This window comes from Eretmochelys imbricata, chromosome 19 (assembly GCF_965152235.1).
Source record: "Eretmochelys imbricata isolate rEreImb1 chromosome 19, rEreImb1.hap1, whole genome shotgun sequence".
NCBI lineage: Eukaryota > Metazoa > Chordata > Testudines > Cheloniidae > Eretmochelys > Eretmochelys imbricata.
The window spans coordinates 10,802,584-10,919,845 of NC_135590.1; the positions used below are offsets into that span (position 1 = coordinate 10,802,584).

At 50.2% G+C, this 117,262-nt stretch overlaps 3 protein-coding genes across 8 annotated transcripts; 1 reads left to right on the forward strand and 2 right to left on the reverse strand.

Annotated features, from left to right (window-relative positions):
* The first annotated feature begins 26,676 nt into the window (after positions 1-26,676).
* On the forward strand, positions 26,677-27,663 carry GPR3 (G protein-coupled receptor 3). The gene has a single exon (XM_077837978.1). The coding sequence runs from the start codon at positions 26,677-26,679 to the stop codon at positions 27,661-27,663; it is 987 nt and encodes a 328-aa protein (XP_077694104.1).
* An 11,856-nt stretch (positions 27,664-39,519) lies between these two features.
* WASF2 (WASP family member 2) lies at positions 39,520-79,149 on the reverse strand. Of its 6 annotated transcripts, none has more exons than XM_077837755.1 (10): positions 79,103-79,139; positions 60,353-60,502; positions 58,828-58,981; positions 54,667-54,801; positions 53,963-54,116; positions 51,786-51,903; positions 49,992-50,122; positions 47,764-47,919; positions 44,775-45,289; positions 39,520-44,226 (listed from the first exon to the last, which is right to left on the reverse strand). In XM_077837755.1, exons 3-10 carry the CDS (start codon positions 58,955-58,957, stop codon positions 44,072-44,074), a joined length of 1,494 nt encoding a protein of 497 aa, XP_077693881.1. In that variant the 5' UTR covers positions 58,958-58,981; positions 60,353-60,502; positions 79,103-79,139; the 3' UTR covers positions 39,520-44,071. The 6 variants fall into 6 exon arrangements, with proteins under 6 accessions (XP_077693881.1, XP_077693879.1, XP_077693882.1 ...); XM_077837753.1 differs by having other exon boundaries at positions 79,059-79,133; XM_077837756.1 differs by lacking the exon at positions 60,353-60,502 and adding an exon at positions 78,395-78,441 and having other exon boundaries at positions 79,059-79,118.
* A 12,663-nt stretch (positions 79,150-91,812) lies between these two features.
* Positions 91,813-106,231, reverse strand: LOC144277141 (putative methyltransferase-like protein 24). The gene is made up of 5 exons (XM_077837735.1): positions 105,977-106,231; positions 96,315-96,413; positions 95,387-95,529; positions 93,220-93,451; positions 91,813-92,130 (listed from the first exon to the last, which is right to left on the reverse strand). The coding sequence occupies exons 1-5, from the start codon at positions 106,229-106,231 to the stop codon at positions 91,813-91,815; spliced, it is 1,047 nt and encodes a 348-aa protein (XP_077693861.1).
* Positions 106,232-117,262: the final 11,031 nt, after the last annotated feature.

The following is a 117,262-nucleotide window of genomic DNA, read 5'->3' on the forward strand; positions in this document are numbered from 1 at the left end:
AATCTCTCCTCACACAGCAGCCATTCCAGACCCCTAATCATTTTTGTTGCCCTTTTCTGACCTTTTCCCTTTTTTGAGATGGGGTGACCACATCTGCATGCAGTATTGAAGATGCGGGTGCACCATGGATTTATATAGAGGCAATATGATATTTTCTGTCTTATTATCTTTCCCTTTCTTAATGATTCCCAATATTCTGTTTGCTTTTCTGACAACCGTTGCCCATTGAGTGGATGTTTTCACAGAACTCTCCCCAATGACTCCAAGATCTTTCTTGAGTGGTAACAGCTCATTTAGATCCCATCATTTTGTACATACAGTTGGGATTCTGTTTTCCAATGGACTTTACTCTGCATTTATCAACATCTGCCATTTTGTTGCCCAGTCACCCAGTTTTGTGAGGTCCCTCTGTAGCTCTTCACGGTCTGCTTTGGACTGAACAGTCTTGAGTAGCTTGGTATCATCTCCATCTGGGATGGATCACTTGATAATTCCCTGTTCTGTCCAGTCCCTCTGACGCACCTGGCATTGGCTACTGTCCGAAGATAAACCAGCTAGTTGTATGCTCAGGTTAGAAAGCAGCAGTCCCAAATGAGGGTCCCCTCCTCCATGCTGCCGACTGACCCCCGCCATTCAAAAATCCTGAGTCAGCCCCCCAAATTACAAGATTTGCTTAAAAATCATTAGATTTGACATAATAATAAAAGTTGGATTCTTTTTATTTGCCTTCTGGTTTTCAGCATTTTGACACTTTTCTCAGCAACCATGAGAGCGAGAAACTTAATTTCTTTTTGTGAAACCTGAAATTCTCATGTAATCAGCTGACTCGGGGAGCTGGGGCTCTAAGAAAAACCTGGAATATCTGAAGACTTCCAATAAAATTGCAAGAGCTGGCCACGCGGATCACCCATGGAACTCACTCCGTGTGATGGGCTGTCTGTTCTAGTCAGTCAGGCATGGTGGATATGAGAGGAAGGATAGCCCACTGGTTAAATCACTAGCCTGTACCTTTGAGACTGGTCCAATTCCCAGCTCCAACACAGACCTCCTCTGTGACTTTGGCCACCTCACTTAGCTTCTCTGTGCCTCAGTTTCCCATCTGTACAATGGGAGTCACAGCACTGCCCTGCCTCATGGGGCATAGCAAGGCTAAATACACTAAAGCCTGTGAGGATCTCAGATGCTACGGTAACAGGGGGCCAGATAAGAACCAGAGACAGATTCATTTAGCCCAGTCGCTCTCTCAGACTCGTGTGTGTCATTTCATACCTGGGAAAATGCCAAAGTCGCTCCTAACGTTTCTGTGGGAGGTGCCCATTCCCCAGCACCGCAGGCTTCCTCAGCCCTACTCTTGCCAACGATCCAGTGGAACATCTGCAACATCCTTAGTTGCATTTGCTGTCCAAACCAGCTGCTGTATAATTTTATATATGGTGCTTAAAGTGAATATGGGTGGGGGGGGGGGTGGCAGGCCTCAGAGACCTGGCCAAACCCCCCAACACTTAGATCAACCCAGGTCACGGCGGGGCACACTTTAATAACTGTCTCACTTTAATCACTGCTGCTCCCGGGTTATGACAGACCCTCCCTTTTGGCCAGCAGTCCGGTAAGGGCTTGACCCAAGTCCAAGGGAAGCCACTGCATGTTGGATCAGGCCCTAAACGAAAAAGCTCCCCTCTTCTGCTGTCTTACAAAGCTACCCAGCTCTTTCTGTGTCTCTGGCTGGGCTGAGCGGCATACGCGTTTGCCCATGGTGCTGTCAGCACAACACCCGTAGGACATGCCCCACAGTTCTGCCACCCTCGGGGGGCCGCTTCGCTGAGCACAGAGTTGCCCATTGGACAGCACAGAAAAGTTTAAAAGAAGGAAAGGATGAAAAATTGAGCCCTACCAATCCTGGGCCTTGTGACTGGCTCTGTGTAACCTTAGCTCTGAACACCGCCTCCTGGTCCAGCTGGAGATTACAGCCAGTCGTTCAATCCAAACTCCCCCACACCCTGGTTTATGCAGCGGGAGGGGTGAGATTTTTTTTAAAATGCCCAATATTTCCCTAAAGCTTCCAGATCAGCTGTAACCCTGCCCCTTTCTCCAGACCCAGGGGGACAATAGGGCTTCTCATTATACCGTCGCGTCCGGAGAACCTGAAGGAAGGAGAGATCACACAGGCTTTTAAAGGCCCGACAACCTTCTGCTGCAGACCCCTCACATTGCAGTGGCTGTGTGCCCTAGAACAGGCAGGATCCCCAGCCCACTTTACCTTTCGCTTTCTATAACCTCAGTCCTTCTTGAAGCATGCCTAGCAGGTGGGCAGGGGAAACCCATTGCAATGGGACACGACGCTAAAGCAGGAATGCAGCATTGCCAACTCCCACCTTTTTTGGTGTCTTCCTGAAAGCCTCGGCTCCTGGAGTTGCGGATTAGGCGAGAATCTCAGCTCTCCTTGAACAAAAAAAAAAAAGGAAATAGGTAGCCGCTGGTTGCAAGGAAAGCATAAAAATGTGACCCCTAAAGGCTGAAAACCCAGAAGTCAAAGAGAAAGAATGCAAAATGCACTGTGGGTTTTTTTAATCTCATATTTTTTGGAGGCCAGGCTCATAATTTTTGCATGGGTGGGGTTGTCAAATACTGGAATGCCAAATTCCACCTCTGCAGATGTAAGAGTCTAGGGAAAGGGCCCGTTTAAATAGCAAATAGGATACAGGATCATTGATTTACAAAGAATGACCCCAGGAGCCACATGGATAAAAGGAGCAGCTTTTCCGTGATATGATGTTGCCTTGACCCCGTTACAATTTATCACAGCACCCTGGTTAATCATAGACTGTGAGGCAATTTATTTGAGTTCTATTTCTGTTCTGAAGCTCTACATTTTGTGCTGTTCAAATGTCACTCTATGTACACACCACACACACAGAGAGACACACACCCCTCTTTTATACGTTCTTGATTAAGGAAGACACATAAAGGGAGACAATAAAATGAAGCTGGAGATTTGCCAAAGCTGGCTCGCAGATTTAGCCACTGAAATCCGGGGGAAAGGTCTTGCTAAATTTCCCTTTGAAAATCACAACTGAATATTTCAGGATGTAAATCAAACAAAGAAACAAACTTAAGTTTTATTGGAATGGATTCCCCCCCCCCCCACACACACACACCCACATCCCAAATGTTCCTCTTTGGGGTGAGAACAAGGGAAGGGTCAGGCCAAAGAGTAATTGTGTGGATGATGAAGGTCTGATCCTGCTTGTCACATGATGCAGCGGGCAGGCAGAGCTGTAGGAAAGAGATCTCTGTGAAGGGTGCAGAGTGACTAGCAGTGCATGCTGGGGGGCTCGTGTTTGGCAGCTAGCAGCCTGTATTCCTGAGGGCCTCGAACCCCGGCCTCGTTCTCCAGCGCTGCGCTATGTGGCTCCCATTCCCCAGCCGACGCTTTCGACTGAGCTCTCTGCTCAGCCCTGACTACAAGTGCCTGCAGCTGGGAATAATGACACCTCCCGAGGTGGACACTGGACGATAAGAAAGCACCCAAGTAAGCGAGCAGCATGTGAAGGGTTAACCTTCCCCGGGGACAGAGCCACTCCAGCAAGAAACCGCCCAGGGGTTCCTCAAGCAAAAGCTGAAAAAGACTCTGTGGCAGGATCTGATCCAAACCCGATGGAGTCCATGGAGCCTCCCAGTCACTTCAATGGGCCTGAGGTCAGACCCAAAGCGTCCTATTTGAGCAAGTGGCTGGTGTGTCGTTGTGGGTCCGGTTTCCCCTTGGCAGTCGCCTGCTGGTGCTACTTTACAGGCCTCACCCTGCTTAGCTTTCCATAGCCACTGCCACATACAAATCAGCTCAGCTCTCCTCTGGCAAACCCACGCGAACGGAGGATTTGCCAGGGCTGCCGTCCCAGCTCCATCTAACGCAGCAGAGTGGGAGTTTAATGTATTTCCACCTGGCTGTATGACGAAGCAGTCAAGTCGCTTGGAAATCCTATGAACTCTTGTGCAGATGGCAGGTTGGAAAGTTAGGTCCTGAGCCTACAACTGGGTCCGTGCTGATCGAAGTCAATGGACACCCGCACTGGGGTCTGCTCACCAGGATCCACCTGGCTTGTCATGGGGCAGCTCCCCTTTATGGGGCGTTACTCTTTAGGGCCCAGGCTGCCTGTGACTGCTTTATGAAGGCTCCACCTGGGGGTCATAGACTGCCCCGGGTAGCTGGTTAGTACAAGCACCTGGACCCAAGCTCAGAGGGGAACTCCAGAAGGATACAGGAAGCTCCTGTGGAGAGGAGCTCCCAGGAGAGGCCTGAGCCAGAGGTCTAAGCAGGGAGCCTAAAGGGTGAATTCTCCAGAGAACCCACCAGAATAAAGCCTGTCAGAGGTGCTCCTAGAGCAGGGAACCTCCTAGACAGGGGTCTGCAGGCAGCTGACATCCACAAGGGTCTGGTGTCAGCCGGGGTCCCCCAGACACGGGCTGGAAGCCCGGCCCAACAAGGATCACCCGCTATCCCTGGAGAAGTGTCGCTGTGGATAGACCTCCCCAGATCCCTGACAAGGATCTTACTCCAGTAGGGGCAGAGCCCGGAACCAAGAGAACCCCTGGGGAAGAGCCTGGTAGAGGTGGGGACAGATGGACTAAGAATGACCTGGCCACCCAGCGGAGATGTTGGGGTGAAAGTTTTGTTTACATTCTGCTCTGGCTTTTCTGTTAATCAACAAGACTCTCCACTCGGCAGGGTTCTTGAGCACCTAAGGGTCTGTCTTGACTTGTTGATACCCTGGGTGAGGGAAAAATCAAGTACGGGCTCACCTACAATGCCACGCCCGCCTGCAAGGGGGTGCACTAGGTCAGCCTGCACCGACGCTGGGCCTTCAGGATGACGGCTGGAGAAACAGGGAGTGTTGATCACTGCTCATCCCCTATTAGAGAGTACAGATGGTTACACAGGAACTGCTGGCCGGGACCAGACCCCAGGTCCGTGTAGCCTGGTGTCCTGTCTCCACCAGGGGCGAGCACCAGCTGCTCCAGAAGAAGGTACGAGAACCCCGCAGTGGACACATATGGGATGCTGTGTCGCCCATGAAGGGCTAATCCTAAACCTCGTGAGGCCCCATTCCGCACGACACCTGGAGGAGCGGCACACGCTGAGTGGGGCATCTCTCCTGCCTCATGTTCCTAAGACATCCAGGCCTGAAAGCTCAGCTGGTTACTGTCACTGCCAGAGGTGGGGCTGTACAATCAGATGCACCCCCGCCCCCCTTCTCCCCCCCGGTGAGTACTGTGAGCATCAACCCTCAGCGTGGGCCGCGAGGTGAAGGCGATTGCATGGTGGCTGCCAGTCGCAGGACTCCGGCCCAGCAAGGCACTTGAGCACATGCGTAATGTTTGGTGCATCCTTAAGTGCTCTGCTGGATCAGAGGCCCAGCCTGTGAGCTCTTTGGGAGGGACTGTCTTTTTGTTCTGGTCCAGGACTGGTTCTCCTAGACTCTTCCCCAATACCAATAAATCATAGTTTTCAAATATTCATAATTTAGTTGTGTTGCAAGGCAAAAAATGCCCCCATCCAGGGCAAAGCCAAGAGCTCACCTGGGCCAAGCTTCAGCTTTTCTGAAAGCAAAGCTAGAGTTGTATTGAGTCATCCAAACACTTTGCTTTTAAACCCTTCGGAAGAACATTTCCTCCACGTCTGATTTCCTTGCTCTGCTCATTCAAACACAAAAGCACTGCATGACACATCTCCAACCATTCCAAAAGATTCCTCAAGTAGGAGGCCTTGTAGCCTGATGAATCGATGCTTTGAGAAAGCGATAAGCAACTGAAAACAGGCGTTTGCACTAGAAATGCCCCGAGACGCAGTGACGGAGCTGTGTGAGAGCACCCAGCAGTGGAATACAGAGCAGAGCAGGGGAGACTTGCATTTGCAAGGCTGGAACAGAGAAAGGTGCCACAGATCAGGAATGAGCAGCATAGTAGGGGGGCTGCAGGCTAGCACTGAGGTGTCTGGGCAGAGCTAGGTGTGGGGAGCCCAAGAAGAGCAGGGGTGCTGCAGGACAGGACTGAGGGGCATGGGCAGAGCTGTGATGGGGCAGCCCAGGACTGGAGTAAAGGGGCTGCTGCAGGTCGGGATTGAGGGACATCAGCAGAGCTGGGGGAGGAGAAGCCAGTTTACACAGTGCTGACCCGGCTAAGTCTGGTGCCGTACAATGCTGGTCCCAAGACAGCTAACCCCAGCATTGCTGCGATGCTCACGTGAGGCTGCTTCCTGCCCATGAGCAGCCCTGATGCCAGGGAGATGGGCCCTTAGCGCCCCCCGCCCCGCCCCGCCCCGAAGGCTCACACAAGAGATTCAGGCCCAGCCCCAGGCTGTGGTTTCAGGGAGCGCAGACCTGCCTTCGTCGTAGGGGGGCGCGGGGGGCATTGTCACCGAGCTGCCTGTTCAGGTACCCAGGCACACTGGAGGCTGCTGGAGAGAAACACGGCTGGATCAGCTGATAAGGCCCCTGGCAACCCATCTGCAGAGAGTGGAGCCAGACTCGAGGATGGTTGCCATGGAGATGCAGCTTCCAAAAGACTGAGAGCAACGCTGCGAAGTCGGGGCCAAATGCTCCCCCTCCATTGGCTCCTGCTAGGTTGCTGGGGAGACAGCCTCATTGTCAGGGTGCCACCCATCCCAGGCACCCCCAAATCCAAGCCCCCTTCTGTCCCGGCGAGCAGCACCAGCCACCGCACCTGCAGCCAACGCAGGGAGATCCCAGCCTCTCGCTCACCAGCCTCCTGCCGCTCTGCTCCCAGCAAAACCAGTTTGGAGGCCGCAGCTGGTGCCGCACTGGTGTGTAACGTGGCCGTGAGACGCTCATAACAGGGATAGCAGGGGGCTGCAGGCCAGGACTGAGGGGCATCGACAGAGCTATGGGGGGCAGAGGGGAGCCCAGGATTTGCAGCTGGCCGTGGTTTCCCCCAAAGCTCCATGCATTTCAATAGCCCCTTGGGTGCCTTGGGGTCTTTCCCCTTTATGGCCCAGCGCTGGTTTTGTTCCACAGCCTGGTCATGCACTGGGAGATACAGATGCCCCTCTGCTTATCCTCCAAGCAGGGATAAGGGCGGTCAGTAGTGCTCTCTGGGGAGCTGGTCCTGTGTGGGAATTAAGGGCCCCTCTCCACCTGGCAAGCACTCAGCCAGCATCCAGATGGCTGGCAGATGCTCCACCCCAGCTGGCACCTGAGGGCTGGGCTCATTAAACCCTGGCACAGGGTGGTTGGGAAGGGGATGCTGGACCACCTACCTTCCCATGGACAGCAGGTGGAGCCCGCTCAGTCTCGCAGCACAGCTCCTTGCTCACAAAAGACGGAGCCTCTGATAGCGCCTGTCTGGGCACCCAGAGATGCTCTGTCATGTCACTGCTGCAGACGGAGGGAGTGTAATGCAAAGCCCACCCCACACCCACTCGGCATCTGGTGCCGTGGGGCTGGCTGGGCTCGGTTCCCACTCCGGGCATTGGGACCTGGTGCACGGGGTTGGCCCAGCTGCCCCTCCATCATGACGACAGGGGGCTGGCTGGGCCAAATTTGAGTGAGTGGTGCTACGATCCAGATCACACGACCACTCTCACAAATTTGGCCCATCTGGCCCCCTATCAGGGGAGCTGGTCCAAACCTGAGTGGCACCTGAGTGGAGATCGCAGTGCCCAGAGCAGGGAGCCAAACCTAGCCAGCCCTGTGGGACTGGCGCCACATGGGAGCTGCTGCTCTGGTACGCACTGTGTACTCATTCCATTAACGTGCATATGACATAACATGGGTAAGAAATATTTCGTGAGTCAGATGTTTTTGGCACTGAAGCCATTCCCTGTTTCACGACAGGCCACGAAGGTTTTCACGAGTCCTGAGCCCAAACAGGCTGAGAACTGCTGGTCCGGATGGCATGCTGGGGTATTGGCTCAGTCCTGAAACACACAAGAGACCTCCTCCTGCTCTCCTGGGGGAGGGGGTGAGGCACATGGGGGTGGGTTTGTGGGGAATCAAGTGCTCCAAGTGGGGAGAGACGTCCTCCTGTTATTTGGCTCCTTTGGTTGGTTGTTGTTGCTGAAACAAATGTGATCCATGCGTCAGCAGCACCTGCCCTCCCGGAGGCTGTTGTAAATCCGGAGCAGCCCCACTGCAGCTAGGGGGAGGGGGGTTGTGCGTGGGGGCAAGGGGAAGGGGACACTGGCGGAACTGAGAGCAGAATCTGGCCTGCTGCGTTTCCGTCAAGATCTCCAGGCTGCACTGGAATTCTTCACCCCTGGGCAGAACCACAGCGCTGGGCCAGCCACCCTGTCCGGCAGCTGGGCTGGCAGCTGGAGCGAGAACCGTCTCATTAGCTGACGGCTCAGGGGCTGTCCCACCTGCGCCTGGTGTCGCTGGTCCCGGGAAGAAAGGAGCCACGGCAGCAGGGGGCTGGCACAGACGCTTCCTGGCCGCGAGCTCAGCTCTCACAGTTGTTCAGAGGGGAAGGGACGGTGCGGCCCGGAATCCGAATCAGAGCAGTCCCTGGAAAAATCATGGAGCAGGTCCTCAAGGAATCAATTCTGAAGCACTTAGAGGAGAGGAAAGTGATCAGGAACAGTCAGCATGGATTCACCAAGGGCAAGTCATGTCTGACTAATCTAATTGCCTTCTATGACGAGATAACTGGCTCTGTGGATGAGGGGAAAGAGGGGGACGTGCTGTTCTTTGACTTTAGCAAAGCTTTTGACACGGTCTCCCACAGTATTCTTGTCAGCAAGTTAAAGAAGGATGGGCTGGATGAATGGACTATAAGGTAGATAGAAAGCTGGCTAGATTGTCGGGCTCAACGGGTAGTGATCAATGGCTCCATGTCTAGTTGGCAGCCAGTATCAAGTGGAGTGCCCCAAGGGTCGGTCCTGGGGCCGGTTTTGTTCAATATCTTCATTAATGATCTGGAGGATGGTGTGGATTGCACCCTCAGCAAGTTTGCTGATGACACTAAACTGGCAGGAGAGGTAGATACGCTGGAGGGCAGGGATAGGATACAGAGGGCCCTCGACAAATTGGAGGATTGGGCCAAAAGAAATCTGATGAGGTTCAACAAGGATAAGTGCAGAGTCCCGCACTTAGGACGGAAGAATCCCATGCACCGCTACAGACCAGGGACCGAATGGCTCGGCAGCAGTTCTGCAGAAAAGGACGTAGGGGTTACAGTGGACAAAAAGCTGGATATGAGTCAACAGTGTGCCCTTGTTACCAAGAAGGCCAATGGCATTTTGGGATGTATACGTAGGGGCATTGCTAGCAGATCGAGGGACGTGATCATTCCCCTCTATTCGATATTGGTGAGGGCTCATCTGGAGTACTGTGTCCAGTTTTGGGCCCCATACTACAAGAAGGATGTGGAAAAATTGGAAAATGTCCAGCGGAGGGCAACAAAAATTATTAGGGGACTGGAACACATGACTCATGAGGAGAGACTGAGGGAACTGGGATTGTTAAGTCTGCGGAAGAGAAGAATGAGGGGGGATTTGATAGCTGCTTTCAACTACCTGAAAGGGGGTTCCAAAGAGGATGGATCTAGACTGTTCTCAGTGGTAGCTGATGACAGAACGAGGAGTAATGGTCTCAAGTTGCAATGCGGGAGGTTTAGGTTGGCTAGTAGGAAAAACTTTTTCACTAGGAGGGTGGTGAAACACTGGAATGCGTTACCTAGGGAGGTGGTGGAATCTCCTTCCTTAGATATTTTTAAGGTCAGGCTTGACAAAGCCCTGGCTGGGATGATTTAGTTGGGGATTGGTCCTGCTTTGAGGAGGGGGTTGGACTGGATGACCTCCTGAAGTCCCTTCCAACCCTGATATTCTATGATTCAAGCTGGGCCTGCACGAATCCCCCCTGCCGTGTCCCTCCAAGGGCGCTGGGGAGGCTGAGTAAAGAGACAGGGCAGGGAGCGGAGAGATGCAGACAGGCGCTTGGAAGTTACCGGGGGAATCAATGCATGGTGGCGCGGGAGGCTGGGCTTTTGGCAGTGCGCAGCTACTGCAGTCCCAGCCTCTCCCGACAGGAGGCGCCGTCGCCACACTCGTCCCAGCTTCTCCCCGCAGGAGGTGCTGTGACGGGGAGGTGCTCCGCTCCAGCGCGGGGCTGCGGTAGCGGGTGGGAGCCCCGCGGCTCTCGCCCCATTACCTCCCAGCGGGGAGAGCTTGCGCGCTCCCAGCCTGAGTCGCCCTGGGCTCCGGGCACGGCTGGGGAAGCTCCAGCCGCACCCGCGGGCCCCCCCCCGGCTGCTCCAGTCCCTGCGCGGCTGCTCCCGCAGCAGGCGGCGCTGCAGCGGCGCGGAGCCGGGGAGCCTCGGCTGCCCGCTGCGCCTTTGGCCGGTGCCTGGCTCTGCCCTGCCCGCGCGGGGATCTCTGCAGACAGCACGCGTGTCTCCTGCCTGCTGCGGGGCGGTGACCGGAATCCTAATAAGGCGCCACGTGCTGATTTATTTTTACTCGCCTCCGGCTGGGCTGCGCGGAGGGAGGTGCGTGCGGAGGCGCCCGCGTTTGGGGGCGTAGCGCAGAGGCTGGGCTCTTAACCCTTCGGGGCCTCTCCCGGGGGAATCACCCTCCACCCTGCCCGCGATTGGGAGAATCCGGCCGTCCCTGGGCCTGTCCTCCAAGCCGGGCCCCAGGCTTCGCTTCACGGCCGCGTGGCGGCATGCGGCGTCCCGGCGCGGGGTGGCTGCCCCTGGCTCGCGTGTCCGCGGCGCCCCGTCCCGGCAGAGAGGCGCGAGGGCTGCACGGCCCCGCCGCTGGCTCCCGCAGGCGCTGCGGGGCGCGGGAGCGGAGGCGTCCGCGTCCAGGAGCCGCTCAGCCCGTTCCGCTGCCCTCCGTTTTCGGGTGCGGCCTGGGAGCCGAAGGCGGCGGACGCCCTGCTGCTTGGGAGCGGCCCCGGGTGGAGGCTGGGCGCTGGAGGGGCTGCTCCTCTGTCCCTGCAAGGCAAAGCCGCAGAGTGCGTGGAGTTGGGCTGACAAACTCGGAGGGGAACGGGCTTTGCCGCGGCCTCTCCCAGCCCGATCCTGGCCTCCCTCGCCGTTCAGGTTGCTCCCCAACCCAGTTTGTTCAAGGCAGGTTTGAGCAGCTGCTGGCAGGGCAGGTTGTGCCCGTGTATTAGTGGCCCCTGCTGGCCCGGTTCATTCCAAAGAGACAGTGGGGTTTTTTCCCTCCTCTTCTTCCTCCTGCGTGACACTGTCCCCGCTAAGGACAGGGGCTGTGCTGTTAGGCAGTACCACCCTCCTTTAACAGGTAAAGCAAGCAGCTATAACTACAGGCAGGTACAAAGAGATTCCCACACAGCTTGAGTCCCTGCTTTGTCTCCCTTGTTTACCAGGCTCTGTCCCCTGCCTGGAATTTTATTCCGCACAGGGGGATACCTAGTGGCTGAATAATATGCAACAAGTAAACACGTCATTACAGGGACCATCCATCCACTCCTCACACCTCCATTCATACTTGGTAGGCCACTGCCATGTGGAGATGGGAGTTTAAACTCTAGATTCCCCGCATCCCCCCATGTTCAGTTGGCCTCCTGAGGGGGAGTGAGCTTGGGAGCCTCAGTGGGGTCATCCAGTCTGAGCCACTCACTGGTTTGACTCTCAGCACTGGAGTGGGAGGGGGTTGAGAGCACAGCAGAGCTCCCGGGGGGGGACATACACAACTAGGACAGACAGGAGGAAACAGACAGACCACAGAGACCAGCCTGTCTCTCCTTCCACTCACAGGGAAGTGGCTATCCACTTGGCTCCAGTCACATCCATATTCACTAAAGGCCAGATTCTGAGGTCCCCGTTCTCAGTGCAGCTGAGCATCTGCAGGTCCCGTCGCCCTTCCTAGGAGAGACAGGCACTCAGCACCTCTGACAAGCGAGTACCTACCGAGCCCACAATCCTATGGCATCGCTGCCTGCGTGAACACTGAGCAAAGGAGAGCAGGATGCCACACCGCTGGATATGCGTGGGGCTTTGCTGAGCAGCTGCCATGCTCTCTAGCATGGACTGGTCAGCGCCAATGCCCTGAAGGGAGAACCAGTGCTGGGGGAGGGCCAGACACAGGATTTGGGTCAGATTGAATTGTGCATCTGATGGACACGAATGGACCTTCGAACCACACTCAATCCCCGTTGGTGACACGGGTTCCTCCAGCTCCATCCATCCGTCTTGGGGATCAGGCTGCATTGGCCATTGGGAATGGCCTTCCCCAGCCAGGCTGTCTGGTCACACCCAACTCCTTTGGCCCAGAGCCTCACAGGAATTTAGGCGCCTAACTGCCATTGATTAGGCCCATCTGGTGTCTGTGTGAAATGAGTTTGCTGGGTTTCAGTCCAGTCCCTACAAAGCAAGAGTTGTAAAAACCCAACATCACAGCTGTCACAAATCCCTCATCCCGTGATGACAGCCTCAGCACTGAGGCCTAAGACGGAATAGGCCCTATGGAGACTGAAGTCCCCCTGACTCCTACAGGTGCTCCCCCGGGACAGGCAGCAGCAGTGTGTGTGTGTGGGGGGGGGGGCGCTCTGGATACACAGAGGCCCATGGTCACCAGAGCTGCCAATCTGGCACCTTTCACCAGAGCTAAACTCAGACACCAGGGTGGGAAGCAGCCATTGTGTAAAAGTGAAACCCTAATTATTATTAATTATTATTATCAAAAGCAAGGCATTGTTGGAGGAGGCTGAATGGCTGTGTAATTAGACTTATTAGGGGGTGGTTACATTTTAATAACTGCCTTAACATCCAATTGGTATTTAACATATAACAATTCACCAGACATTTGAACTGGCAGCTCAGCCAGGACAGCCTAGTGCAGCTAAGGGCACTTGGGTCTGGGATCAATCATGGGGAGGAAAAGTCCAACACGCAGAGATCCCAGCAGATGCAGACGCAGCCCCTCCTCCTCACACCACAGCCTCGGCAATCCATTTCCCTGGTTGCTGTGAGACCTCACATATGATTTTCAGCCCATCAGACCTGGGCAAAGCCGCTTTCGCCAACCAGGCAGGTTCAGGGCTCCGGGGTGACGGATGGCTCCTACCCAGACTGGATGAGTAACGCCCTGCCAAAGCAGAGGGCAAACCAGCTACAAGGAAGTCAGGCAAAGGGGTAAAACTTCAGCCCGAGCAGGACCAATCAGAGACAGTAGAGATGGGTGAGACTGACGTGCGTTACACACCCATAGCAGTGTCAGAGCACGGCAGTATGTTCCATTGTGGAACTTCCCATGTTCCTATTGCATCAAATGAAAACCAGCGCTGGGCATGGCGGCCACTGGATGGCTGAGCCTTCATTTCTGAGACAGGCTGAAAGCGAGTGACGAGGGCAGGTCGTGACGTCAGTAAGCAAGGGGTGCGAGCACACAGCGAGCCAAAGAGTTGTGCACAGTGGAGCAGTGTTAATCGGTGTATCCCCAGAGGCAGGGATGCAGGGAGAAAGGTCAGTTCTGTGGTTAGTGTGTGTGCCAGGGACTCGAGAACTCAATGGTTCTATGCCCTGCTCTGCCCTAGATCTTCTCTGTGACCTTGGTTCAGTCACATAGTCTCTCTGGGCCTCAGTGCTCAGCCATACAATGGACATGCTGTGAGGATAAATGTGTTGAAGATTGTGAGCTGCTCAGAGACGAAGGTCCCCCCTTTTATAGTTTTTGTGTCTCCTCTCCCCCCAGAAAACATTTCCAGCGGAGATTCAGGAGACAGTGTCTAAAGGGAAGGATGTTCCTTGCTGCTTTTCCTCACCTGTTGGAGCATCTTGTTTCTCTTTCTTCCCTCTCCTGCAAGTTAAGCCGAGCACACGCTCCTTTGAGACAGGCGTGTCTGCCCACCTCAGTTTGGAACATATATTAAGAACCCCATAGAGTGGAATCCTGTAATTTCACATACACCGTTGCCACACATATTTTATCAAGGCAATACTGACCAGCAAATTATGAGTTTTCAAATGATACCTCACAAGACCTACTTTGTACAAAGATTATTACAACAGTGTATAAGGGGTGTACACAGGGTACATGCTGTTGCACAGCGAACTGCCCGTGCTCTAGAAAGCTCCAGTGAAGAGGAAAGGGCAGAGGAGAAACAGTGTGAAACTGAGTGGGCTCCCAGCTCCTCGCTGAGCTCACTTTACAATGGAAACATTCAGGCTAGGAGAGCCAAAGCAGCCTAAGGGAGTTAGGTGCTGAAATGGCATTGAAACTCAACAGGAGCTGGGCACCCAAGGCCCTTTGAAAGGCTCAGCCTAAAATTGTATAACTCCCTCCCCCACTCCCTGGCCAACTTTGGAACTAATCAAGACACCTGTCAATCATACTACTCTTGCCACTTACTGTCCTTCTGCTTCCCTCTTGGTCTAGGCATGTCTAACCCGTGCAGCACTGCGGTGATGCTTTGGGGGAGCCGTTTCACCTCTCCAATGGGTGAGAGTACTGCCCCACAGGAGGACCGTGAAGGCTCATTAACAAAGATAATTGTAAAGTGCTTTGGGATCCTCAGCTGAAAAGTGCTATAGAAAGGCAAAGCAGCAGGCTCAGGACAATTCCTGTTTGGGACCTCAGGGCTTATGCTTTCAAAAGTGACAAGTGATTTTGGGGGCCCATCTTGAGCCAGGAGGTCCAATTCTCAGCAGGCAGGTGCTCAGTGCTTCCTGAAAATCCAGGGCCTCTTAAAGTGGCCTCACCCTGGGCACCCCAAAATGGAGGCATCCAAAATCACTGCTTGCCTTGGAAAACATAGGCCTGAAAATGGTCTTTAAAACACCTGCAAACAAGTATCCAGCTTCAAACCAGCCTACTTGATTGCTCCGAAGATAGATTCATAGATTCATAGATATTAAGGTCAGAAGGGACCATTATGATCATCTAGTCTGACCTCCTGCACAATGCAGGCCACAGAATGTCACCCACCCACTCCTGCAATAAACCTCTCACCTATGTCTGAGCTATTGAAGTCCTCCAATCATGGTTTAAAGACTTCAAGGTGCAGAGAATCCTCCAACAAGTGACCTGTGCCCCATGCTGCAGAGGATGGCGAAAAATCCCCAGGGCCTCTTCCAATCTGCCCTGGAGGAAAATTCCTTCGCGACCCCAAATATGGCAATCCCTGAGCATGTGGACAAGATTCACCAGGAAAGAATTCTCTGTAGTAACTCAGATCCCATCACATCTAACATTCCATCACAGGCCATTAGGGCTATTTACCATGAATAGTTAAAGATCAATTAATTGCCAAAATCATGTTATCCCATCATACCATCTCCTCCATAAACGTATTGAGTTTAATCTTGAAGCCAGATAGGTCTTTTGCCCCCACTGCTTCCCTTGGAAGGCTGTTCCAGAACTTCACTCCTCTGATGGCTAGAAACCTTCATCTAATTTCAAGTCTAAACTTCCCGATGGCCAGTTTACATCCATTTGTTCTTGTGTCCATATTGGTACTGAGCTTAAATAATTCCTCTCCCTCTCTGGTATTTATCCCTCTGATATATTTATAGAGAGCAATCAGATCTCCCCTCAGCCTTCTTTTGGTTAGGCTAAATAAGCCAAGCTCCTTGAGTCTCCTTTCATAAGACAGGTTTTCCATTCCTCCGATCATCCTAGTAGCCCTTCTCTGTACCCTTTCCAGTTTGAATTCATCCTTCTTAAACATGGGAGACCAGAACTGCACACAGTATTCCAGGTGAGGTCTCACCAGTGCCTTATACAATGGTACTAAAACCTCCTTATCCCTACTGGAAATACCTCGCCTGATGCATCCCAAGACCGCATTAGCTTTTTTCACGGCCATATCACATTGGCGGCTCATAGTCATCCTGTGGTCAACCAATACTCTAAAGTCCTTCTCCTCCTCCATTACTTCTAATTGATGCATCCCCAGTTTAAAACTAAAATTCTTGTTATTAATCCCTAAATGCATGACCTTAAACTTCTCACTATTAAATTTCATCCTATTACTATTACTCCACTTTACAAGGTCATCCAGATCCTCCTGTATGATATCCCGGTCCTTCTCTAAATTGGCAATACCTCCCAGCTTTGTATCATCCGCAGACTTTATTAGCTCACTCCCACTTTTTGTGCCGAGGTCAGTAATAAAAAGATTAAATAAGATTGGTCCCAAAACCGATCCCTGAGGAACTCCACTGATAACCTCCCTCCAGCCTCAGAGTTCACCTTTCAATATGACCCGCTGTAGTCTCCCCTTTAACCAATTCCTTATCCACCTTTCAATTTTCATATTGATCCCCATCTTTTCCGATTTAATAATTCCCCATGTGGCACCGTATCAAACGCCTTACTGAAATCTAGGTAAATTAGATCCCCTGCGTTTCTTTTGTCTAAGAAATCTGTTACTTTCTCAAAGAAGGAGAGCAGGTTGGTTTGGCACGAGCTACCTTTTGTAAAAGGTAGGGAGATGTAGTAGAATCTGGACAGATAGAGGTAGTAGAATCCAGATAGACAGACAGATACTATATACTGTTCTTAGGCTGAGAGCTTTGGTGCCAAATTAATCTTGTAACAAACATTCATGGCCAAGTTATAAGCCCTGTGGGAGAAATCAGATCGGCTTTGCAATGGCGAGATTGATGCAACTTTAATGGTGGCAGTTCTTATGACTGTAATTGCGTGGATGCAGCTCATGAGGAAGGCTTAAAGAAATCCTATTCCCCCCTGTTTTTGTCAGGTGAGGGGGGAATGCATGGTATCCAGTCCAAATAAGGGCAGGGACTTGTCCAAAGCCCCACAACACATTAGCAAAATCTCTTGACCCTCACTCCTTTGCCCTAATAGTGAGATCATGCTGCCAACCTGTTAGTTAGTGACCAATATTGACGTGGCGCCTTTTAGCCAAAGATCCCACACGGCCAGTACAAATGATACAGGAATTGCTTTGCACCACACCGCACTGAAATGCAGCCACTTCTGGGGTGGGACGCTGCAGATGGCAAACAGCACAAAGCAACACTAAATGGTTGAGGGAAGGACATGAAAAACAAACGTTACTGTGTCCAGTGGAAATGCCCGGGGAACCTTTCGGCAGACAGAAGGCAATTATTCAGCTGGAATTTGACCAGAACCTCGGGATCAGCATTCTGACATTTGGGACCTTTCTTGGATAGTGCAAGCAGCAGGAACATACTGTATTAGGTTGCTTAGTGAATGGCTTGGAAACACGGGATCCATCTAATATGCTATCCCGCCTCTGACCACGGCTAGTATTGCCTTAACAAACGTGCAAGACTCCCAAAATGGACAAAGTTCTGACAAATTTCTCCCTAACCCCAGCAGTCAGTGGTTGGCTGAAGCATGAGAACCGATACCAATGTTTATCCTACAATTACTGTCACGTTGGGTGGTATTCTTATTAATTACATTAACATCTAATCCCTTCTAAAAAATCCTGCTCAGCTTCTTCTGCCAATAATGATCTTGTATCAAGAACAGGAGGACTTGTGGCACCTTAGAGACTAACAAATTTATTTGAGCATAAGCTTTCGTGAGCTACAGCACACTTCATCGGATGCATTCAGTGGTTTTTCCACTAGTCTCTAAGGTGCCACGAGTCCTCCTTTTCTTTTTGCGAATACAGACTAACACGGCTGCTCCTCTGAAACCTATTTTGTACCAGCGAGTTCTGATGGCTAAAGTGGTGTTAAAGTTCATCTATGCGTACCTTATACCTCCTGTTCAAGTCTACCCAGTCCTGGCTTCCCTGCCTCATAATGCCTTGTAAATTATCTTCTCTCTCCTGACCAATGTGTGAGACACGTCTAGAGAATTTGTACTAACTCCACCTTGAAGCCTTTAGGGGTGGGATGAATAGCCACTGATCATATTGTCCCGGGGGCAGAGACCTTTCTTTATCTCCAATCCACCAATTCTCCCTAGAGGAGGGATCTGTGGCGCGTGGGGATGAGATGCAGAAAACCTACGGCTTGTGAGGGTGTAGAAGCTGCTTTGCTCTCAAGCATGTCGGAAAGAGATTACCTCTGCAGCAAAGTGAGTCACCAGTCCTGTGTATCCTACGCAGGTTGATTCATCACACAGCTTTTCAGTGCTGCTGTCATGGGCTGCATGCTTAGCTTCTCATTCTATGTGTGTGTATCTGGATCCAGGCCTTCCTCACGCCACACACTGCAGTGTCCTCTTCCGATTCATCTGGCCACAAACCTTAGCCCAGGGCCGTTCAGAATTCCCAGCAGAGCCAATCAAGCCAACCATCTCTGCACCTGGCCCACGTGGGCGGCAAGGCGCTGAGGTAATTGAGTGAGGAACACAATCAGATTGAATCCTGCTTCCCAAGGTCAGTGCAATGCCTCACGTACACCCACACGCACGCAGAGGCTTTTCCAGCCCACCTCCCCACAGTGGGGAAATTGAGGAGCAAGCACATTTTAATTGCCTGGAGAGACTCGAAAGGTAGGACGATAAGACTCCGGTTCTTTGGTTTAAGATCCAATCTGTGCCAGAGAGGGCAACACACCTGTGCCGACAGCACCAGGGAAGGCACGCGTGGGGGCGATCATAGCACTGCGGAGGATGGGCAGCCCTGGAGATCAAGGTCCTCTTTGTAAACACAGAGGCAGGGCTGCCTTCGCCCACACATCTCGGTCCTGCCCTGCCAGGATCCCCTCTAGTGATGACAGGGGAGGTCAGTCTCCACGGCTGAGACCGACTGACTAGGGTTTATTTATTTCATGTGCACAAAGGCCCATTTCCCGTCTTCACCAGGGGCAGATCATTCCGAACACTCCATATGGTAATTAACATATGGGAGCATCCCCTAGTCAGAGCAGAAGACCACGAGCCAGGACTCTTGGGTTCCCTTTCTGGTTTACTGCAGGACCTTGGGGCAGTCAGGTAGGCCCAGATTTTCAGAAGTGGCTGCCATTCTTGGATGCCCAACTTGAGACACCTTGGCCCTGATATTCAGAGGTACTGAGCACTGTGACAGGGTCAGGCCAGATGGCTACAGGAGAGTGATTGAAAGCAGATATATTAGCCCCAGATTAAGCAGGTCCCTTTCCCCTGGGTAAGATAACAGGCGGTTCCAGAACAATCAGGAACTTGCTGGAACCAGTTAAGGCAGGCAGGCTAATTAGGACACCTGGAGCCAATTAAGAAGCTGCTAGAATCAATTAAGACAGGCAGGCTAATCAGGGCATCTGGTTTAAAAAGGACCTCACTTCAGTCAGTGAGGGGCGTGCATGGAACTGAGAGTGAGAGGGAGTGCTCCTGGAGGACTGAGGAGTACAAACATGATCTGGCACCAGGAGGAAGGTCCTGTGGTGAGGATACGAAAGGTGGTGGGAGGAGGCCATGGGGAAGTAGCCCAGGAAGTTGTAGCTGTCACACAGGTGTTACATGAAACACTGTAGACAGCTGTGAGCCACAGGGCCCTGGGCTGGAACCCGGAGTAGAGGGTGGGCCCGGTTTCCCCCATCCCCCCAACTCCCTGCTGGATACAGGAGGAGTTGACCTGGATTGTGGGTTCCACCAGAGGGAAAGGTCCCTGGCCTGTCTCGCAACCCACATGGTGGATCAGCAGAGACGGCGGGGATTGTTCTCCTTTCTTTTCCCCATGCTGGCCAGTGATGAGGTTAGCCGAGTGAACGGCAGGTTTGAGCCACAAGCAAAAGTGGCCAAACTGAGGGCTGCCGTGAATCTCTGAGGCAAGCAAATCCGCCAATAAGCGCAGGACCCACCAAGGCAGAGGATGAACTTTGTCACAGCACCCACAACTCCGTGAGCCTCTGGGGTAAGTACTGCCCCTTACCTCAGGGGTGGAGCCCCTACTGCTCCCAAAGGGAGCAGTGGGTGCTGGCAGGGGCAGAGGTGAAGTCACAGGGTGGATAGCTGTGTCATAGCATGCCTAGGACACCAGATTGCCTTAAACCAGCCCAGGTTTGAGGACAGGGACAGAGGAAAGAAGGGGGCCAGCAAACTCCTGGCTACACAGACCCCCACCCAGCTAACCTGTTACTGAGCGCAGGGGGTTGGGCTGCATGGGGATGCCATAGTTTAGGAATTATGATTAATTTCCTCCCCCTTCTCTCTCCACAGAACTCCCCCTGCACTCGGGATTGGGCCCTGCCTCACCAGTCAGCTCTGCGTGCAATCCCCAGGAGCAGTAAGAGAGTCACACATCTGCCTCCAGGCACGAGAATACTGATGCAGAGCGCATCCAATTGCAGATGTGTGCCCGGGGGTGGTTTTGTAAAAACACGTATAACATGCAAAAGGAAAGATAAAAGCCTCATCGCCAGGGCCTTGGATTAATTTAGCTCTGAAAACACTGCAGCAGGTAGGGGATTGATGCTGATGGAAAGCTCTACAGGCAGGAAAGGTTTACTGCTGCCTGGGAAACTCAGAACAATCTGGACAGTCCCTGCCCCCAAAGGGCTAACAATCCAAACAGGCCAGCCAGAGGCTGGGAGGCCCAGGAAGGGGAAGTGACTTTGGCCAAGAGTCAATGGCACAGCTGGAAATTGAACTGACAGCTCCTTAGTCCAATCTAAGGCTTTTGCCAAAGACCAACCTTCCTGTCCATGTTGATGTTGAGATGTAGCTAATGCTTTGAAAAATGTACCGTGCTGTGTAAGTGCTAAGCTCTGTTATTTGACGTGTCTCCCCAGAGAGACGCGTACGTATGGCTGCCAGCCCTTCCCTTCACATACACATCTGCCATGTCCATTAAATGCGGTTACCTAGGCACATCAAGAGGGCAGCGTATCCTGAAATCTCCACTGCAGTCGAGACGCTGGTTTGACAGAGAGTCCCCTACCCACCCCACGGATTCTGCTGGGACTGTATAAAGCAGCACCGGTAACCCAGTGATGGTGGGAGCGACATGCAGGAGCTAGTGAGCACAGTTCAGACAACGGTGTTAAGGATCTGACATTCGCAGACAGCCTGTCCTTTGGGTGGGTCCCAAGATGCTTCTCGAGTGTCTCTGCCTGTACAAACCACATGCATGTGAATCTCTCTGCTGAAATGCAGCCAGCTCTGGGGTGGGCAGGAAGCTGTCGCACCCAGCGCAACAGCTCATGTGGAGCAGGGACCATGAAAAACAAACCAGGGTCTTTTCCGAGTGCAGATCGCAGGGACAATGAAAAACAAACCACATGCTCTTCCAAGCGCAAATCACACTCCTTCAACCCGGCCTTCATTAATAAAAGCACAGATGACATCATTGAAACACACATAGGCAATTTCCTTCTGGAGAGAAAAGAGGAAAAGGAACCACCGATGCTAATCACATTGCTTCGAGCATCATTAGGAGGTGCACAGATACCAGGGTGATGGGTTCAGTATAAGAACCTGAAAAGATACACACCCAGGGAGAATGCTGATCCCCTGTTGTAAATAAACAGCCATCCCAAATAAAACTAGCCAATAAAGCCCCTACACCATGCCTTTGTGTTATGTCAGTATCGACCACAAGCATCACTCCACATTGTTTATTACAGTCCACAGGAGCTTTTTGCTGCGCCCATGTCCTCCTCCCTGTTCATTTGTCAGATCCACTACTCATGTGTTTAGATTGTCATATCTTGGGAGCAGAGATTGCCTATTATGGTGCAAAGGTACAGCTCCAAACGCCAGCAGGCCTTGATCGCTAGACAGTGCCACAACACAGAGAGAGGGTACAGCTCTCAACCACAGGTCATTGCCTTTCACTGAAAAGACTTTGAAAATTTGCAGCTTAACAACACCAACAAGCTGAGGTTTTAAAGCCCTGGTTAATCAGTGTTGCTGGAGGAAAATCCAGACCCCAACTCCCGGGGGCCTGCAGCTCTCTAGCCAGCCTCTACCTGCGGAAGTGCAAGAGTGAGCAAGAGTTTTTCAGCACCATTAACAGCTCCTTGCCCAAACACCCCTTGGGGTAATGGGAGCCTAGCACTGATCAAGAGCAGATTGTTTTGTTGGGCCCAGAAATAGCCTGGCAGGTGGCACCTATGGCTGGATCAAATTTGCATCCCTTTTGTTATTTCAGAACAAAAGTATCCATTATTCAGCTGATGCAACTCAAGAGTTCGCCCCTAAATACTTCAAAGAGGCTCCTTCCAGTGCCTGCTTGCTCTACCAGGATCTAATTACAGATCTATGACTGGCACTGGGCTATTATATAACTTCGGCTGCTTGCTATTCCACTGGTGAAAGCTTCAGCCATAAAGGGAGGACAAACATCCTCTGTTTCATTCGCTACAGCATGCTAGTGGCTGTCACATTTGGAACGTGCCTTTTGTATAAAAATACAACGAATTTCCTTTGGGGTTTGTTTGCTGTAAATAACCCCCAAATGAGACATTCTTGTAATTTAACTGCTCTCCGCCCGCCCACCACAGTGGGGATAAAAACTTTTGGTTTAATTCAAACATCCTTCCTGATAATAAAAAGACATGTACCACAAAAAGGCAGTATGCTGCTTTGGAGCGAGGCACCTGGAGATAGCTGAAATGTAGACAGTGATTACAGAGCTCAGAGCTAGGGCCATTGTGAGCAACAAATGACCCAAAGCAACTTCCCAGTATGTATAGTAAAAAAGCAAAATCATTAATGTCCCTTTTAAAAATATAGGCCCTGCAGCCCAGATCCTCAAAGGTGTTTAGGTTTCAGAGTAGCAGCCAGGTTAGTCTGTATTCGCGAAAAGAACAGGAGGACTTGTGGCACCTTAGAGACTAACCAATTTATTTGAGCATAAGCTTTCGTGAGCTACAGCTCACTTCATCAGATGCAGTGAGCTGTAGCTCACGAAAGCTTATGCTCAAATAAATTTGTTCATCTCTAAGGTGCCACAAGTCCTCCTTTTCTTTAAAGGTGTTTAGGTGTCTTGTGCCTATTGATTTCAATCTCACTGATCGATTTCAACAGGAGCTAGGTGCCTAAAGACGGTTGAGAAAGCCCACTGTATAACAATGATACCAAACTCTCACTACTGGCTTGTCTAAACCTACAGCACCACACTGGTGCAGCTGCACGGCAGCGTGCTTTAGCGAAGGGAGGGATAGCTCAGTGGTTTGAGCATTGGCCTGCTAAACCCAGCGTTGTGAGTTCAATCCTTGAGGGGGCCATTTAGGGATCTGGGGCAAAAATTTGAGATTGGTCCGTTAGACAAGATGATCTCCTGAGGCCCCTTCCAACCCTGATATTCTATGAAGATGCTACTATGCAGACAGGAGTGCTCCCACTGGCATAGTTAATTCACCCCCACAAGAGGCAGTAGTCCCGTTGGTGGGAGACATAGCCACTGTTGACAGGCAGGGTTAGGTTGGTCTAACTACGTCACTCAGGGCTGTGGATTTTTCACACCCCGGGGTGATGTGGTTTTACCAATGTAAGTTTGTAGTGTAGGGCTGGCCTAAGAGACACAAGGTGGGTTAATATCTCTGAAGTGGGAGGACAATGGAGGGTTAGTAGGCAGCAGAGTGTGTTACTAATTGTAATGGCCCATAAAATCAGTGTCCCTGATTTTAGTGTCCAGCAGAGTTATGAATTTAAGTTCTCAGGGTCATCTTCTGAAGATGGTGCAGGTTTCCTTTGAGGAGGAGGACTAAGAGATCAGAGACGGAGCAGTCGCCATGTGAAAAGTGTGTGCCCACAGGTGACAGGGTGTTTTTGTTTTTTATCCTTTTTCTGAGTGAATTCATTTGAGAGTGCAGTGATGGTCTGGCTTCACCATGGCTGCTGTTGGGACAGCTGGTGCACGGGATGAGGTACGGCACATGTTGTTAGAGGCATGTGTAGGAGCCATGGATCTAGAAAGGTGTGAGGTGGGGAGTATTGATCACCATAGCTCTGACACCATAGCTGTCCATCAAACTCATTGGGCTTTGGATCAGGGCTTTACAGCCAAGTTTTAACTGCAGAAGAGGAAGGGATCCTGCCTCAGTTTGTGTCTGTTCGTAGCCTCCAGCCCTCTGCTGTGGCCACAACCCAGGAACAGTGAACAATTAAATGTGGGGGGAGAGAGAAGCAAAACCAGGATCCCCCTCCTTGGAATCCATCCATCTGATTTCCCCCCTCCCTGCTCAGTGTTCCCCATGGAGCTGTGGTTCAGCCCCATCAAACCAGCTGACACAGCTAGCTAGGCATGGACCGATGCAGCCGCAGCTGCTGCCTGTAAAGGCCTCCTGCAGTAAGAGCGATTCAAGGAAACACGCCCCCAGCCTGGGAGTGCAATTCCCACACTGCACACCTCGAGCCTGCTTCCGCTCTGACACGTGCTTTGGGGGAGGGATGGGGAGGAGCTTCCTGTGCAAGACCCCCCCACGCACACTCCACCTAATGGCTTGATGCCTTCCCCCCTTGCCCCCCCCCAGACACTCACATCAGGGAGAGGAGGATTTCTCTCCCCTCCCCCATAAAAGCCACCTAACGCACACTTCCCTGCAGCAGCGTGGCGTTTCTCGGCTCTCCAAGCCCGGCCCTGGCGGGAAGGGCTGTCTGCCCGGAGCTCCGCTTCCCAGCCCTGCTGCGGGGCTGGCATCGCTTATTCTCCAGGCGATGAATTATTCAGCGCTTGCTTGTGAAAGCCTAGCCCGGGGGGAGGCAGAGGATCACTTCTGCCCCTGGACCAAGGGGCCAAGTTGAGTGTGGGGGGAGTGCTTCCCTCCTCCCCACCCCCAGCCTCCCCGGGTGTGGCGGGCAGCTTTGCAGGCTTGATTTCAGACCCCAGCGCTGTGGGAGCCGCAAGCTATGTCAACCCACATGGGGAATGCGCCCACGAACCCCGCTAGGGCTGGAAGTCGCCCCCTCCCCGCCTCCTCCAAGATGGATCACTGCGACATGCGGTCCCACGCGGGACATGGCCAACCCCCAGCTCTGAGCCACTGGCCCTGTTGGCGTGACATTGACCCCCCCCCCCGCCGCTCACCCTGAAGGCTTTGGGGTCCCTGCCCCACTGCACGGGCAGCCGAGCCCCGCTCAGCGCCAGTTTGCAGCAAGCAAGCAGCTCCCCCCCCTCCCGGCATGCCAGGACCCCACCGCTCCGGGGAACAGCCTCGGCTGGGGGGCACCGCCCCCAAGTGGGGGAGACCGCAGAGCAATGGCTTGGCGGGGCTGCCCCCCGCTTGCACCGCAGCAGCGGGCACCGCAAGGACGGGCAGGGACTGGGGGGGGGGGAAGCACCTGACCGCTCCCGCGAGCCCCAGGAGGGGAGGGGGGGGGGCCGGTTTATGAATGGAATTCTCCAGTGGGAACCCAATTACTATGCCGCGCGCCGCTCCTCGCCCCACAGGTGATTGGCTCCTGCGTCTCATTGACGTCACCCAGCAGAGAGCCAGGAGGAGCCGCAGGCTCAGGCAGCGGCAAACCGACCCCCCCCCCCAAAAAAAACCCAGGGAGTGAGTCACCCCCAAAAGGGGCTAATTCACTATAACTCCGCGGCGTCTCCCCCAGCCCCGTCTCACTGCAGCCGCCCATGGAACGGAGCCCTCCGCCTGCATCCTGCCAGCAGGACCGGAGCATCCGCGGAGGAGCCGCAAAGGATCCAGGCGGACTTCCCTGCCCCAGCGCACCAGGTGAGGAGCCCCCCTCTGCATGGGGGGGGGGCGAGCCCTTTTTGCGTCCCCCTCCACTGCAGCTAGACGCAGCTCAGACGCCCTGGGCCCCCGGGCGCGTTGGAACTTGCAGAAGAGCAAAAATAAGGTTTAAAAGAAGGAGAGGGGTGTTATAGACATTGATTCCTCACCCCCCCCCCCCCGGGCGCCTTAAATGTAAAGCAAAGTCCCGCTCCACTCGCTGGCAAGTCGGAGCAGAAAAGGTTCTCATGTTAATCTAGAGACTGGGGTTATAACTGAGCTGAGGGTGCAGCTTTCGAGGTAGAGAACTGCATTAAAAATTCAAAGAACACGGGGGGGGGGGAACCAACCCCCCAGCAGCCACGAAGGAGCAGTAAATAAGTGTTTTCAGCAATACTAATGCAAATTAAGATGCATGGCAGGACTGAGAAAGCAGCTCTTTGGCGGGTGACAGAGTAGATCTGCCAGAGCCCAAGCAAGGGATGCAGCATTAAAAGACGACAAAAAATATAATCAGGCAAATGGTCAGAGAGGCGATGCACACCCTGCTCTTTCCATTACGGAAATTTAGCTCTATAAACTTTACAGCATCAGCAGTTAGGGCTAAGTTGGTAAAAGCCCCTGTGTGGCAAAACATTTAGCTTCAGCTGTGTGTGGAGTATTTATCCACTGCAATTGTGCAATGCATATAGCTCAGTGGAAGCAAACACAGGCAAGGAGACAACTGGATGAGGGATTTTCCTGCCCCCTCATCCTCTCCACCCCCCCTTTTTTTTTGCCTGCTCCAAAAAAAAAAAAAAAAAGAAAAGAAAAGAAAGAAAACAGTGCAAAACTGACCAGAAATATCCTCCCCGTAGGAGCAAATCGTGAGCATGCTGCACACCTGGGTAGCTTAAATCAACTGAACCTACACTGTAGCCTAGCTTGTAAGCTTTGATCAGAGCCAGCTTTTGGAGAAAGCCAATGGGAAGCAAGGTGGGTGAGCCTACCCCTGTGAAATCTGCCACCAAGAGAGACTGGACACTGATTAGTGCTCAGAGATGCTCATGAGTAACTCACAGGTACAAGTCAGTTTGCATGCCAGAGGCTTTGTATGTGCAGGATGACACTAAATGGAACTTGGTGCTATGCTTCTGCAGGTCACACCTGGACGTCATGAACAAGGACATGTCCCACAACTCCACTGAAGGCCAGCAGGGCCGGTTTGCAGCCAGTAATGGCAGCAGCAGCTCCTTGAACCTGGACTCTGTGGTGCAACCTCTTGCCCTGAATCCCTGGGATGTGGTGCTTTGCATTTCTGGGACCATCATCTCTTGTGAGAATGCGATTGTGGTAGCCGTCATATTTTACACCCCTGCCTTCCGGACTCCAATGTTCCTGCTCATCGGGAGCCTTGCCATTGCTGACTTCCTGGCCGGCATGGGCCTTATATTCCACTTTGCCTTTGTCTATTGCATCCAGTCACAGGTGGTGAACCTCATCACTGTGGGGCTCCTGGTGACCTCGTTCACTGCCAGCGTGGGCAGCCTGTTGGCCATCACCATAGACCGCTACCTTTCCCTCTACAATGCACTGACTTACTATTCAGAAAGGACGGTCACCAGGACTTACATCATGCTGATCCTGACCTGGGGGTTTTCCATCTGCTTTGGGCTGCTGCCTGTCATGGGCTGGAACTGCTTGAAAGATGTCTCCACCTGCAGCATCGTGAAGCCCCTGACCAAGAACAACCTCATCATCCTCTCCATCTCCTTCTTCATGGTCTTTGCGGTGATGTTGCAGCTTTACGTACAGATCTGCAAGATAGTTTGCAGGCACGCCCACCAGATCGCTGTGCAGAGGCACTTCCTGGCCACCTCACACTACGTCACCACCAGGAAAGGCATCTCCACCTTAGCTGTCATCTTGGGGACTTTTGCTTCTTGCTGGCTGCCCTTTGCCATTTACTGCCTCCTGGGAGATTACACCTACCCAGCCCTCTATACCTACATGACCATCCTCCCGGCTACCTACAACTCCATGATTAACCCCGTTATCTATGCCTTCAGGAACCAAGAGATCCAGAAAGTGCTGTGGACTGTGTGCTGTGGGTGCTTCTCTTCCACAATACCTTTCAGGTCCAGATCTCCAAGCGATGTCTGACTCATCAGCCCTCAGTCCAAAGACCCATTTGCACATGGAGTTCCCCTTTTTGCACAACCACAGAGATTTTGTGAGAGCTCTTAAAAGATTCCATGTCTCCTCTGATTCCCCTTTCCTTGTGTGCATGAGCTGCTCTCTTCCTTTATTTTTCCACTTTTAGAATTTACGGAAGAAAAAAATATTTATTTTTTATCCATAAATAAAAAATAAATAAAGTATATTTGAGAGTGTGTGAGCTCCTCCATGACTATTTTCTTTGACACAATATTGATGGTGCATTTTTTTAAAAAGAGAGAGAATATCTTTTCATTCCTTTGGCTTTTAAACAGCCTGGTTAATTACCTCAGGTCGTCAGACATTATTTTCCACATCAAAGATCCATTGTTTCCCCTGTAACAATGGATCAGAACCCAACCAGCTTTTTTTCTGTGGTTAAATGTTTATGTATTATTTATTAATTTATTGTTATTTATGGCCAGCTTTTTCAAGACAATAGATTGTTCTGAACTCTGTAGTTTGCTGCCCTCTAGTGTTCACTTTGTTTTAATACAAAAAAACTCATGATGGCTCCTTTTGCATGTTGAGTACCCTGGGTGGTATTAGGTAATGGAATGTTTTAATTGTATGAAATATAGACAACTGGAGCGAAAAAGGGAAGGCTGCAATACTAGACTGTGCCTATAAAAACCCAAGGGCTCAGATGGTCAGAGTTGCTTTCTAAACCATTGCACTAGAGACTATTCAGTTAACTAAAGTTTCTGTCCCAGTGGAGAGACAGATTGCACGTGTCCAACTGGCCAGATTCAGAGGACAGCTATTCAGGGTACTATATGTTCTTCAGGTTTGCATGAATCTGGAAAGGAAGCGAATGTAAGAGGCACTTTAGACATTTGAAAATCTCTCTGCATTGTTGCACAGACTTTTGTTCCATGTGATTTGGAAAGTACTGTATTCTTGTTTACAATCATAAGAGAAAAATAAAGATAATTTGTGATACAACATCTGGCTGCCGCTTGATTTATGTGGGAGGGAGATATTGGAAGATCATTGTGGGTGAGGGGAGTAACTGGAAAGAGACCGCTTCACCCTCAATAAATTACGAAGCGTTGGGTCCAATTAATGCCACCTTCATCATAGACTCTGGAGACTGAAAAGAAGTGTCAGAGCCCCCAGCCCATCTCCCTGGAGCCAATGCAGGATTCTTCGCTATGGCACATTTTCTAGTGTTTTGGCCAATCTTGTTGTAAAATATCCCAAGTAATAGTGCCTCCCTCTGTCCTCCTGGGAGACACTTCCGTTGTTGCCTAACACATCCAGTTAGCTGGAAGTTCTTCCGAGCGTAGGGGGCTTTTATTCAGTTAGGGAGGGGGGGTCTCTGGGTCCAATTCAGAGTCCTTGTCCTAATCCTCAAAGCTTTCATCATCTGGGACCGGGCTACCTCTCCATCTGGGACATATGAAGATGTCTGCCCTCCGGGGGACCCAGGATGAAATTCCTAGGAGCCAGAGGGGCAAAACAAACACAGTGCTGTGTGTCAGAAGACAAAACATGCTGCTGGAGATCTGAATGATTGCTCGTCTGAGCAGTTATGATGAGGGGAGAGGAGAAAAGGAAGGCAAAAGCGTTCTGAGCTACGTCACTGCACAAAAGCAGTCTCCACACTGATTCACTGCGCACGGTCTGTGACTGATGTGGGGTCATTTCTATCTCTGTGACCCCTGAATAAGCCCAGGGGTTAAACAGAACTAGATTGGAGTGTGAGATTTTCTCCTAGTGCAAACAGCAATCTGATCCCCATGGCATCCTGAAACTGCATGACACTGAAGAGCTCTGGGCACCCTCATTTCAAAACACAGGACAGTTTGCGGCACTGCACACACACAAGGGACGGCTTAGCAGTTTGAGCATCAGGTTTGAAATGCTGCAGCCACAGGTTCAAATCCCAGCAAAGTTGACTCAGACCTTTCTCCTTCTCTGACCGAGTTCTGTGCAGTTGACTGCTTTGAGGGGTCCTTTTGAATGAGACTATAAAAACCCAGGAGCTGCCTGCTCTGTGGTGCCATGACACCTTCACAGGAGTGAGGATTTAGCACTTCCTCCATCGGCCTGTCATGCAGCATGCTATGCACAGGTTGGGTGCCACCCTCCAGCCCAGAGGGAGGTACGTTGCAGGGGGGCTGCTGCATGGACACCAGCCCAAATGCCACAGTCGTTCATTTTTCCTTTTTACTCAGGCAGAACCTCCCGTGTGACTTCCTCAGGAGCTGTGCTCAAGTTAGCAGGGAGTAAAACAGGAGTCAACATGTCACCACTTGGCCTGTAGTTTGCAACAAAAGGAAGGGGGAGGGAGGGGCTGTTCCTAGATTGGCTGATGGGCCAGTGAGTAGGGTCCTAACCTAAGACTTAGGAAACCCAGGTTCAGTTCCTCATTTCCCCACAGGCAGTTTGTGTGGCCCGTGGCAAGACAGAGTCTCCCTGCATCTCAAATCCCCCGCTGTAAATTGGGGACACAATAGCCCTGTCCCACCTCCGAGAGGGGCTGTGAGAATAAACACATTCAAAGAGAACAAGGTGTTCAATTACTAGGCCATGTTAGTACCTACGTTAGAAAGCTACATGTACAATAATGTTACTATGGGGGGTTTGGCTGTGGTACAGAGGGCCCATGATTTTCAGATGTGCTCTAAATTCAGCTCCAGCTGCCCTGCTTCCCTGTAATTTAGGCTCCTATATTCTAATACAAGGAACTCTTCTGTTTCAAATCACTCAGGGAAACAGATTGCGGTGGCTGAAGTCTGGGAAAGGAAAGCAGTTCCCAAACTGTGGTGGTTTGGGTTTATTTCCTTCACAGGAATGGCTCTGGCAATCAAAATGCAGCTAACGCTGGAAATGACTCCAGGCTAAAATCACAATGGGTGGGAATGGTGGCACAGAGGGAGGGAAAGGAACATTGTTCTCTCTGGGCACCTAATCTTTGTCCTCCCCGCCTGGGTCTCATAGCAGCCACAACAAATAAATCATTGGTCTTTACATGCACAATGCCTCGCACGCGAATGCTGCAAGCCTCAACAACTCATGAGACAGCGAAGAGCAAGAACAAGTGTCACAGGCCTGACACCCCCTTAGAATGAGGGAAAACAGCATCTGCCTTTGTACTACAGCTCCCACAATGCACTGTGCTGGAACTGCTCAATGGGAAGGAAGGCGGGCCGGGAAAAGGAACAGCCAATTAAAAGGCGGCTCTTGAGAGGCAACCAGAGCTGAGAACACTGACCCCAGTGGAGGTCAGTCCCATATGGGGTCAGCCCCAGGTGATATATATATATATTTTAAAGGAAACAGAGTTTCCTTCCTCTTGCTGGCCTTGGTGTGCGTGCAGGTTCCAGCGAGAGCCAGAAGCATCCCGTGCTGGAAGCCAGAGAACAGCAGACGCTAAGTCAATACAGAGCTAATGCAAGGAACCAGAGGGGCAGCCCTGAAGACCAAAGCCTTCTTGATAGCTGGAGGGCAGGTATGGTGCACTTATTCCCCTTAGTAGGAGGGCCCAGTTTTGGGAATGAGAAGGTTTTTATTCTCAGCCCATGCAGTCCCGGATCTCTCTGCTGAATCTATTCAGGAAGCTGAGAAGGAGTGCAGATCACGTAACCTCATTCTCTTCCGGACGGAATCAGAACTGCTACACTGCATGTCATAGGCCCTACACGGCTAAAATCAGAGGGAGATTCTCTTTTAAATTAAGTATGTGGGAGGAATGGCGTTGTGGTGTCCTTTGTGGCTACGGTGTGCAGCACAGTGACTAGTGTTAAGTTCTTAGATGGCTACAAATTTGTTACATTTCATAAAAACTAGCATGCAGCTGTTCGGATTTTGAGCCCGTTTAGGCATTTGGGTTAGAGGGTGAATCAGGATGGATTCAATGACCCACAAACCTTGCAGATTGTTCTCATGAGATTTCAGCCTTAAATGGCTGAAGGCTCCATCAAAGGAGCTGTTCTTGTGACATTTCTGCCAGCTTGGAATGAACTGGAATGGGGACCCATTTGTCCCCGTGTGGTTTCGGATCCAATGTGCACCCAATCCATTGGGAGGAATTAGACTTGAAGCTGTGGATCTGGATCCTGCTCCTGAAATTCAAAGAGGTTCTGATCTAGGGTTCCAGGTTTGGCCCCTCCCAAATAAAAACCATTAGACCGATTAAGTAAAGATGCAACAGAAGGTCTCCCTACACCTCTACTTTCCCCCTCAGTGTGGAAACACTGGTCAGTTTCCCTTTGTTTGGATCAGTTTCACACTCCAGAGATTCAGACATAGTGCAAGATTATCGAGTTTGCTTTCCAACACCCTAGAGAAGTGCTTAATTTTTTTTTATAAAGGTTTCACTGAAATTTAAAGAGATATTCTTGAACACATTTCCACTGGGCACACACCATCCTTCCTCCAGCATCTCCTCCCCCTCCACAAAGAGGGCTGTGCCCTACGAAGCCTGAATACGAAGAGTTATTGCAGAAACAGAATGTTATGATCTGTCTTACAGTCATGCCTGGAGGTCCCAAGCAAGATCTGGGCCCCATTGTTCTGGATGTTGCACAGACACACTGGGAGAGACAGTCCTTGCCCTGAAGAGCTGGCAACCTAAACAGACAGCCTAAACCGAAACAGACCTAAGCAGACTGAGGGAGGGAGGGAGGGGAAAGAGGGCCCCAGATAGGGAAAGTGACTTGCCCAAGCTCACGCAGCAGGGTCAGTGGCAGAGCCAGGAACAGAACTTGGCTCTCCTGAGTTCCATGACCATGATAAGGCCAGAAGCGACCACTGTGATCATCCAGCCTGACCTCTTATAAAGGAAGCCGGCTGGGGCTGCTAGCTCTCACGCATTCATTATCAGTTTGGCAAGTTGCTGCTTTCAGACATCCAGAAAATGAAACCCGTCCCAAACCCAATGCATCCACATTTGTGAGCCTCAAACTAGAGCCATGTTTAGCTCCTGCTCCTTCTCTCCCCTCTCCCTTCCATTTTATACCCAATCTTCCCCATTTTCCAGAAGGGCAGACACAGTCCCAAATTCCCAAGATCAAAGCAGACAGTCAGCCTCCCTAACTCTGTGTACACACCATCAGGTGCCCAAGCGAGCCTATGACCTAACCCCTGGCAAAGACAGGATTGCTGCCTGCAGCTTGCTTAGCAGTTTCACCTCTGACTGAGCACCCCTGGAATCCCTGTCCACTCTCCCTCACCTCCTCTTTGTGGATTCGGATTCCCGTCCAATTCCCTGCTCCGTCAGTCCCACAGCAGGTGGCTGCTGCCTCACATCAGTGTCAATAGCTTTTCAGCCTTAGAGAGCACGGTGGGCTAAGTAGACTCCAAACTTCCACTGGGGCTAGAATACAGGACCCGGATCACGTGGCAAAACCCCCAAATACTTAGCAACCTATTCTGTTCCGGGAACGCTAATTGTTGAAGTTGTTAGGAATGGCAGGTGCTCAGCACTTGTGAAAACCAGGCCAGAACAGGCAACACTTGGCCATCTTAGTTGTGTGGCAAAGGCCCATGGGCATTAATGGTACTATTGTAATAAATATCTATCTGTGTCCTCCATACCATTAGGTCACATTAAACTAGTCAGAAATGCCCCCCCACCACCACCAGTCACCCTGGTTTTGCACGAGTGAGCTCCCAGCTGCTCCCACTTGGAAGCTGAGAGACCTACAGGGTCAGGTGATTCTTACCTATAGCTGCATTCCTTTCCCTCCTAAGCTGTAAATCAGGCCAAGCTTGGTGCAGGGAAGTAGCAGACACCCAGACCCCACACACAGCCTTGATGTTTGCTTTCACAGGACACAAACCAGAAGCAATTCTACAGTAGTTCCAGGCACGGTTCCAGTCCTTCAGCTCACAGAGCATGCAGGACAGGGCTGGATTAGACAAACACCTTCACGTCAGAGACAAGCTTGTACCCTTTCAAGGGAAAGGGATCAGAATCTGTAGAAAATAAAAATGCACTAAGTAAACAACATCATGAGTGCAACTGTTTTGGGTTAAACCACCAGTGTTGGGGCTTGTATGATTTCTAGACGTTGCTTAGGGGAAGCTCCCTTGAAGGGTCTCAGAGGCGGATTGGACGGGTGGGCCAGACTGGCTGCACCCTGGGGTCGGCAAACAGGAAGGAACAAGCAGCAATCAAGAACACGGATCCACATCTGATGGTTTCATTGTGTGTATCCCCTAGTCATTTTGCAACGACTTGGGCACACGTTTTACTACAGCCCCCCGACTGCTCTCCAATCACTTGGGCAGTGCCCAGTGCACCCTTCCATAGGCTTGGAGTTCTGTCTGCCTGCCCAAATCAGTGCCAATACCCTAGGCAGCCTCAAAGGCTCGGGGGGATAAAGGCGGCTTGTTTTCCATATCCTGTCCTTACGTGGAGCAGGCAGAGGACAATATTTAGGTCTCCGCCCAGGGCCATGGAAAAGATTAGTCCAGCATTGCAGGCCGCACTGCCAGGGACAAGGTTCACAGCCAAACGTACCTCAGGCAAACCAGAGAGAATTGTCATAGGCAGCAGAAAACACTGCAGAGTTCCTGGCTTTTGTATAAACAAAACAGCAGCTGCAGGGTTCTGAACTGGTTACCCAGGGGAGAGGCCAGGTTGGCAAGGTTCACTCACTTTCCTCCGGAGCAGGATTATCTGCTCAGAGCAGGTGGGCTGAGCCCTTGTGAAAATTCAGGAACTGGCAGACCATGGTCTTTCCTCTGCTTCTTTGTTAGCTGTACGCAGCTTTTTCCTTCACCAGCTTCATATGGGATGGAGGCAGAACTGGGTCTAAAGCGATGGAAACTTCCAAGATGTATTCCCAGCTCTCCCCTGACCCTAGGGGCTCTGCAAAAGCCATTTCTGAAAGGGGGGGGGGGAGGAGGGAGAGAGCTATCCTGATTCTTTTAGCAGATGAGCCATTATCTTTGCTTCATCAGTTCACCTCTGACTGAGCACCCCAGGAATCCCTGTCCACTCTCCCTCACCTTCTCTTCGTGGATTTCCAGTATGCTCCCAAGCGGATTCCCATCCAATTCCCTGTTCCGACACCAATCCAATTCTCTGGCCAGTACGACACCTTGAATGGGCGGGTAACCCACACGTTAGCTAACTCGGGTTAAATCATCAGTGAAGATACATCAACTTGGCTTTTAACTTGGGTTAGCAGCTGGACTTCAACCCCAGATTCTCCCTAGGGTATGGGCTGGAACTTGGGCTTTTGAGCCTAAGGGGTTGGCCTAGCTCCCACCCAAGCCAGAACGTTCACACTGCTAGTTTTGGCATGCTACCTTAAGCCCTGCTAATGCGAGTCTGTCTACCCAGGCTGGGAGACTTGCTCTCAGCCGCAATGTAGACACATCCCTATAGGCTTGAACTCAAACTGCTAACCAGAGCTACTTTCTCTGCAGTGTAGACGCACCCATAGGTACAGGGCTAAAATTTACTGCTCTCCACTCAGTGTGTTTCTAGGGAGCAAACACCAGGGAGAGGGCTGCAGATTACATCATTTGAAAGTAACCATGGAGAAATGATGGCTATTCTTTTCTCAGCGAGAACCTTCCCCTAGCAACCCAAGGACTAGCCTCACCTCAAAGCTGAGTGCAGGAAAATGGGCAGAGGGTTTTCCATGCTGCTTCTTTATGGAGGAGGTTGTCAGCCAGGCTTACACCTCTCTGTCCTGTCTGCTGCAGATTCATTCATTGCTCCCAACCATCCAGCAAAGCAGGTGGTGCCCAGACGCTCCTGAAGCTGCGTTTTGCTGTGCCCAGGAGCTGAGCTGCTGCTGACATGGAACAGGCATGGAGAAGGAGCGCTCCAATCAAACAGTGCAATATGGACGATGAGGAAGTGAGTTGTGTGTCCACACATGCACCCAAACCCTCCCCCCTTCCCTGTATTTAATTACCTCCACCCCAAGTGCCCTAAACTCTGGTGAAGGGTGCCTGAGTGCCAGCCATACTGGCCGGCCAAATCAGTGTACCTCTACCCTCTCCTGGAGGGGCAGCTTTTGTGGCCAAGAGCAATGGGCATTGTCCATGTCCCCATTCAATCCTTGGCTCTTCCACGGCTGCTGATGGCACTGCTTGTTTGAGACAAACTGACCCAGTAGAAGCTCATTTCACATAGGACACTTGAAGAGCTTTCATTACTAGTCTGAGTTAGATCTGAATAAGCAACCTAGAGCTGAAAGACTAGGCATGATCTGCTGAGCCTTGCTTCCTAAGAAGGCAAAGCTGGGTGTGCAGGAGACGATCAAAAGGAGTCAAAGGAGGATCAAAAGGAGTCCCCCAGCTGCCAGCATATTACCGACACCTGAAGGGAGTGGGATCAGCAGGATGGTTTGAGTGACACTGTTGCTGCAGGTTATAAGTGTTGTGAAGAAAGCCTTCCACATGCAAACAAAGCTTAAACTGACACAAAGCAAGTTCGCACTCATCATTAGGAGTCTTCAGCCAGAACCGGTAGCTCAGAAATGTGAAATACTTCTATTCATCTCAATGGGATGTTGACTCTCAAGCCTAATGATAGTGCTTTAAGCACACCGGATTTTCAAACATAGGTTACAATTATGCACTCCACTTGAACACTTACCACAATTGTGCCCACAGCTCAGGTGACTGCACCCACACAGCTAGACAAACAAAGGGCAGAGACAGTGGTGTGGTCATTTAACAGAGATTCCCTTTTTTTTTTTTTTTTTTTGGCGTGGTGATGCTGAATGAGATGCTAACTACAAGTCTGGGGCCCAGCTTCAGAGATGCAGAGAACCCACAGCTCCCCATTGAAGCCAACATCAGCACTGCTGAAAGAACAGCTCTCTAGTACCAACCGTGGGTCACGTTCTACACTCCAGCTCAATACCAACCTCCTCTCGGTTGCAGTGGGAGTTCTGCTGTGGTTATAGGGCTGTGCATTTGGGCCAGGGCCATGCAAATTCAGCACAGTCTGCAATTAAAAGTGTGACTTGGCCCTCTCCACAAAACGAGCTTGACAACTGCTGCCTTAAGCCCGCCCCATGCAGGAGTTGGCCTTTATTAAAGCATCTGAGCTGCTGTGCTGCCAGACTGCAGAAGCGCTAGCTCCAAATACCTAATTCCTCAGGCACCCTGTAGTTCTTTGTGCACCGCTGCGAGCAGATGGAAGAGTTACAGATAAAGCCATACACAGCTCAGGAGCTTATTTCCTTTCCCCACCCGCCTGCATAGGCAACAGCAAAAAGAAGCCAGCCATTGCTAAGGGCTGATCCCGCATTCCTGGCACACCCAGATCGCAGGGAGAAGGAAATGGGTGCTTTGGAGGGACTACACATGCAGAAGAAGATAATCCTTCCCTCCACTTCTCTCCCACCGCCCTTGGATGCTTAAATAATGAATCTGGCCTTGGAAAGGGGGTGACATTGGCAGCATTCTGCTCTGCCACACATGGGGAGAGCAGGCTGTTAACACTGATCGAAGCTGGCAGGGCCTGCTCTCGCCTTGGTCCCAGAGGGGGAATTAAGGGAAAGAACATGACGTCAGCAGTGGAAGGGACCGACATCCCACTTGTCCAAGGCAGCCGGCAGCATCTTCTTGGTGCTGCTAACACCACCTTGAAGGAGAAAATTAAATGGGTCTTTGGAGACCTGGGTTCCTGTGAAGCAGCATCCCAGCCAGCTGCGCTTTAGCACTGAACTCCATGGAAAGAGAGACGTACACACATCAAATGCTTTGGACAGGGCCAGAGTTGCAAGGCACAGGCAGACCCAAGAGACCCTCACAACTGCCTCAGCGAGCAGTTCTTGCTCAGGAAGTCACGGCTAATGAAAAGGAGAACTTTGAAATGCAAAGCACCAGTGCACAATTAACCTTGTCGCTATGTCCTTTACTGCTCGGGTACTGGTTGCAGGGAGGCTGAACTGAACCCACAACATTGGGGAGGGGAGGGGGGGTGCATAACTGATGAGAGATCATTTTGATTGCACTGCTTGGCAAAAATACAAGAAATTGTGGCAGTTTTCCTGGAAGGCAGGTGCACTTCCTTCTGATTTCAATCACGTCTGTGTGGGCTCTGCTGTAGCATTGCATGATGCAACCAGGACTAGCCCTAGACTGATGAGCCAGCTGCCCAGAACTGCCCACTCCACACATGGCAAATCATCCCGTCTCCTCTCACATACACAAGGTCTAATCCAGCTTGCAAGACTCCTATCCTTGCAGCCAGGCTGTCCCAGTTCAGGACGACACAGCCTTCCAGGTAACGTGTACAGCAACTACAAGGACAGTAGATGATGGGATCCATAGGGAGGAGAATCTGGTATTAAGAGCTTTCCACTGATCAGCGTTGTGCACATTTTTGGGGACTGACTGGGGAGACTGCTGCTATCAGAGAGTTTGCAGGTCAGCAGCCTTTAGAAAATGAAAAGCTAACTCGGAAGGGATTAGTAACTGCAAGAACATGAAATTTTCGTATATCTGGTTCTCCCCTTGAAAACAGGAGCACCACATTACTCTGGCCTTGGCTGCTAATGACAAACCAGAGGCACACTGAGATTCCAGTTCTAGGACAAGCTGGCATAGCTAAGACTGCACCTTTTATGTCCAAGATGCGCTTTTCCGATAGCCAGTGAATTTCTAAGGTGCCTAGCAGGCTTGGGATGTAGGGGCCAATCGTAAACAACCCTTCCTTCTTTCTCCCAACCCTTCGAGTGTCTCACAAGTAGCTCTGCAGTAGCTGTGCTGGAAGCTCATTCTGGAGCTGGCAGGAATAACCCACAAATTAGTCTAACAAGGGTTTGCAGCGGGGACTGTATCAGCCGCAAAGCGTGAAAAGGCACAATGCTGCAACATGTGCTTGTGAACACAGAAGTCGATAGGAAATCTACATACTAGCAATTCAGGCCTGAAGTTTGTGGTAGAAGTGGGACAGAGTTTGAGACAAAGGCTTTCATTGCTCCCACGCAATCTGAAATAAACATATTCGTGCAATAGGTTTACTCAGCAAGTCGTTTGCAAGACAGTCCATGAGAGAGCATCACAAGCACAATGGGGCTAGGCTGCAAGTCCTCCACCCATGCTAGTTGATTTGTGCATTACGCCCTTTATTGTAAGTGGGCCTGTTCAGCAGCTTTTAAAATAAAGCAAACCCTGTGTAACTCTGCTCTTGGGAGAAATGCCACAGATTCTTCTCTGTCTGTGCAAAGGTTTGCCTCACTCCCTAGATGCCATTTCCCTTCCTAACACTTATGCAGCATGGCAAGCACTAGTTGGCTGCAGAGATGGCACTTTTCCACCCCAGAAGCAGCTGCATTTCAGTGGTGGAAGAAGAGATTTTTGCACATATAATGTTTGCAAAGGGCTCTGGAATCTGTAGACTCTTGGGATGGTAAACCCAGAGACAGATTTAATGCTCTTATTAACACAGCTCTCACAGTTGGCTCCAGACTCAGAGCTCCAGCACTGCTGGGCTCCTGCATCACAATGGCCTTAAAGGGATACATCGCAGGACACCTTGGCTACACAGACACGAGGCGTTAACATGGCATCACCCATAATCCTGTTCTGATACTCCTGTTCTACTCCTAGGCTGGGGAACTTCTAGGTAAAGATAAAGAAGTCTCGGCAGCTGGGTATGGGTGGCAATTGTAGTCTCAGTTTGGTTTTGCCTGTCTGTTGGTAACTCTCAAGTCCTCTCAAACAGTCATAATAAGAGCTTCTCAAAACCCAATCTCTCATAGGACCGCCATCCTCAAGGCCATAATGGAAGGGTCGGATCTTTGCCCTCTATCACCCACAGGCATCATTCCCAACCTGTTAGCCCCGGACTCCAAACTGACATGAACACAGGTGTTGATTGGATAGAAAGGTTTTATCAAGATTTTTTTTAAAGTTTACATTTTTAAAAAACAAAATTTTTACATGTACATTACAAAAATTGCAAATAGGATCTTCATCGGGGGTGGGGTGGGGGGGAGGAGGGGAAGAGACCAAGCAGACTATAAAAAAGCAGTATGAAAACTTGGCTAAACAGCACCTGACAGAGGAAAATAGAAAACAGGCACTACTAGGAAAAACAGAGAAGGCCAGATTCCGAATTCAGATACATAAATGGAAAGGCAGAACTACTGCACTGAAGCCAGTGGTGTTAATCCTGATTTACACTGGCATAACAAACCAAAATCCGGCTGTCAATGTTCACTCTGTGGGGTAAAACAAGTTGTTAACCTCGATGCCAAAGACGTACAGTGTTCTGCTGGAGAGACTTTAACAGGGTTTAGTTTTTGATACTTCTCTGCGTTCCTTTGGTCTGAAAGGGAGTAAACCCCATTGCTCACAACCCAGAGAATCCTTTCCCACACCCTTTTTCCTTTGACACCGTAAGACTCATTTGGCTCCTTATAAGACATGGTGCATCTCTTCCCCACCAACACAACTTTTGCACAGAGTAGACCCCCAGGTTACAAATGGAATAATTACTCTTATAAATATATTTATATCATATAGGAAATAAGGCACTTCAGAAGCATCATGGCTCTTCTAGTTCTACATCATTCTAAACAAGAAAAAAAATGGGTTAGTTTCTAAAATGAATCAAAAGGAATAACGTTAATACAGTAATAAAATCTGATCCACATCCCACTTCAAGGCTTTGTAAAACAACAAGAGAGACAGAAAACCTGACCCAGGGCAGCTATGAGACAGGCTTGGCCCATCCAGGACAGGTACTTTTAAAGCAGACATATTTAAGAAGTCCATGGACTGCAATTCTCTCTCATGAAGTTATACTTCACACAGTTTCTTGGCCATTTGGGACTTCCAAGAGCCCCTTCCCTGGCTCTGGTCTGGTGCACTGTGACTGATAAGGAGAGGAGAACCAATGAAGGTCACTGACTGCAGATGAGCCTCCAGGCTGAGCCCTGGAAACCTGTAGTAGGCATACCCTATGTGCAAGTGTGTGGGGGGAGAGGGGAGAAGGCTGAGAGAAGCTGCCAGGCACTACAGCTGAGAAGAGAGAGAGAACACTTAACCAGGATCAGAAGGGAAAGAAAACCCGCCCTGTCCAAACATGCTCTGTGAAGTGACAACGCTTGTCAGCAGATCCAGTGGCAAATGACTCCCAATACAAGCACTGGCTAAATGGCTGCACTGGATTTGCATGACCTGCAACCTGGGTTAGACTGGACAGAAATACAAAGGCGTGCCTGGACACCTATTAAAATTCTTATCCCCAGATTTGTGAAACACTGACAGCTCCCTCCACTGTGCTGTTTGGAATGTACCTATCTCTATGGTCATATGAAATAAGTTAAGAACACGCGAAACCAACAAAGTGACCAGGAGGCTGTTTAGCCAAGCACGTGCCCCTTGCATGAATAGGTCAGCAGCCCTACAGTTAGAGCCATTTGGGTACAACCATCTTGCAGAGAGGTTGTTCTTGGCACCTATTTTCTTCCCCTCCCACTATTCCCCCCAGGTTGAGGACCCATGTTTCAGATCCACTCCTAAGGACCCCAATGACTTTAAAAGCACAATTGTTTTTAAACTAGACTTGAATAAAGAAAACATTGTTCCTTCTATTGATGGGATCTCTGATCAGCATAAGTGGGCATTGCTTCTTTATGGCCACCCAGCACAAAGGGGTAGACTTTATTGCATAGATGTTTAGAACAACACTGGACAGAGCCAGGAGAATGGTCCAGAACCATCTGGCACCACCCCTCTTTCTCCACAATCCAACTGGTGGCTTGCACACAGATGGATTGTCCATTTAAGGTCACACGGGATATCACACCTTTCAAAGCTTCAAATGAAAGGAATATTAGCTTCCCCTTCATGAAATGGGGCCAGGTGGAGCCAAAGCAATTTTAAAAGAACCCAAGTATGGAATTTTTGTGTTCCTAATTTCCAGTGCCCTGGAGTGCATTATGGCTTATTGGCGCTGGAGGATTGGAACTAACATTGCTCTCATATTCTTGTCCCATCAGAAAGTAGTGTAAGTTTCACTGCCTATGAGCTCGTCTTCACTATGGGGGTAAATCAAACTAAATTACGCTAATCCAGCTATGTGAATAACGAAGCTTAGGTCGACGTAACTTAGAGGTCAATTTACCCTGGTGTCTTCACTATGCTGCGGCGACAGGAGATGCTCTCCCGCCAACTTCCCTTACCCTTCTCGGAGACCTGGAATACTAGGGTCAAATGAAGAGTGCTGTGCCGTCTATTTAGCATCTTTATGGTCTTCACTAGACCCGCTAAATCAAGCCCTGCTGCATCGATTGCAGCAGCATCAATCTCCCCATAATGAAGACCAGCCCTATGCTCTCAGGATTCTACCTTACCCACTTGGCTTGCTGCCAAAATATAGCAGTGCAGAGATTTAATAAATTAACCTCACTGGTGCTTTCCAGTCAAACTGGAACTTGACAACACCTGCACCTAAAAACGTGGTCCCCTAGCCTCCAGAGAAACCTAAGATCTAGGCCACTTCATTTATTCTCTCTTTCAAACATTAAAAAAGGGAAAGGTATTGAAGAAAATAGCAACAATCCAGAAAAGCGAGAATTTAAAACACTAAAAACAAAAACCCAAGAGGGTTTTTTTTTCCTGGCAATACAGCAACCTCTGGCTGTATCTTGTGTCCCATGTATTAGTGACATCTTTGTTTTGATATACAAAAGCAGTAATAAGGCAAGTCATAGAGGGAAGGGAAGGAGAGGCACATGTTGGCAAAATACTTCAAAAAAGTAAAGGCAGAGCAGAGAATGGAGAGTTGGCCATCTGCATGGTCTCTCTCCCCATAGCTGGATCCATGAACCACATGGGCTGGGATCTCTGTGAAAAACTTAGGAACTGCTCTTTTATGTCACACTGACTGAGACTTGGACAGTCAAGCCCAGATAAGATATTAAACAAGCACCTGCTACATAGAGGTTTTTGTATCTATCCTGTCGGAGGTGCTTGCACTCAACTTAAAAATGTAATAAAAACAATAAAACCTAAGTCAGCTAATCTAAAATCCTCATTTCCACCCCTACCTGTAATGCAACTCCTGGGAGCAGATCAGGAATTTGTAAGTTTATCTGGTAAAGGAGATAATTCTCAGAAACGGTTGCATTAACTACTGGACTATGGATGCGAAGTAGTGGAAAGATGGGCTAGATATAATGTTACTGATGGCTGACTCAGTCCACAGAGACACCCCGCCACATGTAACCCCACCAGGGTAGGAGACAGCAGCATAGGCTAAATACTGGCATTTTCTGCTGCTCAATTCCCCGCATAAAGTACACCATCGGCCTCAATGAAAAGCACCTGTACTCAAACTGACCAAAGTGCTGCCCTGAATAGGCCAAATGAGACACTGATGCGTCGCCTCCTTGCCCTGGCTGGTAAGTTAATTGTAGACACACTGAACACAAAATGAGCCTGAAGCCTATTTGGTGCTCAGAGCTCCCTTTCTCCCCACCCAATACCACTGGTTACATCTCCTGCTCTAGACACACTGCAGAGCTCACTAGGTAACAGATGAAAACCTTCCCAGCACAGCAGAACCTAGCAAGCCCTAGCTGTCACGGCTTAGTTTCCACAGCACACCAGAGGCAGCAGGGAAACTTTCTGACTTGGTAATGCCCCTGCACACCCAGAGTGGGCAGCCAGGTTAGCGTTTTCCTAAGGCTGCGTCTCTTAGTTCAGCCTCCTTCAAACCAGGCTATTGGAGGGGGTAGAGGCAGCTTTTAAAGAAAACCTAACTCCCAGGTTTCCATGTAGTGCACCCTGCAACCCCACAGCTTGAGAGAGCTTTTCAGGCAGGTTCGTTTTGAAATGCTAGAAAAATGATGCTTCCATCACCAAAAAAAAAAAAAAAAGGATTGTTCCAAGGATTATTTAATAATGGGGTGCAGCCTGGAAGAGGAGACATTTTAAGCTCATTTTCTAGCACTACTCCCAATATTAACCTGAGAGGATGACAGAGTTAGGTCCACTATATCCTAGATGCTGCTGCAATGAGAAAACTGGCTGAAAATGCCCTCCTGAAGAGCCCTTTGGCTGCAATAGGGTCACGGATCTTTATTTTAAAAAAAAAACAAACCATCCCAAAGGCTCTTTAACCGTGTTTTGTTCTGTGGCATTGCAAATCTGGTGGTCTATGTTTCCTTTAATGAGCAAGCACCACTCCTCCTCCTGCTGGAAAACAACACTGCAACCCACAGCATCTTGCGGGGGACCTTTTGGAAAGGTGAGTGCAAGTCATGCCAAAGGGGATTTGTTGAAACCCCTTAGTACATCTTCGGTTACTGGAGGAGACAGGAAAAGCTAAAAGGCTTTGGCAACCTAGGAAGTACTTGGCTCTTTAAGAAAGGGGTCAGGCCAGCGAGGAGGAGCGTGGGGAGCAGGACCATGGTTAATCAGACCACTCGTCACCAAACTCCGAAGAATCATCCTCGGAGTCGCTGTATTCCACAGCGATGCGGCGAGAGAGGATCGTTGCCACGTCATTGCCCCCAACGTCCCGCTTCTCCTGTTCCCGCTGTTCCTCCACTTTGCGGAGCTGGAAGCCTGGCAAGGGGAAGAAGGCAGAGAGGCGGTCACTCGACAGTGGGATATTTCATGGGGTCTACAGAGAACTGTTGCTCCAATGCTGTGCTCTGAATAGCCCTGGGCAGGGCCTGATCAACGCCTGGAGTGCGCTGGGCCAGCCTGGCACAGAAGGGGGCACACAGGTCAAACCACAGATCCAGCCTGGATAGGTTTGGAGCAAGGGCGACTGGAGGAAGCCAGAGGAGCTGGCTTCCCATACTCCTCGCAAGCGCTATGTGTTGCTTCTCTAAAGGCAGTTTGATTTCAACTTGGGAGCTGCATTGATTCTTACGGGGCAATCTGCAAAGGTTTAAAACTAGAGGGCACCCTCATCAGGGTGAAAAGGGGAGTTGAGGTTCTCTTTGGATTAGATCATCTACAGGAGGTATGTGTCACAAGGAGCAAGCCAGCAGCAGTGCTGCCCATGGGATGGCTCCTGTGCTTCCGTGCCCTGGAATCTCCCTCAGAAGAGAGAATAGCTAGGCTTATGGGAAAGAGGATATGTAAAAATCACAGCCAGGGTTTACCTTGACGGATCGCTGAAAGCAAGTCACTTCTGGCATCAGTCACAGGCGGCAAGGAAGATTTTGGCTTGGAGGCTGAGGAGTCTGGAGACAGAAGTGGAGCTGGTGCACCATCCATGCCACTGGAAGACAGAGGTGGGGGACCAGGAGGGGGAGGAGGGGGAGGAGGGGGGGGAGCACCATCTGCTGGCTGAGGTGATGGTGGTGGAGGTACAGCAAAGTATTCTGCTGCTGGAGGTGGTGGCGGAGGAGGAGGGGCAGAAAAATCGGGATGAGGAGGGAAGGAGGATGGAGATGGTGGTGACGGCATCCCTGAATTTGGAAATCCTACAGGAGGAGGTGGTGGGGAAACTCCCGACATTGGTGGTGGTGGGGGAGGAGCAGGAGGTGGAGCGAAGCCTGGCCTGGCACCAGGTGGGGATCCAATTGGAGGAGCTGGTGGAGGATGGCTTGGACTGACCAGGCTGGATCTTTTTTGTCCTCCAGAACCAGAACCTCTTTGGTTGTCTACTGGGTAGCTGTTGCAGGAGGAAAGAGTAATATTGGGGGTGGGGGCAGAGAAAGAGAGAGAGAGTACCATTAGCTTTGAGCTCAGATTAGATTGAGTTTATGTAATCGGAGAGGATTTTGTCCAGCTTTCACCTCCAACTCCCAGCTTTTACTGAAGTTCTCCAGGGCCCTGGTGCTGACTATCCTGCTGCATTACTCTTGGCTAGGAGAACAGAACTGACAGCTGACACTGCGGCTGAGAGAAACACTATCGGATGTCCCATCAGCCCGCACAGTAACAGTATACTGTACGAGCCAAACACCAAATCTCTCTCTGCCAGAGGCCAGACTGCCCTCTCAGCTCAGAATCTTCTAGAGACATGCCAGTCATTCTGTATCCATTCAGCCACTAAGCAGGGATGTCTATCGAGGTAACCTTTAGTTCTTGTTTTCTATGCTATGCAAGTTCATATGCTATTAACACATTCACTGATTCTTTACTGGAGCACTGGTGATGATTTGTCACCTCTTGTCAAGGGTCTAAGGAAAAAACGGTAATGGGATCCAATACACACTGAAGGGAAATATGGATTCATAAATGACTGAATACAACTTTCCATTCGCAGGAAACATTAGTGCCCAGAAAGTGCTATGTTACCAGCTTACATATTGGTAAAAGGAAGCTTACATTGAATGCTAGCAAACAGAATGCTTTTGCCTCAAAACCTGGCAAATTAACACACAGACTATGGCGCTCCTCTGATACGCCATGGAGACTATTGGTCGTTTTATAATGAAGGGTCGATTTACCTCCACCCTTTTTCTCAAATAAGAGATTCAGGGGACAGCCATGGCTTTAAGTAATTGCCTAAACCAGGACAAGTTTTATCGGAAGCACCCATCTCCACTCTCACCTAGACAGCTGCCGCAGGATGGAGTGCCTGTCTCAGGCTGTGACAGATTGTATTTGCAGCTCAAACTCACAAGCTATGTTGCCTTTTGATACGTTTTAGTCGAGCTAGTACTATAGCATTTGTCAGTCACCTATTCCCTCTATGTATTTACTCTTGCCACACTTTTCTGGTTCCTACTAGTTAAAAGATACTCTAGTTTTGACGTCTATAACTGAGCCAATATCAGGCCATTCTGGAATTGGTGTGCAATGGACCTGATCCTGGAGAACCTTGATGTCTCGGGGCAATGAGGATGCTCTAGACCTTGTAGGAGACACTAGGGCCCCAAGAACTCAAACTATGAGGTCTCAGGGCACCTACACCCTGCACTTGCAAAGATCAGAGGGGAAAGTGGTGACAGTGTAGGAACCCAGTAACAGGGACTGTTTCTGTGCAGAGTGCTGTTGCAGGATGCAGGACCACATGCTCTCAAGCATTTGTATTTGAAGAGGGAGACAGATCAACTGGGCACCCAAAACTGGGCCGAGATTGTCTAATGGAACCCAGATTCTATGAGAATGGGTGCTTCATACATATGGAGAATTCACAGAGTAAGAAAAGTGGGCTAATGCTCTCCTGTTAGGGTATTATGGGAAGTTTGGGGCTTTAATTTAATTAATTTGAAGAGAGAGCTTGACAAATTTAAGAGTGTGATTGTACGATGGGGTTGCTTGTGATCGTAGGAGACAGGGTTCAATAGCCCTGGAGCTCGCTTCTAGTTTATGTCTTATGTTCCTAAAAGCTCATAGTTCGGGTTTCAGCCAGACACCTGCAGTGGTCAGGAACGGATTCCCCTCCCCTTTCAAAACATGTTCTGGGGTGTTTTTTAATCTCCTTCCTCTGAAGCATCAGGTACAGCCATGGCTAGAGATGGGATGTTGGACAGGAAGGGCCAGGGTTCTGAGGTGGCAGTGAGCATTCTCGCTCTAAGGTGCTTGGCTGGCTGGTTCTTACTCACATGCTCAGGGTCTAACTGATCACCATATGTCAGATTGGGGAGGAATTTTTCCTCAGGTCAGACTGGCAGTGACCATGGGGGTTTTTGCCTTCCTCTGCAGCGACCCCCACACATATACACATGCTGCCAGGATCATTGGGTATATGTCACTTAATCAATTCCCTGCTGTTGGGAGAGTCCTTGGGCACTGATGTATCTTGGTCCTTCCTATTTCTGCCTGTGGCACATAGGAGTGTAATCTCCTGTGGGCTGTAATACTTGGATTTAATTTTGGTTATTGGGTTTAGTGTGTGGGTGCTGGAGGGAGTTGGTGGCCTGTGTTTTACACAAGGTAAGACTAGATGATCTGGTGGTCCCTTCCAGCCTTAAACTCTATGACTCTATACTCACGGGTGTTCTCTCACTAGGACTCTTACTTATGTTAACCGAAACTAAACATGAAGGAGGGGTCGTCATACTCTTTGTACACTTTACTGACAGGCAGGTTCACTCGGGTCTCAATACAGTACTTAGTTAGCTAGTGAAACCCACTAACATATCACTTTGCCCCACCTACTATTTCTCTGTGGCCGAACAGGTCTCGGAGGTTTACCTAAAATCCAAGGGTGGTGGAGGCAGGCTGTCCTCTGGGTAGGATGGAGATGGTGGTGAGACAGAATCAGACTGCGGTGGTGGTGGATAGTAGCTCATTTCCATGCTCTCATCTGAGCCAATGCTGCCATTCTGATACACCACATTAGGGGGATATCTAAAATTAAAGATAGCAATGGAACAGTGATACCCAATTTCCTCCTCGCCTCCAAAAGGAGTACTTCCAGGACGGTGCATCAGGGAAACAAAACCAGGAATATAGCCATGCAGGCTGCTCCACCATAAGTAGCCTAGTTATTGGAGCCATGCTCAAGTGCCTCACTCCAAACTTCAGACTGGAAGCTCTTCTATCAGGAATGTCTCAAGCTCTGTTAAAAGCCCAGCACAACGGACCCCTAGTCACAATCTGCACCTCTCTATGCTACTGTAATACAAATAATTTATTCAAAAGGGACACCATGTGGCTCCAAATCATGTATTTGTACATAAGTCATTTCCTGATCTAAGTTTCCTGAAGCATTTTAGATTACTGGAAATTGTTCAGATTTTTAGACATTTAAAATTCACTTTCACTCATTATGGCTGTTTATTCTCCGTGTGTCTCAGTCTGGACAATGGAAGTCGACTAGTTATTCTCACTTTTGTTTATTGTTAGTATCCAGACAAGTTTATTTTCAGGTTTTTATGCATCAGCACAGTAATTCAGTGTGTGGATTGCCAACACTGCAAGAGAATATTTGTGTTATTTTAAAACAAAACAAATATTTCTATTAGTTTTAGGGTTGGTAAAAGCTTGCTCTTAAATCTGGATTATGGGCAAAAACCGGACTTGTCAGGTCTCATTTACATCGCACACTCTCCATGGCAGCATAAAAGTCCTAATGTAACCATGTGCTCATTAGGGCAAAGGCTATCACCTCCTGCAGGTTGGGAAAGCACTTAGCACATTGTGGATGCAGTCATAAGTAAATTTCAAAGTATCCAAAGCTGAAACATGCAGTGTTTTGTTTGGGCCACCCCCAAGTTTGACAGTAGAGTAAGATCACTGAAACAAAAACAAACACTCTTCAAGCCTCATATCAGAACCTACAGCGAACTAAAATGCATAGGAGAATTTGTAGTGGGAAATAGTGAAAGCAAGGAAAAGTCAGTCTCAAGTCAACTGACTCGGCTATTAAAAGAAAAGCAGGTTTTATTTTTAAATATAAAATGTGTGATTAAAAATAAGATTTTCTTAAGTGAAAAGAGCCACAAATGGCAAGAAAAGAGCATACTGGGAAGTGCATTTTGGGAATTCAGTTTGCTTCCCGCCAGACTGGTGTCAGAAGTTAAATTAAATCCTGAATAGGAGGCACTGAAGAGAGATCTGTAGCTGAAAAAACTTGGATGGGAGGAGAAAAGTCCTAAATTTTGAAACAGGAAGCGGGGCTTATGAAAAAGCAGTAAAAGAAACGGTGCCCCACCACCAAAGGTTAAGAGTGAAAAGAAAGAGACACATAAAGCAGTTTTGGGAACGTCTGCCTGCCCTACTCACTGGCTTTCCTCACCACAAGAGGCTCCTATATTAATTCAGCCCATAACTACAAGGAGACAAAGGCTACTAAAATTATGTCACTTTAATGCCTTGAGTGCTGCTGTGAGAACTTGGGAGAGAAGGGTCAGCACCACCTTTCCTGCTGATTTCTCATGGTGGGGAACACCTCTCTCTGCAGATAGCAGCCAACCCTCCATGAACCCCAGAAAAGCCTGATGCCATTGAAGCACTCTCAGAAGAGCTTCTGTAGGTTTGGAAGTATGCCACAGAGTCTGCACTCCTCCTTCCATACGATATCCCCACGCTCCAATGCATGGCTTCTGGCCCTTGCTAATTCTGTTCTGGGCCAGACAGAACTGGTGACCCAGCTATAAAGGGATGAGTGATGATGGGCTAAAGGGACTAAGTCCATGACATTTCTGCATCTGTGGGATAGGGGAGCCGAGAGCAGAAGTAGATTTGCTTCTGAAGACCACTCACGCCACCTTGTTTAAACTGTTTAGCTTCTTGATTTATTTCACAAGTTTTAAACCAACAGACAGATTTCCTTTAGAGAATCTGATTAGCAGGGATATCGATCCACACTGCACAGCAGATCTGGAGAAACTGCAGAGCAGGGTGAATTGCATTACCATCAACAATGCCAGACAGTTTCCCCTTCACAGAGGGCTGCATAAATAGCCAGATTCACTTACCCAGCAGGTCCTTGTCTGTCTTTTGACTCAACAAACTCCTGTCCCATTTTCAATTTCTCCCACTCCTCTTTTCGGGTTTTGATTTTCCGTGGATTCACATTCCCTCGGTTGGGATTATCCTTCTTCTCTTTCTAAAGAAAGAAAAGTAAAGAAAAAGACCCATTAAAACTGAAAACGTGTTTGGATTTAGTCTGTCCTTATTCCATCTCACTGGGAGGGGAGGAGGAGAGATAGAGCCAACTAACATTTTAAGAGATTACAAAAATCTTGGGATTCTTTGAGACTGCAGTAGAGTGAATTTAGTACTGGTGGAAGGATCAAGATTTGCCTATATGAACAGTTAATTTGTGGCAAGATGGGGAGGGGGGAGGTCAATCTACCTTGAACTAGCCAGCTGGGCTCTATATGCCCACGTGAACGATTAGTGCACGGCAGGTTAGTGAGGTAGATTTACACCCTATCTTGTTGCGCACTAACTGTTCATCTAGACAAGCCCTCAGACTGAGATACGAAAGGCCTCTACCTACAGAACAGCTACTGCACGGGTGGCAACATAAGCATGAACTTCCCCCCTGTGCTCCAACCAGTGTGCCTCAATTCTGGCCAGGAAAGATGGTTTCTGGAGTGAAAGGGCAGATCAGTTTCCCGAACCTAGGGCTTGCCTAAACGGCAAGTTACTGGGCACCAAGCCAAGGTGTGCATCTATAACGCACCTGCTTGCCATGTAGTAATGCCCCATGTGGAAACGGCTACAGCACAATGAAAGTCCCAGAGTGCCACAATATCAACACGGGATGTTACTGCACAGCAAGAGTCTCACCCTGGCTTGCTGCACAGCGTCTTACAATGTGGACAAGCCTCTAGTGCGTCTTTGGTCTTTGCGTTGAGGCTTCCAAAAGGAAGCCAGTTAATAGCAACTTGGAAGTAGGGTTTTTGTTAGGCGGACACCTGCCCACAACGAACTGGGCTAAAACCAACCCCATTCCAAGGATTCCACTATGCCGAAACTCTCGCTTATACTCTGACTGCAAGGTCATGAACTACTTTGAGATTTGATGTTCCAATCACTTACATTGTAAGTCAGATTTCCCCGAACTAAGCCTTGGAGGTATAGTAAATGAATCCTTTTATAATGCAATTTACCTTGTAATTCACTAATGTCAAAAGGACACTCAAGTGCAGCAATGGGCCAGTGTGGTGGTGGGTTTTTTTGTAGTTTTACATGGCTTAAACACTTCCATACGTTAAAGTGTAACTGGATTTTTAAACTTAATCTCTTCACTGCTGCCAGAACAGGCACACCCGTTTCCTTCAAAGGGATTGGTGATGATATTCCGGTTACATCAAAGCATACCAAAGGTAATAATAGGGTGCTTTAATACTGAGCAGAGATGCCTGCAAGATACTGCAAGAGTACTGAAGAGGTTCTACGTTTGTCCTTGCCACCCAAAAGACAGCATTTACTGTGCTAACGCATCGAACGCCAGGAAACAGATGGTACAAAGCTACGAAATGAACGAGCATCACCATCCAAACTGTGTGAAACTCAGAAGAACAGATTTTTAAAATCTCTCCACTTTAATAAGCAAGGATAATAGTAACAGGCAACAAGGAATTTTTTTTTTAAAAGTATAATTTTAAACTTGACTGTATACCCTCTAAAGAGCCCAAGTGAAAGTGAAAACTTGGATTTTGAAGAGAAACTGTCTCCTAGGAGTCTCTGGCTTTTCCTCCTGCCTTGTCTTATCTACTATTTCTTTGCTAGCATTCAGCAACGATGCCCCATCCCCTCACCCTGTGCTTCCGCTTTTCTTTCATGATATCCTTGGTGTCCTGTAGCATTTTCTCTTTCCAAAGATCAAAGAAGTATGAAGGGTCTGTGTAGAACTTGAGTGCCTCTTTGCCATCATCCCTGGAATAGAAACACACACAAGGAGCCAGTCAGGTGCTTGTCTGATGCCCAAAGATTTCAGACACCCACCAGGTGTCAATTTCTATCAATCTGAAACAAGAGGCCAAACATTTTGTACTCTTTCTCCGTCCCCTTCAAATAGGTGTCTCTCTACCTTTGAGGAGCCACCCACTCCACCCGCTAATTTAAAACCACCACCACACCTCACCTAATTTGAAGCCACCACCGCTTCTCAGCCGTGGCTGAATAGTTAAAAGCGCTTGACTACAATCCTGAAGGTTGCAGGTTTGAGTCTCACTTGATCTCACGCTCAAAGGCCACCTCCAGTTCACCCAGCTGCAAAATGGGTACCTGATGCATTGGGTCAGGGCAGTCAGACATGATGCTGGCCAAATCACTCCCTTGTGTGCCACTGGCTATGACACTGATGTGCCCTAACCGCATCAGCCTGATGAGCCATGGCTCGGGGGAACTCTGACCAATCTCCCTGCAAGGCTTTGCACTATGATTCTCCTCTGGTTTGGGAATACAGAGTTTTGATTTCTGTACCTTAAGTAAGGTGCAAGAACTCCACTGAGCAGCTACTCCAACGATTACAGAGGCAGCAGCAGATGTCTGTCCCCACCCCACCCCTTGTCAAACACCCTCCCCCCCCGCCTCTCTCTCTCTCTCCACACATGCCCCTTCCCATCCTTCCTCTCCCCATCTGTCTCTTCCAGATAGCCTGCTCCACAGTAACGCCAATGGACACAGGCTTGGGCGTATGCACCTCCAAATGCCGAACAGAGTTCTTTTCAGCGACAATCTCCATCCTTCCCACCCCCACCCACCAGACTGGGGCTCCTGCTATTTCCTCCAAGACATATTACACAATTATGTGCTGGGACTTTGCGGCAAGTTCCCTCCCCACCCACCCACCCACCCACCCGTCTTTTCAGAAAAATCTCCAGTTCAGGAACTCCAAATCGGACCAGCAGCATCCTTGAAAGTCAGGAGTGCGCACGCACACGCCCACCCTCCTACTTTGCAGTACAGTGGCATCTCACAGAAGACAGCTGCCTCCAGCTCTCTGTAATTACTTTTCACCTGTTCAAAAGACATATACGGACGTGGGCTAAAGAAATATTCATGCTCCAAAACCCCTGCTCTACGACTATCTACAGACACTCAGACCTCAGTGGTTCAGCAGCTACCCAAAAGAGCCAGAGTTGTGTGAATTCATAGTTTCACTTACTATAGTGCTATATATTCACATTTAAACAACAGGAGGAGGAAATATTTAGCTGTTTTTATATATAATATTCTCACAGCAAAAGGACTGACCAAGTATTATTATTTTATCAACTACAGTTGGTTAACATAGTAAAAGCCTCCTGATTGGTTAATATTTAAATCTCACAGTGTTTCAAGATCACATGCTGGAAAAAGTCATAGGAAACGAACTGAAGTGCCAATTGCAGCTCCCGAGCCTCAGTTTGAATATCACTGATCTACAGGATGACCTAACATGGCTAGACCGTTAAGGAGAAGGGCTTTATGCAGGTTATACAGCCAGGGTCTAAGCTGAGTCAGTCACCTGACACCAGGAATAGACCAAATAATGCTCAAAATCTAAAGGAGTCTGCTGTACCCATTTGGGTCAATGCCACAAGCAAATTCATGTCCTGTAGTTTCCAAGAAGGCTCTTGGAAAGTGACCACGAGATCACACAGAGAAGTATGAGAAAATACATCGTATCCAAAACACCTAGCAATGTTACTCAGTGCCATTCAAGACTTGTCTCCTTAAGGCACCATCACAAAAGCAACAACGTAACTATGTAATTTTTCAGCTACCTTTATTTGTGCAACCCCAGAAGCAAACCTACAAATAATCCAGCTAAAGAACAGCAAAGGCCCGAGGCACTCTAGTTAGGTTACTCCATTTCCCTTAGGGACTAGTGTTTCTTGAGTAAGTGGCTTGTGGCCCTGGCCTTTGGGTGAGCACCTTTCTCAGCTAACTGTGGAGGAGATGTTCCCTACAAGGGAAAAAAGGAGCTACAGAGATGCTGCAGCATTACCTGTAAGTGGAGAGAATGTTGAGAGGTGGAGGAGTATTGCAGATGCCGTATGTTTCAAGGACGGGCACCGGGAGAGAATCTCTGTCAAAGAGCTTCTGGTCCTGAGTGGTGGAGCTTTTGAAGGCCTTCCTTGTATTAATGCCTTGTAGGGACACTAGGAAGGAGGGAAGCGATGGAAAGAGAAAGTGAAGGACAGTTCGACCCAGGTGATTGATACAGAAGGCCAAGTAGCCACATCTGATTTCAGTTACAGTTCTCAGCATGCTCAGCACTTTCTATGGTTGGGTTCCTTTTTCCCCACAATACTCTTGAGAAGAGTAAAGAAACTCCAACCCTGTCTACACTGAGATCTGAAACTGTTTCAATATGGCTCTCAAGAAATGTGCTAAGGTGGTTTCAAATTTCAGTGTAAACACAGCCTGAAAATCATGCTGCCACACTATTTACTGAATAGCCAGCCAATGGACATGGAGACTTGCTAGTGACCACCTCCAGCAGAAACAGACTTGTTTGGAACCACTCCACATGTCACTAGCAAAGTATTTTTCAAGACAGTAAGGGAAAGAGTTCCTGTTAGTGGAAAGGAAAACGTATGAGCCTCTAGCACACACAGCTTCAAACTCATTTCAAGGCCATGAGCTCTACTGGTTTGATGGGGCTCTTTAGCACGCTTGGTCTGAAAGTGCTGTGCTCCGCTCCATTACCTTCTTCCTCTTTGGGATCCAGCTGAGTGACTTTGACTTGTAAGCGGTCGACCCTCTCGACTAGAGAGCTCACCCGAAAGGCAAAGGTGTTGGCCTGAGTAAACAGCTCTCCAAAAATGTCCTCTGCAAATTTACCTGGAATATTCAAAGGGCTGTATTACTCTTTGAGCTGTATTATACTTTCCACCCCCAGCCCTTAATACTTGAGTTCTCCTGATCCCCCCGCCCCAAACCAACCTGCTGCTTCTTCCACATTAGCATCAGCAAGCTATTTACTAGCCTTTACAAGAGTGAGATTTGTTATTTTCAAGTTTGGCTGTGTTGATACCACCCAAGATATTAGCACAGAGGGTGAGCTGATGCACCGTTCCAGCTAAATGACACCTTTCTAAAGGATCTTTAAACAATGAAATACAATTGAAGTATACTACTTAAGTTTTGAATAAAGTAATAAACATGGGTGGACACCAGCCAAGTTGACAGCGTGCTGTATTAGTCTGCATCTGATTGGCTTGCAGTCTCTTTAGGGTTACATGATGTTGTTTATTAACAACCAGACATAGCTCTATGGCACTTCAAAAGGCTCCCAAATTATAAATCACTGCCTTGCAGTAAGGCCTCTTCGAGGGTAACTGGTACCTATTTTAGAGTTAATTGTATTCTAGAACTATATGGTATATTCAGGTCTTGACCCTAAAGCCATAGCCACATTCACAGACAAGGATACTGATCCATGCATTCCTTCAGATAGAGCAGCACCTGAAAGACTGATGCTTTCAAGATTATCTAAATATAAATAAATGCTGGAGTATTTCACTACTACTTTCACTAGAGTTTCTTAAATGTGATGAACCCTCTGTAAAACCTCAGACTGCTCAGTGAACAGCCAAGACAAATGTTGTTACTATTCATTCTTTGCACTGCGGTAGCACCTATGAGCCTCCACTCATGGATCATTGTGCCGGGCATTGTACAAACAAAAAATGATAGTCCTGCCCCGAAGAACTTGCAAGCTAAATGGATTCAGACAGGTGGGGAGAGCAAGGAAACAATAAGACAATATTGGCCATAAGAGGCAGCAGTCTCACCATACCAGTCGCCTCTATTCCTCCACCAGAACCTGCCCTTACCCAGTCTTGGGCAGAATCCTGCCTATCTAAACATTTATGGCCAAGCCTGTCAAAAACACAAACCTGAAGTTAAGCTTCTAATAAGCCAATAGCCCCCCTTGAAGTCAGTGGGGGCTGTCAAGTGCTGGGCACTTTTGAAAAATCCTGTCAGGCAGTCAGGAGCCTAAATAAAGATGTAACCTTAGAGTCCTTTTTTTGGGAAATCTTGGCTTTTAGCACAAGTCATATGGGTAAAATGGAAATTGCATTTCCAACAGCTGATTCCAGAGGGAAGGAGGGGAAAAAAACATCTAAGTTAGGCTATCATTCAAGGTCAGCTGTCTCCATGACATCTACGAACATGAGTAAAGAGTCTGCACTTTGAAGCAATACCAAACTAAAGCCCCTATCCCTGCAGTCATTTTATACAAGGGTGCTGTGTCTCTGAGTCCTAGAACCTAGCCCCGTGACTGTTTTCTATGTAGGTTGTGCACAGTGTGATTCTCCTCCCCCTGCCTCCCTTGGTAATATGGGGTTTGAATTCAGGGACCCTACTTTTGCCCTGCTAACCCCCCTTGTCCGCTTCCCTGTGTTAACTCATAAGAAGATATTCATTCCCTCAGACACAGGAGTCAGACAGATCTCATTGTAACAAGCTTTCATGAAGCATCCTCTCTGTTCTAACTCACCATAAGAGCAACTCACACATTTTACAAAGGATGCTACAATGAAAGGAGAGGGAAGGTTCATCTATAATGAAACTTGACAGACCTCACAGCAATAACCTCATACAACAAAGTTGTTACGTGTTTCCATTTTAATGAGATCTGGAACCCAATTCTGAATTTCACAAGGAAAAGACTACAGATGTTGGGAAAACCTGAACAGATGTTTTGCAGTGCTGAGCAGTACACTTTAAATATACAAAGATGAGATACAAACATGGTTATGCACACTGGTGTATGTGCTTGGGTGTATATTTATTCCTCTAATGGCATAACTGTGTCAGCACATGGTTACTGTATAGGATCCAGTATATGCTTTTGTATTTCATGCACATTTTTTGGATGGGGGCAGAGATTAGTTTTCAGGGATTTAGCTGCTTGATTGATTTTACTTCAAGAGAAAAAATTACAATCAAAATTATCTTTATCATGCACTTGCAGGAAGACAGACTGAATGATTTAATAGGTCTTTCCCATTTCTAGCTTCTATGATTCCACAGAATTAACAGAAATGCACAGACTGCCTCTCCAAAGTGCTACTGGCTGTCATAGTAACAAAGGGCAAACTCACTGGAATACGAATGCAGCACAAGTTTTATGTTTGTGTCTTTGTAAAGAGGTTGTGGTGTACTCGGCATGGCTGCTTATTCACTTGACAGGTCTGCCGTCACTTACTGAACTCTCTTCAGATTACTACAGTATTCAGCACATGAAGAAATATTCCCATTTTCAAAATAATGTACAGACAACTGGGAGAGGAGCTTGGTCATTTGGGTCTCAACATTCTGCAGTAATTAGCCCAAAGACCAGAGCACTTACAATTCTGTCTTCAACCCTGGGGATGCATAACAGGAGAAGATGCTCAATTTTATTTCCCTCCCTCCGCATTACCCTCAAATGCACAGTGATGCGCATGAGTGTCAATACGAACAGCCTGTCTCACAGGAGCTTCCCCAACAGCACTCCTGGTTGTGTCTGTGATTGGTCCTCCCCACACCCCAGAGCGAGGCTCCCTTGGTACCCTCCTGATAAAGGAACCAGGCTGTGATCTGGCTTCCAGCACTTCACTCTCTGTTCTGAGGGATAAGCAGAGGTGCTTTGAATATTGTGAAATGCAGAAACAAGGTCTAAGCCTGAGGGATATCGCTGGTGCTCTGTCTCACGAACCCACAGCATGCCTTTTGGATCTGGATCAGCTTACTCTATCTGGGATTTAAAGAGCTTTACCATCCTCCCCCTTCTCATTTCATGCGCACAGGATGGATTTTAAGAGAACCCTAATGCTCCGTGACCATCTCAGGAATCACATCTAACTGTGGAACCGTGAGGGGCAATTGACAATGGATGGGTAGACTGGTCTTATCCATTACTGCACATTGATATTTTTAGCAACAGACTTAATGCAAGGCCTGTTGGTATCAGATGAGAACCTGGAGGCAGCACAGGGGTTTTAGTGATAGCAATGTGCTTTCACTACTGGAGAAACAGGAAAATTTTTGCCTGGAATCCTCTCACCCTTGTTCACATTGCATGAGAGAAAAGGTCTATCTTGTGAAGGAAACAGAGATACTTATAGGTCCTAGAGTGAATTTAAACAATGTACGAATCTGTTTATCAAAGCATTTGCAGGTCTCATTTCAAGGCCAATGAAACAAATATTGAGCAAAGGGGGGCTAATCTGAATCCAGAACATTTTAATGGAGAAAAAAGAAGTTGAGTACAGGCACAGTGATTCTTACCGTTTATTTTTGTTATAAAGCTTGGGCCTATGTTTTCACTTTGCCCCTCATAAGGCTGCCACCACCTCACTGGTAACCATTTGTGCCGCAGTACCAACATGCGGCCCGCAAACTCCAATATCCCAGAGGCAGTTCTTAGTCTGAATTGGGGACTTTCAGGCTTGCAACACCATAAATGTAGCACGGGCAAACAGGCCAGAATCTGTGTGTGCGTTTTGATTACCTTTCATTAAAAATGATCAATTGTAGATTAAACACAGTTGAGCTGCAATTAATAGCGCATGCAATTACAGGCGCTTTCTCCGACAAGGCACTGGCCACTCCGAGAGCCTCCCATTTTACAGCCCTCAATTATGCTCCATCCTTCCATCTACAATTTTGCTGCAGCTCTTCCACTCCCCTCCTCTCCAATTTTCTTTTTGTTGAGGAGGAGGTGGGAGAAGGACAGGAAATTAGCATCAGAGATGTCTTTGGGAAAATATGTTAGCATTACCCAGGGAAGGCAGATGGGGGAGAAATAGGAATACAAGAACAGAAAGGGAGCTAATGACTCCTGAGGGCAGCATGCGGGCTCGCAGTGGTACTCACTCAGGCTGCCCAGCTGTCGAATGACATTTGCCAGGGTGATGTTGGTCATGCATTCCAGCTCACTTCTAACGCTAGGCAACGTCTGACGGCACAGGTGCCTTGGCTCAATGTTCCTCGTTACTAACGGCATGGTGGACCCGCTTCAGGCAGTGTTCTAAAAGATGAAAAACAACCCAAAAAAGAAACAGGAAAGGATTACTCACCCACACATTCCAGGCACACCAGAGCCATGATGTTCATTTTCCTGCTCTGAAACAGCTCTGTGTATCAGGCATCTTCTTCCCTCCCCACCCTTATGAAACTGGTTCTTTGAAAATAAAGATCCTGCTGTTCTACAGCTTGCAGTGGAGAAGCAGAGACCTGTTGGCTCAAGGGTACAGGCAGCAAAGGAAAACTGCCCATCTTAGCTGAGCAAGGGACTGTTTACATTACTGCTGCCGCACCACCCTTCCCACTGATGCATCTGCACTGAACAGTCACACTCCTCCTCCAAATATTGCAGAACATCCAACGACAGCTACTGTGAACCTTTCCATAGGAACATTTTAATATGTCCATTTTCGAACCAAGAATGTTAACAGAAGTTAGCACTTCTGTTACGCCAGACACACTGACATGTACATTCCCTCCCTCCTCACCAACAGCACAGACAGAGAGGGCTCACATGAGATAACAGGAAGTGCTTGCAGCTGACCAGGAAACATTCTGGTGACTGTTTCTTATCCTTCAGGCTGTGCCCCTCCCTTGTAGGAAATTCCCATGTGACCTAGTTTCTACACATCCATTGTTTTAGAGTTAGTGGTTTATCACATTGGTAGCTTTATAAGGATATGTGGGAGGAAGGGGGTAGAGCCCAATGCTGAAAGACATCAACATTGATCACTACACACAGCGAGATGAAACTTCCAACCCCAACTTCCAGTTCTTCTAAAATTTACGGAACACAAAAGCTTCTGAAAGTTATCCTTCAGAAAATGGTTGTGTGTGTGTCTGTTGCCTGCCCAGTACTTTGTAACAGCAAAATCTCCACTGCTAACATGCCTAACTGTTAAAGCAATAGATTAATTCTCTTATACCTCTTGCCCACAAAAAGAAAATGGAACTTCAGCTCCTGAATAATGGAGCACAGCACAAGCAGTTAGATACACCTCCAAAATCTCTAACACAAAAGCAAATATATCCCAACTTCTTGATTTAGGAAGGAAAACAGTCTCTCTTGTAGGTCAGATGAGAAACAATGCTATAGAAACAGATGCCTCCCCTTGTGATGGACATGCTGATCTGCTCAGGATGGGTGTAAAAATAAAACAGGAAGCTAACAGCCTGGGGAACGTGGCTTCCTGTCACCAACAGCAACAAACCAAGAACCAAAATAATTTAAAATCAGCTGTTTGCTCTTGACTTTGAGCCACCCTTTGATAGTCTGTGGCAGCTGGCAGCTTATCTTTGAGGTCCAGGAGTCCTTCCTGGATGCTTTTCTACTAGGACGTTAAGAAGAAGGAGTGGGTATTATCTCACCAATTACCTCACAAACCAGATTTTGAATTTCCAAATTTGACCCGTTAATGCAGAGAAGTTCAAGGTCTGGAGCACTGCAGGGTATGCCAGGTATAAGGATGCTTTGTTACAGTACCACCAAACTCCATTATAAACCAGTCATTTAGTTCACTTGTCACTGTGAAACAGAAAGAAAAGGAGGACTTGTGGCACCTTAGAGACTAACCAATTTATTTGAGCACAAGCTTTCGTGAGCTACAGCTCACTTCATTGGATGCATACTGTGGAAAGTGTAGAAGATCTTTTTATACACACAAAGCATGAAAAAATACCTCCCCCCACCCCACTCTCCTGCTGGTAATAGCTTATCTAAAGTGATCACTCTCCTTACAATGTGTATGATAATCAAGTTGGGCCATTTCAGGTTTCAAAAGACCAAAAAACCTAATGAAAGCGATGTTGATGAGCCAAACCTAAAAACCAAGAAAAGCAGGAAAATTAACAGGGCTGAAATCCCTCCCTCTTAGACCTCCCTGTGCCTGGGTAGTGTAAAAGCCATCAGATAGTTAAGTACAGAGTGAGCTAAGGAAGGACTTCCACCATTAACTCTAAATTCCCTGCATTTTGTGGACTAAAGCCAGACCCATCTAAATTCTTCTGTCACGTTAGGTTTTTGTGCTTTAGCTAAGCCAGCGTTTCCGTGCTTCCCCTGGCAGCACCCCATAACAACAGCCACACCCGCAGCTCACATATATATGGGGCTGTAAGCTTAGGTAGTACCTATCTTGCTCAGGCTTCTCCTGTTTCTTTTTCTCGAGCACTGACTCATACGAGCACATGTAGCTTGGCTCCACAGAGCTATCTGTAGGCATCCCACTGACCTAGAGCAGGGAGTAACCTTCTGGGGAGAGGGGAAGCCATCGGAGGACAGAGAGCAAGAAAAAATTAAAACCACAGGAAAGATACTGAGAAAGAGACCAAAGAGCACAGGAAAAAAAAAAAAGAACCCTCCCCCCCAAAATATTGCGGCAACTGTGGTAAAGTTATGACTAGGGCCCTACCAAATTCTTGGCCATTAAATGCATCATGGACCGTGAAATCTGGTCTTGTGTGTGCTTTTACCTTATGCTATACAGATTTCATGCGGGAGACCAGTGTTTCTCAAATCGGGGGTCCTGACCCACAAGGGGATTGCAGGGGAGATGTAAGGTTATTTTAGGTGAGTCGCGTTATTGCCACCCTTACTTCTACACTGCCTTCAGAGCTGAGCAGCTGGTGATCGGCATCTGTTGGCCAGGCGCCCGGCTCTCAAGGATGCACCCCGCCAGCAGCCGGGCAGAGGTAAGGGTGGCAATACCATCCCAGGCCACCCTTACTTCTGCGCTGCTGCCTTCAGAGCTGGGCGGCCGGAGAGCGGCAGCTGCTGACTGAGGGCCCAGCTCTGCACAGTACCGCAACCCTCCCTTCAATAGCCTTGCAACCCCCACACAACTTCTTTTCTGGGTCAGGACCCCAACAATTACAACACCATGAAATTTCAGATTTAAATAGCCAAAACCATGGAAGTTATTATTTTAAAAATCCTATGACTGTGAAATTGACCAAAATGGACTGTGAATTTGGTAGGACCCTAGTTATGACACAGGAGGGACATGGGGACCACCCTACTGCCAATCTAATGTGTGGGGGAGGGGGAGAAGGGCACACTCCTCTTAGGAGCCACTAGCTTAAAACTATGTTGGCTACGCCCCCCAGGAAATAAGGACTTGTCTAGACTGTGATGTATACACTGCTTTGTTTGAAACTAAGGCAAACAGCAAAAGTCTGGCAAAAGTCACTGTTTACACTGGTGCAGTCTATCTATGCTGGGGGGCTGGGAAAAGGGAGAGGATGCAGCATTACTACAAGGCTTCTGTCACTGGACCCTGCTCAGAGGCTCCGGGTGTCATGGCACAGGGGATGTTGCAGAGAGCCACCCAACTGCCTTTGCAGTAGCTAGAAGGTTCTTGGGAGGGGGGCAGTTAAAGAAGAATTCTCCTTTTCCCTTTCAGCAGGGACAGAGGATTCAGGGCTTCAGCTTTATCAGACAATTACTAAGCTGGAGACAAGGCAGACATGATACCTGGGGCCTCTGAGCAGGGCCCAGTGACAGAAGCCTTTAGTAATGGCTGAGCCCTCTCCCTTTTCCCAACAGCTGTTGGGGTGGGGTAGCTTCTCCACACGACACTGCATTTGGACATCGAGGCCCCTCTCATCTTGTAATATCAGTCTCTGGTTAGGAGGTTTATCCCTCCACTTATTATATATCTTGTAAAATTTCCAAGCCCTACGTATAAGTGGATGGGAAGAGGAAAATCATGCAACTGATTAGACACAAAGAACAGTGTATTTGAGAGAGAGATTCTGGGGGACGTATAAGCAGAGAGAGAAATGAGGAGGGGAAGGAGACAGAAAACAATGCTGAGAAAGGAAGAAAGGAAACTAGACATTACAGCAGTTCAGACAACGCAATTGTGAATAGCAGCGCGCACCGAAGTGATGCTCTGTAACATCCCCATGTGGACACCGTGGGAGCAAACTAAAATGTTCCTGGTTTGTGTTAACGTAATCCTCTAACTCCCCACAGCTCCACATAGGAGAGCTACAGCACAGCACTGTGGTGCACACTGCTATTCGTGCCCCCGTAGTTCAAAGTGCAGAGCAGTGCAGCCATACATAGACAACACAAGGATAAATGCACCATGATCTAGGAGAAAAAAGAAACGTAGTCAGTGAAGCCAAGAAGGAAAAGGTCTAGTAAAAATAGGAGCCTGCTAGTAAGGTTCATTCTTAAAAATTCATTAAGGAGAGCTGATCCACAACATGCTACAAATAAATACAGAACACAAAGGACAGTACACAACTACTTTATTCTTTTAAGTTGTAGGAACATGACAGAACAACTGGTTTCCATTCTGGCCAGTACCACTAGTCATCAGGATAGTAGGTGTCAGGTAAACGTTTCAAGCTTTGTGTGATCTATGGATTTAGATATTTCCTCTCAAATCAAATGAAATCAGTTGTGAAGTGGAGATGGGATAGAATCCTTGGAGAGCAGTCATATGGATTGGTTATTGAAAGTTTAGACTGGGCTATGTTTAAATGCTGCAGTTTTCAGTATATACAGTATTGTACAAAACTACAAGAATACTTTATGGATCTAAAGCACCCACACACTTCCTGTTGTGACATGGGGTGTGGCTAAGGGTGGCCTGTCACTTCCATAGAGAGGAAACATTTTCAAGTCAGAGATTGATACAGAATACTGGATAGGGAAAGACAACCACACAGAAGGACAGCATCACGCAGGTCAACGAACAACAGGTCAGTGCCCCAGCTGCTACTCATTGCTGACCCAAGCAACAGCATGACCTGGCAGTTTCACACCGCTGCTTGGTTGGGAAAGCTGTAAGCAGACGCATGGAAGCTATTTCTCTGCAGACAACACTATCAGTTTAAAGTTATCCTCACAGCCATAATTAACAACTTTTTCAAATGAAAACTGAGATTCTTTAGAAATTGATGACTTAGTCCCTTTCACTTGCATGAGAACTTCCCACTTGACAACTGTATTTTTTTTCAAGCCCTGGAAGAGGACACATGACTGGGATAACTTGGAAACACGATTTCAGAATTAACAATAGAAGTCTCTCCTCCTCATCCCAAAATCTGAGGAGACTACAGGCTGAACTGCCCAATAGCCAGCCATCTCCCCTCCTGCCTCTCCCATAGCTGCAAGTTCTATCACTTCCAACCAAACATTGCCAGGATTTGTCATTTTCTCACTCCTTGTTGACATCTCTATTTATGCTTTTCTGAGTGCTCATCTCTTCTTCTACAATTCCATCACCCCAAGTTCTTCCTACAAAAATCTGCTGAATGCTGCAGCAGACTCTCTCCTTCCAGGAAGCTCATACCACCACTCCTAGATTCCTAGCAGTCTTCCACCCAGCAGCACCCTCCCAATTTCAAAACTCACTACGCACTTGCTCCATACTATCTCTCATGCTACCTCCCCCTGCTTTCGTACTCCACACCCTCTGGTCTTAACTGCCTCCTGTTTCTCCACAGCTGGAGAGGTGCCTCCCTGCTGCTCATGGAGACCAGCCTATCTAGAACTTTAAACCGTAAACAACCAGGACTTCTTCTTGAATCTGTTTCTCTCTTTAGCACAAAATTATTCAACCCAAAACTTGCATCGAGGATACTACAAAAAGATAAGGTAAATTAACTAATTAATAGGACAGAAGACTGTAAATGGAGAAATGCAACTCCTAATGCTGGTATCTGCTTATCCACCACACGGAACAGAAAGCTTAACTTACAGTGAACTACTACTAAGGCTTCTGGTCAGCTGGATATTACAGGTATATTGGATTAGTTGACTACGGGTACTCAAATCCTGCAAACTGGGCTCTGCCACAGTGGATCCTACAGGAATCACAGAGTTCTGGACTGAATTCAAGTAGAATTGGTTTATTTGAAACAGTTCTTGCCAGTCTACGAGCCCTTTGGACAGAGCTGCACCCATATTCACCATTCTGAAAAACATGGCTGGAACAGCAAACCCCATGAGACAGAACAATTGCCATGAATAATTAGGGAGATAGTTTTCATCAAGTATTAAAAAGCAACACAGTGACATCCCAGGATTAACCATCTGCTTTCCTATATGAATTCTGTCAGTGAGAAGAAAAATCACTGAAATCAAGACCAAAAGCTTCTCTACTGTGGAAGACCCCACCACAGCTGACAACCAATTATTTGTTTTCTTTTCTTGTAAAGGGCTCAGATACTATGGTTATTATGATGGTGAGGAGAAAGAAGAGAGTCTAAAAACAAAGGTCACATACTTCACAAACTTTGCTTACAAGATTTGGGAGCTATTTTCTCACTGATATTTGAATGACTAGCACTGCATTAAAGGGAGTTGCCAATATAATTCCCCACCATTAGTGCAAGAAGGGACTTCTTGTATTAGAAACAATCTGAGAGAAAATTTTAGCACCAGAAGTAATATCTGCCACAATGTCTGGTGCAACACAGCACCTGAGGTGGACACAGCGCATTTTCAAGTGTGTTCAGGTCACTGATAACCCTTCCCCAGCAATCAAATTAAAGTTTCTGCAGCATTGATTGCTACAAATAATCCTCCCAAACACAAAGAGCATAGCAAAGTGGAACTGGCCTCCAGCTAAGCTCCTCAGAGAGCAACCTTTGGGAGTATTAGACACACCAGCAGGTTTGCCAATGAGAGGGGAAAGAGATAATCAGATATGAAATTCCCATCAGTATGAAATGGGACTTAGTGGCCTGCCAATGCAGACTGACCATTTACTCTAGCGTCTATGACAACTCTACTTTAAATTTCAAGCTTCTCTCAGCAGTAACTGCTCCCCCATCAAGCTGTAATGGCCAGAGAGACTGGCTTTTGCATAATCTCAAAAGGGCAGGGGGGCAGAGGAAGAGGACAAAGCAGCCAGACACACAGGGAGAATGGGAAAAAACAGAAAAAGGTCAACAGAAGGTTCTGCTGAGAACTCACGGCAATATCCAAGTGCACAATGTGGCCACAGAGAAACGGGATGCAATAATCAGAGATGCTGCTGTTACACGCTACCCTAAGAGAGGAGACCTACCTAGCAATCAGTACTGCTTCTGAGCAACGGGGAGTGAAATTATAGAGCAAACTGCCATGTGATGCCACAGACTATTCCACTCCGCCAGCTGTAACAAGTATTCAGTCCCAAAAACATGTCAGATGCTCATCTGTCATTAGCTTCCAAGCCTGCCAGCAGCTGAACAAGAATCAGCAGTGGAAGGCAGCTCCGGACTGCTTTCTTTCACAGGGGTCTATTCTCCCCACAAGTCAGAGGATTTGTGAAGGTAAAACCCACATGCATAGGAGAAAACATTCCCCAACATCTCTTACAGCTCATTAGGTCCTGAAAGGTCAGTCCAGTCCAACCCTTTGCCTGCCATCACATAAAAAACTTCCCTGAAGCTAGATCCACACTCATTTGAAGGTTTGCCCAATCAGGTAACTACCCTGTAGTTTACCATCAGTAAACACAGGGGGCCCACCTCAGATCACCAAATCCAGATGTTGATAAGAGGGATCCTGTGGCACTATAAAAGAGAGGCAGAGCTGAAGGAGCTGCCAGCCCTGCAAACCCACCATGGAATCTGAAAGCCAAGCTGTTCTTTTTTCTGGCATGCATCACCACACCACCACTCATTGCTTTCAAGGGGATTGCACAGGTGTAAGTCAGAATTTGGGTCTTCATTTGGCACTTAGTTATCAGTTCTGATGACGATGAGCAAGCCAGAAAAGAATCCAGCTCACTCTCCCATAGCTGGGTTGGCACTACATGGTTAATAGGAATTGAACTGTGCGTCTCTAAAGCAAGCCGATATGACCCAATACAAACAGGAAAATCTGTTGAATGAAAAGCTGGCCTTTCTACACAGCCACTTTTTAGACAAGAACTCTGCTTTCATTCATTTAACTGAAAAACAAGTTTTAAACAAAAATGGTCATCTGTATGAGACTTTATTGGTCCTTGACTAAGCATACACACAGAACTCAGACATTTAAATAAAATTTTAGAATAGTAGTGACAAAAGAAAGTCAATATAAAACAATCAAAACAATTGTCACAAATGTTTAAGTCTCAGAATTCAGAACTACTGACACTAATTATCTGCAGAAAATAAAGCTCAACAGCAGAAAGTTTAAGCTCTTGGCATGTAGGGGTACACCAAAAAAAGAGATCAGCTACTTAAGTACTGGAAGCTCTTTGCTGTTGCAGCTGCAGGGGAAATAGGTGGATTAGAAGTAGTGAAACATTCATTTGAGCTCGACTTTTTTTTAAAAAGGTTGACTAATTTTGGCAAGGATCCACGGTTACTAGTGACTCTGCTGCATAGAGCTGCTAGCTTCAAATATGCAGGTAAAGTTTAGATTATTCAGATAATCCAGAAGTATCATCTTGGATTCTCAGATATTACAATTACACATGGGAAAAGGATGGATCAGGGGACTGGTAACAAGATACAATCTTCCATCTTTAGGTCTTTGATTCCCATTTGGCCCAGATCTGGATCTTATACCATTAGCATCTGAAAGCTATTAAATGAGTATGTCTCAACCCTTTCCCAGTAGATGAGAGTCCACAGCACAATCACCACTTCATTCAGCATCCTTGGCAATCTCAGGAGACAGACCAATGACTGGTCTGGGCCAGGGAGACAATTACTCTTTGAGCCCAAGAGCAGGTCTCTCCAGATCGGGAGTGAGATGCATTACTTGGGCATGAGAGCAGCATGGAGGAAGCTTGCTCTGTCATTTTCCATGAAGAACCAGAGTTACGGATAAAATGTAAGATGTCTCCGGGGCTCTTAATCTAACACTTTCTAACATCACTAAATTGACCTAAAATACATGTTTTCCAGTCAACACATTTTCAACTGGCTTTCTGAATAACTGCTGCATTCCTAGCTGTGTCATATATCACCAAAAAATGCATCCAAGTCTCACAGCATTGCTACACGAATGCCTCCGCAAAGCGACAAGCCAATTGCTGCAAATGGTGCGCGTCTGCTGAGGCAGGCACCACTCACCACCTCATTCCAAAATTGAGTCAGTGCTAATAGGAATAGCAGGTTTTCTTCCACTCCTGCCTGCTACCCTCCGCTAGCCACCAGAGGGGGCGTGTGTTTGTTACCATAATAAAACATTCACTGGGCCCTTAGGAAGCCTCACATCTCACATTGGTATATTTTCATCACACAGCAGAACATTGTAACTGGTGTAAGCAGTTTTTGAAATGACTGAAGTCGAAGCACGTTTTGAGCCTCTTTTTCTGCAAACTGTTACACCTCATTTGCAACTGAGCCCAATAAACCTTCCCACCCGTCCTTAAACATACATTACTCTTTCTAGCAGAGTTCCTAAACTATATTTTATTAGTGAAACAAAGAAGCAGCTCTGACTCTTTTCTGAACAGCTCAGCTGCTCTTTCAGTTTCAACTCATGCCTAGGTAACTATATCACAGCAAAGTGCCTCCACCCTTCCGCCACACTTGGGGAATACTAGAAAGATAAGTCTTCTCTTAATTATTAAATGTAAATAGCTCATTAAATAAAATCCAATTACTTTAATTGTAAGAAAAGAAAGTAATTACAATATGTACGGGTATTCTTGCCTGAAATGATTTAATATTTTAATCTTTCCAGCATTACTATTTTAAGTTAACCTTTGACATTAGAAAATTTGAGGGAGTTGATGTCTTAAATGTTATTTTATGAATATCTGTGGGGATTTCAGTCATAAGCAATTTTAGAGGAAAGAGATAATGATTTCTACATAGAGTCAAAATAAGATGTAGATCCCTTGCAATTACAAAAGTAACAGGATATGGCGTTTGAGGCAATAAAACATGTTTTACTGCCTCAGAGAAGTCAAAAGTTAGAGATGGAAAAGAACTGTAAAGGGGGCCATTCAAAAACCCAGCATTTTGCTACTCTGCAGTAGGGCCCTGATCCTGCAAACATGCACGTGCTTATGTTTACTACTGCAAGTCGTCCCACTGAATCTTTCTCCAGGCTAACAGTACACACAGGGTAGGGGACTCCAATTGGGTGAGTTTACAACTTGAACCAGGCCAGTAAATAACAGGGAGATTTTTAAGGTCAGGCTTGACAAAGCCCTGGCTGGGATGATTTAGTCGGGGATCGGTCCTGCTTTGAGCAGGGGGTTGGACTAGATGACCTCCTGAGGTCCCTTCCAACCCTGATATTCTATGAGGGGTTCCATCACCTCCCTTGGGAGACTATTCTCCAACTGAAAATCTCCCCCCTGAAGGGAGTTCTAGCTTAGGTTTTGTACCAGCACCCAGCCCACTCTGTCCTTTGTTTATTCTCATTCCTACTCCTACCCATTGCACCATGCCAGGCCATTCTTCCCCAACCTTGGTGTTCGCACTTTTCGGATGCTCAATCCTTAATACCTGGTCAAGCTTTGTTTTGTTCTTTCTTCATCTACAGGAGGGCTAAGTAGTTATCAACCTCACTGATATTAGAACAGTATCTTCAGAATGAGGGAGAAGTGGAGTTAGTCACCCCATACTCACCCCACCGTGACAGCTAGTTTAAAATAATGAAATGCACTGTACAAGAGCTCCTTAAGATCAAAAGCTTGTCTCTCTCACCAACGGAAGTTGGTCCAATAAAAGATATTACCTCCCCCACCTTGCCTCTCAAATACACTGGGCACATTTAGGTTAGATCACAATTATAAAGAGACTTTTCTATTCAGAAACCCAAAGAGATTTAGAAAGCAATAAATTAGTAATATGTTTGGCAGAATTCAATTTTATTTTTTTTTGTAATTTTGACAAATACCTATGTTTATTTTTAAGCATTTTTAAATGTATCCATTTACATTTTTACAGTTGCAGGAAACTGGGGGTCAGAGTTATTTAAGGACAGTGGACACTGGAATTTAAAAGTTTTACAACTGTAACAAATTGTTTACATCACATGTCAAGTAAATATCCTTAAATCAGCCTCTAATAAAGTTGTCAAGCAGCATTTTTCTTACTTTGCCTATCTGTAAATTTTAATGATCATCCATGGAAACATTTCTTCATGGGTTTGCGTGTGGTGTATGGTGAAACTGATATTTACTGACATTCACCAGTAAAAATCTAATCTTCCCAAGCCTAGTGACAGTGCAGCAACCATTATGTGCTCCGTAATCTCACTCTCAAGCCTGGACATCAGAACTGTTTTTTGTGAAAAGCAGTGATGGGATGCTAGGCAGGATACCAGGGTAAAGGTTCCTTTACTCTTTTTGTAAAGAGCCTAATCTCTTTAGCAGCCAGAAGAGAATGCTAGAAGGAACCAGGATTTAACCCCTTCTCCACCGGACAACAGTGCCTTCAGACCTTCTATGATTCAGCAGCAGCCAGACTGAGGCCTACATAAAAAAGTTCACTCAAGTCAAAATCCAAGACAAAGCAGTTTGTAGTTTTCACATGATCTTGCAAGTCCGGTTGAGTAGTCTCTAACTCAACCTCACCAACTACAAACTGCCTTGGCTTCCCTTGAGTTAAGAGCGGACCTTTTTCTGTAGTGAAGGCAAGAGGTAGGAGAGAGAGCAGTCTCTTGGTTAAACTGCTCACAGGGTACTCTCAATTGAGACCTTGATTCTGAAATTCACTGTCTCCCTTGGTCTTCCAGAGACCAGATTTAATGGACTTTAGAACATGCTAGCAAGACCCCAATTGTTTTAACCAGGCTTTCTTGGTTTGGGAAGATAGGCAAGTGTTGATTAGGATTCAGTGGCAGATGACTGTGGAATCATCTGCAGGCAATAGGGCAATTTTTTTGTTTTGTTTTAACTGTAATTTAATTTTTGCATGTGCTGAAACTGTCAATTCAGACACTGCTGCTTTATGAAAACCTCTCGTGTAAAGCCAGATCCTAGAAGCGACATCCTTGACACAAGTCTGAATTCTCAATAGAGACCAAAATACAACTTTGTACAAATTGGTTGATTATGTGTTTTATAATTTAGCCTCTAAAGGGGAAGTGGTCAGTTATTTTATGATGTCCAAGACAGAAGATAAAGCTGTATTTATAGTTACAGTGTCTTCCTCCAGCAGAGGCTCAGACCAGACGCTGCTGGTATTGAAAGGACAGGATTGGGGGGGGGGGGGGGGTGTATTCCTCTCTTCTATTTGCAGCTGTAAGACCAAAGGCATAAGAATGTGGATTTTCACTTACTGTGCGCAAAAGCAGGGTGTATGCAAAAGGGACTCTCACTTCTGCTCTGGCAGTGCCAGCAACTCACAACACTATTTGCTAATCTTGGGGCAGTCATAAAACTTTCACCCATTCATTCAACCTGGGTTGCCATTTCCCCTCCCTACCAATTAAGTCCTATTTTTTGCACTCCATGCATGAACTGCAGCTATACCATTCCATCAGACATTTGTGTCTGATGGCCTCCTCTGAATGCCACTTAAAGCCTCCCAACGAAGAGCTGGTTGAAAGCAAAGCATCACTCATTCCTCCAAGCAAAAGAAAAGAACTTGGCTACACAGAGACGTGAAGCAAGACTCTAAAAAAGAAGAAAAAAGGAAGGCACTGAAAGAGGAAACATGAGAAATGAAACATACTCTGTCCTGTTCTGGTAATATAATAGGCCAACAAATGCTTAGCAAAGCTACATAACATATGAACAATTAATGCAAACCTGCTGTGAAAAAAAGTGACATCAACTCACTGGCTGTCACAAACCAAACCATTATCCCTATTAGAAATTCTAAACAGACCAGTCATGGAGGAGCCAGGACCAGAATACTATTGTGTTTTTCCACTACACAGTATTTTAGTAGGATAGGAAGGGGGTAGGGCATACTGTTCTCCCTCTAGCACGTCTTCTGTCTAACTTCTGTCAGAGCATGCTCACCTAAGTCACCTTCACCAATGAAGCCTTTTCTAGCCATCACAAAAAGGCACAGCTCATCGTTCCCATAACAATCTCTCTCATCTTTCTTTACAAAAGGAAGCTAAGAACCAATAATCCAGCTCTACAGAAGGGGAAACTGGGGCACAGAACAGTTAAGTGACTTGTCTAAATCATATAGAATGTTAGTGGCTGAGCTGCACACAGAATGTTGTTCCAGGCCTATGCCCTAACCATCTGTCCTGAAATAAGGACATTTCCACCACAAGCCCCTTTTCTCCTGTACAAATTAAGGTCTTCATTTCATGAAGAAATTGTTCAAACAGATACACTGCAATCCAGCAGGGAAATAACAGGTTTTCCCACACTAAATCAGCCCTTTTTAAGAAAAGTACCTATCAAACAGCACAAAATACAAGGAAAAGAGCAACTATAGGTAAATGTTTTCCAATGTAAAACAGATAAACTAGAGCTCATTTATATTCTTACAGCAACTTTAAGAACTGTTTCATTTTAGCAACAAACACCTTATACATGTTCCATCCCATTCTCTATTGTGTGCTATCTCAAAGAGCGATGGTGGATAACCTTCAAAATAACAGGTCACACATGATCTCAGAACAACAGTCTTGTAGGTGGCCTCAGGGCAGATCTCACACACAGAAGGGGCAGAACAATGGAGGCCTTCAATAATGAAACAATCATTTATAAGCACCTTATATCTGTTTATCTCCAAGAGCTTTACAATGCTATGTAAGTCACTACTAATCCTGAACACAGGTTCAAGGATTTTGGGTTAAAAATAAGACTGCACAGAACAGCAGGAAGGACTGCACAGAATTCCGGAGAGGAATGGTATCGGTGACACCCCACTTTATTTGCAGAAGCAGCAATACAGGCGGAGATGGAGGGTGTAGCACAGAACCACCCAGGCCACCCGAGTCGAGAATTAACTAATCACTTGGATCTGTGATGCCATTGAAGATGCTCAGGCACAGCCAGTCAGAAAGCAGGGATAACAGACCAACTAGCACAAGAAAAATTGTCAAGAAGAGCAAAAAATTCTGAGAGTCAATGTCTGTTGTCTGCTCTCTCTGTCCTCCAGGACTCACTACACCCAACCCTAAAGCATCCTCTTCCTGTATGGGCATGCAGCAGGCCTCCTCTGAAAATGGGTGAGATGCTATCGATCAGGAAGGGAAGGTCCAGGTCACCTGGAGATGTCAAAGCCAAGTTAGAAGTACCTTCCAGACTAGGGGGAGTCTATGTGCGGGAAGTGTGGCCTAGTGCAGAGAATACTGGCCTGGGCTCAGGAGACCTGAAGTCTATTCCTGGATTTTGCACTGACATGCTGGGTGAACCTGGGAAAGTCACTCCACGGCCCCGTGCCTCAGTTTCTCCATTTGTAAAAAAGACAATGATGATAATGATCTCCTTTGTAAAGCACTTTGAGATCTACTGATGAGAAGCACTATATACAAAGACCTAGGTGTTATTAGGTTCATCTTGCATATCTGCAAACACCAGTTTCTGCTACCTGCCCTAAAATTAGCAACTCCAGAGTCTCTTTTAGAACCCCCCCACCCCGCCCCCAGCAAATTCCTCAGTTAGGACATGCATGGGGAAAGTCTGTTCTCCCATGCCTCAACCAATGGTACTATTATACCAGAAAGCTTCACTACAATTTCAAGAATTAGAGGGGGACCTTGGGACTGTTTTTTAGCTTTATTACTACAAATGTGAGTTTTGCATTTGCGTGTGATAAACACTATGTGCAGCCTATGGACTGTGCGCCTGAACAAAACACAACCCAAGCTCATATTTCAGCTTTTCTGGGAGGAGGAAAAAGGGAAGAGTGTGCTCTTTCACTTTCCACTCCTCTTCTTCCACCCCCACCCCCCACCTCCGGCAGTGAAAAAACTAGAAAGCTCCCAAAGAAATAAAAATCTTATCTAAGTCTGGGTGAGGCCACCACCCTGTAAACATCTAGACAAAGCCCTTATGAGCCTCCCCTATATGCTATGATACGTAGGAGACTCGATATAGCCACTCCCAAAAAAAAGATAAAATACAGTATGCAATTTCTTTTCTTTATCACGCAGAGTTGCAGTGAGAGGAAGTGAACTTCACCAGGGTAGTTCTGTTCTGAGCACTCATTTGATTATGAACCATCAACAGTTCCTACACAGAACTTTTACTATTCAGTTTTCACCTATCTAGGCACTTATAATGTGCATGTGTGGTGTCTAAGGCACTGATCCTGCAAATATTTATTATTAGGCATGGTATTGCTCACAGTACCAAGCACTCTTAAAAACAAGGCTATTGCTCAAAGTACAGTAGTAAGCACGATGCCCTAAGCACCTACTATACTGGAGAACAGTTGCATTTTGTCCATATAACTAAAGATTTAAGGCAATGAAGGGGCCAAAGATTTATAGATGTTATGTGCAAAAGACAACAATATCAGGCCTTTGGTGTGTCATACTATTCTCCCGCCTCCATTCCCCCACCACAAGTCAGACTTGCTACTTGCGGGACAAGCTACAGATTTTACTTCTAGTTTTTCTACTGTGTGTTTTGCACACCTAGAGCATTCTTACAGGCACTACACAAGACAAAAAATAAATGCTGAGTCTTTGGCCAAAGCATATCTTTGGCCAGTGTTAGCCCTCAAGAAAAAACCTTCACTTTTAGCAAAATAGACTTTGCAGAAGTCTAATATCTCTTACATACAGAGACACCAGAAAGTGTAAAAACTTTAACCTGAACCATGCAAACAAGAGACAGGAAAACACGTCTAAGATCTTTCTAGTCCATTCACTTTCTGGTCTGTGCAGGACTGTTCCTTACTGAGCATTCCACTGTATTTTGCCCAGTCCTCAGTATCGGTGTTACATCTAATTAAAAACACAACGGAAACCTTAGTTTGAAAGAACAAGATACTAAACTGAGTCCAAAAGGCCTATCTGAAAAGGGTACTAGAATGATTAAAGTCAAGCCTTTTATGTTGTAAATCTGCCTACTGTACAAGAGGCTGTCAATCAAAACCTTACCTAACTTTTGTAGCAGGACTAACCCCAATCGATTTCCCCTGTTTTTCTCCCTGGGATTTGGGTGAGGGGTCAGCAGAGCTGGACTAACCAACACAACTGGATTTAAACAGTGCAAACTTCAGAAGACTTAACCTACTCACCCACACCACACCACACATTTACCTAAGCTTTGAATGAATGAATGAATTCCATCTAAACCAAGACCTGAAGAATCAGTCACATTTAAAATATGCCAGAAACATGGTTTGGTATTTATACATAAGGTTTTTTAAAATATTTGTCAACAAATGAATCAGTGATCACAAGAAGTGTTCTGAACTGTAAGCTTAAAAATTCATCTATTTTTGTTCATCTATTTGGTATGCAATACAATTCCTAGTAAAGTTGGTATAAAATTCTGCTTAACAGAATGTTATTAGTTAATCATTCCTACAATCTCCAATAGTGACAGCTCTGTATTTCTCAACAGTTCCATGTCTCTTTCCTTACTAAGGGCATGTCTACAGTACAAACTTAAATTGACTTAAGTTTGTAGTGTAAAGCCAACACACAGCCTCCGTAGTAATTAAGTTGGTTGTGCACCTCCACACCACACTCCTTGTGATGGTGGAGTGCGTCCTCACTAGCAGAGCTTGCATCAATGTAGACAGAAGTGCACTGTGGGTAGCTATCCCATAATACAACTCACCAGTCACTAGCTTGTTTTATTTTTAAATGTAGCATTCCAGATAAAGTAGCGCATTTTGTATCAGTTCTACTGCCTATAGCAGAGGTGGGAAAACTATGGCCCAGGGGCCACATCTGACCCTTCAGACATTTTAATCTGGCCCTTGAGCTCCCGGCAGGGTTCAGAGCTTGCCCCTCTCAGTGCATGCTGTGACTCTGCACAGCTCCCGGAAGCAGCGGACGTCCCCCCTCCGGCTCCTACATGTAAGGGCAGCCAGGGGGCTCCACATGCTGCCCCCGCCCCAAGCGCCGCAGCTCCCATTGGCCAGGAACCACGGCCAATGGGAGGTGCAAGGGCGGCGCCTGCGGACAGGGCAGTGTGCAGAGCTGCCTGGCCGTGCCCCCACACAGGAGCGGGGGGGGGGGCGGAGAAATGGGACATGCTGCTGCTTCTGGGAGCTGCTTGAGGTAAGTGCCATCCGAAGCCTGCACCCCATACCCCCACCCATGCCCTAGCCCAAAGCCCCCTCCCGCAGCTCTGAACTCTTTATTTCTGGCCCCACCCCAGTGCCTGCACCGTCAGCTGGAGCCCTCAACCCCCTCTCACCCTCCAACCCCCAATTTTGTGAGCATTCATGGCCCTCCATACAATTTCCAAACCAAGATGTGGCCCTCAGGCCAAAAGGTTTGCCCACCTCTGGCCTATAGCCTGCCTTACTCCAACTGTCTTCAATTTTTATTCTCTCATCTGTTTCCATTATTATGGGTTGTACTGTACACACTTCTGTAAATCAGGGCTTGAAAAGTTCACCAGAAATCTACTAGCAAAACCAGAATGAAATCTACTGGTAAATGGACAACACAGCTTTCCCAAACAGCAGCTGAGTTGTCGGTTTCACTGCTACTCACAGGGTTCTAAAGAAAAATAGTGAAACCAACCAGGGTCTTGTTAATTTTACTCTGCAACTGCTTGGAAAGAGTCTGGCTAGCAGCAGAAGTACTAGAACCATCTGTTTGCAAACTCAGGAAGTGGACAATAAAAACGTTAACCTTCCAAGGATGAACTGAATGTCATCTTCTTGGAACTCTCATCCATTCAGTGTGTCACTCTGTCCCCATAGAGCGTTGGCTGGGCTACATACTGAGGCTGATGATCCTGCTACAGCTTTGGCTTAGACGGTCTTTTAGCCCAAGTAGTAGGGGCTCATGTTTTAAGATCCAGAGGTCAATCGCTGCTGCTGACAACCCACCTAGGGGAGCGGCATTACAAGTGATGATTTGCATGGAGGATTTGAATGGGGTGGACTTCTTGTGAAGTTTGGGAGGAGCTTCCCCAAACCAGGGTTTTCTTTTTTTTTTTTAAGTTAAAAATATAAAAGCATCAATTCTGCAGCTGTGTCTGGCCTACCTTCACCAGCCAGATACAGCTTTGAACTTACTCATGAGTCAGTGAATGGATTTTCAAAGTCATGCTATTACTGTCTATTTTTAAAATTTGTAAATATTATGTAAGTCTGTAAAAGATTTTAGCAATACATTTTTACAAGAGGCCTGATATAAAGTTTAACCAAAATATAAGACAAAAACCCACACAAGAGTCAAAATAAAAGAAATGGATACAGAAATTCTACTGAACAGTAAGTCACAACAATGGACATTTTCATTCCAGTGGCTTCTAATAGCAACCAGCTCTGCAGCCATGTAGAACTGGTGCAAGAAAGTCATGGCTATTTTCCTTCCTCATTTGACAACCAGTTTGCGTAGGGGTGCACTCTGTTCCCCATAAAGCAACACAGCTTGTCTCAGTTCTACTGCAATGGGCCACCCTCATTTTCTGCTGGTCTCCCATATTTTTCTCCACTTTCAACTTTTCCTTCTCACAGGACTGCCCACTCTTCTGGGTGCTTTAAAAATGAAAGGATCACCAGGGGCTTTAAAAACTATAGCCCCATCTACACCAGGAATGTTTTTAAGAGCTTCCCATCATTGACAGTACCAGTTCTGCTCCACTTATGTTTGCAGTGTTGGATGCCCTAAAGAAAACAGGCTGCCAACATTTTTAACACCACATTGATCAGACCTTCTCTTAAGAGTTATACAACATGATGCTAAGAATGCCAATTGCCCCATCTGCGCTAGGACTTCCAGTGTTGCTAACACAGAGGGGAACTGAATCAGTGTTGGCACCCATGAAAACTTTTAGAAAAATTTCCCTATTGTAGACAGGGCCTTTAGGCCAAACTGTGACTAGTATGAGGAATTGTTGTAACTGACGCGCTCCAAAAGGTAAATGACTGTTCATATCCTGAAGCAGCAGCTTTAGTGCAGAACTATGTACTAATTCAGAACAACCTGAAGAATATCCCCAGGAACTAAACTGTGTGGATGTTACAGCTAGATCAGTTGATCCAACTACCCCACCATATTCAGCAGCTTCCTCCTAAGTCTCCTCTTGTAGAGGCCCAGAGGAATCAGAATTAAAGAAGATATTTTCCAGCATGCATTGCAGCAAACCCAGGGTCACACCCCAATCTGTTTCAAGCAGTACATGTATATCACACAGTACACCACTAATTGGGAGTATATTTGTACACATTCACACACCCACACATATATGTGAGATAGGGAAAGAGGGGAGAAGAATCAATTCTTTCACCACCAAAATGCAGCCACCTCTGGGGTGCGAAGGCGGCAGTCAGGCAGATAACCATTTCATACCAATGCTCCACAATTCCACTCACAAAAAACTTACACCAACAAAAACAGCCAGCTGCACAAACAGGCAAAGTTTTCACACAAGCAAGCGGGCACATTCACAGGTTTTGCGCGCACCTTTAAGGGGGCTCTTTGAAAACCCAGCAGCCAAGCATAGCACAAGCCTGCAAAGAAAAAAAAAATAATAATCTTCCACCCAAGCCATAAAAACAAAACCCCAAATCCGCTCCCAGGCCTTCTATCTACTTTAAGGTGCCCTATAAAACCCAGCACCCCATCATCTAAGCACGTCCCATGCAAGTCGGATCTACACAGCAGGGACCTTAAGGGGCTTCAGGGGGTCTTCCGCTCTCTGCCCGCCTCCGGTTAGAGGGGAAGACAGCAAAGCCCCTTAAAAGCTTGGTAGCTGGGCACCCTCCCATACACACCCCGCCCCCCAGCACAGGGGCGCCCCCCACAGGGCCAGGGCAGGTGCCCATGAATTTGGCAGCCGCTATTGGGGAGACTCTGTGGAAGTGTCACCCCAAGGCGGGGTGGGGGGGAGGCAGCCAGGCTCCCTCGCTCCCCGCGGGCAGGCCGAGCCCGCACCCCAGGCCAGGCCGGGGGAAAGGCCCTAGGGAGGCTCCGGCGCGGCAGCGGCACCCGGGGCTCACTATGTGGCAGGAAGCAGGACCTGCCCCACCCGCGCGGCTCCGTATCTGGCAGGGGCCTGGCTGCTGCCCTCGAGCAAAAGGGCCAGCGCGGGAGATGGTCGGCGTTGCCGACGCGCCCGCTCACTCACCCCGCTAGGCGGCCTCGCTTTCTCCGCCGGCTCCCTCCACTCACCACCACCGGGGCGGGCAGCCCCTACCGCCCGTCCGCCATTCCACAACTCCCCCTCCCTGCCCGGACTGAAACTCGCCCCGCCTCCCCGGCCGCCGGTCCGCTGCCCAATTGGCTCCCCACCTCGGCCCTTCGGCAGCTGATTGGCTTCCCGGCCGCGCCCGTCAAACTTGCTACGCAACTTGCGTACGCTCCCAGCGCAGCACGAGGACCCCACCCAAGCAAGACCCACAAAGAGAGTCAACAAGGTGGAACGTGCCATATGAGCGCTGGGGCGGGGGACGACACACACCATTGGATTAAACTGAACAAGATTTCCTGGAGGTCAATCAAATCTTTTGAATTAATACAATACTTTAAAGGTATTTCACGGTGATTAAGAGCAGTCGGAAAAGATTGTGCTTCCTGATTATTTTCCGAAACGCTTGGCCCGCCCCTTCCTGGACTCCTCCTCCTATGACTGCACTTGGTCTTTGCCCTTCTTCTCTATGGTGTGAGGCCCTCCGAGGAAGGTTCCACCTGTGGAAGCGGGGGTGTGTGTGCACATCAGCATGACTGGCCCATTTGAGAAACAGAGAAGGGGGGAGGGAAGGAGGAGATTCCAGTAGGGGGCAGGAACTTGCAGAGGGGTGGGAGAGGGCAGAGGAGGGAGGGGTGGCAAGGGTGGGCAGTAGTGTAGCAGTGGGTAAACTGAGGCCACGTCTCACTGGGGAATAGGGAGCTTAGGTTAGGTTAGTTTACCCACTTCATTTTTTCACACTACACCACCGATGGAGGGGTGGGACAGGGACAGACAGAGGATAGCAAAGGCTGGGAATAGCTGCGGTCCTGCGGGGGAGCCTCCCTTTTGCCCACAGCCTGGTGAGGGCCCTGCAGCTGGAGAAGGCGAGGGCCTGGGCTGAGATAGGGCGGGCAAGGGAGACTGTCGCAATCTGGAGATCCTGGGCAGAAGTAGCAATGGGGAAGGGGCTGGCAGAGATGATGGATCAGGAGGTGGCCCTACAATAGATGGTGAGGAAGCAGGAAGTGTTGAGGGGGTGGGGGGGTAGGCCCACCAAAGAATGGAGGAGGACCTGTGGGAGCTAAAGAGGGTTTTTAGGAGAAGACAGATGTGGTGGTAATAGGGGTGGCCATACAAGAGAGGGAAAGGAGCTCGCCTCTGGCACAAATGGAGATGGCCCTCCAAGGAGTGTGGGGGAAGCAGGGAAGGAGTTGCAAGAATTAGAGGGGACCCTGGTGGAAGGGGGAATGCAGGGAATGCCATAAAGAAGGAGGCCTGGTGAAGATGGGGCAGGCCATGGCAAACAGAGAGGAGCCCACAGGATTTTGTAGTCATGGGGAAGGCTGGGAAGGAGGTGACAGCTTTAGTTTGGTGGCCATCTGCCTCCTCCATTGCCCTTCCCCTCCACCCCACACCCCCAGGGAGCTTGTTCCAACTGTGCTGTGGAAGAGCAAAGATATGTTGTTAGAGAATTTAGGTTGTGTTGCTACTAAACAGAAAAAATGTCAGGAAGTAGAAATATTTTGTAGAGGGAAGGAAGCCCTTTTTTAAATGACATCTTGTATCGAGGTGGCATGCTGCATCCACAGCAACCAGGTGTTTGGGGAGCTGTCTCAATGCTTCATTAGTGGCATTTCTTTTTGGGGTGCAAGGCAAGACTTTTTGTTAAACCCTTTTGGAGACCCTAGCTCGACAGACCCAAATCCAGTGATATTTGGACTGTGCAAAGAAACTAGATATATTTGATCTAGTCCAGCTTTTGGCCCTGGTCCTGCAGGCTGATCCATGTGGATGAAGCCACTTTGACTTCAAGCCAATTTGCTTGCAGGCACAGAGGTCTGTCTGTGTGCATCTGATAGCAGGATTGGGGGCTTAGTCTCGGCTTCTAGCAGTTTCTGTTTCATTGGTGTCGGGAGATTTTCTCTCCCCAGTAAGGCCCAGGAATTCATTTGTAATATTCCGCTAGTAGCAGAGACAGCATAGTCCAGTTTGGCATCCCCTGGAAAGAACTAAATGAATCATCTCATTATAATATGTGAGTTGGGAAAAGACAATTTATACAGTAAAATGACTGGTTTCAGAGTAACAGCCGTGTTAGTCTGTCTTCGCAAAAAGAAAAGGAGTACTTGGGGCACTTTAGAGACTAACCAATTTATTTGAGCATAAGCTTTCGTGAGCTACAGCTCACTTCATCGGATGCATACTGTGGAAAGCGTAGAAGATCTTTTTATACACACAAAGCATGAAAAAATACCTCCCCCCACCCCACTCTCCTGCTGGTAATAGCTTATCTAAAGTGACCACTCTCCTTACAATGTGTACGATAATCAAGGTGGGCCATTTCCAGCACAAATCCAGGGTTTAACAAGAACATCTGGGGGGAGGTAGGGTAGGAAAAAACAAGGGGAAATAGGTTACCTTGCATAATGACTTAGCCACTCCCAGTCTCTATTCAAGCCTAAGTTAATTGTATCCAATTTGCAAATGAATTCCAATTCAACAGTCTCTCGCTGGAGTCTGGATTTTAAGTTTTTTTGTTGTAATATCGGAACTTTCATGTCTGTAATTGCGTGACCAGAGAGATTGAAGTGTTCTCCGACTGGTTTATGAATGTTATAATTCTTGACGTCTGATTTGTGTCCATTTATTCTTTTACGTAGAGACTGTCCAGTTTGACCAATGTACATGGCAGAGGGGCATTGCTGGCACATGATGGCATATATCACATTGGTGGATGTGCAGGTGAACGAGCCTCTGATAGTGTGGCTGATGTGATTAGGCCCTGTGATGGTGTCCTCTGAATAGATATGTGGGCACAGTTGGCAACGGGCTTTGTTGCAAGGATAAATTCCTGGGTTAGTGGTTCTGTTGTGTGGTTGCTGGTGAGTATTTGCTTCAGGTTGCGGTGCTGTCTGTAGGCAAGGACTGGCCTGTCTCCCAAGATTTGTGAGAGTGTTGGGTCATCCTTCAGGATAGGTTGTAGATCCTTAATAATGCGTTGGAGGGGTTTTACTTGGGGGCTGAAGGTGACGGCTAGTGGCGTTCTGTTATTTTCTTTGTTAGGCCTGTCCTGTAGTAAGTGACTTCTGGGAACTCTTCTGGCTCTATCAATCTGTTTCTTCCCTTACGCAGGTGGGTATTGTAGTTGTAAGAATGCTTGATAGAGTTCTTGTAGGTGTTTGTCTCTGTCTGAGGGGTTGGAGCAAATGCGGTTGTATCGCAGAGCTTGGCTGTAGACAATGGATCGTGTGGTGTGGTCAGGGTGAAAGCTGGAGGCATGTAGGTAGGAATAGCGGTCAGTAGGTTTCTGGTATAGGGTGGTGTTTATGTGACCATCGTTTGTTAGCACTGTAGTGTCCAAGAAGTGGATCTTGTGTGTACTGGACCAGGCTGAGGTTGATGGTGGGATGGAAATTGTTGAAATCATGGTGGAATTCCTCAAGGGCTTCTTTTCCATGGGTCCAGATGATGAAGATGTCATCAATATAGCGCAAGTAGAGTAGGGGCATTAGGGGAGGAGAGCTGAGGAAGCGTTGTTCAAAGTCAGCCATAAAATGTTGGCATACTGTGGGGCCATGCGGGTACCCATAGCAGTGCCGCTTATTTGAAGGTATACATTGTCCCCAAATGTAAAATAGTTATGGGTAAGGACAAAGTCACAAAGTTCAGCCACCAGGTTAGCCGTGACATTATCGGGGATAGTGTTCTTGACGGCTTGTAGTCCATCTTTGTGTGGAATGTTGGTGTAAAGGGCTTCTACATCCATACTGAATCATAGAATATCAGGGTTGGAAGGGACCTCAGGAGGTCATCTAGTCCAACCCCCCACTCAAAGCAGGACCAATCCCCAATTAAATCATCCCAGCCAAGGCTTTGTCAAGCCTGACCTTAAAGACTTCTAAGGAAAGAGATTCTACCACCTCCCTAGGTAACGCATTCCAGTGTTTCACCACCCTCCTAGTAAAAAAGAAGTTTTTCCTAATAGCCAACCTAAACCTCCCTCACTACAACTTGAGACCATTACTCCTTGTCCTGTCCTCTTCCACCACTGAGAATAGTCTAGAACCATCCTCTTTGGAACCACCTCTCAGATAGTTGAAAGCAGCTATCAAATCCCCCCTCATTCTTCTCTTCTGCAGACTAAACAATCCCAGTTCCCTCAGCCTCTCCTCATAAGTCATGTGTTCCAGACCCCTAATCGTTTTTGTTGCCCCTCGCTGGACTCTCTCCAATGTATCCACATCCTTCTTGTAGTGTGGGGCCCAAAACTGGACACAGTACTCCCGGTGAGGCCTCACCAATGTCGAATAGAGGGGAATGATCACGTCCCTCGATCTGCTGGCTATGCCCCTACTTATACATCCCAAAATGCCATTGGCCTTCTTGGCAACAAGGGCACACTGTTGACTCATATCCAGCTTCTTTTCCACTGTCACCCCCAGGTCCTTTTCCGCAGAACTGCTGCCTAGCCATTCAGTCCCGAGACTGTAGCGGTGCATTGGGTTTTTCCGTCCTAAGTGCAGGACCCTGCACTTATCCTTGTTGAACCTCATCAGATTTCTTTTGGCCCAATCCTCCAATTTGTCTAGGTCCCTTTGTATCCTATCCCTGCCCTCCAGCGTATCTACCACTCCTCCTAGTTTAGTATCATCCGCAAATTTGCTGAGGGTGCAATCCACACTATCCTCCAGATCATTTATGAAGATATTGAACAAAACCGGCCCCAGGACCGACCCTTGGGGCACTCCACTTGATACTGGCTGCCAACTGGACATGGAGCCATTGATCACTACCTGTTGAGCCCGACAATCTAGCCAACTTTCTACCCACCTTATAGTGCATTCATCCAGCCCATACTTCTTTAACTTGCTGACAAGAATACTGTGGGAGACCGTGCCAAAAGCTTTGCTAAAGTCAAGAAACAATACATCCACTGCTTTCCCAGAACCAGTAATCTCATCATAGAAGGTGATTAGATTAGTCAGGCATGACCTTCCCTTGGTGAATCCATGCTGACTGTTCCTGATCACTTTCCTCTCGTGTAAGTGTTTCAGGATTGATTCCTTGAGGACCTGCTCCATGATTTTTCTGGGGACTGAGGTGAGGCTGACTGGTCTGTAGTTCCCAGGATCCTCCTTCTTCCCTTTTTTAAAGATTGGCACTACATTAGCTTTTTTCCAGTCATCCGGGACTTTCCCCGTTCGCCATGAGTTTTCAAAGATAATGGCCAATGGCTCTGCAATCACAGCTGCCAATTCCTTTAGCAGTCTCGGATGCAACGTGTCCGGCCCCATGGACTTGTGCACGTCCAGCTTTTCTAAATAGTCCCTAACCGCCTCTTTCTCCACAGAGGGCTGGCCACCTACTCCCCATGCTGTGATGCCCAGCGCAGCAGTCTAGGAGCTGACCTTGTTCGTTAAGACAGAGGCAAAAAAAGCATTGAGTACATTAGCTTTTTCCATATCCTCTGTCACTAGGTTGCCTCCTTCATTCAGTAAGGGGCCCACACTTTCCTTGGCTTTCTTCTTGTTGCCAACATACCTGAAGAAACCCTTCTTGTTAGTGGCCAGGATGGTGTTACCAATATAAGAATTGAAAGGAAATAGACAACATAAGCAAGCTGTAAGCCTTACAGAAGCAGATGTGTTCACGGGCCCCAACCCTGCAAAGACTTATGCATGGTCATCTTTTCACACGTGAGCAGTCCCAGTAGAGCCAATGGGCATAAGTCATTGAAGAATCGGGGTCTGAGTGGAGGAACGACTGGACTGAGACGCAGGAGGCCTGAGATTCTATTCCCATGCTGCCACTGGCCTGCTGGGAGGCCTTGAGCACGTCACTGCTTCTCCCTGTGCCTCCGCCCCCCTACCTGTAAAATGGGTACAATGATACTGATGGCATTGGCAAAGCACTTTGGGCTCTAGTGATGACGCAGTATATGAAGGAGGCAGTAACAGTGCATGAAGATGTGCACTGCTACTTGAAACATGGATATCCCCTTCTCTGTCCAGCAATGGCATTCTCAAAGGAAAGAGAAGAAACAGGAACCAACAGCTTCCATCCGCATCACAAACTGCAGGTGTGGATAGTTGAATCAGAATTTAAAATATACACAATAGATGCACCATAGTATGGTACTTAACTCTTCTACCCATTCACTTATTACAATTTTTTTCCTGGCATACAATTTTGTTTTCTTCACTGACTCCTTATAGACTCAAGGTTCACACCTAAAATACACAGCTAGCTGGAAGAAGTAACGGACAGATGCACCCAATTAATACTGAATAAGACACGCATGTCCAGCCATTCAAAGTTAATAAAGTAATCAGATGTTAAACTACAGTTAACAAATCACTAAGTGCTATCCTCTAGCTTCCTGAGTGTTTTTTCAGTTGTGTTGCTTTGGTGCTGATTTGTATCAGTTGCAAAATGTTGTTGATAGTACAACATGCTGACATCAATACAGTCCTTCCGGAGCACAAGCGCCATCCTTGGGCCAGATTTTCTGGTTCACAGGGATGATGCTTTGCAAACTGGGTGTATTTCCTGATTCTCTGTTGACCCTGGTGCAGGGTAGAGCAACCTGGGGAGTGCTGTAACTAGAGCTAGCTTGGCAAGAAACCATCCACTAGTTCAGAATAGGGGGAGTGCACCATGGTCCAGCCACTCCTCCCTCCCTGTTCCTACATGCTCTTCCTTGCCCCTGCAGGGAGGATAGCACGGGACCTGACCGTGCTGGCTCTGCACTCACTTGGGACTCCCGCATACCAAGCAAGGGGGATGCAGCCAGTCTTCAGTCCCTTTGCACTGTATGAGCAGTACAAAGCGTATGTAGCAGGAGAGAGAATGTGCCCTGTTGTTCCCCCCCCGCATCTCTATATGGGCCCATGGCACATAGGACATGTATGAGGGAGTGAGAGAACCTGGATTTGTGCAGGAAATGGCCTAACTTCATTATCATGCACATTGTGTAAAGAGTTGTCACTTTGGATGGGCTATCACCAGCAGGAGAGTGAATTTGTGTGGGGGGGTGGAGGGTGAGAAAACCTGGATTTGTGCTGGAAATGGCCTAACCTGACGATTACTTTAGATAAGCTATTACCAGCAGGACAGTGGGGTGGGAGGAGGTATTGTTTCATATTCTCTGTGTATATATAAAGTCTGCTGCAGTTTCCACAATATGCATCTGATGAAGTGAGCTGTAGCTCACGAAAGCTCATGCTCAAATAAATTGGTTAGTCTCTAAGGTGCCACAAGGACTCCTTTTCTTTTTGCGAATACAGACTAACACGGCTGTTACTCTGAAACCTGTAAAGAAGCGGACTCACCCCTCCAGCTGGTCATTGGGGAATTAGCTCTTTCCAGCACAGAGCACCCTCTGCAAGCCAGTGATCCGCACAGCTCTGGCCCCCCTGTCCCTCACAGACCCCAGTGCCCCTTTCTCTGGGTTCTGCCCCCTGGCAGCACCCCACACTCTGCCTCTGGGTCTCCCCTTCCTGGGGGACCCCCAGCCCCCTATCCTCACCTTGCCTCAGTCTGGGCTACTGCCAGTCATCACCAAGCCCCCACTCCCTGGGGCAGACTGCAGCGTAAAGGCCACTCATCATAGGCAAGGGGGTTCGGACCTGTTGCCTTCCTCTGCGGGCCTTGGACCAGGCCCTACAGCCTGGGGAGTTGCCAGCCTGGAGCACCCCACTCAGCCTGCTCCTTCCCCAGCACTGCACCACCCTCAGTACCCTGTCAGCCAGGCCCTGCTCTCACCCGGCCTGGAGAGAGACTCCTGGGGCCCCTGGCTCACAGCCTTTTTATACAGGCCAGCTGGGGGCTTGATTGGGGCATGGCCCAGCTGCGGCTGCTTCCCCAATCAGCCAGCCCCAACCCCAGCCCTCTCCAGAGCTGCTTTTAACCCCTTCTATTTTAGGAGCAGGGTAGCCACCCCCCTACAGATACATTAATATTTCTATGCATTTCTCGCCGCTCCTGTCAATTCTTCCCCTCCTAGTGCGCAGCACCTTGGAAAGACAAGCCATCAGCAGCAAAGGCCAACAGTGGCTGAATGCTGCAGGAATCGGGGCAAGCGATCTCATCACTCAAGATCTCACCTGTCGCCATCAGCACCTGCTACAGAACGCTGCACCAGTGTGGCCTGACACCCATTGCTAGCACGCCTGGGCCCGCACGTATCCCACTTCCCTGAGCCTTTAAATATTCAACCCTGGCAACCTGGTTCCGCCCCGTCTTCCCTCTTTGACCTGTTCAAACAGCTACACTCTTCTCCTGGAGAAACCACCCTTGAAATCAGTAGGCACGCTCCACCCCTTGCCAACACCCCTCCACCTCTCTCCTGTGGTAACAAGCTTGCACAGCTCTAAGGCATGGACCTGGGCCACATCTCCTATAGGAAGGCTTTGGAGGGTTATCACCTCCAGGTTTTCTATGTGGCCAGTCAGCCGTTCCCTTGAAGAGGATTTGCCTCCATTGATAGCTGTCACAGTCCCAAGGGAACCCTGTGATCAGTATCTGCCCTGCAACCTTTATTGCTCGGCTGTGTGAGAGACTCTCTGTTTATAACCCCTGAATAATATCTGCTGAACTGCAATATCCAAAACAAAAGTGATTGATACCCCCTGACACTCTGTAAGAGATGTGGTCGCCTGCCAATTGCCTTCCTGTATTTTCTGAATGTAAATGATTCTCCAGCTCAACTGCCATACAGACGGCCAAAGTGACCAGAAGAACAGTCCTACGCCGGCCGTAGCTGTGGCTAGGCATCTTTTCAGCTATTTTGCTTGTGCCGTCTTTTTTTACAATGGGAGAATCTAATGCTCCTATAAGAGGCGGAGAACGCCAGTCAATGCCCTGGGAAGGTGTATTACAGGCTTTTCCACAACATACTGTCCTATGGATGAGCCTCAGACTGACTCGTAGGGCCCTTTTTATCCCACGCCTTGACCCTTCCTGAGCACAGGCTATCATGCTACATTAAACCAGTGTGTTGTGTCTGCTAATGTCATTGTGAACCATTGAAGGGGACTAGGAGACGCTTGTCCAAATGGTGTCTTCTGTCCATTGAGATCCTTGGACTAACGGAGCTTGGATGAAACCAGGACACATCATCCCTTGTGACCTAACTCAGGTCTTGGAAAGAGAATGCTAATGCATTAACTCACTGCACCATCAAACTGCCATTTGTGAAGCACTGACTACATGATTGAACTGTACAGAACAGAGTAAGACACGGTCTCTGCCCCACACTGTGAAAGGAACCCGACACAAGGCGTGAACCCACACTGCTGAGCTCAGAGCCAAGATACCTTGCAACTGTGGTTTGGTTCTGCAAATAATGATCTCATGGGTTCACGCCTCTCTTACATGCTGGCTGATGCTTGCATCAGTGAATTTAGTAATGCTCCTGGCAAAGCGTAGAGGGCAGGAGAAAAAGTTCCAAGTCACAGTGCTAACCTGGAACAAAACTGAAGGGATATGGCGACAGTGTCAAGTAACCCCAGGCAACGAGTAGGTTGACCTTGTCCGTGAAGAAAGAGCAGTGGTTTGGCACTCTGTGGGTTTGGGGTGGATAGGAAACACTACAAAGAACAAGGCTTAGAGTGCTTGGATTTGGGGGGTTCACCTGTGCAGTGTGTCTGGGAGGATTCTGCTTCTGTTTCTTGTTCTAAGTTGCAGGGCATGTTTATAAGGAGCTTGCTAGTGTCACTGGGAGCCCTCTCAGACAATTAACATTGTTCAGTCTTTAAAATGGGCTAAGCCCAGGGGCTCATTCTTGCAGGATACTCAGTGATACTTGTCAGGAGGAAGGATCGGCTCATGATTAAGTCTTGGGCCTGGCAACCAAGAGGACCTGGAGTTTATTCCAGCACTGAGTCTCACATCCTCACAGGTATTTAGGCTCCTGACTTCCACTGAATGGAAGTTAAGAGCCTAAATATCTTAGAAGGGTAGAGTGTTGTTATTACGTTATAGAATGAGCAGGAAGGGAGGGAGGTTCTGGCAACATCCCAGTGCCCAAAGCAAAGGAGCAGGCCCTCTGCATGTCAACAAGTCATTCCACCCCATTCCTGTAAGGGTATGAGTGCGAACCGGCTGGTGCTTCCATTGAATCAAAAGAGCCCCGACGTTCAGATGAAATCCACAAAGACCCCTGGGTCTTAAGACCTGACCTGGTCTTAACACCTAAGAGTACAGAGGAGCAATAACAACCTCACAGTTAAGGTGTCAGCAAGTTTTCTCTTTAATTCTTAAGCGCTTAGCTTTGGAATGGAGGTGCAGGAGCAGCCCTTTCTTCTCTTTCTCCCCCCCCCCATAGCTGGCTGTGGTTTTTCTCCCAACAGGGACCCGAGCCAGTGCTGGTGAAGGGCAGTTACAGGAACACGGTGACATTTACTAATCAGCTCTAACCTTAGATCCACACACACACTGTCTCGCTTGCTGTCTTGTCTCCATGGAGACACAGCAACCTTTGCTCACTAGTTAATGGTATCTGGGAACAGACACCACCCTTCCTCCCAATACCCTCTCCCGCACACCCGGAGGAAATGGGAACTTGCCCACTGCAGGAAAACCTGTCTCTTTCCTGCAGGACAATTTGCTTCTGAGACTGGGGAGGAAGATGCCCTGTTTGCATTGCTAATAGAGAAGCAAGCAGAACGGGGCCCTGCGTGTGTGACTGGGGGGAGGAGGGGGCGGGGGACTAGTGCTAGTTATGGTGGAGCCTCACAATAGTTTAATAGATGGAGAGATCATCTTATTCTCCACAGACCCGCCAAGAAAACATATTCAAGGTTTTTTTCTGTATTGCAGTAGTGATAAGGGTCTCTGTCCATAGAGTACAATGGTGTCCTTGGCAGGGTTCTACATTGCTAGGCAGGGCAAAATTTGTGCAGTTCATGGCTCTCTGGTGGATGTCCTTCCCTCCTCCTTTCTGCAGCTGACACACGCAATCATCCAGCCCCGAGGGTCACCCGGGCTTGATTATTTAACAGCAGATTTCGGGGTCGGTGCCAATGAAATCAGCCAAGCATCCCGAGAGGTTAGGGTGACCCAGATGCCTCGGTTTCCTGAAGTTATAGTCACACATACCAAAAAAAATCCTCATGTATTTAATACCGACATGACTGAGTGACCTGGGGGGCCTGCTACGGCAGCAGGAAAGTCAGAGCACAAAGCAGGAACTCTGCTGTACACAACTTCCTGGGACAAATGCAGTGAGTTCCAACCGCAAGGGGGGCCAGGAGCATGCTCCCTTCCCAGAAGTGCCCTGCTCTCATCTATTCTGTTCTGCAATTAACATGGGAAAGATGCCCATTACCTGCTACCAGATAATGACTATGATTAGGCGTATCTCTGCAGCCAGCCGAGATCTAAATGGTTTTGCGCACTCCAGCAGAATTTGCAGTTGCAAAAAAACCAAGAGCAATAAAGTGTAAATAAAAGACTAAAGAAAATAGTGTTGTCCACCACAAAAGAATGCGAGCAGAACCAGCTCTAATGACATTTTATAGCACCATTCGGTGCTAGTGGTCAGAGCCTTGGGAGGGATGAAGCAAAATAACTGGATGCAAACAGACCCAAACCTGTTCGCCCAAAATTCGAAGCTGAACTTTACTTTGGCAATTCCAAAAATGTGAATAGCCTTCCTCCCCCACCCCCCTTGTTTTTAAAAATCATTTACAAATTTGCACTCCCTGGTTCTGGACAGAAACAGATGAGCTGAAATAAAATGAGACGGGCATGTCGTCAGGACAGCCTAACCCAAGTCATAGGAGTTGCTGTCTCAAGAGAGAGCCAGCTCTCATGGGATCTCCAGCCCACTTTGTAGACGGCATGTGGGTGCAGCAGTGCTCACAGGGCCAGATGAGTCTTTGTGGAACGTTTCTGCATCATTAAATATAGATGTTGGCTGGAAGTCTGAAAGGCGCCAACAGGAGTTAGGTGCCCAGGTCTAACTGAATCCGAGTGTGAACTGGGCACCGACCTCCTTTACTCTGAAAATCCCAGATGATCTTAACAGCACCAGGCCGACAGGCTGCCGGTCCCTGCAACAGTTGCAGATTCCGTGCCTCTCGCTTCCATTTGGCAAACGCACTTGTTGATGCATCCAGGCTAGAATGGCTCCCCCAACAACAGAGCACTGGCAATTCATCTCCCTTCCTTCCCAGGTCTGCTGTGGCCATTTCAGTGGCTTTTGGAAGTGGGGGGCCAACACAAACAGCAGCCAGAAGCACTGCTGTACCTTCTCCCATGAGGCATCAGCTCAGCTTCTTATTGCCTGCACTGCCAGGTCTGGGTGCCCGGCACGCTCCTTGCTTCATCAGGAAGGACGTGAGCTGGACACTCAGGCTCTTGCGTGTGCTCAAGGCCAGAGCAGTGGTTAGATGGTCTTGTGGGACAAGGTATTTGGAAGCTCAGCACCTTTGAGTCTCAAACTGGTTTTTAGGCCCCGTTGAAGCATCCATCTGAGTAGCCTTTGCTGCCAGAGTCACAGGCCTTGGACCTCTGTTAGCGCATCCTGGGTTCATCTTCAGAACCCCTTTGGCTGCATCATCCATCCCTGGGATGCAGCAGAAATACAGATTCCACCCGGGGTGTGTTGTGGCCAGCTGGGACCTAACAAGCACACCCATTCCAAGCTCGGCCAGGAGCCAGGTTTAAAAATACCCAGCCCCATCCTCACAAATTGTTGTGCCCCCTTTCAGTACATCCAGGACGTGTTGACCCAGCTCAGGGTGTAGGAGCTGCTGGCATTGAAGAGTTCTTTGTGCAGGAAGAGCTGCGGCTTCTGCAGGTCCTTGAAGCTATGGAACAGCCGAAAGCCTCTGGCCTCTAGCGCCTTCAGCAGGCTGTACCAGTATCGCACCACGGCTGCCTCGCTCCCACTGACCTCAAAGCCGGGCCAATGGAGGTGGATGGTGAGGATCAGCTGGTGCACTACGGCCACGGTGCCATCCACGAGGATACTCTCCAAAATCTTCCACTCGGCACTGGCCAAGTCTGCCTCCAACACGTCGATCTACCCCGGAGAGAAAGAACAGGCAAACTCAGCTCCTCTAGTCAGCACTGCCCAGGGACTGGTGCCGTCACGGGAGGGGACTAGGCCGGGGCTGGCCAAGAGACGTCTGAAAATGAGACATCTGGACACGCCTGGAAGTGGTGAAGAAATAAGCCCTACTGCTCTGAGCCAAGCCCTGCCAACATCCTTGTTTAAGGCTGTTTCTGAGAGCCGAGGAGTCAGCAGGCCCGAAAAAGGGGAGGTGTCCATTGACATTTGCAGCCTGATCCAAAGTCTATTGAAGTCAATGGAAAAGCTTTGGTCAGCGCCAGTGTGCAGTTATTCTGTTAGCAATAGCGGAGATGCCCTCCAGCTGGGGACTGGCCAAGGGATGGATTAGACCAGAGGGACTCAGCCTGCTTTACATGGCCCTTAAAAGCAAGTTCTATTCGTGGGCACCTCCCATCACAGCCTCCCAACTGGACCCTTCGCTTTCCCGATGGCAGCCAGAAAGCCCAGGAACGCCCAGGGGTAGCAAGAGGATGAGATGGAAGTAAAATCAGCTAAATGTGGCAGGGGTGGGCTTTTTGGTTACATCCCCCTATTTCATCTCTATGCTGTGGATTTCGGCTCTCTGGGATCAGGCTGGGGCATTTATTGGGAACAAAGGCCCAGATCCACAAAGATATTTAGGCTCCTAACTTCCACTGAAATCCACAGAAGCAGCCCTATTGCTCTAGGATGGAATTTTCAAAGGAGCTGGGTTCCCAAACCCCATTAAAATCCAATGGGAGTTGGGCGCCTGATTCTTAGGCACCTTTGAACATTCTAGCTCTAACTTCTTCAGGTCACCTTGCACATCAGTTCTGTACTCTCGCATATTCACTGCCCTTCCAGTTTTGGTGTCTTCCTCAGCTTGGTTTGAGGTTGAATTTACACCAAGGAAGACGTGAACTAGCGGCCTGAGATGCAAAGAGGGAACTGGATTTTAGCCATGGAGCACTCTTTGAGACTCACTGGATTGATTAGACAATCCAATAAGGCTTCTCTGTCTTTGACATCTAACGGATGGATGGTGATGTGGGGGATGATGCTATCAAATGCCATTACCTTCTTGTGGCCGAAGTCCTCCATGATCTGATTTAGCCTCTTGGCACGGCTCCTCCGTCTCTGTGAGGATGTGACTGGGCGTTGCTCGTGCCAGTCCAGCCACAGTGCATGGTGCTGCACCTGTCCTTTCTGCCAGAGGTCGGTCTGCTTGTAGGGGGTCAGGCCAAAACTGTGCACCTGGCACTGCATTTCACTCATTCGCTGGCTGAACTCAAAGCCCCTTTTGACCATGCTACAAACGAAGAAAGGGAGAGAGGCATTTTCAGGCTCTGCAAAGTTAGGCTGACCAGCAGAATATGTAGGTGCAAGGCAAAGCAGGATGGGTAATGTTATGCAAACTGAGGCAAAGGCACCCTGGCTGACTTGGTTCAGCCTTCAGCTGAGGTTCAAAGCAGGCGTGTTTTCTTTACCCTTCGTATTGCTTTTCAGATGCAACCTGTCACTGCCCCCACCACTGCCAATAGGGCAGCTAAAGGGACTGCAAGGGGGTCATAGCTGAAGAAGCAAAGGGATTCGCTGGAGACATCAGATCTTATGGACGTTCTGCAGCTTCAGCCCTGGTCTGCACGTATCGGTGTGAACCCTTTTCCAGAACTGGTTCCCAGCAACGGTACCAGTTTAGAAAACTTAAGTTCTTAGCTGCACCAGTCAGTGCCCACTGCACATACCACCCCCCGGCCTCTGTCCAGTGTTGCACCTTTAACCTGCCTTGGCGTTTTGGCTGCTCTGAGCCCCAAGCATTGGGGCAGACTGGAGAGCAAGAGAAAGGAAAAAGAAGGTTATATCAGAGCACCCGGGCCCAGTTAAGGGAGGGAAGGGCAGCCCAGAGCACCGACTCTCATGACAGGTGGGCACCCTGGCACTGTTCTGGGTGCTGCTGGTGCCGAACCTCTGCTCTAGAGCCCGCAGGCTCAGCGACCTGCTCAAAAGGGATCCCAGCCGGCCCGGAATCTCCGAGTCAGCAGCAGTCACTGGTCAGAGCTGCCCGGGTGCACATGGATCAAGAGCAGCTTCTTCCCCATCTGCACCTGCAACCAGTCCGAGCTGAACAATCACAAGAATGAAGCCTTGTTAGAGGCCAGGAGTTTCACACAGGCCTTCGGGGCTCGGTGTTGGCTTCAGTCACTGTGGCTAGTCATGACTCAGGCAGCCAGAATGTACCCAAGAGGGGATGGTGTTCACCACAGCAGCTGACTCATGGGCGTGTAACAGACTTGCAGACAGGGAAGTAGACGGCTCCCAGGACTGGTGAGGGAACGTGGTGATATTAACCTCTTGGTGGCCAGTCTCATGTCACTAGCAACTGAAAAGTCACTGTCTGCAGGCCAGGTGATGGCCTGTGTGAAATGGGATGCTGATCCTTCTTGGTGTGTATTGTGGGAGTTGCACATTCCTCTGATGTCTCTGGTTCTGGCCACTACTGGAGATGGGAGGCTAGATTAGGTGACCATCGGTCTGATCTGGCCTGGCAAATTCTAATGGGCAAATTTCCAGCACACACAAAATCCCCACCACGATCAGCCCTTCTGTTGGCTGTCTGAACCAGGCTGGGGCTGAGCCGGCCAATGAGACCAAATGACTCTCCCACCCCTAGAGAAGAGTCCATCCAGAGCTGGGGTGCACACATTGGTGGGTAGCATGTAGAGCGGGAGCTGGCCCGGCTGCCAGCTCTGCTGCCCCTGTTCTGTGACGCCAGGGACCTGTGCTGGCAGGGGCTCATAAAACTATTGCTTTTAACCAGCACTTCAGTCTAGAAAATAGACCCGAAGACGGACGGTTTGCTCAGGAGGCCTCCGTCCCGAGGGGCCCAGGATTTATACCTGATGGAAGGACATGGGGTCACAGAGCAGAACTGGTTGGAAAAAGGAGCCCCCAAAACCCGAGAACCCCCATTCTGAACATTTCTTACTGTTTTTTTCAGAACTTGGATGAGATTTTTCAAACACTGAAAAGTGTCGGTTGGAAAAACCAGAGAGTTTTGTTTGGATGCAATTTGAATTTTCCACAAAAAATGTTACTGAAAAAGTCAAAATCCAAAAAACAGTGACCAGCCCTCCTGTCAAGTAAGTATCAGTCCCGACCACCCAAATCCATCCTTCCTCAGCCACCCTCCCTGCCTCAGTCCCTCCGCAGTTGGGGTGCCCGCCCACGGGAGCCCCGTGCTCACCTGAAGGTATAAACCAGGCACCTCTCCTGCTGCAGCTTCAGCGACCCAGTGGGCATGTGATCTAGGCACACTCGCCACGCCCCGGCAGTGCCGGCTGTGAAAGCCTGGAGACCAGCCTGGCTCAGAGCTCGGGAGCAGGGCAGCTGAAGGAGAAGGGAGAACAAAACCGGCCCTTTAGCTGGGCTGTGGATTGGGTTCATAACCAGGGGCTTGAGAGGTGCTTGGCCCTTGGAAACTCTGTTTTCATCATGCCTCAGCAGCCATCCCCTGCCTGAGCCCAGTGGCGGCCAGTTCTCATCAGCCGTATACAGAGGCAGTTCTCCTCCCCCACTGTACCTGCTCTTCGTGTCTATGCCAACAAGCCAGCACCATCCCTCTCCAGGAGAGCTCACTTCAGCTCAGGATCCTCCAGCCCAGATGCACCAATGCCCCGAACCCTAATGGCCCCATAGGAATGACCCCTTTCCCCCTGCCCTGGGCCTCCTTCCTAGCCTACCTCTGTACTATCTAGAGACCTCCCCATGCCATCATGGCCCTCAAGGGATGGGACTCTGCAGGGCTGCCTCGTCTCCCCCACAGGCCCCAGGGAGCTTTCTACAGCACTGGTCGGGGATTGGGATTTTATCTCCCCCACCCCACAGATGCTGCCCGTCTGCAAGCCACCGGGCCACTCCTCTCTGATATGTGAGTGGCGGGTGCCAGAAATGAGGGCAGAAGAGGAGAGAGCGGAGCAGTCACCGGAGGGTGGGGGGGACGGGGAGTAATCGGGGGAGAGGCAGAACCCCAAATGCAGGTCACTGCTTCTCCAGGCTAGAGTCTTATCCAGCTGGAATCCAGGCTCTTTCCCAGGTGGAGTGCCCGCCGGAGCTTTTATTCCCGCCTCTGGGCCATGTTGTGTAACCAGGGGCTGGCGTGGTGAGTGACCTACCTGGGGGGTGCTGATGTACGTAAGGAACCGCTCGGCTTCGCTTCGGAGGGACTGGCTACCCCCAGCCCAGGGCTGCAGGGCCACCTCCTGATGGGTTTTCTAAGGTCACGGAAATAAAACGCACAGTGAGTCAAGGGCTGGGAGCGCTGGGGCATGCTGGGAAATGAACCAGCCTCGGCTCCTGAGTGTCTAAAAGGATTCTGACCTGGCGGAGGAACCGGCCAAGGCACTGAAGGGTTTAATAACCCAGAAACGCTGGCTCCGCACGGCAGCACCCCAGGGGACTGGGCTTTTATCGGCTACGCGGGGCTGGGCAGCATTTGGATGGGAAACTTCTAAGGACAGCCAGGGTGCTGCAGGGAGACGTGTAAGTGACGCAGTGCTCCTCTCCTCTGAGTCTCTGCTGACCCCACTGTGCAGCGCAGTCCTAGGGGGCAGGGAGCAATGGGTAGGTAAAGCCATTAGGGGGCGCTCTCCCCTTTGCGTCAGACTGGCCCCAGTGGCCCAGCACAATGCTAGGGGGCGCCGTGCTGCAGGGAGCAATGGGTAGGTAAAGCCATTAGGGGGCGCTCTCCCCTTTGAGTCAGACTGGCCGCAGTGGCCCAGCACAATGCTAGGGGGCGCCGTGCTGCAGGGAGCAATGGGTAGGTAAGCCATTAGGGGGCGCTCTCTCCATTGAGTCAGACTGGCCGCAGTGGCCCAGCACAATGCTAGGGGGCGCCGTGCTGCAGGGAGCAATGGGTAGGTAAAGCCATTAGGGGGCGCTCTCCCCTTTGAGTCAGACTGGCCGCAGTGGCCCAGCACAATGCTAGGGGGCGCCGTGCTGCAGGGAGCAATGGGTAGGTAAGCCATTAGGGGCGCTCTCTCCATTGAGTCAGACTGGCCCCAGTGGCCCAGCACAATGCTAAGGGGCAGGGAACAATGGGTAGGTAAGCCATTAGGGGGCGCTCTCTCCTCTGAGTCAGGCCTGAACCCAATGGCCCAGCGCTGTGCTAGGGGGCAGGGAACAATGGGTAGGTAAGCCATTAGGGGGCGCTCTCCCCTTTGAGTCAGACTGGCCCCAGTGACCCAGCACAATGCTAGGGGGTGCTGTGCTGCAGGGAGCAATGGGTAGGTAAGCCATTAGGGGGCGCTCTCTCCATTGAGTCAGACTGGCCCCAGTGGCCCAGCACAGTGCTAAGGGGCAGGGAGCAATGGATAGGTAAGCCATTAGGGGGCGCTCTCTCCTCTGAGTCAGGCCTGAACCCAATGGCCCAGCGCTGTGCTGCTGGAATGGAAATTTCTTTTGACTGAGGTGTGAAGCTGAGGCCCTGATCGTTCATAGCCACTATAAGCTCTTCCGACACATTTCACAAAGCAGGGGCGCTAAGCCCAGTGTCCTGGCCATATTCCAACTCAGGTAATTGTGCTCTGCCTGCCTACAATTCTCCCTGCAGTTTCAGCTGTGGGGTTAACACACACACCACCACCATCACTAGCCGACCCACACTAGAGAAGAGGAGTGTCATGAAGCATTGCTGCAGCTGACCAGGGTCCCCCACTGTGTGGGTGAGCTCCTGTCGGATTTGCCTCCCCAGAGCTGCTGTGGCAAAATGATGGGGCTGTAGGACTGATCAGCTAACGCAGGAGACTTTGCATTTCTAGTGCCTCTCACCTGAGGGGTGCCACGTTCTTTACAAATACTGCTTAGCCATGTCTCACAACCCGCTCCCCCATCACGCCCCCACCCCCACCCCAGCAGCATTACCCCCATTTTCCAAGTGGAGAAACTGAGGCACAGAGAGGGTGAGTAACTTGCCCAAGGCTATGTTGCAAGTCGGTGGCAGATCCCAGCATAGACCCCAGTAGTCCCAGCTCATAACCCTGTGTTCTGACTCCTAGGGAATGCTGTCTCCTGTACGAGACACTCCACGGACAGTTCCCAGTACTGTGCTCCAGGAGAAGGAAACAGAAGCTCTCTCCCTTCCAGCATGGGTGGAGAAGGGGCAACGTGGGAGACAAAGGCCCCTTTGCACAGGCAGGAGGCTTTGAGTACAAAGGGAAAGTCAGCTACTGCAGGAGAAGGGCTCTGTGTCTGCTCTGCCTTATCAGTGAGATCAGCAATAGGCCTGCAAACAGCCCAGAGCCTCCTGCTGCTGCTCCTGGACTGGCAGGTCGTTAATTATGGCCAGAGCCAGCCTGAAGCATAAGCAAACTAATGACCACCTGGGGCCCCACATCCCAGGCAAGCTCCATCCAGCTCACAGGTTGGCTCAGCCTCCCTCTGCACAGGTAGGGTCAGCAGAGCCAGCTCCCTGCCGGCCCAGTTCCGGCAGCAGGATCAGAGCACGGGATGGGGGGGGGGGTGGGAAGTGGTGGAACCTCGGCAGGTCAGGGCTTTATAAAACGAAAAGCTGGTCTTCATGCCAACCGCCTCCCTGTCCCGCCTCCCACGGGGGCCGGCGTCCTCCCCACACTCAGAGCCCACCGCTGGGTTTTCATTGCCTGCTCCCTATGCAGCTACACAACACCAGAGCTGGACAGCCAGGCCTCCCAGGGCTTGAACAGGTACCTTGAAATCCAGGGCGAGCCAAACCCCTCCTGCACTGCGGCCCACTGTCATGAGGCACAGGGGACACTGGACCAGCACATATGTGTCCTAGCTAAACCTTTCCCCCAGCCTAGCCCATGGTCCTCCCTCCCGGAGCTGCCACGTTCTTGGCTTCATCACCCACATGTTCCCCAATGTTCAGGGGTGGTACCAATCTGCAGACCCTACCCGCATCCGTCTTGGGGGCATGGCGAGGGAGGTGGGAACTGGGGAGGTGTGGAATGAATGGAGAGGCATGGGGGAGTGGTGGTGAGGGGCTGGTGATGGTAAGGAGGTGTGAGGTGGGAGTGGCAAGGTGTGGGGGGCAGCGGGGGGGTACTGGTGGGGAGGGGCTGGAAGAGAGACGTGGGTATTGGTGGGGGTGGTGGAGGAGAGGTGGAATGCTCAGGGGTAAGAGAGTGGAGAGGTGAGGGGCACTGGTGGGGCTGATGGGGGAGGTAGCGGACGTGGGGTGGGGGCACTGTTGGGGGCTGATGGGGGGAGCAGAGGAGAGGTGGGGGTTGGGGCACTGCTGGGGGCTGATCGGGGGGAGCAGAGGAGAGGTGGGGGGTGGGGGCACTGCTGGGGGCTGATGGGGGGGAGCAGAGGAGAGGTGGGGGGTGGGGACACTGCTGGGGGCTGATGGGGGGGAGCAGAGGAGAGGTGGGGGTGGGGGCACTGCTGGGGGCTGATGGGGGGGAGCAGAGGAGAGGTGGGGGGTGGGGGCACTGCTGGGGGCTGATGGGGGGAAGCAGAGGAGAGGTGGGGGGTGGGGACACTGCTGGGGGCTGATCAGGGGCGGGAGCAGAGGAGAGGTGGGGGTGGGGGCACTGCTGGGGGCTGATGGGGGTGGGAGCAGAGGAGAGGTGGGGGGTGGGGGCACTGCTGGGGGCTGATCGGGATGGGAGCAGAGGAGAGGTGGGGGGTGGGGACACTGCTGGGGGCTGATGGGGGGGAGCAAGGAGAGGTGGGGGGGCACTGCTGGGGGCTGATGGGGGGGGGAGCAGCAGCAGCGATCTGGCCTGGAACTGCAGCTCCTTCAGGACTCAGCTGAAGTGGGCGAGCTCCCTGCGTCCCATGCGGTTCGCAGGCATGAGGGGCAGGATGGGACACGGGTCCCCTATCGGGAGGGGAGGGGGCCGTGGGTGCTAATATCTCCTCTTAATTATCCTAGACACAAAGGGGCTGGGCCCAGCCAAGATCAGCCGCGTGGGGGATGGAAGAGCAGGAGATGCGAGGGCGAGTGGGGACCCAGCACGCCGCTGGAACCTCTCCCTCCCAGCCAGAAGGAGGGCGCTGGAGGCTGGACAGCCCCCGCTGCCTGCTGGAGCCGGCCCAGGCTGCCAAATGACCTGGGGGGGGGGGCAGGAGGGGCGCGAGGCTAATCTCCACGCTGATTCGGCTGAATTCCCAGTGATGGAGGTTTCTTCTTTTTTCTCCCCCCTCCGCGATAACAAATAATAATATAATCCCCTTAATCCCTTCCCCTCGGAGCCTGCATTCCGCACAGAGACAGGAAGAGCAGAGCTTCTCCCACCGCTGATAACTCAGACAATCCGGGCCCCTGGAAAATGAACGAATGCCTTGGGTTACATTGTGCCCCCCAGCTGAAGAGCTTTGCCCTCCCCTCTCGGAGGATTCACCGCGGCCAACCTCTCCCCACTCACCCCGCAGCCCCTCCGTCACCCACGCATTCTTCCGGTTGTTCGGGGCCCCCTTCTACCTCGGGCTAGGCCCTGCCCAGGCTGCCTGGAATCAGAGCCGGGGGTGATATTTACCAGCTCTGGGACTGGGCCCTGACTGCCCATTGACATGTCTCTTTCGCCTACCTGTTCCCAGATGTCACCGGCTTCTGCCGGCGAGGCAGGCTGCGTGGCATTCGGGCAGCAGAGCGTTCAGCGGGAGTGACAGCCAAGAGCCTGGCAGGGCGGTAACGCCACCGGAAGCAGCAGCCACCTCTCAGCAACACAAGCAGAACCTCCACTGCAGTGGCCAAGGCCCCCCTACTACACACAACCAGCTGCCGAGCTGGGAAAAGAACCCACAAGCCCTGATTCAAAGCCCCCTTTGGGTCCCGTCCACCCCAGAACCAAGAAGAACCGGATACCCAGTCCCTGCTCTCCTCACTCGATCATACTCCCTCCCAGAGCCAGGACCAAAGCTCAGGAACCCTGACTCCCACCAGTCCCCCTACTTGAATCTCTAAATCACACTCCCGCCTAAAGCCAGGAATAGAACCCAGGTGTCCTGACTTCTTCCATCCCTCCCTCCCTATCCGTTCTGGTGCCTGGATTTTGTTTTAGACAGTTGTTGTGTACGTACGTACATGAGCACACACACAGCAAGTAAATACCACCCCTACCCCCTACATAAATCAACCTTCGCTTTTATTCTCTAGCTCTCCTTTCCCCGTGCTTTGCTGATCTCAGCTCCTCCGGCCTCCAAAACAGCTTTCAAAATTACTGGAGAGTGGAGACCTTTGAAAGCTGCCCCCAGCTGTGTCGGCTTTTGGTTTCCCTCCCCCGCAGGCTCAAAACACGACAGCGAGGGCCACGTTTCTGAAGCCCCACACAAAGGATGAGTAGTGTGCCAAAGACAACTCGCCCTTCCCTCCACCACCACCTTAGCGCACACGCTCACTTGCTCTTGCAAACCAGATGCCCAGGGTGCACACGCAGACAGAGGAGGCATGCGTGTTTTGCACAGCACTCTTGCTAGGCAGGGCTTTGTAAATTCAGCCCCCATTAGTTCAAAAGGCACCAGGCTGTGATTGCTTAATATACAGTCAAAGTCGGAGCAGGAAGGGGCTTACATGGCTCAGGGGAACAGTGACAGGCGACCAAAGTTGCTGGTTCAATTCCAACCAAGGGCAGTAGTGAGTGAACGTCACCGTCCTCTTGGCTGGTACGTGAAATGAGTTTGCCGGGCCTCAGTCCAGTTTCTACCAGGGAAGCATGTACCTCCTAACCCCCTCCCCCCACAGCAGAGCTGGGAGGGCTGGCTGCCAGCCTCCCGTCCTGAGGCCAAGGGTTAAAGGGGCCCTAGAAAAGTGCTCTCTGGCTCCTGGGTGTGGCACTCCTGCGTGAGTGAGAAGCGTGTGCTGCTGGGGAAGGGTGACCCTCCCTGGGAAAAGCAGGGGAGGTTTGGCGTTGCCGCTGCAGGGAGAAGTCTCACCTGTGCAACGTGGGAAGGGAGCTGTGCACGGCACAAGGTTTGGAAGTCCCGGATGCTGTTCCCATTTAATTGACAGAGGTGCATGCATCCCGTGTGCGCCTGGCCCCGGGCCTGTCAGTCAGAAGGCTCAGGAGAGGTCACGGCATCGCGCCATCTCTCAGAAACTCCCTCCCAGACACCGGGACACTTCCTCCTCTCTGAAAATCTCGCCGGAAAGCCATTCTGGCCAGGAGATTTAAAAACAAACAAAGGGAAAGGCTTCCGCTAGCAACACACACTCAGCCCACAGGAAACGTTGCCACAGGGGGTGACAGAGTCAAAGTCTTCGGGGGGGAGGGGTGCACAAGGAGGACAGCTTTCTGGCTAGTAACAGGGGCCGGATGGTGTCACGGCTACAAGCAGAGGTCTGGCTGTCAGGAGATTCAGTCTATGCCCAGCTCTGCTACTGACAAGCTGGACAAGGCATTTCCCACCCCCATGCCTCAGTTTCCCCATCCATAAAACAGGAATAGGAGTTCTCCAGGCTGTGAGGGGAATTATTGGCACAGGGTATTTTGATCCGCAGCTGGAAAGCTCTGGAGAAAGGGCAGATCCTGAAGTCCGTCGCTAACTCCCTATCTGACCTCACTCAGGCAACACTCCCAGTGAAATCAGTGAGAAGTTGCCTGCCCAAGGGAAATCTCGAAACCTTTCAGGCCACATCTGCTGTTGAATCAAGGTGCCAGATCTGGCGGATCACAGGTCTGATCTGGCACAACACTTTCCTTTTCTCTTCAGCTTGTGATTAACATGCCAGGTGACTAAAGTTAACAAGTATAAAAGATGCTAGGTAGGAGTAATGGCTGTGATTTCCAAAACCAGTAATTTTAATGAGAATCGGGTGGCCAGATTGCCGAGGCAGCTTTGAAAATCTCAACCAGCATCTATTGGGATTACATATAATAACTGGCTACCATGTTTGTACCTCACTGCCCTCTTCTGACTGAAATTAGAAACACACAACAGTGTCATAGACTCTATACTGGTAACAACTAATGAAGATTCTCCTTTGGAACCAGTCATAGTGGGCTTTCATAGAATCATAGACTATCAGGGTTGGAAGGGACCTCAGGAGGTCATCTAGTCCAACCCCCTGCTCAAAGCAGGACCAATCCCCAACTAAATCATCCCAGCCAGGGCTTTGTCAAGCCTGATCTTAAAAACTTCTAAGGAAGGAGATTCCACCACCTCCCTAGGTAACGCATTCCAGTGTTTCACCACCCTCCTAGTGAAAATTTTTTTCCTAATATCCAACCTAAACCTCCCCCACTGCAACTTGAGACCATTACTCCTTGTTCTGTCATCCGCTACCACTGAGAACAGTCTAGATCCATCCTCTTTGGAACCCCCTTTCAGGTAGTTGAAAGCAGCTATCAAATCCCCCCTCATTCTTCTCTTCCGCAGACTAAATCCCAGTTCCCTCAGCCTCTCCTCATGAGTCATGTGTTCCAGTCCCCTAATCATTTTTGTTGCCCTCCGCTGGACTCTTTCCAATTTTTCCACCTCCTTCTTGCAGTGTGGGGCCCAAAACTGGACACAGTACTCCAGATGAGGCCTCACCAGTATCGAATAGAGGGGCAGGAGGAGTTGAGCTCTATCCCCACTGCCACTGCAGAGTACTGAGTTGCCCAGGTGTGGCTCAGAGCCAGCTGCAAAGTCCTACGTGACTGTGGATTTGTGTGTATATCACACACTCCCCTGTACCCAGGGTGTGCAAAGTCTCAGAACAGCATGTTCAGACAGGTTGTAACACCTGGGCATAGCCGTGTGTCTTAGCACACAGCAGCCTCCATGCTAAATTCCTTCCCTGATGCTGAAGTCGGAGCGCGAATGCAGTTTAATGCTGTTTTATGTTTAATCTTTCTCGTTTTGTTTAACAGTAATCTTCAATAAAAGCCTTCAACTGGCATCACATCTAGTGCCGGGGCTGTGGGGTGAGGCAGTCACTTCACCAGCGGAAACCCATCCATCCCCTCTCTGCCGCTGTTGATACGGTACCAGTCTGAACCCGTGGATAGTTAGCCTGAAGCTCTCTGCCTGCACTGGTACACACACGGCGGGTGGTTTTAGATGTCTGGATGACGCAGACGAGAACAGTCAGATGGAGAGGCTGCAAAACCCACACCAAAAGCCTCCCCCCAACCTGCAGCAACGTCCCTGTCCATCCCTCTCCTCCCACCGGGTCCGCTGCCACCGGTGGCCGTGGATGTGGGTATACCTGCCACGACTAGCCCTTTTAACGGGGGGCCCCATGTGTAACAAGACTGACTGCCCAGGGGCCCTTAATAGGGGACTGATTGATCTAGACTGTGTCTGCGTGTGTGTAATAACCGTGCTTCCTCACTCTCTTCAACAGGGGACTGTGACAGCACATGCCTGTCCTGTGTGCAACAGCCCCGGCTGGGTCTCCGGGAGAGGGTTCCTGGATGTGAGTAACAGAGCTGCAATGCGTGACTGTGAGATCGCACGGGTGTGGACATGCATGCAGGTCGGTGCGTGGACCAGAGGGAAGGGGGATGCGTCAGGACTGCTGTCTTGCTTCAATTCTGCCCTCCCTGCAGTGATCCCATGAATTTCCACCCGAATGAACCCCCGGGAACTCTTTCAGAGCCCTTCTCTCCTTGTAGGCAATTTGTGGGCGTCTGTAACTTTTCTCAGCCTTCCATGCTGCAAATGGATCGGGCTGCTCACTCGAGGGTGGAGGGCATGGGATTCCTGGAGAAGTGGCGGGGCGGGGTGAGGGGAGGCAAATTCCTTCTTTGTTCCCAAGGGAATAGAAAAGTTAGAAAACCTGCAGTCCCCCCTCTGGCTCTACTCACCCCGCAGCCAGAATCCCTGCAGCAAACCTGACAAGCCTCATTATAAAGAAACTCTGCCCATTACAATAGGAAGCAAAGCTCCTAATCTCAGCAGACAGAGGCGTCGCAACAAACCAGGACAATTCACAGACACCCCTCAAGAAGGCAACTAAAACAGCACGGAACACGTCTCTCTACCCTGGAGGTTCGCTCCTGCCTGCTGCAATGCCAGCCAAGATTTCAGCACATGGGCAAGGCTCCACCCTGGCCCCCATCCAGCAAACCTTACTGAACCGAGTAGCACTTTTACGCAAGGAGGCTCAGGGCGAGCATGCAAACCCATCTTTGCACGAGAACGGGGCTGCAGAATCAGGCCCCATGTTAATGCAATTCCAAACCCACCTCCTGAATAGAAAAAAAGCCATAATACAGAGGGGCAGGGACCCCCCAGGGAGATGCCAGTAGAAGAAGTAGATCACTGGCCTATGGAATCCAGGCTGGGCTGGTTAATCTCACAGCTGCTCATTAACCAGGAGCACAAGCTGCCAGCCCATAGGGTCACTGCAGCAGTGCCCAGCCCTGGACTAACCTCCACCCTGGGGCTGGCCGTTCATCGCCCTCTGCCTCCTTTTGGCTTGGGCCCTTCCAGACATTAAATGCACCCACTTCCCCGGGTTCCTTACGTGCCCCTTCGGCCTGAGTCTCGCTCTGAATCCCGTTCCTCAGAAGCAGCAAGCAAAGGGAGAGAAGAGAAGGAGATTTAGTGGGGGCAAGCGCAACCCCCACCTCCACCCCAAAACCAGACCGTCTTTCTCCCTCTCCCTCCCACACCTGCTCAGGGGGGTCCAGTGCAGAGTGCGCAGGGGCGGGGAAGGGAGTCAGGACAAGGAGGAGGAAGGCTCTTTGAGAGCCAGGGAAGGAAGGGGGAGCAGGAAAGAAAAGCCAGAGAGGGAGGCAGAGGGGAGGGAAGCCAGGGGGTGGCTAGTCTGGAGTTCAGCGCTTGGGGAGGGAGCCGGGCGCCCCGGAGAGGGGCTGCGGGGCAGAGCGCAGGAGAAGCGGGGCAGGGGGCTCCGGATCCTTACGGGCGGGCCGAGGTTCTCGTTCTCATCCTGGTAGCGCTGCAGGGAGCCCGGGCTGCGCCCGCCTGGCCCCCTGGCCGGGGCTGCCGTCCCCTCGTGGCGGGGGGCGGCGCTGCCCGGGGCGGGCCCCCCGCGGATGGTGATGATGGTGAAGGGCCCCGGCGCGTCCCCCGGGCGGCCGGAGCGCAGCAGGATCTGCCCCAGGCTCAGCACCCCGCAGCCGAGCAGCAGCAGCCGCAGCGCCGAGCCGCCTCCCATGGCTCCCGCCGGCTCCTGCACCTGCAGCCCCGGCCGGGACCGGCCCCGGAGGAGGGGCGGCCGGGGAGGGGCCGCGCAGCCCCCGCTCCCCGCCCGGCGGCTGCATTCCTGGGCTCGGGCTCCCAGGCCCCGCCGCGACCCTCCCTCCCGCGGCGAGCTCGGGGCCAGGCGCTCAGTGGGGCCGCTGGACCCGGACGGAGGCTGCTCGGACTCTGCCCAAACTTTCCCCTGCCCGCCGCGCTGGGCCCAAGCCCACCCCTGCCCCCTGCCCTGACCGTGCCAGGTGCCCAAACCCACCCCTGCCCCCTGCCCTGTCCGTGCCAGGTGCCCAAACCCTCCTCTGCCCCCTCCCCTGTCCGTGCCAGGTGCCCAAACCCACCCCTGCCCCCTGCCCTGTCCGTGCCATGTGCCCAAATCCACCCTGCCCTGTCCATGCCACGTGCCCAAACCCAACCCTCCCCCGTGCCCTGTCCGTGCCAGGTGCCCAAACCCTCCCCTGCCCCCTGCCCTGACCGTGCCAGGTGCCCAAACCCACCTCTGCCCCCTCCCCTGACCGTGCCAGGTGCCCAAACCCTCCTCTGCCCCCTCCCCTGACCGTGCCAGGTGCCCAAACCCACCCCTGCCCCCTGCCCTGTCCGTGCCATGTGCCCAAACCCTCCTCTGCCCCCTCCCCTGACCGTGCCAGGTGCCCAAACCCACCCCTGCCCCCTGCCCTGTCCGTGCCATGTGCCCAAACCCACCCCTGCCCCTGCCCTGTCCGTGCCATGTGCCCAAACCCTCCCCTGCCCCCTGCCCTGTCCGTGCCATGTGCCCAAACCCTCCCCTGCCCCCTGCCCTGTCCGTGCCAGGTGCCCAAACTCACCCCTGCCCCCTGCCCTGTCCGTGCCATGTGCCCAAACCCTCCCCTGCCCCCTGCCATGACCGTGCCAGGTGCCCAAACCCACCCCTGACCCCTGCCCTGTGCGTGCCATGTGCCCAACCCACCCCTCCCCCTGCCCTGTCCGTGCCACGTGCCCAAACCCTCCCCTGCCCCCTGCCCTCTCCGTGCCATGTGCCCAAATCCACCCTGCCCTGTCCGTGCCACGTGCCCAAGCCCAACCCTCCCCCGTGCCCTGTCCGTGCCAGGTGCCCAAACCCACCCCGGCCCTGTTACATGCCCAAACCTGCCCCTGCAACCTTGCCCTGTCCTTGCCAAGTGCCCAAACCCGCCCCTGCCCTGTCCGTGCCACGTGTCCAAAACCCCCCCTGCCACCCCTGCCCCCTGCCCTGTCTGTGCCAGGTGCCCAAACCCGCCCCACCCTCTGCCCTGTCCATGCCACGTGTCCAAAACCCCCCCTGCCCCTGCCCTGTCCGTGCCAGGTGCCCAAACCTGCCCCTTCCCCCTGCCCTGTCCGTGCCACATGCCAAACCCTCCCCTGCCCCCTGCCCTGTCCGTGCCACGTGCCCAAACCCTCCCCTGCCCCCTGACCTGTCCGTGCCACATGCCCAAACCCACCCATGCCCCCTGACCTGTCTGTGCCATGTGCCCAAACCCACCCATGCCCCCTGCCCTGTCCATGCCATGTGTCCAAACCTTCCCCTGCCCTGTCCGTGCCATGTGCCCAAACCCACCCATGCCCTGCGTGTCTGTGCCATGCCAGTGCCCAAACCCTCCCATACCCTGCCATATCCGTGCCTTGTGCCCAAACCCTCCCATGCCCTGTGTATCCATGCCATACCCATGCCATGTGCATGTCCATTCTGCGCCCATGTATGTGCCCAAACCCACACCAGGCCCTGCTGTGTCTATGCCATGCCACGTGCCCAAACCCAACCCAGACATGGGTGTACCCAGCTCCATGCTGTCCCACATCCATGCTAGACGGTGCCCAGACAAAGCCAGGATGGTCCATGCCATAATTTCATAGCCCAATAGTCTATATTGCTCACACCATGCCTACCCGCTATTGACCCCATCCATGTCTATCCAGACCTTACTGGGCTCTGGACCTAGGCAATGCTGCTAACGTGGCAGCTGCAGGAGGCCCTGGGCTCATGGGGCTCCCACCCCGGCAGGGACACATGGAAATGCTGCTGGTGGCCTGTTTACTGCTGCACAGGGTGGTGTCTGGGTTATTGGGTGCCCCCCCACCGGCGCCACCCCCACCCCTCCCGACTGGATCTGTGCGTGTTCTCTCCTACTCCCGTGGGGATGAGCCTCTCCCACAAGGGGCAGGGCGAGGCAGTGTGGCCCAGGTGGGGTTGTACACTAAACTTTAGGTCTTGCAGCAACGGGGTGGCACTTGTATGGATTTGCCAAGGACCCACATTTCCCAGGGCAGCTCTGTGTATGCAGCCTATGCCAGGGACAATGCATTGCCATGCCTAGCCCCGGTAACGGCCAATTAGCTGGCTATGCCTCACCCGAGCCATATGCTGAAGGGCCTGGACCATACGGTACAATGCTCACCCTCTATATAGCTCAGACTGTTAGCGAAAGTAGATGGATTTCTGATGGGTCCATCACCATGGTATCTGAGCACCGCACCGCGTCTGCACCAGGCCTTCCCAAAGCCCTGGCCATGCTTTGGAGAAGTCTGCCACCTTCCACAGATCCTGCTGAGAGCAGAGCTAACCTGAAAAGAAGCCACAAGCTCCTTTGCCCTACATGGTCCCTTGCCTTATGGAGAGGCGGTGCGGTCTGATCGACAGACCTCTGCACTGGGAGTCAAGAGACCTGGTGTCACGACTGGACATGGGCAGTCTGACCTAGTGGTCAAAGCAGGAGTCAGGCCAGGTCAGATACCAGGAGGTCCAGAGGCCAAGCCAGGCCAGAGGGCAAACTGAGAATCGAGTGTCAGGAAGGATCAGGTTACCAGGAGATCAGAAGCAGGAGAAAAACTCAAGAGCAGAACCTCAGATTGATAACCAGCTTCAGGCCAGGACGCCAGGAAGTCAAGCCAGAGGACCAGGAGCCACAAGGGGGAACACAGTCCAAGGCAAAGTGAATCCCACTTCCATAGACAGCTTCCTGTTCCGGTGCTGGGTTTAAATAGGGGCTGTGGACCAATCAGGGCCCTCAGCATTTTGCCAGTCAGCTCCCAGGACTGGGGCTCCGCTGCCTGAGTTCAGCTCCTTATTCTGAAAGCACTTGGCACATCTCAGGATAGGAGGCTGGAGCCTATCGCAGAGCAGTGTTCGAGACCCACGGTCCCCAGCTTCAAATGTCAACTCCGCTGTTTGACTTCAGACAAGTCACTTGCCCTTTGTCTGTTTATAGATTGTAAGCTTTTGGGGGCCAGGAGTGACTGTTACCATGAACAGCGCCTAGGACAACGGGGCCCAATCTTGATTTGGGCCTCTAAGCTCCCGGAGATATCACCTCTCCCCCCTCGTGCTGTCGTAATGGCGGAAGCACATTCTGCTGCCAGGCGGTAGGTTTGTAGGGCTGGGGGCAGACATGTTTTAAAGCAGTCAACATAACACCAGTTTGAATCCGGAATCACTTCTGATCATAGAGATCTATATTCTATTTTGAAACTATGTAAATCATGGGTTTCAGAGGAGCAGCCATGTTCGTCTGTATCGGCAAAAAGAACAGGAGGACTTGTGGCACCTTACAGACGAACAAATTTATTTGAGCATAAGCTTTCGTGGGCTACAGCTCACTTCATCGGATGCGTTCAGCTGTAGCTCACGAAAGCTTATGCTCAAACAAATTGGTTCGTCTCTAAGGTGCCACAAGTCCTCCTGCTCTTTTTATGTAAATCATGTTTGATAGACACATGCTATTACAATTAATTTATCAACTAAATGTGACTATTTCAGCACCAAAAACGAAAAAAAATCTAAAGTCATTTTCAAGTAGCCTCGGCTGGCAAAACTTTGTAATCAACGCCACACATCTAGGAGCTGTGCTGATAGGAGAGGCAGGATTACGCTGATAACATAACGATCAAACCAATTGGCAAAGCTTTGTCTCAGCCATGTGACTAGCGCTTGCTGGTTTTAACTGAGTCTTAAAAATCAAGACAATCAGATCAGGCATTTGAAAATGCTGACCGTTTAAAGGTGGGGACATTCTGCTGTGCAGCTGGCCCTTTTAAAATGCTCGTGGCTTTCAAAGGACACTAGCAAGCATCTTCAAACTTGGCTCAAGTTTCAGCTCTCAGTGAGATCTACACAGCAAGCCGACATTGCAGTGCCTAGCATCAGTCTCTCGCTCACGGTACCTGAATGAAAATGATTCACTGGCGCATAGGAAGGATTCCCCCCCCCCCCCCATACACTAGTGACTAAGGTAAATCTGAATGAATTTGTCTGCAACTTTGCAAAAATAACAAAGAAGAATAACCTTGGGGCTGAGACCAAGCATAAAGAATGCTTCTCTTCAGAAAATTAAGAGTGACTGAAAAGAGCGATTTGAATGGAAATTAGAACTTAACCATAACACCTACAGTGTAGCACTTTATAATGAGGGCAGAAAGGGTAACGGGACACCTGAGCCCTCAGGGAGACAGAAAATCAGGGTGGGATCTGTGGTCTTTGTAAACAAGTTCACAATTAGACACCAGGGCCCAAGTCACCATAGCTCTGCCCCTTGTGCAGTCATTTACACCAGTGCAAGGTGAGTGTGACAATGCTACCAGTTCAGAAGGCTGTAGCGTTTTGCACCCTTTTTACACTAGTGCACCAGGTGCAGGGCAATGATGCAATGGGGGACCACAAGCAATACAGCCTGATTCAGGTGAATAAACAGGGAGCCGTGGAGTGGAGCGGCCTGAGCATAGGTTTGGGAGCCAGGAATGCCAGAGTTCTAATCCTGACACTGACTCACTGTGCAGCCTTGGGCAAGTTCCTGCCACTCCCCTGTGCCTCAGTTTCCCCATTAGTAAGATGGGGCTTTAATGACACTTTGCCACCTCTCGAGGGGGAGGAGGAGTTGGTTAACATTCACTATGTACCTTGAAGGACAAAACCATTCATTACGTGGTGCTAAGTGCTCGCAGTGAGAGCCCCAGTCTGACTCTAATGACTAGTCATGCCTCTTGTTCCAAGGCCCTGCGCACACTGGCTTTGCCTGTCCCCCAGCCCCAGTCACTCCACTGACCTCAGCAGGGGCTGAGGGCCCCCGGCCCCTTTCAGGAGGTGGTCGGCATCAAGGCAGGGGCTGGGCAGTTCACTGTTAGCCTCACTCCTGCCAAGCTCTGTACCACGGGGGCGGGGAGGGGAGCCTGCCCCCTTCCTCTCTGCACTCGCTCTCTTCTGTCTCTGCAAGTGGCTCTGGAGTAGGGGGGGAGGCCAGGGCCTTGCTCTAGCGCCACGTGAAGGCGAAGCCTTGGTGCTGTGTAAACACCAGCTGTATTAAGAGTGAGCGGCTCCTTCTAGGTCAACAGATAGCTGAGTTGTTGCCAGGCAACGGCCCGGCTCCTCTTCCTTGCCAGCCTCGCTGGGTGGCGTCGGGCACCTCACAGCGCCGAGCGCAGGCCAATTCCAGCAGCCGGCCTCGGGGCACACGCTCTGCACAGGGGGCCGGGGTGGCAGCCGCCATGTCATAGCCTAGCCGGGCGGGACAGCGGTTGCCTTGTGATGGGATTTCAAGGAAGCGCGGGGGCATTTTGCTGAGACACGTTGCTCATGCCCAGCTTGGAGGCCTCCATCCGTCCTTGGCCAAGCCCTGCTGAGACCCACCCTACGCCTTGCCAAGCATCCTGCAGCTTCCTGGTGCAGGAATAACGCTTTGCCCTCAGCCGAAGAGGGAGAGGTCATGGGTATTGGTGCTATGGGGGGGAAGGGGGGGCTTTGAAACCCTCCCACCCAAACACCTGGACATAGCTGACACCCCACAAAGCTTGGCTGAAGCCATCAGCCCCCCCCCCCCAGGAGAATGATCTCTTCAGCCTGCACCTGTGATCTCCTTGCTGGTGCCCCATTCTGTCCAGGAGCTGGATCCACATGGCTCTTTAACACCCCTCTGCACAGGGGTATCAGGGACCTCAGGAGGTCATCTAGTCCAACCCTCTGCTCAAAGGAGAACCAATCCCCAATTTTTGTCCCAGATCCCTAAATGGCTCCCTCAAGGATTGAACTCACAATCCTGGGTTTAGCCGGCCAATGCTCAAACCACTGAGCTATCCCTCCCCCCATGGATGTAGTGGGACGTAAGCAGTAGGTAGACCTTGCATCACTCCCTCAACCGCAGGCAGGAGGGGTTAACTTTAAGGCCTGCCGTGGCCTTTTGCAATAAGCAAATCCAGTCCCGTGCCTTCATTCGGGATAAACCAACAGTGGGGTGGCTGCTCTGGAGACATCATCCCCGGAGAGCTCCTGCAAGCCCTCCGTCCTTGGGGCCTTTGTGCCCCTGCAGCGACACCGGCTGTGCTGTGAAGTGGAAAAGGCTTGTTTGGAAGCTGCCCCCGGCAGCGACAGTCACCATGGAGCAGCCTCTTGCGGCTGGTGCATCGGGGCAAATGCACCTCCAGAGAACAGCTGTGGGGACCAGCGGTGAAGGAGTTAGAGGCCCTAGAGTGGCTGGAACGGGTGCTGTCTTCTCCAGTCTGTGCATGTCTCACCGGGCTCCCACTGGTGGCAGTTCTGGCTGGAAGCCTGTGCCCCATGCTGAAGCTTTCCAAGCGGCTGCATATCCTACCATGTAGAAGTGAGGGCTCAGCCCCTCTAACTCTGTGTGAAGGGCCTGTCTCGGGCCCCACTGGCCCATTCTGTTTGCCCTGCTGGCAGGGGAGCAGTTTGCTGATGGGGAGGGAGGCAAATGTGAGGGCAGCCGGTGCCGGATGCCAAGCCCCACTCAATCCTTCCAAAAAGCCACACAGCGCTTCCTCCTGGGCCCATCCCCTTCACTCACCGCAAACACAGCCCCTCCCAGCAGGCCAATATCAATCGGGGACTGTGGCCCTTTAAATGCCACTCCGCATCTGTCTGCCTAGGCCCAGTGAAGACGGGGTGCTGGCCCTTTAAACCAGGCACCACCGGGTCACGCTCAGAAGTGGCAGATTGGCAGGTGGCTCGGGTGGGTGGGCGAGCGGGGGGCGGTGTTCGGATTTGTTTCCAGGCTCTTGTTTGATTTGGCCATGATGGCATAAGTGGGAAGGCAGGAACTTGGGAGGTTCTTTTGCCTTCAGAAGAGAGGTGGGGGAGGGTGTCCTTTCCCTTGGGGGAGCGAGGAAAGGCTGGCAGAAAGTGTGTGTGTGTGCTCGTGGGGGGGTCAGAGACAAAGAGGGGGAGCTGGAGCCGCCGAGGAGGCTGGTTTAGCACTCCCCCCAAAAAGGGGAAGTGGGGTTTGCATCGGAGAGTCCCAACCCCCGCCCCCCATTCTCTCCTGGCACTGTGCAGATGTCTTTCAAGCCTCTCATATTCGCTACAGCAGATCTCACTCCCCCCCTAATCCCCCCCAGTCCATCAGTATGGATCATGTGTTTTTCTCCATGGCAACCTCCTTCCTCCCCCCGCCCCAACAATGCAAAAAGCACTTAACTGCAATAGCCATGACCCTGCGGATCTTGCTAACCTCTTCCCACCCACAGGTAGCTGGCGCGCTTTGCCAGCCTCTCCAGCCCAGAGGCCCCAAGGCTGTTCCCTCCCTCCTGGCTGCCGGTGGCGGGCTTAGCTTCCCACCCACAGGTAGCTGGCGTGCTTTGCCAGCCTCTCCAGCCTGCAGGCCCCAAGGCTGCTCCCTTCCTCCCTCCCGGCCGCCGGTGGCGGGTTTAGCTTCCCGTTCCTGGAACTTGCGCACCAGGCTCCTTGACGCCACTGGCGGTTTTCCCATCCGTCTCTCTTTCTTAACCTGTCTGCAGCCCAAAGTCGACGTGCCCACCCCCTCCCTTCGCTGGCAGGGAGACGCGCGACGAGAATCTATCTGTCAAGCGCCCAGTCGCTGTGGTCTGGAAAGCCCCCTTCGTCCTGCGAGCTGGGGGCCCAGATCCCTCCCTGACACCGAAGGACAGTAAAGGGTGCAGCGCCGTGGCCAGGAGAAAGAGCACCCGCTCTGATGCAAGTTCCCCACAGCCTCGAGTGAGAGGCGGGCTGGGAGGGGAGCAGTGCGCTGTTCAGTCGTGTTCACGGGGCCACGGTCACATTGCGCAAGGGCAGCCTGGGTCTGCTGCCTCGTGCTCCGCCAGCCGCTGCTCCAGGGCGGGGGAGATTGTCCCAGGATCTGCTCCCTGGCTGGTGGACACAGAATCTCTGCTTCCAGGGCTTCATGCCCAGCACTCAAATCCGGACCCCGGGGCTCATTCCAGCTAGGCACGGAGCCCTGCTGCCCCCAGGAGCTGAGCACCTGCTGAAATCATCGGGACACCGGAGCACTCAGTCTCTTGCAATAACTGCTCAGTGGAATCACAGGGCTGCTTTCACTGCCATCAGTGGGAGTTTTGCCATGAACAGGGGAGCAGGGCTGGCCCTCAGCAGGGCACGCTCGTTCCTCTTCCTGTCAGACTTTTCCCCACAGCCACAAAAGCCTCCTTCCCTAACCCATTCTCCCCCGGCCTTGCCTCCCACTCAGCCCATGAGAGCCACCTATGAACTCTGCACTCCACCACACCCACTGGCCATCTCCTCCTCCCCTGCTTCCCCTCATCACATCACTCATTACAGGGGCCTGCCCTTGTCTAGCCCCCAAATCTGCTGCCTCATCTTGATGACCGCACCCGATTTACAACATTTGTGCTGAGTCAGGGAGCACCCAGCTGTTCCCAGCTTCTGTGGTGATAAGCGCATTCCAGGCGCGAGATGCCCCAGAACAATGTGAGCTGCACTACCGGACCAAAGCCACCCCTGCTGCAACTCTAGCCCATTGTCCTGCTACAGCAGTCGCTCTCCTATGCCCCTTGTTTTTGCGTATCGGACAAATAGGAGGCACAATAATAATAACAAAACTTTTAACCTCCAAGCCACCTTCCAGCAGAAGATCTTAAAGCACTTTGCAATTGCTAAAGAATCCAGTGTTCCAGTATCAGTGGGCACTGAGGGTGAAGAGTGGGGCTTGCCTATTCCCAAGGATCACAGTTCCAGTTCTTATCCATTTTGTTAGCCTTTAACCTTTCATTCTTCCTTAAATCCCTCCATTTCCAGCTCTTATGGTCGTGGAGAAAGCGCTTCAAATGGGCCCCCGTGGCGGGCTGTGTCTCTACGCCTGCAGACAGACAAACTGGAAGAATAGTTCGGAGAGGTTTGGATTTCCCCATTCGTCTGAATGAGGTGTTGACTCTGAAACATAACAACTTGCTGCCAACACTGTTGCCTATTTCACTACTGATCCAAGTAATGAGTTTAGTCAGTGTCTGGATAACACAGATGTCAGATACAGCAAAGAGCAATTAGGCCCCGTAATACCCTCCTTGCCAGTGCAGGATTAGTCTGTAGCACTATATTCTTCCATCTAGCTTTAAAAGTCCCAAGCAATGTGGCTTCCCTCTCTTCCCCTGGGAGCTTGTTCTACTACCCTACTGGGCCCCTCCCTCACTGTTAGGCCCTGGTTTTTGCAGGCTACATTTTCCTTCTCTTGATTCCACCCTGTTACTCCTCATTAGATGTCAGGCTGAAAGCAAGAAGGAGGCAGCAGTCACCAAGGGAGAAGGGGCAATGTAGTCCCAAGGCAGAGCTGCTTGGGGTGATACCATGGCCAGTGGGGCCACAGCAGACTCCCAACACTTACCTCCCCCAGTACTTCAGCTCCTGATTATGCCCATTTCCCAGTCAGAAAAACCAAGGGCGGCCGGAGGTGATTCACCCCAAGGTCACACAGGATGAGCTGGGACTAAAACCCAGTAGGCCAGGCTGCCCCTCCATGTGCTCCCCCTCCCCATAGCCCCTAAGCCTGTCCGCCACTCTTGCTCACCTTGTACCTTGCTATAATGGGTGATGCATTATAATGCACCGGGCTGGAAGTGCAAGGCTCTGCCAGGAGACCTGTGCTCACCTCTCACCTCCTTCCTTGTCCAAGCTGTCACCTCTCTCTGACGGCCCCGTCCACTGCTATTTGTCTCCCCTTCTCCCTCCTGGAACCTGCTTCTCCCCCTTCCACACCAGGGTCAGGGCTTTAGCAGAGCTGCTCCTGAATTGCACCCGTCCAAAGGCAGGAATCTGGTCCCAGCTGGGCACCTGGTTGCTGTTACCAAAAAGCATGTGGTTTCTGCAGCCCTTCGCTGGATCAGGTCTTTCACCAGCTCTGCTGGCCCGCCCTGAGCAGAGCTACTAACAGGGACTGCAGCCTGTCTCCCAGGCCCACTAGGCACATCCATCCCTGCTTGTAAGGAACGGAGGCTCTGGGCAACTCTTGCCTCTCTTCCCCCTACATCTTGCATGGCCAACCTCAAGCATTCAAAATCAGTCCCCACCCCGCTCCCCGGCCCATCAAATTATGAGATAGGGTTAAAACTCATGAGGTCTTTTAACCCAGTTAGACTTGGGGGGTTGTTTTCTTTGCCTCCCGGGCTCAGCGCGTCACACTTTCAAGCTCTTCTCTGCACCACAACTACCAACAGACTCCCCCCGCGCCCCCCCCCAGTAAAAGCCGAGATTCTTGTGTCACTCCACGACGCCCGGAGCCGGGGCTTTAAGAAAAGCGCCAGCTACCGGGCACACTGGCAACACAGCCCCTCTGTAAACAGGCTCGCTGGCACCTGCCTCCTCCCGCGCATCTCTGGCCTTCCCCGCTGCAGGTCCAGGATGGTCCGGGCTGAGCCCTGACTCTCCCATTTCTGCTCATCCACCCTGCGGTGGGTCCCCCCCCCCCCCGGCCATGACTTTGGACACAGGAATCCGGCAGCACCCAGCCGCCCCCCTCAGATCCTGACATCTGTCCCTGCGTGCACTGAGCCAGCACCAACCCCCCCTCTCGGAACAGGGAGGATTTGAAAGGGGAGAGGAAGGTGGGGAGGAAAGAGACAAAGCAGAAGCCATTTAGCAGATAAAGAGAAGGCGCCTTCCCCCTGCCAGTGGCACCTTTGCAAAGCCAGGCCTGGTAACAAGCGAGGAATTCAGCCCCAGCGCCAGACTCAGACACTGCTTAAATCCCACAAGATCTATGCACCGTGT

Excerpts from the sequence above, each read along its gene's own strand:
- LOC144277141 (XM_077837735.1), bottom strand. The coding sequence starts at position 106,231 with ATGGGAGGCGGCTCGGCGCTGCGGCTGCTGCTGCTCGGCTGCGGGGTG. Across the intron at positions 96,414-105,976 it reads ACGAGAACCTCGGCCCGCCC|AAAACCCATCAGGAGGTGGC; the intron begins GTAAGGATCCGG and ends CCGTGACCTTAG. Across the intron at positions 92,131-93,219 it reads AGGACTTCGGCCACAAGAAG|ATCGACGTGTTGGAGGCAGA; the intron begins GTAATGGCATTT and ends TCTCCGGGGTAG.
- WASF2 (XM_077837752.1), bottom strand. The coding sequence starts at position 58,957 with ATGCCGTTAGTAACGAGGAACATTGAGCCAAGGCACCTGTGCCGTCAG. Across the intron at positions 54,802-58,827 it reads TCGACAGCTGGGCAGCCTGA|GTAAATTTGCAGAGGACATT; the intron begins GTGAGTACCACT and ends TGAATATTCCAG. Across the intron at positions 51,904-53,962 it reads AACATTCTCTCCACTTACAG|GGATGATGGCAAAGAGGCAC; the intron begins GTAATGCTGCAG and ends TTTCTATTCCAG.
- GPR3 (XM_077837978.1), top strand. The coding sequence starts at position 26,677 with ATGAACAAGGACATGTCCCACAACTCCACTGAAGGCCAGCAGGGCCGG.